Genomic DNA, 144,179 nt, shown 5'->3' with positions numbered 1-144,179 from the left:
CCAATGAACTTCAACCACTAAGGGTACTGTCTCATAGATGTCCCATCAAAACAATGAAATGAATAAAACGTAGTCCCAGGAAACAAGGAATTCAGAAGGTTGAGGACAAAGTACTATAGTCTACAAGAGTATCCTCCACAGGTTCATGTGTTGGTTAGGGTTAGGATTCGGTGGTGGTGCCACTTGGGAAGGTTCTGGTAATATTAGGAAATGGGGCATATATCTTGCCCTGATGACTCTCTTCTCTCTCTTTCTCCCCCTCCATCTCTTTCACCTTCCCCCTCCTTTCCCCTCCCCCATTTCCCTCTCTCATTCCTGTCCATCAGGAAGTGAGCAACCCCTGCCATATTTTCCTGCTGCCACGATATTGTGCCTTACTGTAGACCCAGAACCAACAGAGTCAAGGTTCATGGACTAAAGCCTCTGAAGCCAAGACCCAAAATAATTAATTCCTCCCTTTAAGTTGTTTTTCTTTGGTATGCGATGCCAGTGTTGAAAAACATGACACATAAGAGGAACACATGCCAACATACCAACTAGGGACCTGCCTCTGAAGAAGACAGCCCATCTAGACCAGAGTGTATTACAAAGAACGGATGAAATGGGTACATAGTACCTGTGTATACAGATGGGTTGGGGAAAAAATTGAGACATAGGCAGAGAGTTCAGGGCTGAATTTATGAGTAGGCCTGAATAGATAAAAAATTAAGCAAGCAAGCCAACAATCATAGTTGACTAAGGAAAGGAAAAAAAAGGTCCATGATTATGTAAAGTAATTGTCATTTTCTATGTGGCTCACCTTTGGATAGCATTTAAATATTCATAGTGTAGTCAAGTCCAAACTGCGTTCTCCAGGAAACTATGGTATACACTGATATTTGGAGAATTATGGTAAGGAACAAATAGATGGATGTTTGTGATAGAGGGAAGGGGTTAAAGAGAAATACATCATCATATTCCATAACAGAGTGTGAACTGATAATGTGAAAATAGAAATCAAGAAATGCCCGTTAATTATGGTCTTTGAAGATGTGAAAGTAAATACTCAAAGAATCATTTAGAGAAGTCAAATGGTTACTGTTATCTGGGCTTTGGCAATTCTGAAGGAAGGGTTTATAAGAATGGATCGAATCGGTCGATTCCTCTGTCTCCTGTGTGAGATACGTGTCGACCCGGGATCCCGCTAAGACCTGGGATCTCGTTAATAAAGCTACCTCTGCTTTTACATCAAGAATGGCTACTCGTGATTCCTGGGGGCACCCCACCCCACGATCGGAGCGAGAGACGAAGTTCCCCGTTTTGGGGTACACTCTTTCATTTGGGGGCTCGTCCGGGATCGGAGCGTGACTCCCCCCCAGAACCCCGAATGCCACTTGGAGGCTAAAAGACCTACAGGTGATACAGAAAGAAATCTGCTCACAGCTGACAGCAGCCTATGCCTCGGAGACCCCTGAGACATCCCATCAGTTCCAGGTCAGAGATTGCAGCTACACTGAGCCCAGACACTCGAGCCTCGATGGAAAGGACTGTACCTGGTGCTGCTGACCACCCTGACAGCCGTCAATTCTCAGCCCTCACCAGCCTAGCTGTTAGGGCTGAGAGCTGGGACCTAGAGGGAAATTCAGTCATGTTTGTCCTGGGTTCTATCAAGATAGGTGTGGGGATAGGCTTGATTTCCATTACAAATGATGTAACATTGCATATGTTAGTACTCCTAACACTTCTTGGGACTGTGCCTCAGGGATCACAATCTGTATAAGTTTAGAAGTTCTAAAAGCTAGTCATGACTTTGGTGTGTAGGTTTAGATAGTGTCCAGATTGGAATCCTGATGCTAAAGACTTAGTAAAAGACACAAAAAGGAGTTGAGAATTACTTAGGGCTAAGGCTATCTAGGTGCTGCAAGGGCAGCACAAGGACATCTGCTGTTGCAATGCAAGGCTTATAGAGAATTCAGAACTGCCATTCAGGAGTAATTAAAGACTCCATGAATAAACTTAGAGAAAGGTTAGACAAAAGGTAGACAGAGAAGCGCATCAGGGATGGTTCGAGAGCTGGTTTAGTAGATCTCCTTGGATGACTACTCTGGTATTTTCCCTTATGGGACCCTTCTTAGTTTTGCTTCTGCTTCTGATTATAGATCCATGTGTGTTAGAGAAACTAGTTAGTAGGTTTGACTCCTACAAAAAGATAGAGACGCTCAACAAGGTTGGTTTGAGTCTTGGTTCACTCGGTCTTCCTGGATGACTACCCTACTTTCTGCTATATAGCTGGGCCATTACTAGTAATTTTCTTGGTTTTAGTTTTTGGACCCCTGCGTGACAAACAGGTTAATTGCTTTTGTTAAAAATAGAGTGGGTGCTGTGCGGTCAGTTAGGACAACTGGTGAGACCAAATACGAGACTTGATATAAAAATTCTAAGATTAGAATTACTTAGTAGAAGAAGAGGGGAATGAAAGGAAAATTATAAAGATTTAAGGTTTAAAAATATGAAGTTAAAAGAAAATTCAGACTCAGGACTAAACACTGTGAAAAGCAAGTCCAGGCAGCCCCGCCCTGCCGCTAGGACTAACAGACCATAAAGATAAAGAAAAGGAATGCAGGAACCAGCCCGAGTTATCAGGACTGACCCAAACCATCTGGCAGGAAGGCACCTCCTCCAGCTTACTCAGAGTCACACCTTAACCAGATGTCCTTCAAACCCTGATCGCCTAGCTTCTAAAAAATCCTGCACGCTCCAGTCAATCGCACTCTCCTGCTGTGCTGTAAGCTCACTGCCATGTTTAAATGAGCCAATCACCTATAGCAGAGAAATTAGCCAATTGTGTGTAACCGCGCCTAAACCCCTAACCTCCCTATATAAACCCCGAGTTTGAGGCTGGGGTCGATTCCTCTGTCTCCTGTGTGAGATATAAATGACCCGGGATCCCGCTAAGACCTGGGATCTCGTTAATAAAAGCTACCTCGTGCTTTTACATCAAAAAAAAAAAAAAAAAAAAAGAATGGATCAAATCTAGGTTCATTCCTGAGATAAAAAAAAAAAAAAAAAACAACTCAGCTGCACACACACATCTCCTCACTGCCGAGACCTCACAGAGGAACAAAACCAGCTTTTTGGTGATTATAGACTCATAACCATGACAACCATCCAGTCATATCCCATTATGAAAACCAACCAGTCATAACCCATAGTACTCCAGCATGCAAGCCAGGCCCACACTGAAAAAAGCTCCAGGTGTTTCTCTAAGGCACAGAATGTCCTTGATAGGTCTAGGTCACATACAATCCAACTTTCTACGATTCTTAGATTGGAAGTATTTCCATTTCCCATGTCTGACTGGATCAAATTCCTACGGGTTTCAGACTCAGGGTAGCTGCCTTAGTCAGAGTTTCTACTGCCATGATAAAACACCATGAACAAAAGGAACTTGGGGAGGAAAGGGTTTAGTTCTCCTTACAGCATGTAGTCCACCAAGAGGGAAGTTTGCTGCATTGAAGGTTTCGTTTCCTGGCTTACTCCTCCTGGCTTATTCTGCCGCTTTTTTATAGCTTCCAGGACCAGCAGCCCAGAGGTGACTCTGCCCATAGTAAACTGAGCATTCTCACATCGATTTTTAGTCAAGAAAATACACCACAGAGTTTCTCACAGACTAATGTGGTGGGGGCAGATTTTAAATTGAAGTTCCCTCTTCCTAAATGACCCTAGTCTGTTTGATATAAAATTATTCAACACAGTAACAAACACAATGGTCCAAGTCGAGAGTCTCTCATACCATGCCAAGGCATGCTTCTGATGTCTTGTGCCTGCCAAGAAGACACCATTTACCTCTGTGACAAAGCCCATGATGCTCTAAAAAAAAAAAAAAAAAAAAAAAAAAAAAAAAAAACAACTGAGGGAAGCAGGAGACACATGAAATCTGGAAAAATCTACTTCTTATAAAAGCACAGTGGTACACCTCCAATCCAATCACAACATTTTATGGGAAGAAGCCTCACATCATTATCAGGGCTAATATTTTTAATATTTTTTTTACTTATTCACTTTACATCCTGCTCACTACCCCCCCCCAAGTCACCTTCCCCACCACAATCCTCCCCTTTGCCTCTGAGTGGGTGGCCCCCCGGGTATCTGACCACCCTGGCACTCCAAGACTCTGCAAGGCTAGGCACATCCTCTCCTACTGAGGCCAAACAGGCAGCCCAGCTAGTAGAGTATATTTCGTGTATGGGCAACAGCTTTTAGGATAATCCCCATTCCAGGTGTTTGGGAGCCAGCTGAAGACCACGGTGTACATCTGTACTTATGAGCAGGGAGGCCTGTGTATGTTCTTCGGTTGGTGGTTCAGACTCTGAGAGTCCCAAGAATCCAGGTTAGTTGACTCTGTTGGTCTTCCTGTGCATCTCCTATCCCCTTTCAGGGCTGCAATCCTTCCTTCTATTCTTCCACAAGAGTCCCTAAGTTCTACCCACTGTTTGTCTGTGGGTGTCTGTCTGAGTCAGCTGCCAGGTGGAGCCTCTCAAAGGACAGCATGCTCCCATCTGCAAGCATAACACAGTATCATTAACAGTGTTAGGGATTGGTGCTTGCCCATGGGATGGGTCTTAAGTTCAGCTGGTTATTCATTGGCCATTCCCTGAGTGGGTTGGTGTCTCTATCACTCCACTGGGGTTCCTGCTAGCTACAGGAGGTGGCCTCTTCATTGGGGATATGGAATCTGGAGAAGGTTAATATTTTTAAACAACAGGTTCTAGAATCCCCTAGAATACAAACCTCTGGGCATGTCTGTGAGAATTTCAAGACTGGACCAATTGAGACGGGAAATGTGCCCTAACTATGGACTGCACCATCTCTTGGACTGGAGTTCTAAACTGAATAGAAAGAAGACAGCGAACTGAGCACCGACATACATCTCTCTGCTTCCCGACTGCAGATGCAATGGGACCAGCCCCATCACGCTTCCGCTGTGTCTCCCCCACCGTGATGGACTGCATCCCGAAACTGAGGTTAGTAAGTCCATAAAGTGCTGTGCTTCCGGAGGGTCTGAGCAATGGGACACAAGCAACAGACACTCAGGAAGACGAGCGGCCTTCAGCTTTAGAGTCAGACTTAGAGTTTGCGGAGTATAAATAAATCTGCCTGCACCCATCTCCCTGGCTGGTTGATTGCTCTCAAGTCCACTGTGATGACAAAATGTGAGGATGCCCACTTACAAAAAAAAAAATATATAATTTAAGTCCAAAATAAATGACATCAAATTCACCTTAATCTTGTGGAATTGAAACTTGGAGACTAGATTAAGCGGGGAAGGGGGATCAGATTAGAGAGAGGATTAGGGGATGTGAATAAACACAAAGGGGCATCTATTCCTTGCCATCTCTCCTCTCTCCTTCCTCCCTCCCTCGACACTTCCCACCCTCTTTGGCTTCTCTCCTTCCTGCTCTCAGAGAAAGCATGATCTTGGTATATTTTTTCCTTAAACTTTTACCAAATTAGATTAAGTTGGTCTGCCATCTGTATCTTGGGTTCCTCATCCATGAATTCAGCCAATTATAGATCAAAAATACCCGGGGGAAGAATTACATCTCTACAAAGCGTGCACAGACTTTTTTTTTCTCGTCCTTATTTCCTAGATTACATGTTATAATTACTTACACAGATTCTCGTTTTATTAGGTATCATAAGCTATGTAGAGATGACCTAGAGTGTGGCATAGGCCTCGTATAAGCTCCTTAAACTCTGCTGTAGAAGTAGTATCTTAGCCCTGGATGGATCCTGAAACTCACCTACCTTTTGTAACTCCATCGTATGGTTCTCCAGTATGAACTTCGCAGATGACATCACTGTGTCAGGATGTCAAAAACCTAGACACATTTGCTCAATATGAAGTCTTAAGAGCAAGACATGATTTAAGTGGTCTTAAATCACTTAAGTGTACCTTTTAGTATGTTTGTGGAAAATACTTTTGACAAACAAAATTTTCAGTGTAGACTGCTATTGATAAGCAGGGAGTGAAGACCCAGGTCAGGGACCAGGCAGTAAGCAATGATCAGAAGACCACAGTGTGCAAATCCTGGAAGCTCTCATGGTCTCCAACCATCTGCTTCTGTGAAGTGATCAGATGTGTTTCTCCGAGGTTCTGTTTCCAGGTGCTTCCCTAAAGCTTTAGTTTCCCCATTACTTGGTCTCAAACATTAAGAGCAAACTAACAGGGCTAGGGAGATGGTGCCATCAGTCAAATGATTGACTTGTAGCCATAAGGACCTGAGTTTGATTCCCAGGACTCATGTGAAAGAGATTGGCATGGTGGTGCGCACTCATAATTCCAGCACTAAGGTAGCAAAGACAGGTGATTATATGGGGTTCATGGCTCACAGCCATATGGTGGGTTCCAGGTCCCTGAAAGATCTTGTATCAAAAAGAAATGGTGAATGATGCCTGAGGTAAGATCCCCAAGGTGAACTTCTGCCCTCCACATATACATGCACACGCATGCGCGCGCGCACACAGAGAGAGAGAGAGAGAGAGAGAGAGAGAGAGAGAGAAAGACAGACAGACACAGAGAGAGAGAGACAGACAGAGACAGAGACAGAGACAGGGATTGCTAATAGTGGGATACAATATTAGAGCTAGTTCTAACAGACAGTTAGATGGCTAAGATGCCTCTTAGAACATTTGGATTCCTTGTAGGCTGGTGCACACATCTACAGCCTTCACCTGCACCTCAGTTGGGAAACATCATCCTCTCCAGGCATTGCTTGGTTTTTATAAGGCCTGTCTGGGTTAAAATTTCACCTCATTCAACCACTGACTCCTTAGCTAGCAGCCTGCACTCAGTCATGCAGCACCCAGAAATCCCCATCTGTGGAGAACAGAGTGTTGGCCTGAACAGAAGACTTGACACCAATCCATGGCACTGCTCTATGTTTGGGCTGCCAGGTAGACTATAGGAAGCTCATGTCAGAAGCCCTTAATCTAGTCCCAGCTCTGGAAAATTGCAAGACCATGGGTGCTTCCCTTAGTGTCAGAAAGACAAGGACACGTAGGGGACATGGAAATGGAGAGAAGTCCCTCACTCCAAAACCTGTCAAGAGTCAGAAATTTTAATGCAACTGATAAAACCAAAACCACTGACAGATATAATCCTTGTTTTCCTGAAGACATGTCAAATAAGGGTGTTTAAAAAAATAAGATTGGGAGTGATTCAGAAGTCAAGAGTCAAGGATCCTCGTGCCTGAGATCAAATCGCCAGTATTCACATAAAAAGTCAGTGTCTCGTGAGCCCATATAACCTAAGAATGTAGAACCAAGACAGGTGACTCCCAAAAACCTACTGGCTAGATAACTTAATTAAAAAGGCAAGTCTTCGGGGTTGGGGATTTAGCTCAGTGGTAGAGCGCTTGCCTAGCAAGCGCAAGGCCCTGGGTTCGGTCCCCAGCTCCGAAAAAAAGAAAAGGAAAAAAAAAAGGCAAGTTTTCATTCAGTGAGAGGTCTCATCTCAAGGCAATAATGCAGAGGGATCAGAAGAAGACCTCTGATGCCTCCCTCTGGCCTCATTCAAGGTAGGCAAGTGTGTGACCAACTGAGCGAAGTCTCAGCCCCCATCTATAATTTTTAACCTTTTCTTAATTTCTGAGTCTTATAAGTTATTTGTTGAATAAAGTAATTTAGAAAACCACGAAAATCATATATGTAGCTATTGTAAAGATAAAGCTCTCTCTCTTGCTCTCTCTCTCTCCACTTCTGTCTCTCTGTCTCTGACCCCCCCACCCACACACACATGCATATGCACATGCATATCTGAAGCACATGCTTTCTCTACGTAATAAACTCACTGACTTTGCTTCTTCTGATTCATCTGGAAATTCTTTCCCATGGCTTAGTCTAGAAACAGCAGTACTGAGCAAGGTCACTGGAGAAGCTTCTAGCAGCTATGTTTAAGTTTCAGCACCGCCCAACCACTGCCACCCCAAGTCTCCCTTTCTGTCTTTGCCTCTGCTTTGATTATGATGATGATAGAACACGAACACTGAAAACTGTAGTGCTGTGCAATACGAAGTCTTTTCTTTCCTTTCTGTGCTGGGACCCAAACCTAGTTCCTCTCACTTGTTTGTCATAACCTCTGCCACTGAGCTAGCTTCCCAACCTCCAGACTACTGTCTTCATCACTGGAAAGCCAACCGTGAAATATAGAGAAATCAGTTAGGTGCCAGATAGCACTGTCTGCCCTCCTAACAGCCATTTCATTCCACAGCCCTTCCTCATCAGCTGAACCCTGGGCACGCTCCTTCAGCAGGTGCTGCTATGTCCAGGGTACATGAAGGATCCACAAAAACCCCATCGGTCTCGATGTCTGAGAGACAGGCACCATGGTCGAGTTCAGACTTGGAACCCTGGGAGATTGCTATGTATATGGTAGCTCATCTCCAGGACTATCTCTCTGCTGATGGAAAAGGCACCTCCCCAGATTCTTTCTGCTTAGCTGGTGCCCTGGGAAGACCCAGTGCTCAAAGCCACAGCAACCCTCTGACTCCAGCATGGAAGCCAGGAGCAGCACAGAATGCTGGCACCGTGAAGCTGTCGTCTCCAAATTTCTTGAGTGCTACCATCTTGTGGATTATACCAAATATTCTCTCATCAAAAGACACCAAGAGAAAATGTTGAGCCATTTATAAAATAAGATGAAAGGAAGGGTGCATGCCCTTCCAAAAAAGAAAGACACCTGCCAGAAGCAGCATGCCGAATGCCATTCTCTCTGGTGGCAAAGGACGTTGTCATCTTACTGTCTCATGGCTTTAGGGACTGTGGAGGATTTTTTTATTTGGCCACTTACTACGTAGCTTACGGTAGTGTCTCACTGTGGTTCTAACTTGTAATTCCCCAATGGAAACCACTGTTGAGACCCTTGTCATGTACTGGCTGACCATCTGAATAACCTATTTTGTAGGTGTTTGGCTAGATGTTTGCTCATCAAAATTTATAAGGGTTATTTATAAATTTTAGATACCAGGCACTTACCACATGTATTTTGCAGATGTTATTGCTTTCCTTTACTTAGAATATATTTACTTTCATATACTATAGCCTGACTATGGTTTCCACTCCCAGTTCCTCGCCACCTCCCCTCCCCTCCATCCATCCAACCCCTTTCTCTCATTAGAAAACAAACAGGCTTCTAAGGGATATTAATAATATAACATAACATAATATGATAAAACAAAAACGATACATCAGAATAGGACAAGACAGACAGACAAAAGGAAAAGAACCCAAGGAAGGGCCCAAGAAACAAAACCAAAAGACCACCCAGGACCCGATTCTGATGTAATAAATAGCACTAGAGTCTTTTATCTACAAGCTCAGACCACACCATCATCAGTAACAAAGCAAGTCAGGAGGGTGAAGCCCTGAGCTCTCAGTGGGACAGGCTTTATAGGAAATGGTGAACAAGTGAGGGGGTTTCAGCCTGGCAAGCATCTAATTGTGTGACTATTGTAAAATGATAGGTAGGTGCTCTGAAGCAAAACCATGAACAATCAGAGACAGTCTGAAAGTACATCTGAAACAATTAGACTAATCTTTGATTGACTCTTGCTAGGAAGTAACTCTGGGGTATGAGCCAAGGACAAGCCATGGGGTCGTTCCTGGAATTTGGGAGCAGCTTAGCTTAGCTATAGGCCAAGTTTTCTTAAGTTGGAGACCAGTTCCAAGATGGAGCAGGTTAGGCCTCTCAGGGCAAGGCACTGATAGATATGTATAGCAGGATGTCACTAGGGGTCATTTTATTGCTATGGTGCTTGTTTGCTTGTTTGTTTGTTGTTTAGAACGGTATTGTTTGGTTCTTACCTGAGGTCCCTGGGCAAGCTAGTCTCAGATTCTTGGTCACTCAAGCAGTGTCAGGTATGGGTTCCATCTTGTGGAAGGAACCTCAAGTCAAATCAGGTATTGGTTGGTTACTTCTAAAGGGTCCCTAGATGGTTGAGCATGGCAAACAAGGCTCTGACAGACCTTGCCCTTCTACTCCATTCCCTCTGATTTGGTTAAGAAAAAAACAAAAAAAGAAAACAGATTACATTCCTATAGCTAGTCATCTAGGTCTATTCCCTTATTTGGCCACTTCCTCCTCCTGAGGCTGACTACCAAGGTCAAACTATCAAAGTATTCAAACAATCCAGCAACCAAAAGCCCCCTTTGGCTAGCCTAATTAACATGCCCAATTAAAATTAAATACCTCATCATGAAAGGAAAATTATACAGATTTAAGGTTTAAAAATATGAAGTTAAAAGAAAATTCAGACTCAGGACTAAACACTGTGAAAAGCAAGTCCAGGCAGCCCCGCCCTGCCGTTAGGACTAACAGACCATAAAGATAAAGAAAAGGAATGCAGGAACCAGCCTGAGTTATCAGGACTAACCCAAACCATCTGGCAGAGGGGCACCTCCCCCAGCTTACTCAGTCACACCTTAACCAGATGTCCTTCAAACCCTGATACGCCCCTAGCTCCTAAAATCCTGTACGCTCCAGTCAATACGTACTCTCCTGCTGTGCTGTAATCTCACTGCCATGTTTAAATGAGCCAATCGCTTATAGCTGCGCCAGAAATTAGCCAATTGTGTGTAACCGCGCCAAACCCCTAACCTCCCTATATAAACCCCCTGAGTTTGAGGCTCGGGGTCGATTCCTCTGTCTCCTGTGTGAGATATGTATCGACCCGGGATCCCGCTAATAGGGATCTCGTTAATAAAAGCTACCTTTGCTGTTATATCAAGACTGGCTACTTGTGATTCCTGGGGGCACCCCACCCCGCGATTGGAGCGAGAGACACGTCCCCCGTTTGGGGGTTCGCTCTTTCAATCCTACCACAGTGTTTTCCCTTTAGCTTTATAAATCTCCATTTCCCTTTGTACCACGTCTGACTTCTCTCTATCCCGAGGCAGTCCTTTGCCCCTGCTTACCCCCTACCCTAACTCTGGGACAAATATCTTTGCCCCCCCCCCTCGTTCCCTTCCCCTCTCCCTCGTCTTCTCTCTCTTTGTACCCTATTCCCTGACCTCTGCCCTCTTGGGCAAATAAATTTCCAAGTCCTGTGGGTCCTGAGTCAATACTGAGCCTTTCTTTATTAATTCTATTTCCTCTTCAGATTTTAAACCATTTTGTTCATTTCATTCCACTGCCTGTTGTGTTTTCATAAATTTCTTAGGGGAATTTACTCATTTATTCTTTAAGGACCTCTATCATACTCATAAAGGTTATTTTCTGGTCTTTGTCTTGTGTGTTTCAGCTATGTTGTGTTTCCCAGGGCCTATTGTTGTAGAGTTTCTCTAGTGGAAACCTACCGTCCTGGCTGTTTGATTGTATTTTTACGCTGGCATCTAGGCATCTGGTTTGGAGATGGTATTAGTTCTAGGTGATGATATCTGGTCTTGTCTTTGCTGAACAGGTATTTTTGTTCCTTGGTTTCTGGTGCCCTCTCTAGTTCTTAGGAGAGTGGAGTGACTGGGTGTGGCCTGGTAGAGAATTCTGAAATCCTGCCAGATGTGGCCATTGGAGGTCCCAGATAGAATGTGTTTCTAGGTATTGGGAGCTGACACTTAGGAACGGGGATGGTGCTAAAGAGATTCACAGGAAGGAGGGAAGTAGGCTGTTCCACCAGGATCTGCTTAGTCTCCTGGGGCTAGGGGTAAAGAGTAAAGAGAGATCACAGTGGGTGTTCTACTACATGGCTGGTGATGGGACAGGTGGGTTGGGTTTGGAAGAAAGAAGGGTGAGATCTGAGGTTCATCCACTTGCTTCTCTGGTGAGTTTGGTTGATGGGTTCCCAGAGAACGCCTGCTATAGTTGGGATCTGGGATAAAGGGCTGAGCACAGGCAAGGAGCAGGGGAGCGCTGAGAGAAAAAATCTGTGTGATCTACTGGAGATCGGGGCAGGGAGGGAGTGGGGGCCCAGCCGGAGGTCTGCTACAGAGCCAGAGGTAAGACTGGAGGGCTCAGTTTGGAGGAAAGAAAGAAAAGATGGATGTCTGTAGTTAGCCCACCCGAGTTTCTGGCCAGTGTGTTCTGTGGGTACCCAGAGAATCTTTCCACTTTCTTAACAGCAACTCTTTGAAAAGAAGTTTTAAATGTCAACAATTTGTCTGGGTTTTTTTGTTTGTTTGTTTTGTCTTTTGGGAATGTTTTTAGTGTATGTGGTGTGTTGTTTTTGTTCAGTTCCTTTCCTACATTCTCTACTCTGTTCCTATCACCTAGGTGTCCAGCCTTTCTCCTGTACCACTCACTCTGGCAGCTTATAGTAAGTCTTAAAGATAAGTGGTGCCAGTCCAGCCCTCCAACTTGACTGAAGAATACAATGTCCCCATTCCACATCTTTTGCCTATCTCCATGCACTGTAGAACCCGTTTGTCGAAATGCACAAAACAGTGTGGTGACTTTTTTAGTTGAGATTGTACAGGGTCTGCAGCTCAAACCGGAAGAAGTGACATCTTGGCAGCATGGTGAGGAGGTGACTCACATAAGGTCGTGGAAAAATTCCCCCCTTCCAATGCACTTTAGGAAACTATTCTCAAAACGGGGGCGAGCCAGATCTTGTTATGTGCAATATGTAACGAAGAATAGAGAGCTCCTTTGGTATTTGGACAAAGCACTTACTAAACAGAAACTCTCCGTTCGAGGAATTCAGTGCATACGACCAGTGGGAGTGTACAAAGAGCCACGAGTATAAACCCGAAGTCTCTGTTCTTAAAGGAGACGAAATGAAAACTCCCTTTACTTATCATTAGTTGGGCAGCAATTCATGACAGCATCCAGCTAAAACCTAATTTGTCTCGGCAAACTAGGGCGTGGCTGTCCCTGACAAAATGAGGAAGAAAATTGAAGCAGTTCTTGTTTTATTTGGGTCAAAATAGAGTTTGATTTCAATTTTCCAGGTCATTTAGTTAAAAGTCGCGCCTGGCCCTGAATGACTCAGTGCCTGTTTTATGTCTCTGTGTTCTTTAATAAGGAGATAATTAACACAAAAGAACCACCTGGAACTATCGCGGTATTCTTTATGAATATGGATTTGCCATATTCTCATTTATCTGTTTAGTGTTGCTGAGTTCTATGTCCCAACCACTGCTCTAGGAAGAAAGAGGGGAAATTTCCTGAAGGGAAATAAAACAGGAAGAAGACAGAGGAGAGCAGCAGAGACGTCTCAGGTGGTGAAGTGCTTGCTGGGCATGCATAAGGACCTGAGTTTTATGCCCAGCACCAATACCAATTAATTAATTAATTAACTTAAAAAGCCAGGCATAGTGGGGCATGCTTATAATCTTGATACTAGGGAGGGAGAGGCAGGTACATCCGCATGGTTTCCTGCCAATCACCCTAGCTTACTTGGCAAGTCCCAGGCCAGTGGGAGATTGTCTTGAAAGGGGGTGGGATGTTTCTATCGACAACCAATCAAGGGACATCATCATCATCATCATCATTGTCGTTGTCATCACAATAATAATAATAATAATAATAGTAATAATAATAATAATTTTAAAAAGGAAATCTTTTCATTTTTCTTACCTGTCCTTCCTTCTGCCTTAGAACTACTCTGGCTTGTAAGTAGATAGCAGGTTCTGATCCTTACAGGGACTAAGTCTGTTCTAGAGTGCACACATATATGCACGCACATGCAGGCACACATGTGGGCACACAGAGACAGAGACAGAGAGAGACAAAGAGAGTACTCAAGCCTGTTTTATGGGCAGTGACAAAGGTGACCCCTGAGAACACCTAGAGAAGAATGTCTCTGTTCAGAGACAGGCAAGTGCAGAGATAGGATCATCCTTGGAGCTCTGAGAAATTAGCAAACTATAAATGGAAAGGCAGGAAGACATGAAGAGACCAAGCTGGGGTGAACCCAACAGCCATCCAGACCATGCCAGGACCAAGAGATTGAGAGAATCACTTCAGGGTTTTGAGTAAAAAATTAGAGATTAATCTGATAGTTGGGGTTAGTACTCTTTCTTTTTTATTGTCAAATAAAAGGCAGATTTCAAAAATTAAAAGCACTGAAGAATCACACAGATTTAAGTTATCATAAGTAAAACTGCTTAAACTACTAGCCAGGCCAAAAGGTCAACCCCTTCAGGCAAACTGTTCCAACCACAACGACCCTCCCCATCAGTCACCTTCTCTGTGGTGGGATTATTTGACCCTCAGTTGATGCATGGCACCTCTGGTGTGTGGTCAGTGAGATTGGGGGTCAAGGAGAGAACCAGACAGACTCAGCGGAGGCTGTGCTGTCATTGAGGCACTTGAGGTGGGAGGGGAAGAAAGATCAGACAACATGATTTACACTTGGACTGGAAATGCTGCATGAGTATGGGGGATCGGTCGGACAAACAGACACTCAGGAAGTCAGTTCAACCCAAACAGCTTAGCCATAAACCTAGAAACTAGGCCATTTCCTGACAACTCCTGCTCTACAGCTCTTCTGCAAAAACGGCTTCTAAGAGGGAACAGCAAAAGCCCAGAACTACCCACCATTAACTTGCTTTGTTTTCTAGTTCATATTCTAAGTGTCCATTTTTAAAGTGCTTAGAGGGGTTGGGGATTTAGCTCAGTGGTAGAGCGCTTGCCTAGGAAGCGCAAGGCCCTGGGTTCGGTCCCCAGCTCCGAAAAAAAGAACCAAAAAATAAATAAATAAATAAATAAATAAAATAAAATAAAATAAATAAAGTGCTTAGAAATCAGCATGCTGTGATGGTCGATACCATCTACTTGCAGTGACTGAGGATTACCTAAAGCGACACTTCCAGCCATGTCTGTGAGGGCGTTTCCTATGAGGCTTAACTAAGTATGGAAGACTCCCCTTGGATGCTGGTGGCACCATCCCAGCAGAGGACCAGCATTAATTTCTCTCTGTTTCCTTACTGCAAACAGAACGTGACCTGCCAGAGGTAGGTCTTGCTTTCTCGGCCATGATGAGTCACACCCTCAGACTATGAGTCAAAATAAACCTTTTCTTCCATAAGTTGCTTTGGTAAGGCATTTTGTCACTGTAATGAGAAAAGTAGGCAATGCGCACATTTATTTCAGAAAATTTAGAAACTGGAGAAACAATAAGAAAAGAAAAATAAACTTGCTTCTACAGAGCAAGTTCCAGGACAGCCAAGGCTTCGTAGTGAGACCCTATGTCAAAAAAACAAAACAAAAAAAAAACCCAAAAAAAAGAAAAAAAAATAAAAAGAAGAAAGAAAGAAAAAAGAAGGGGGGAGGGAGGGAGGGAAGTGAAGGAAGGAAAGAAGAGAAAGAAAGGGAAGAAGGAAGGATGGAAGGGAAGAAGAAAGGAAGGAAGGGGAAGGGAAGGAAAGAAGGGAAGAAAGGGAAGGAAGGAAGGATGGAAGGGAAGAAGAAAGGAAGGAAGAAGAAAGGAAGGAAAGAAGGGAGGGAGGGAGGGAAGGAAGGAAGGAAGGAAGGAAGGAAGGAAGGAAGGAAGGAAGGAAATCCTTTTTTCATCCATGAGTGATGGTAAAACATTACTGGTCTTCTGTATACGTTTTTCCAGGCTTTGAAAAATACCAGGGTTCCAGGACTCAAATTCACATCATCAGACCTGGTAGCAAGCTTGTCCAACCACTAGCCATCTCACCAGCCCCACTCACTCCTTTTAAGTTTTGACTTTCATCTGAGCATAGTCAGGAATGAACTCTCTCACTGAGCATACTCAGGAATGACTGACTCCTCTATGGGTATTTCTAGACTCCCGGAAAGACTCCCTGAGCTGCCTTTGTCTAAGCAAGCCTTACTCTGGAAGTCATTGGTGTGCCCTTTGTCTTAACTGGTAATAAATCTTTCTCTATTCTTTCATATTTGGCCTGTGTTTATTTGAGCTTTGTTCTCACCGAGATGTGAACCCATTCTACTCTGCTATAAGGACTCTTACTGCTTGGTAAATGCTCTTTCCTTTGTTGATGAGAAGAGGAAAAGAACACCGTGTCTCTTCCCCTTCTTATAAAATTAGGTCCCCATCATTATGGCCTCAGTTGAGCTTAGTTAGGTCTCTAAAACTCTTTCTTCAAATACAGCTATACTGGACATTAGAACTTCAACATGTGATTTTGGGATACAGAAGGGAACATGATTCAGTCTATATACCTGGATGAGAAAGAAAGAAAGAAAGAAAGAAAGAAAGAGAGAGAGAGAGAGAGAGAGAGAGAGAGAGAGAGAGAGAAAGAAAGGGAGGGAGAGAGGGAGAAAGAAAGAAAGAAAAAGAAAGAAAGAGAGAGAAGGAAGGGGGGAGGGAAGGAGGGAAGGAAGGAAGGAGGGAGGGAGGGAGGGAGGGAGGGAGGGAAAGGGACATGACTGGACCTGGATTTCAGCACAAAATGAATGAAGAAAAAGAAACAGAGAAAAGGAAAGGGAATGACTGTTTCATTGGTGTAGAAGAAAGTTTATTATAAATAGGTGGGAGACCAGGAGAGTGCAGAGAGGACATGACCATGCTGGGCTGTGCCATGTAAGGAGAGGGGCAGGAGAGAGGGGATAGAGAGGAACCAGGTACAGCACCCAAGACCCCCAAAGGTACAAAGAGGGCAGGTAACCTAAATGGTTAGATCACATGAGGAAGAGCAGTCCAGCCCCCTTGGGCTGGAGAGTTCAGGGTACAGGGTGGTGGGATATGCCAGCCAGGAGGGCCCTATAACAGGTAGGGTTTGAGGAATGCAGGGTGAACCTGGCCACCAGGTCTGCTTTGATGTGTTAAACCAGCATCTCAGTCATTCGTCCTGGGCATGAAACCTAACAAGACCCAATCAAGAATATCCCTAAGACCTTAAGAATCCCCGGGCTGGGGATGTGGCTCAGTTGGTAGTGTTGACTTCGCATGCATGAAGCCCCGGCTTCAGTCTCTATCCCCAACAAGCTGAGCATGGTAGCATGTGCCTATAATTCTTGCCCTCTCAGGAGGTAGAAGCAGGAGGATCAGAAATTCAAAGTTATTACTCTACTGCAAAGTGTTAGAGGCCAGTATACATGACACCTCAAAAAGACAAAATAAATAAATAAACAAAAAAGTAAATAAATAAATAAATGCTTAAGAATTTCAATACCTCAAAAAAGAAAAATCATGAACTGGAAATTTATCCCATTTTCATTAATCACATTAAACTGTAAAGCTAATAGCACATATCAATTTGTATACAATTTAGTCTTTGAGTCAGGTATGCCACACTCCATAGGCAGGCTGAGTCAGCACTCTTGGGTGCCTTTAATCTTTTATGTTCTTCTACTATGTGGTGATATTTCATATGTTTATTGTTATGTTGTTTTAGTCATTTATATTTACTACATTTAAGATGTGGTGTCTCACTAACCTTTCAAGCTACCCTTGAAACCATGAGAACAATCGGTCCTCCTGCCTCAGCCTCCTGAGTATCTGGGACTGCAGGAAGATACCATTGTACCATCTCAATGTTCTCATTTTAAAACACACTCAAGCTTGGTGTCCTTGATTTCTTCCTGAATCTCAGATTCACATAAAATAAAGTTAATAAACGTTTTTTAAAAAACGCAAAAAATGGCCCCCTGAAAGAATTCATACCAAATTCCTCCAAACTGTTTACCATATCAAATCTCTGGACCTAACTCCAAAGAAGATTCTTCACAGGTGTGGCTAAAGGTGTTGACATGATTTGCGTTGCCTCTGAAAATCTAACTTTTAAAAACGGAGCTAAGGAAGGCTTTGTGCATTTCATAACTGGAGTATTCGCCCTCTGTATTTGGTGACACTACCAACTGTCTGCAGTCACCAGGCTCCTACCTTCCTCGTCATCCCTACCTGCATGGCCACCAGACCTGGTAGTGGGGAGGATGGTAGAAACAACAGGGGCACACTCTCTTTCTTGGTCCTTCTATTCAAACCACAAACTTTGTTTTCAGAGGACACATTGTCTTCCATAGAGTCAGGACCAGGCCCCCTCCACCTATCATAAGCCTATGAGTCAGAAAGTTACTGACACTCATTTAGGTTCCAATTCAAATTCTCCATGAGTATAATCCCACCAGGGGTAAGGAGACAGCTCAGCCAGTAAGTACTGGCCTTGCAAGCATGAGGACCCAAGTTCAATGACAGAATGCATGTAAAAAAAATAATAATAATAAACTGAGTGTTGCACATTTGTATTCCCAATACTAATGAGATAGAGAAAGACAGATCTTTGGGTCCCGCTGGCCACCTAGCCTAGCCTAATTGGTGAGCTCCAGGCTGAGACTTCCTCTCAAAGGAGGTAGGAGTTCCAGGGGATGGCATCTGAGGTTGCCCTCTGCCTGTCATGTACACCTACACACTTAAGTTCAACTGTACACGCACATAAAATAGAAAGAATACGACCCCACCATCACTTCCCTCCCCAGTTCAACGACATCCACAGACAGCTCTGGGAGGTGGCACTAATGCAAATATCTGAGCAAGATCATCCCAATTTACTAATTTGTCCTAATTTATCCCCAGCCAGCCACATCCTCCCCAACTGTCTTTTAGCATTGACGTGTTCTACTAGATTTATTAGATTAAGTTTTATGTTCCCGCCCGCCCCTCTTGTTAACTACAGTCCAAAGACGACCAACCCCACCCACCCCAGTCTTCTGTGAACCCCACTGAACTGAGACTCCCTACGCCCTCCTCTGCGCACTCTGTAGCCCTGGTGTTTCTCCTAGAATCACGCTAGTCCCTACCTAAAGCATCAGCCTCATTACATTCTGCTAAAAATCCATTTCTCATTTTAATTCCTTTGAACCAAGTGGCTGCCCCCTCACTTCTCATCTCTAAGTAGCTTGTCCTGACAGGAAAATCATCGTGAAATAATCCCAAACCCGTCTCCCTCTCCAGAGCTCTTCACTAGGTCCCACCTTAAGGTCAGAAAACTTAATAATCTTCCCTTCAAAGACAGGGCTTAACTCTCTTCCTACGAAGTCACATTAAAAAATAACTACCTTCAGTGGCTGTACCCGTAAACACAGTGCTCTTACGAATTCTGTAGGGATAATTTGTGTGGGTGAGAGGCTAGTTCATGCAGAAGACCAGCGTGTGCCCTGCCTCTCTGTGCGCGCTGACCCAGAAGTAGCGCGCAGAGGGCGCTGTGTATAAAAGCAACAGAGAGCGAAGGCGCAAACATCATTTACGTGGGGTAACTGTACGGGGCAGATTTTGCTAGGGATTTGGGACTGGTACGAGCTCGCACGGCAATCCATCAGCAGACAACCAGAATAAGGGAGGAACTATGCCTTCTCCTCAGCACTCTCAAGCTTGTCCCGAATGGGCCCAGATGTCCCCATGGCCTCAGGTGGCAGTACAAGGCAGTCAGATCAGCCTGTCCCCCTCTCCTAGGCAGCGGGCCCTCAGAAATGGTCCCCGGTGACAGCCCAGACCATGGAGGTCTGCTTGGCCTTTGGTGGTAACTCAGGCCGCAGACATTGACACAGACCTCAGCTGCAGCAGGACCACGGACACAGACATGGCCCTTGACGGCAGCCCAGGCTAAAACCTTACCATGGCCTCCTAATATCTGTCTGTGTTCTCTTTCCTCTCTCCACTGCATTCCCCATCTTTCCTGTCTCTCCATCACATATTCATTGTAGTGGCTCCTGTGGCCAGTACTTGAGGGTTTTACTTCCGGTCTCCCCAAGCCAGCAGGACCAGGGCAGGGGAGGAGATATTCTTTAGCCTGCAGTTTATAGCTGGTGTAAAGTCTTTCCCCGACCCCAAGTGAGGACCTCAGTCCCTCTGTAGGTCAGGCTGACCTGAAACTCACTACGTGTCCTTGCTTGTTTTATGTCGTTGTGATAAAACACCCTGGCAAGAGCAGATGAAGGGAGAAAGGGTCTACTTGGCTCACAATTCCAATTCCAATCTACCACAGCAGGAAAGCGAGGATGCCAGGGTGTGGAAGCAGCCAGCCACATGGCATTCAGTCAGAAGCAGAGAGCATTGGATTAATGTGTGTGTCTTAGTACTCGGTCACTTCACACTTTTACACAGTTCAGGTCTTCTCACCTCACTCGACTATGCAACCAACATGATCCCCAAAGGCATCCCAAAGCCATCTTCCAGGTAATGCTAGGTTTTGTCGAGCTAATACTTAACACTAATCACTACACTATGCCTTCTGGGATAATCTCAGACTCACATACATTTTTCTCAGCCTTCTGAGTGCTGGGACTGCAAGTAGGAACCACTGTGCTTAGCTAATATTTTTCAGTTCTGTTTTGTAGTCATTCGTTCAAGATTATGTACTAATCACTCGCAAGGTTCTACAGACTCAGGAGTAATAAAATATGCAAGAGTGGTGTACAAACAGAACGAAGTACAATGCGGAATAGAAGCATTGGTGCTGAGAATTATAGAGACAAAAATAAGCCAGGGGAGTAGTCTGAAAGGTGAGGGGTTATCTTGCTAAAAGGGGGCAGTCCTTTCTTGTGAGGACTGGGTTCATCAGGGACAGATGTCATAATGAACCTCAGAGTTGGTGATCCTAAGGAATGTTGGAGTCAGAGTCTTGTTGGGAGCGTCGGGTTTTCCTCCTCACTTCTGAAAAATGGGAAAGCAAAGGTCGGCAGAGACCAGGAACTGTGTGACAGGTGAACCTGAGCCCACCTCACACTCAGACAAGATGGAGTTCTAACACCTGCTTAACTTTTTATGCTAGAAAGTATGTGCATGTGCGTGTGCGTGTGTGTGTGTGTGTGCGTGTGCACGTGCGTGTGTGTGCACGTGTGTGTGCGTGTGTGTGCACGTGTGTGTGCACGTGTGCGTACGTGTGCGTGCGTGTGCGCGTGTGGGGGGGTCACATGCACATATGTGGAGACCAGAGGTTGATTCACTTCATCATTTTATTATTCTTTTGGAAATTTCACATATGAATACAATGTGCTCAGACCGTATTCACCTCATTCTTCAACTCCTTCCGGACTTCTTCCATCTTCATCCTAACTTCATATCTAGTTAGTGCACGTGAGCATAGGACTGCCTGCTAGCGCATGAACCACTGAAGCAAACTGACTCTCCCTCCCTCAGCGTCCTACATGCTCCACCTCTCCTGGTGGGGTGCCTGGACAGGCGCTGCTGGTACACCAGCTTGGGGAAGGTAGGGCAAAGTCTAAAATGACGTGGAGTCTGCCCTTTTCCTCCCTCTGTGGCGTCAGGCATTGCTGTATGCCAGACCGAAGAAGATGAAGCCGAGTCAAGGACGAATAGGTTCCACGGGGCTCGATCCAGCCGGGAGTGCTGGCAGTATTAATGCTCTTAGAAAAGGAATAAAGGAGTGTGGGCGGCCAGCACTGAGCAGGTGGTCGCAATACTGAGTCCCGCGAGGAGGCGGCTGCGACCGCTATGTCAGCAACCAGTGCTCTGCTGTGAGCCTGTTCCTGGCGTTGGAGCCTGGCCAAGCAAACGGGTCCAAGGTCCAAGGATGTGTTCTTCAGGAAAGAGAGCCCTCTCTTGAGCATACAGTTCGAAAAATACAACCAGTCTCAGGCAGTTCTTGGCATCTTTATTCCAGGTAGACAAAGACCATGTGAACCTTGGGGGCCCAGATGGGATTTGGGGGGTGAAACATCCTATTGGCTGAGGGTAAGATGCCGGTGATGCTCTATTTGCGTGAGGAAGAATTCCAGGTGTGGTGCTACCTGACTTACTGACTGCCTTAGTTGAAGGTCCTGATTACGTGCTTCAGAGTAAGCATGGAGCAGGGAGGGAGCAGCCCCACTCCTGCTGTCTCAGATCTCTGAGGGTTTAAGCAGGCTCCACCTCCCCCGTCTCGTGCCCATCGGGTGGCATCGTCCGCGTGCCCTACACCTCAGTAGCCATCACCTATCACAGACTTCTCGTGTAGGGCTGAGGCTTTCTCCCTCCCTTATATTTTGAGACGAGGTCTCTCACTGAACCGGGTGCTCACTGATTCAACCCGGTTAGCAGAATGAGTTCCACGAGTCTGCCCACCTATCTCCCCTCCCCCACCGCTCCAGGGATGAATCATCGCACGTGGTTTTGATGTGGGTGGTGGTTTGTATAAGGATCTGAACTCAGGTCCTTCCTTCTCTTTTCACTTTAAGGACTGAGCTGGCTTCCTAATTTTATGGGATAAACTCTCCCCCAAATACACATGCTGAAGCCCCAAACTCTATCTGCCCTGGATGTGACTGGAGCCAAGGTCTTTATGGGATAATCTAGTTTAAAAAAAAAAAATGGAGACCGGATGTGATGTAATCCTAGCGCTCTCTGGGCTAAGGCAGGAAGACCACAAGTTTGAGGCCAGTTGGGCTACATAGTGAGACCCTGTCTCGATAGAAAGGTTAACATGAATCCATAGGGTGATCCCCATCCAATGTAACTGGTGTGTGTCCTTAGAAGGACGTAGGGGGCCCGGAGGAAGGCTGAGGGAAAGACACAAAAGACAACCAACCTCATGCCAAAGAGACGGACCTCAAAGGGAGACGATCTGGCTTCCAGCATCCAGATCTATGAGAAAGCTAATTTCTGTCGTTTAAGCTCTCAGGAGTAGGTGGAACATCACTAGCATCTTACCTTCGGCCAATAGGATGTTTCACCCCCCAAACCCCATCACAGCCCCCATAGTTGTTAGGGACAAACTGATCCACGCCCTTATAGTAAGCCTTTGTGTCCAAAAGCTCCATTCTTTACAGCCAGTTGAGGTTTGGAATAGAAATGGGAAAGGGTGCATCAAGAAGGTGAGGTGTGTGGTGGATTTTAGAAGCACACGGATATGCTGGTGAATCTGGGGGTTGGTCAGATGAGGCAGGGAGGAGGAGGAGAGTCTTGCCATTAGCCTTGGCCTTCGGTACAGACATAGGTGGGTTCTGGAGTTCCATAATATTCAGCCATGGCATTTTCTCCTGTTTGAAGAGATAATTTCTCCAGCTAGTGGAGAAGGAACCAGAGATTCAGGGGTAAAAAAAAAATGTGTCTCACAGTCAGGCCCAAAGCCATGGCTTCCACTGACAGCAGACTTCAGTGGCTTCCCAGATTTGCTGTGTTTGCCCTCTGCATCTTATCCCCCTCCTGACTCTCAGGGCCTGGACCTTCTTAGGAACAGATGACCAGGTTGTCCCTTGACCTGTTGGTTTTGTGTTACAACTTTCTACCATAACCAAAACCCACTTGGGGCCAGGACTCTGTCTTCCCTCCCACTCTGTAGCCACCACAACACCTGAAATGAACACTGTTGAATGTTTCCCACGTGAACCTGTATGATCCCTTTCTCCGGTTTCTGAAAAAGTGAGGCATTATTAACTCAAAGTACGATGTGATCTCTTTCCAAAAGCCTTCTGATGGTGACCTGAAGATCATTAGTCAGGTTCCCAAGGTCCACTGCTGTCCTGTGTTATTCCAGGACAAAGGCAGCCCCTGCAGTGGAAGTATTCCTGTAACTCCAGTTAAACCCATCTGGCTGAGGTTCCATGACCTGGAGAGGCCCCTCCCCGCAGGTCCCCATAGTAACAACAGGATCATTCACCAAGGCATGTCTGCACTCTAAAGAGAGCTGTGAAATCACTCTGAGTGTGCAAAAACATATACAGCATGCACCTAGGAAGAAATACCCCCACAACGGAGGTCGCAGCGAGGACGCTGTGGCTAAGAACAGCTACGCAGCTAGGAACAGGTACTCTTGCAGAGGACCCTGTTCTGTTCCTAGCACCCCACTGCGTGGCTTACAGTTGCCTATAACTCCATCCCCAGAACATCTAGAGCCCTCTTCTGTCCTCCAGAGACACTGTGCCATATGTACCGGTCCAAACCATACACGGGCGCATTCACATATACATAATAAACAAAATAAATTAAAAAATATTTTTTCTAAAAAAATCACCACAACGGTGTCTCAACGTAGCCCTCTGGCCTCTGCCCAGACCCATGCACCCAGCTCAAAGCTGCAGTCTGTGTTCCCTCGTTCAGCAGAGGCCAGGCCAACAGAGCCAGGGTAGCTTCAGGGACATCCAGCTGTCTGGGAACTCTGAAGTCCTTGATAGCTCTCGAACCAGGGGCTCTCTCTCTCTCACATCACTTGTCATGGGATAGCCTTATCACTTACTGTACCACCACTGAGAACCCACTCCAGGGACTCTCCTACTGCAGCTGCTGTGATTTACAAAAAAGACAGAACCGTCTCAATGTGGGTTGGGAATGCAGATGGTGCTATCACTCACGGAAGTCACAAGAAAGGTTACCAAGCAGCAGCAGGATGTGAGGTGGACTACAGAAGATGATTAATAGCAGACACTAATAGCAGGGGGTCCTACTACCACAGCAGAACTGGACCAAATCAGCAATTTCTGCCTGATTCTGCTATATGACAACTGGGAGCAGGGTTCAGACTCTGGGGGAGCTAGCACTGGCAAAAAAAAAAAAAAAAAAAAACCAAGGCACGCAGCCAGGGTTAAACAATTAGGGATCCCCAGGTGACTCAGGCTGCAGTGAACCCCAGCAAACAGGGAAGAAAACGTTATTGATCTATGTGTCCCTGGGGCTCCTGGTGGGCTGCTGAGCAAGGGCCATCACTACAGACATAACTATCACTGCCCATGTGACAGTGGCAAAGGATTAACAGGGAAAGTACAGGGCCTAAAGCCTGGATGGACAGGCAAAAGGCGTTTTACTGGAGCTTAAATAGCCAGGATTAGCAGCTCACAGCGCTGGTGTCTGATTTTCTTTGCGGCTGTATAGTTTTGTCAAAATCTCAGCATTTAAGACATGACTTGCCTTCAGTGTTTGTGCTAAAATCAGAGCACATATCCCCAATATACCTCTCTCTCCTCCCTCTGCCTCCCTCCTACACTTCCCTCCCCCATCTCTCTTCCTCTCTCCCCCTCCTCCTCCTTTTGAACAGTGTCAGACAAGGACAGAGACACAGATATGTGCGTATGTGTGTGTGTATGCTTGTGTATGTATTTGTGCACAAACTCTTCCATGCATGCCTGTGTGTCCTGTCTCCGCTGTCACCAGATTAGAAACTGTGGAGTCCTCCCCCACCTCTCCGCCTCACTCTCTCATAAGCCTCTCCATCCTGGGAACATTATCCTTGGTCACACTGCCTTCTGCCCAAGTCTGTCAGACTCTGTCCTCTCTGATACATCGTTCACACGCACACCCATCAGTGGACAACATTTCAGGGATTCTCAAAACCCCATAGGAGTGATAGCTTCAGTCCACACTCATTACAGTCACATTCAAGGCTTCCAAGCTCTGCGACAGAGCACCTTATCCACTGCATCACCTATCTTAAAATCATTCTTAGGGCTAGAGAGATGCATTTGCTGCTCTCAGAAAGTACCCAAGTTCAACTCCCAGAATCCAAGCTAGGGAGCTTACAACTGCCCGCAAATCTAGCTCCAGGAAATTCAATGCCTCTCATCTCCACAGAAACTGCATTGAGGTGCATATAACCAACACAGATATACACACAAATATACATAATTTAAAATACATACATACATACATACATACATACATACATACATACATACATACATACAATCACTCTCCCCTTTCTGTGATCTTTCTGGACTTGTGAAAGCAGGTGCAGAAACAGCATACAGAATGACACCATCGAGTTTGTGTCACAGAAATGCCCCCCCCCAAAAAAAACCAAGGCAGCTCCATTTCACTGGTACTAAAGGCCTTCCTGATGAATGTAGCCAAAGTTGACAAGGTCACAGTCAGGTTTAATGGCCAGTTTGAAACTTAAGCTATCTGCAGGGCCATTCAAAGTATGGGTGAGTCAAATGATGCTGTTCTCTGACTGACAAAGAGCCAAAGGCATCGTCTCAAAGAGTTTCTGACCAGCAGAAGTTGTGGAACGTTTGTCATAAATAAACGAATGAACAAAAAAGCATTCTCAACTCTCAAGTCACCCACGGTGACCTCCATCCCTTCCAAATCCCCTTCTGGAGCATCAGTTCCTGGATTTCTGTGATGGTATCACTACTTAAGAGGTATGTGACTCTGGGCAAAGTTCTTGACTTCTTTGCTTCCTCATCCTGAGAAACAAGGATTATAATATTAAAATTATACATGTGGTTGTTGAGGAATCTAAGTATGATTTTATTAAATATTTACAGCAGGGTGAGACATTATCTCCAGTCTCTTGGCTCCCACCTGTGGTTTACTATGTGCTTTTTGCTCTGGCTGTCCTGTCTCCTTGTCTGGACTGTGTCCTCTGGTTGACTTTTCATTTTTGGGGATCAGGAATAATCATTTGTCTTTGTATCTCAGTGGCAGGGAGCTCTGCTCATCGTAGGTGTGTATTTCCCTGCTACTCAGCGATAGGTGTCTCGGGATGAGGACTGGAGAGCCACCTCTCTCCACACCATCACCTGTTCTAGCCTGTTCAGGGTCCTGGGTACCACGCAGAGCTAACCACTGAGAGAGAGCACACAGACCCAGGCACGCACTGAACGCTCTTTCTAGTAGACGAGCAGGAGGGAATTAGGGTTCTCCAGAGGAACAGAATCTATAGAATAAACATTATTACAAAGGAGATTTATTAGATTATCTAACACAATTTGGGTAGTGTAACAGTGGCTGCCTATGTGCTGAGGGGCAAAGAATGAAGTAGCTGTTTGGTCCCTAGGCCCCCAAGACTGGATGTCTCAGCAGTCCAAGCATGACACTTAAAGACTGGAGTGTTCCCGGAGAGCCAATGATCTTCCGTTTACACTGAAAGGACAAAGAAACTGAGTCCAGATCTCAGCAAAGAGCAGCAGCAGCCATGGCAACACAGTAGATGCGCTCACCTGGAAAGATCAAAAGTGGGCAGGCAGAAGTGGTAGCTTTTTCCTCAAACCTCCTTACAGGTAGGCTGCTGCCTAGAAGGTCCTGCCCACCTCTCTGGGAGAAGATCTTCCTCCCCTCCCTTGCCAGGATAATCCTTCCTAGAAATACTCATCCACGGGTGTTGTGTCTCTTCAATCAGATTGGCAAACCCGATTAACCACCACAGGAGTAATTCGGGAACACAAACCTGAGCTCTGCCTCTTAGAGAGCAGAATAGACTTAGGCATTTCCTAGAGGTAGATAGTATGGTCAGTCTATCCCAGAGGATGCAACTTTACCCAATCTGCCCTGTTCAGACTTTCTAGTTGCCCAGGTAGGATCTCCATCAAGTACTGTGGGCCACTGAGGTGCATGCTGGTAGCAAAGGAGTTGCCATAGAAGAGAGAGAGAGAGAGATCCAGGAAGGCAGAGCTATGGAGGCAGAGGCAATGGCCGGTGTTTGTGCTGGCCCTTACTGTGTTCTGGTTAGTTGGCATGGGCCAGTTCTCCCTCTGTTTGTTTTAGTTTAGATTTTAGTTGTAGTAGCCCATCCTAGCCTCAAGCTCATAGTAATCCCCCTGCAGCAGCCTACCAAGTGCTGGGCATATACATCACTCTAGCGCTTTACTTGGCATAGCTAGGTCATATGGTATCTCTACCTTTAGCCTTTTAGAATGGACCATAATGATTTCTATATTGACTGGACCAGTGCTACTAACAATGAATGGGGCTCCCATCTCCCCATATCCTGCCAGCTTTGCTTTCAGGGTTTTTTTCCCTTACCTTAGCCATTAAGAGTGGGGTAGGATGAAACTTTAGCAGCTAAGGATGTTGGAGACTTTTTGAGGTATTTCATAGCCATTTTTTCTATATCTTCTTTTGAGAACTCTGTTCAGAGTTCTTTAGCCCGTTCTTTAAATTAGGCTCTTGTTTTCTTGACCCTGTGTCTTGAATTCTTTGTGTATTCTGGCTATTAATCCTCTCTCAGATGTATGGATGGCAAAGAGGCAAAGACTGCCGCATTCTCTTTGTTTGTTTCCTTCCCTGCACCGTAGCCTTTGTTCGTTTGCTTGTTTTTGAGGTTCGTCTGTCAACCGCTGGCTTTAATTCCTGAGTGAGTGGAGTCCTACTTCAGAACATTCTTTCCTGGGGCTATATTCTGTAGAGCACTACACCCGTGATTTCTTCTAACGATTTCAACGTTTCAAGTTTCACTTTATTGCCTTTTGTGCAGCATTATAGATAGTGGGTCTAATTTCATTCTCCGACCCGTAGAAATCCAGCTTTCCCAGTACCATGGGTTGAAGATTCTATTTCTTCTCCAGTGTGTATCTTTTATGTCCATGTGTGCAGTTACACACCCTCACTTCTGGGTCTTCTATTTTGTTCCATTGATTTGTGTTTTCTGGTTTTGTACCAGTGCCATGCTGTTTGTATTAGGATAGCTCTGTAACATAGCTTGAAATCCGGTATCGTTTTTTTCCTAAAGATTACTTCCATTTTTCAGGGTCGTTTGTGGCTCCTTCTGTGAAGATCATTGAGAAGACTCAGCACCCTTCTCCTCAGGGTGCTCAGCTGTATCCACTGTTGCTCTATTTATAACAGCCAGAGGTGGAAACAATTTAAACTTCCTCCAACTGACGAATGGATAATCAAAGTATAGTACAAAGACACCGTGGAATGTTGTTTATCATAAAGAAAAATAAAATCAGGAAAATTTGCAGGTAAAATGAATGGAACTAGAAAAGATTAGAGCAAGGAAATCTAGATCCAGAAAGACAAACACCACATGTTCATTCTTATTTGTGGTCCCTAGTGTCCGGTGAGAGTAAATAGTCTGAGTAACCTCAAAACAAAAGCAAAAACAAAAACAAAAACAAGAAAGTACTGTTGTGGGGCTGGAGAGATGGCTCAGTGGTTAAGAGCACCGACTGCTCTTTCTGAGGTCCTGAGTTCAAATCCCAGCACCCACATGGTGGCTCACAACCATCTGTAATGAGATTCGATGCTCTCTTCTGGTGTGTCTGAAGACAGCTACAGTGTATTCATATATAATAAATAAATCTTAAAAAAAAAAAAGAAAGTACTGTTGTGGGAGGAGCTTTCTAATCAATCCCCCACTAATTGTACTAACTTTGTGCTCTCAAGTGCAAGTTCAGTATATCTTTTTATGGGAATGTTTTCCTCAGGTCCGAGTGATTCCTGTGTGTATTCTCACTTCAGTGGTGGACAGCTGCAATAGTTACATTTCAGCTATGATGTTAAAAATGTCCTGACAAGGAGAATGTTCTGGGAGAATGAGCTTGTCTGGGCTCACTGCTCCAGTGGGGATACAGTCCATCCTAGCAGCAGGAGCACGAGACCAGTAGTCTGCCAGGCAGGAAGCACAATGATCATATTTCACCCGTTCACAAGAACTGGAGAGAGAACAGGAAGGTAGGCCGGGTGATGAAGCATCAAAGCTTCCCTGGGCAATAAATTTCATCCAGCTCCTAAAATGTCCATAACCTTCCCAAACAGTGCCACCGTCTGAGGAGCAAGTGTTCACAGACATGAGCTTATGGGAGATGCTCCTCCCCCTCCTCCCAGCCCCCACATGCCTCTCCCTTTACCCCTGTCCCTCTATTTTTATTGTTGTTGTTTTTTGAGACAGGGTTTCTCTGTGTAGCCCTGGAACTTGCTTTGAAGACTAGGCTGGCCTCAGACTCACGGAGCTCTCCCTGCCTGAGTCTGGATCTCAAGTGCTGGGATTAAAGGCATACGCCACTGTCCCTGGCTGACATCTTTCAAACTGCAGCAATAACCCACATCCAGGCCACTCCAGAGGGGAGGAACGTGTTCCCTTCTCCTTAGTGCACCTTAGAGGATGTAAAAGGACAGACTTGGTACCTGGGTCTCTCTTCATTCATCGAGTGTGGCTATTCACCTGGGCCCCTGTTCTTTGTCCAGCTGAGTTCTCAGTCATCACTCTCCTTTAGAGACAGGAGCGCCTGACTGATACAATTTTCACAGAAGGAAAAAAAAAAAACAACAACTGGTGTTTGAAAGGGGTGGGGGAAGGCAGGGCAGGAGTGCTTTTGAGACAGAGCCTCATGTAACCCAGGCTGACCGTGAACTAACTCCTGACCCTCCTGCTTACGGATTCCAACTGTTAGGATTACATGTACATTGAGGATAGAACCTGGCATCTTTAATAAACTAGATAGGCACTGTACTACTGAGATACCGCCCTACCCATTTTAATTTTTTACTAGTGTATATTTAGTGTACAAAAATAGGTTCAGTAGTGACATTCGTGTTCAGTAATATCATGTTCTTTGACCATATTTATTCCCATATTCTCCTATCCTCCTCCCCACTTCCTGTTTATTTCCTTCCTTTTCCTAAATAGTCCACTTACAACTTTCATGGTGTGCATGTGTGTGTGTGTGTATGTGTGTGTGTGTGTCACACATATTCTACAGGAGAAAAAAATTATTTGTCTTTCTGAATCTAGCTTATTTGACTTCTATCCATTTCCAAGAAATAGCATTTTGTTCCTCTTGATGACTGTATAAAACTCTGTGTGTGTGTGTGTGTGTGTGTGTGTGTGTGTGTGTGTGTGAGTGCGCGCGCGCATTCAAACTCATACTACATTTTATTTGTTCACTTGCTGATGGGCTCCTAGGTTAGCTGTTGTGAACAGAGCCAAGATAAACATGAATTTGCAAGAATCCCTGTGATATGCTGACTTAAGAGTCTTTTGAGTATATTCCCAGGAATGGTATAGCTGGATCAAATGGTCATTCTATTTTTAGTTTTCTGAGGAAACTCCATTCTGATTTTCTTAACAGCTGCAGACACGAACACTCTCCCCCTCCCCCTTTCCCTGCAGTGTAGAAGGACTCCTTCTCCCCTAGCATCTTTAGTATTTGTTGTTGTTGCTGTGGTTGTTGCTGTTTGGTTAATGATAAATAAGCCTTTGGTTTTGAGGACAGTGGGCAAAGCTGCAGAGAAAAACAAAAAACGTTCTCTAGATCCTATGCTGGATTATATAAGAGTGGATGCCCACATTCTGGGTGTCACTGTGCCTGAGCTGAGCTTGAATACAGTGCTCGGACACACCGGGAAGGGTGGCACATACACACCTATAATCTCAGCACCCAGGATGTAGGAGGACTGTGATTTCAAGGTCATCCTTGGGTACATAGTGATTTCAAGGCCAGCCTGGTCTACATAAAATCCATCATCTAAAAAAAAAAAAAGTTAGGAAAGAGGGATTTTTTTGTTTTGTTTTTCCAACTGGGGGTATCTAGGAGATGGAGGGAAGGAAAAGAGGAATGAAGGGAGGAATCGGGCAGCCATTGGTTCCTTTCCCCCTGCGATCTCTTTCTGGACGCATTGCTGGCAGCCCAGCTGACTTTTGAAAGTGTCTGAGAGTCAGCAGCCAGCTCCAGTGAGAAAACCCCATCTCTGCTCCTCTAGAGAACTTCCATTAGCAATAGATCTAACCAGTGGCTTCACCTGGGAGAGGACAGACGGCAGCCCACAGGAGACCTCCCAACTCCTTAGAGAGCTCTCAGAAGCAGCTGTGTCCTGCTTCTCAGCCTTGACAACGCTTCCTACTCCTTCCGCCTACAGGAGTGTTCTAGAGAAAGACAGTAGTGCAGACACTGCCTCCCTCCCATGCTCCTCCACCCAAGCAACAGATGCAGCTAGATGCCTTTGTAAATGCTCGCTGCAGGTTGAGAATGGCCTGGGAACAGGAGAGCAGAAACCCTGCGCTCTGGGTGCAATAACATAGCTCTCCAAAGCTGAGAACACAGAACAGATCCTAAGAACACCGAGAATCTTAGTATGTCTACACTCATAAATACAGATCTGTACAACACGAACACCAAATAACCACTGGCAAAATTTTAAAGCAGCAGCGAGAGATGATTTTTATCTGTGTAGAAGTCTGTTCGAAAGACTAAGAATTCATTTTCCCATGAAACAAGTGTTATAAATACATATAAAGAAGCCATTGGGGTATATCTAACATCGAGCCTGGAATCCACTTCAGGGAATGTGTCCCCAGAGATTAGTGCAGTTGTGGGAAAAGGAACCAAAGATAGCCAATGGCTTGCTGTTGTTAAATGCAGGAACTAAATACCGATCTCGCCACAAAGTAAAGTATTTCAAAATTACTTAGAAAAACAAGTGGTTATGCAGATATCAAAAGTGGTTGTGGCTAGAGGGATGGCTCAATGGTTATAAACACTGGCTGCTCTTCCAAAGAACCCTGCTGTAAGACCCAGGACCTGCAAGCCAGCTTGCAACTCTCTGTAATTGCAGTTTTGGGAGACCTGTTACCTTCTTCCAGCTGCTGAATGCAATAGCACACCATTGTGCACATAGACACAGGCAAGAATAACAATGCAGTTAGATCTAGAGAGATGGCTCAGCTGTTAAAAGCATTTGCTGCTCTTGCAGAGGACCCAGATTCTGTCCCCAGCACTCACATGGTGATTCACAAGCATCCGTATCTAGTTCCAGGGAATCCAATGGCTTTTCTGACTTCCTAAGGCACCAGCTATGCATGAGGCGCACACACATACATGTAAGCATAGGTCATAAAACTAGAAAGAAAAGGCGCTAAAGGAGTGAGGGAGATGTCACGGAGCACACATAACATGAAGACAGAAACAAAAGCAAATTATGTCATAATGAAACCTAGAATTCCTTTTGCCAATATTAAAAAAATTAATTAAAAATAAAATGAGCCTTTATCTAAAAAATTACAGACAAATGCTCAAAGGCATTTTCACAATTCTGTTTTTTAAATGTGTTTTTAAAATTGTGTTTGTGTGTGTGTGTGTGTGTGTGTGTGTGTGTGTGTGTGTGTGTGTGTGTATACAAGCCACAGCACACGGTGGAGGTCAGAGGACAACCTGGAGGAGGAAGCAGGCAAAGGAACGCTAGCTCCGTGACCTTTATATAGGCAGCCAGCAGAAGGTGTGCACCAGATTAAAGGTGGGTCTTCCCACCTCGAAGGTCTGGATTATGGGGCCAGGCGGCAGTGGCGCTCGCGTTTAATCTCAGCACAGAGAAAGAAGCACCAGACAAATATCAGAGTTTGCAATCTACAGAGGGAGTTCAAGGTTGGCCAGGACTACACAAAGAAACCCTGGTCAAAAAAAAAAAAAAATCTGGATTATAACTGGGACTTCCCACTTCAAATGATTTAATTAAGTAAAACTCTTTCACAGTTGTGCCCAGCCATTTGGGTTTTAGCTAATTACAGATGTAGTCAAGTTGATAACCAAGAATAGCTATCATAACCCTCCTCTTCATGGACCCTTTGCTATAAGGAGTGTCAAAGGGCAAATTACAACAATTCCCTTTCGATATCTTTTTTTTTCACCTCGCGAAGTGGACAATGCAGTATTCCATATCACAGGGTAAGGATCCCAAGGAGGCAGACAAAGACTGGAGAAATAAGAAATAAAGAACATGGTGTCAGTTATTTCAAAGTTACTGCTCTTGTGAATCGGGGAGCAGTGATGGGATAGTTGCTCTTCAGGTCACTTCTTCTGTATAAGGATTAGAAAGAATGGGGTCTCATCACCTTAACAACTGTCCATGGGGAGTTTGACTGTCCTCTCTCACTTCTCCTGGCTTCTGGGAAGGTTAGATAAACAGCTTAGTTTGCTGATGTAGAACTCTAGCATGAGTGACACACTTTCATTCTCATCTGTTGAGGCCCAAATGATGGTCTCCTGTAATATTTATGTGATGGAACCACTGGGAACTGTATATCAACCATCCCTTCCCATTTCATTTCATCAGTGGTACCAATATCCATGACCATTATCCAAAAAGAGACGGTTGCTGGACTCTGTGCAGGTGCATGCACAGAATGAACTGACTGAGGCAGGAGGATTGAGAGAGCCATTGTGCTTCGAAGCGTCACCTAAGCTCCATTCTCTACCAACCCCCTCTTCTATCACTCTCTGCTCCTTCGTGTTTTCTTACCCCCTTGCACACTGCTCCTTCTCTAGCACTGAAGCAGGTACAAGCACACAAATGTATACATGTATCTCTATTCCAGTCCACACAAATGTATACATGTATCTCCATTCCAGTCCACTTGTATCTTCTACAACCTCTGAAGGAAAGTTTTCTCTCATATGAAACAAAAATCTTAGAATTTGGAAGATACTTTGGGATATCACTGCTGTTACACACACACACACACACAAACACACACATACACAGTTGCACACGCATGCACACACCCCTTCCAGGAATGTTCCAGATGTATTACTAAGTGTCATCTCGGACTCCAATGGGCTTTGAGAAAGTCTTGTCCCTACTGTCAGTGGACAGGAAAGAGGTTGCCTAGGTGAAGCTCTCTCTTGCAATAGATCCTATGACCTACAACTCAAATCTTTTAATCTACATCTCCTATCCCTCTCTTCTGCTTCATTCTACTGAATCCATGTTAGTGCTAGAAAGGTACGGAAGCAAGCTGCAAAGTCTCGTCTTTTTAAAATAAACCTCTGACTTAGAAGTGAAGATTGTTATGGTTTGCACATAGAGCATGTCCTAGTTTTTACTGCAAACTTGACACAACCTAGAGTCACCCGGGAAGAGGGAACAATTGAAAAATTGCCAGACTGGCCAGTAATGTGTCTATAGGGGCATTACCTTGATTGCTAGTTTTTTGTTTTTTTGAGACAAGGTTGCTCTGTGTAAAGCCCTGGCTGTCCTGGAACTCACTCTGTAAACCAGGCTGGCCTCAATTCACAGAGCTCCACCTGCCTCTGCCTCCCAAGGGCTGGGATTAAAAGTGTGCGCCACCACCTCCCAGCTTGATTGCTAATTGATGTAGGAGCTTGGCAGGTGGAATAAGAAAGCTAGCTTGGAATGAGCCTAAGAGCAAGCCAAAGTGTTAACCAGTAAGCAGTATTCTTCCAAGGTTCTTGCCCTGACTTCCCTCCATGATGAATTATGACCTGGCGGTGTAAGTCAAATAAATTCTTTCATCACCAAGGTGCTTTTGGTCAGAATATTTCATCACAGCAACGGAAAATCAAACTAGAACAGGGTGTCTCCCCACAAGGCTAATGTGAATGGCTGGTCCCCAGCTGGTAGCATTGTTTGAGAGATGATTAGATCACTAGGATGCTAGTTTCATTGATAAGTTCAGAGCTAATGGGCTACTAGGAGGTAGGAACTAGTTGGAGGAACTGGGCCACTGGAGTATAACCGTAAAAGTTTGTATCTTAACCCATCATCTACACCCCAATTACACACACACACACACACACACACACACACACACACACACACACACACACACACACCTCTGATCATCATGAGGTTAATAGTTTTCCACTCATATTTTTGCCTTGTCGCAGACCCGAGAAAGCAGTAGAGGGAGATAAATAGAGACTGAGACATCTAAAACCATGATCCCAAATCAATCTTCCCTCCATTAAGTTATTTTCGTCAAGTATTTTTTTCACAGTGATAAACTTGAAAAAATTTTCTGCTATACTCATAGGTCTGTCCCTTGTCCAGCAGTCATCAAAGAGGCTTTTTCCAGAAGCACGTGGGAGTGGGTGCAGAGACCTAGTCAGACATTATGTCGCGAGATCATCTAAACTGGCGGTCTCCATCTGGTCCCTCCCCTCGGAGCTTGGGAAACTCTGCAGAAGAGGAGGAAAGACTGTAGTTGAATTAAGAGGGGACAGAGGACACTAGGAGAACATGGCCCACTGAATCAACTAAGCAGGGCTCATATGGGCTCACAGAGACCGAAGCAGCAAGCATGGAGTTTGCGGAGGTCTGCGCTAAGTCCTCTGTGTGTATGTTGTGGCTGTTAGCCTCATGGTTTCGTGGGACCCCTAACAGTGTGACTCTGACACTTTTGCCTGCTCCTGGGACTCACTTTTCTTCCTGTTGGGTTGCCTTGTCCAGCTCAGATGTTGCGATTTCTGCCTTGTCTTACTGTACTTTGCTTTACTAGGTCGTCACCTCTTGGAGGCCTGATCTTTTCTGAAGGGAGACAGAGGAGTCTTTATCCAGCCAGTTTCTTTACAAGTGAAACCCTGGGGATTCAAAATCAGCATCCTTCCCTGGGAGCTTCTGACACACAGCAGAAAAAGGTTTGACCCTATGTTCCACAATGTTCTGCTGTGCTCTGTCTAAGTGAACCTTTACGAGACAGCCGCCATCCAGTTTCACACAGATCCTCTTACGCACAATTTCGCTTGTAAAGACCAAGTCCTCAAGGGTGGCTTCCTGCCCTGCTGGTGGTGTGCAGCTTCTGGGCACGTTTGCTTGTTTGGTTTGTGAGTTGGCTTGGGCAAAACCCTCCTCTGTGCACTGAAGACTACACGTTTCTCACCGAACTTGTTCCCCAACTCATGCACTAGCCGGATTTGGATTTTCTGGAAAGATTTCCAATCACCACCAACTTCAGAGTCTTTGGCCATGAGGATGCCGAGTGCCTGCAGCTGTGCCTTGAGATCTGCGTTCATCCCCAGCTCAAGCAGCGTCTGAGCGATGCCAGACTCGGACATATCCAGCTTCTCGCACAATCTTGGTGCTTGTGCTGAACATGGGCTCGTTCTTACCGAGTGACAGTTTAGAAAGAGGAGAAATCTATTTTCAATTTTTTAAAAAAGGAAAACTGCTTTGATGTTGAAAAAGAATTCTCCCTGATCAACACTATAAAGCAGCCAGACAGCTTCATTACAACGTCACACCTTCTGGACCCTCTGTGGACTAATGTGCATGGAACCAGAAGTTCTATTCTCTTCTCAGTAACTGGAGGAAGTGTGTAGTACTTGGCCAAATTACATCCTCCAGCAAGTGGAGAGTTTTTTTCAATAGCGTTCTGGGTCACTGTTTACCTAAATCTGTTTCTTCACAATTTCTCTGACAGGAAAGATAGATTTCCAGGTATCGGGCTAAAGCTGTAAGTTTGTTACATAATTTTTGATTCTGTGACTCTTTCTCTTTTTATGGTGAAGAGCAGACTCCGAGTAATGAAGCTGGAAATGGATTTATGTGCTTGAGCCTACAAGCCAGCAATGTTCTCATGACTTCTTTTGGTGATGCTGCATCCTCAGAGGATCTAGACAGTCACCTTTGTCACTGTGAAAGATGGATTAAAGAAGGTCATGCCCCCTCGGCAGAACCTCGGAGCTCATGTAGTCCACTCAGTGGAAGGATGCCAGCCTTCAGATGCATCCAGAGACAGGTAACTCAAAACTCTTCAGCATTGTCGTCTGTGTCTCTGCTGAGTCCTTGTCAAAGGGAGTTACCCACATAGTACTTTACCTTTGGAACTCCTGGTGAGCCCTCCCTTACAACCTGAGGGGCAACGGGAAAGATGCTTACCCATAAGTCTGCTTTCCTCCAATATCAGATGTTTCCCCAAAAAACTAGCTCATAAGCAATTAAGAGAGTGCCACCCTTGTTTCACTTGAGTTTGTAGGTCAGTGTTTTGTGCTGGTCTTATACTCTGGGATGCAACTTAAATTAAGATCTATTTTTTAGTTCACAGCAGCCTACACTTTCACTTATTAGATTGAAATGGCTGAGTTAGCTAAACCAGTATGTTACATATAGTTATCACTAATTATAATTAATTTGTACCATAAGATCTCATTGACAAAAAGTTACATTCTAGTAGGGTGATAGACCTAAGTAAATAATTTTGACAAGATGCTACAAGGACCATAACAGAGCTCAGCTCATTTCTTTGACATGCTTAAGACAATGTGCCAGGGAATTCTCTCAAAGGCATTAGGAAATTAGGCATCAACTGGGGAAGGAAGCGAAAAGATACCACCAATAAGAACTTTCGTTTGAGGTTAGCCCCGTCATTTGCCAGATGATGACTCCAGGGGTGAGGTTATCATCATTCTTAAGCACTCGAGTGGATAGCTAATGAGAGGTCTGCTCGACTGGCTTAATGAACCGAAACGACCCCGCTCTAATTAGCACATTTACTAGTTTAATATGAATCAATACTTCTAAAGCCTCTAATAAGTCTTTAATCCCAAAGATAAATTAAGACCTTCCCACAGTTCCTTCATACTATTATCTACTCTTACTCCTTGCTGTAAGTCACTAATACCACCCTCAAAATATTTCCAATCATAGTGAGTTTCAAATCCACCAGAATAAATGTGATTACGTTTCATTTTAAGTTGGTTTCTGGGGCTTCCTGAAAACCCCAAGGAAAGGGCTTTTCCCAGCTAGGATCAGACTCTGAAAGACAGTGACAGGAAGGAGCTGCATTTTCAGAAAAAGCCACAGTGTGCTTTCCAGTGCAGCCACATCCTGCCTGGTGTAGCAGGAAAGGGCAGGTGGCCAGATCCCCACTCTCCACCTTCACTTGTTGCCTTTGTGCATCTATCCATCAGGCAGAACACAGAATCAATACCTTGTTGCCTAGCAGGGTTTTTGAGGTTATCGCTCCAGATCCTTCATTTGATGGATGCATAATATTGATCAAGTTGACTGAGAGTTGAAAAGGTGCTTTCTGTCGCAGTCTGATGAGTTACCATTTTCTGTCAGATAAAAAAGGTTCCACAAAGCAAGAAAAATTACTTTTCTGGGGTCAGCCTTTGCTCTATAGGAACAGACCCATAGACGAGAGGCTTAAAGTGTAAACAGCAAGACAATCCAGGCTTCACTGGGGGACTTTCCAGAGAATTCTTCCATTCTATGAATGTTTTCAAAACCGAAATTTCTTTTTGTGGGAAAGAATATTTAAAAGCATTCTTTGGAAACTTCAGAGCAAAGTAAAATCTATTAAATACCTAAGATGTGGTCTTTGAATAACACTAAAGTATAAATAAGTTTTCAAAAGATACAGCTACCAAAATTCTGATCTATTTTATGATAAGTGTGCATTTATCCAAAATGTTCCTGAATTCTGGGGTTCTTCTTAAAATTTAATTACAAATCCAATAAAAGAAAAAAATTTAGATTACAACTGGGACACCAAAAGGTACAGGTTTCAGCTATACTCTTTTTTCATTTTCATATTTATAGCTGTATTCTCCAAAAATAAGAAGCATTTAAGAAATTGCTAGCCCAAGCTACTGCAAAAGTAAGTTTGCTAAGTAGGTTTCAATATCGGTCAAGGCTACATTCCCCCTTACATACTGCACAGTGCAGAGAGCTAAGATGCAGTTCACTAAGGTTTGATGAATACGCCTCTCACAGAATCGTAACCTCAGGCCAAGATTACAGAGGCTTTCTACAGTCCCAGTGCCCCCAGACTCACTGCCCTGGTTTGCTGTTTGTCAACTTGATACTAGCTAGAGTCATCTGGAAAGGGAGAATGGAGACAGTATCTTCACTGGGTTGCCTGTAGACAAGTGTGTAGTGAATTTTCCTCATTGCCAACTGGTGAGAAAGGTCCCAGCACAGTGTGGGAGGTGTCTCACCTGTTGAGGTGGCCCTGGGTGTTTTAAGAAAGCAGGCTGAGCAAGCCAGGAGTAGTAAGCAGGGTTCTTCATGGTCTCTTTGTTTCATTTCCTGCCTTGAGTTCTTGCCCTGACTCCTAGAACGCTCACTGTTCTGAAGACCATGGAACACTTCAGCCTGTACTTGAACTTAGTGTGAATGAAATCATAACACTACACATCTGTGACAGATGTGACGTTTGTGTGGCCATGTCTATGAGTTATTCATTCTTACTACTGAATAACAATCCATGGTATGAATACATTCCACAATTTGCTTACTCTTGTTCTTGTTGATATATTTTTACTTTTTTGTTTTCAATGAGCTCAGACCATTTAATGTGAGATCAAATATTACTGCAAAATGTAAATATTTGTGTTTGAACTGTCACCTTTTTGTGTGTGTGGTATGTGTTTGTGTGTACTATGAGTGCACATGCATGTGAAGGTACATATACAGTTATGGACACATGCACATGGAAGCAGGGGTTAGTATGAAGTGTCTTCGATTGCTTCCACATTATTATTATTTTGTTTCTTTTTACTTGAGACAGGGTCTCATTATGTAGTCCTGAACTATAACTCACCTTATAGTTCAGACTGCCTTGAACTTAAGAGATCTTCCTGCTTCTGCTTCCTCAGTACTGGGATTAAAAGTGTGCACGACCACACCCAGCTTGGTATATTTATGGGCTCAGGTTTGAGACTTGTGGTTTGAGGGGCATTATTGCCAAACCAAACCAAACCAAACCAAAAAGGTGCTAACAACCATGGGCATTTGGGCCTTTTGGCTGTGGGGTTCCCCTCAATGCTGACAGTTAATGTTTGCCAGAGAGGTGGTTGCTGAAGGATGGGGTAACAGCCATTTAAAATAAGACAATAAAATCAACAATGCGGTTTTCTGCATTGCTCGATGACCCTTTTATGACAGATTTCTCCATACCACATGACATAGTTTGACGGCATTTTACCATCAGGGAACTTGTCAAAATAAAGGGTCCTGAGGTGGAAGGGAACCTGTGCACAGTCCCACACTCAGAAGGCTGAAGCAGAAAGATCATTTGGGCCAGATTAGAGCTATGCTGTGCTACACATTGTTCAGTCAGTGCGACTATAACTGTGACCTTCACTTCAGCCTGAGCAATATGGTTAAGAGCCAGTCTGTTTAAATACAAGCCAAAATGCTGAACATGCTTAATCAACTAAGTGTGTGCAATGGTATAAATCCTCTTTATTTTTTTTAACCAATGTTCAGGGGCTTTACCACTAGGTTCCATCCCAGGAAATCATTCTTTGTGTCGTTCATTCTTAAGAGGCAGCTCTTCGCCCATTAAGATTTCATCATAAAGCCACAATTCAGCCACATCCTCAGGCTCACTTTAGATCAGGTCTCATGCTGCTTGCTCCCCCTGGATAATTACTCCCTCCACTGGAGACTTGTGCCGTCAAAGCTCCCTATCATTTCTTCCAAGCTCCCGTGAACACTGCTATTTGACTCTTGCTATGACTCATGCTTTAATGGCTCTAGGATGACAAGTGTTTTCCAGGTTTTCAGTTTACTTAGTCTACATGCGTGAGAGAAATCACCATCTGTGGCAACTTCAAACTGACGAATTTATTTAATATTAAAGCTTTAAGGCTTGATTAAAATATTCCTTGGTCCATGGCCTACAGAATGGATACTGATTTATTTATTCACTGCAGTTAACCACACACCTATCTCCTAGGAAGACGAGACTACAAATCTGATCAAGGACGCTCCCTGGACCCAGGACACACAATCTTCAGATGAAGCTGTTATTTAATAAGCATCACAAAAATGTCAGGAACATACTCCTGAGATAACGAACCAGATCCTTAGTTCACAACATTAATCCATTTGTGAGGGCAGAGTTGCATAGCCAAATCACTTTTCCCCTTGAGCCAGTGACTTACTCTGTTGCCCAGGCTAACCTCAAACTCAGGACATTTTTCTAGCCCAGTCTCCCAAGTACTGGGATTTCAATTTTCCATGGCTATCTCCACCCCTTAGTACTACTATTGCAATGACAACTAAACTCTGTCAACACAGAGCTGAGGAGAAACACTCCAACTGCAACAGGGAGTAAGGGGTACTAGTGATATTCTTTCTGTAGGTTACTCATAAATAACACGTGAATGAAAAGTAATTCTAAAGTAGGTTGAGAGATCGTAACGTTTTATAAGACTTTATTATCTTTACTTGCATGTATAGTGTACTGTGTACATCCACACATGTGTGCTGGTGCCTGCAAAGGCCGAAAGAGGAGATCAGAGCCTTTGAAGCTGGACTTACATGCAATGGCAAGGTGCTGGGCATGCTTGGAACCAACCTCCAATCCTAGAGATTAAGGGAAAAACTTATGTTAATGTGAAAGTGTTGGCTTCGTAGACGTTGTACTAGTGCTCAAACAGTGTGCTGTTGGAAGAAAGGATGAGGAAGACATAGATGGAGGAAGGGATGTTGTATCTGGAGATCTCTGGACAGCAGTGTGTTGATAAAGTTGATTCTCTTCAGAATGCAGATTTTTTTTTAACCACCACCCATCCCAGAATGCAGATGTTTACCCGGAAGTACTTCGCAGAAACACAGGTTGGTAACCTATAGGGGAGACCTGAGCACTTTTGTTCCCAACGGTCATGGTGAGATAAAAGACGGAAGTCAGACAGAGACTCCTGCATCTGTGTTCATGAAGCGATTCTGTACCCATGGGTGACTCTGACAGGCCTTTTTTTGCTGAGATATGAAGTCTATGTGTGCTAGTCTTTCCATAAACTGGCATTTCATGACACACATGAATGTATGTATATACATGTATGTATACATGTACACACACACATACTTAACCTAATTTTGAGGTAACAATAAAAGGATTACTATTTAGTGTGTTATCAGGTCATTTTACCATATTTTTTTACATGAGTATACTGCAGGCTGGCCTCAACGCGGGTTAAACAACAAGACAGGAAAGCTAACTAGGTTGATGTTTAAATTCTTTGTACAGACTTTTAGAGAACAGTGCCTTTCAGGAGACCTGGGAAATTTACTCTGGTGAGCCTTCGGTGTCAGCTTTAATATAAGAATATGGACCAAGAAATATTTGAAGAATGAACACAAAAAGGAATGAATATGAGTAGATTGACACATTCTGATTATAGAGAACATTTAACCTTTTCAGGCTCTCAGCCAGAGCAACAGTAGAAGGAATTTGCCTCACCAGCATGTCCTGTGTCTGATAACACCATTGCTATGTGAGCCTTCTGGAAGAAAAGACGGTGGGGCAGATTTATATAAAAGGTTTTGCTCATATTGCCTCTGCCCTGCAACAAGATCAACTGATGGGGCAATAGAAATGAATCCACGGGATTCAGTACAACCGATGAAATGAGCATCCCCATCCGACCCCTTGCAGAAGGAATGCTTGGTCCCTCTGATGATGCCTGACACTTAGGTGAGTCCTTTCCCCTCTTCCTATTTTTAGGGCTGTCATGTCTCCACTTCTTCAGCCTACTTTTCCCTAACAGGATCATCCATGTTTGCTGGTCAAATTACTAAATACCTCATAAGATTTATTCTTGTTCCCACCAAAATCTTCACGCCTTCAACCGTAGATCCTGAGTAAAACATTAGGGTGACATTCAAAACCAAACCCCTCTTCTCACATGATAAAACCCAGTAATTATTCTGTTCTCTCAAGTCAGACAGTCCTGCTAATCTGACATAAACCATGCAAAATTAGCACTTTCCTTCCCCCTCAACGTGGATGGAGTTGAATGACTCAACCCTGCCCTGCACCAGCCCACTGTCACAACTCCCTCCCTCATCTCGTAACCACTCCACTGCAGCGACTTTTCATCTGCCCTGACAAACTACCTTCTGTGTCTCCTCACCAGCTTTAACAATGTTAGTGTTCACTGTTTTACTGCAGAAGATACTCAACTATGTGACATAATGGGGAAGAACTTTACTTAATGTGTATTTCAGTTAAAAGGAGACAGATCGTATTTATCAGACTTGGGTGGCTAGCCGTCAAGCACAGTAATTCATAGGGCAAAATGAACTTGGCACGGCAGTTATTCAGAATTTTAGTGACTTTTTCATGACTCGAAAGATACTGCAAGAATAATGCAGTGCTCATAAGTCATCCCTATGCCTAGTTTTAGATAAACTCCTTGATGAACAGAACAGATTTGCCTGTATGCACTGGATAATACGGCAAGTCTTGCAAACGACTGCAAAAGCTGGAGAGCACACGTGGCTTCCTGGTGTTCGGCTCTGTACAATCTTAACGTTCCTACTACGTGCCTGGCAAGATTGCTAAATCCCTGGTTATGACATTAGCTACTGCATATCATGCTCTTCTGAGAACAGCAAGTAAAGTGGGTTCCACGCCTCTCTGATGTTTATGTACAAGTTTGTTCTGATTCTCTCAGTGTTACATTTTAATTAAATGAAGATGTCTCACAGGGTCTTTCTCTTGGGTTCATCTGACCTGTTAGGAACAATACAGTACTAAATATGGTTTGGCTTTCAACTCATTTGCAGATTTTGATTTTCTAATTACAATAGAATTTAATCCGGACTTCTATGCAAAACTGAGATGAACTAAGTAATACAGGTATATCCTCCCTCCTCCCCCTCCTCCTTCCTTCCTTCCTTTTCCTTCCTTCCTCCCCCCCCCTCCTCCCTCCTCCCCTCCTCCCTCCTCCTCCTCCTCCCTCCCTCCCTCCTCCCCCTCCTCCCCTCCCTCCCTCCCTCCTCCCTCCCTCCCTCCTCCTTCCTCCCTCCCTCTACTGTGAATTTGCCCAACTTTGGGGAAGGATGGTAAATTCATTGATTCATGATTGATTCCAACCTTTACTTGTGATTTTTTAAAACAAGTACATGCATTTTGTCTGCATACAACTGTCCGTGTATTACATGAACGCTTAGTAGCCAGTGGCCAGAACAGGGAATTGGATCCTCTGGAATTGGAACTACAGATGGTTGTGAGCTGCCATGTGGGTGCTGGGAACTGAACCCAGGTCCTCTGGAAAAGCAGCCAGTACTCTTAACCACCAAGCCAATTTTGGGTTTTTTTTGTTTGTTTGTTTGTTTGTTTGTTTGTTTTTTTGCAGCCCTTTTATCCAACATTTAATTCATTCAATGTCTGCTGGAGAGAAATGATCCAGCAGATGAGATACTAAACCTGTCTCTGCTATCATGAATTGCTGTACACCCTTCAGCTTTCTTAATGGTTTTTAATGGACGCTAATGCTCACCCAGAAACGCAGGAGAAATATGACTAGAAAAAGGCTTTCAATAAACTGTCTAAAGAGAAATGCCTCCCGGACCCTCACCAAGACACAGCATCCTTTGTAGCCCTGGCTGTCCTGGAACCCTCAATGTAGATCAGACTGACCTTGAACTCAGAGATCGGCCAGCTTCTGCTCATGAATGCTGGGACTAAATGTGAGCACCACCACATCCATCTTAAAGAATAATTTTTGGTGGCTGTATATATATGGGCCACATGTGGGGCAGGCTCTGAATGGCCCTTCCTTCAGTTGCTGCTCTAAACTTTGCTTCCATATCCCCTCCTATGGATATTTTACCCCCTTTTAAGGAGTGGGAGTATCCGCATTTTGGTCATCCTTCTTCTTGAGCTTCCTGTGGTCTGTGGATTGCATCTTGGGTAATTTGAGCTTTTTGGCTAATATCCACTTATCAATGAGTGCATAAGAAGTATGTTTTTCTGTGATTGTGTAAACTCACTCAGGATGATATTTTCTAGTTCCATCCATCTGCCTATGAATTTCATGAAGTCATTGTTTTTGATAGCTGAGTAGTACTCCATTGTGTAGATATACTACATTTTTTTAATCCATTCCTCTGTTGAAGAGCATCTGGGTTCTTTCCAGCTTCTGGCCCATATATATACAGCCAACAAAACTAGTTAAGATCGATGAAGCTAAAAAATGCATGCTGAAAGGGACCGGATATAGATCTCTCCTGAGAGACACATCCAAAGCATGTCCAATACAGAGGTCAATGCTAGCAGCAAACCACTGAACTGAGAACAGGGCCCCCTTGGGGGGAATTAGAGGAAGTATTGAAAGAGTTGAAGGAGCTTGCAACTCCATAAAAACAACAATGCTAATCAACCAGGGTTTCCAGGGACTAAACCACTACCGAATACTATACATGGTCTGACCCAGGGCTCCAACTGCATATGTAGCAGAGAATAGCCTTGTTGGGCACCAGTGGAAGGGGAAGCCCTTGGTCCTGCCAAGGTTGGACCCCCAATGCAGGAGAATATGGGGGGGGTGCTGTAAGGGATATGTATGGGGAGAATATCCGTATGGTGGAGGGGGAGGAGAGGGGATGGGGCCTTATGGACAGGAAGGTGGGAAGGGGGATAACATTTGAAACGTAAGTAAAGAAATATATCTAATAAAAAATTTAAAAAAGTAATTTTTACCATAACAGGTTAGAAAATGTTTTGTTATTGCTTGAGATTTAACCAGGACCTTGCATATATTAGATCATGTACTTTTAGTCAGTCATATTTAACATTATCTACAAGATAGCCATATTTCACTTTCCCTTTAAATATGAGCACAGTAAATAAAACAGCATCATGTGATTAAGACTAGTAACCACACCTTATGAAATAAAACATCACTTTCCTATTAAGACTAGTAACCATACCTTATGAAATAAAACATCACTTTCCTAAGTTGTTCCATAGGTGAGGGTACAGAGTAGTCCACAGTTCAAAATAAATTTTTCTCAGTCACTTCCACCATCAACACTTATTTATTTTATAAAATATGTGAGCTCACAGCTAGAATCCATTATTAGCAAAAAATAGTTTGCCTGTTTTATCAGTCTCCACACCACATAGTCAGTCCTTCTCCTCTTATCCAAGATTTTACTTCCCATGGTTTTAGTTATCCATAGGTAACTATGGTTCAAATATATTAAGTCCAAAATTCCAGAAATAACAAGTCCTCTAAGTTTTAAACTGGATACTACTCTGAGTAACATGATGAACTTTCGTGTTGTTCAATCTGGTCCTGCTAGGGACATGAATGACCCTTGTCCAGGGTATCTACACTACATATCCTTAGTCATTTGGTAGCTATCTGGGCCACCAATCAATTCCCATGACACTGCACAAAAGAGTAAGAGAGGTGATACCAGCAATTCAGATGCATCAAATAAAAGCTGCATGGATTTCTTTTTTTCAAGTAAAAAAATCAAAATCATCAACCTAAGAACAAAATATTTTATGTTGAGGTCTAAGATAAGAACAAACTTGCTTCTACAGCTGTCAAGAAAGCAACGGATATTCACACTAGTTTTGCTATTGTGCCTCACACAGCAGAAGTGATGGCCACAGTAATTAAGATGGAGACATTAGAAGTGAGAATGCATACTAAAGAACACACGCACACAAAACAGTACATGTATCCATGGGTCACGGAACGTATCCTCTGAGGACAAAGGGTGACACTACTGTCATACTTCAAACTAGGGCTGAAGAAAGAGAAAATTTGAAAACTACATTTGAGGACTTCCAAGCACAAACGGAACCAGAGGAACTGCAGCCCTCACTGAGCACCAGGCACTATGCTCGACAATATGCACACAAGGTGGGCTAGGCTCCACAGCTGCAGTTGGGTTTAGTCACGTCCCATCTTCCCAAAACTCACCTCTCCTCCCCTCAGCTCCTGGCAGATGGTACCACCCACTCATCCACCAACAGCTAGGCTGAGAGATGTTAGGTGCACAGTGCATCCCTCTTGCCCAGCTGCCCTCATCCCTGCTCTTCTGGCTAGAATGTTCTTACTTTCTTCCAAAAGTGCGTTTAATATATACATCATTGCATATGAAGCTATCAGACCAGATTTGAGGATATCATTTCACTTTATCTTTATTGATTAAAATATATTAAATACACATTAAATATAGCATATTTAAAATGTACAAAAATGCTGTACAGCCATAACCCTCCCACCCAAAAACTAAAGCAACTATTCATAATTTACCTGTGTGCTCTTTTCTGGCCCCTTTGACCCCCACCCCCCAAGGCTATCTATCACTAAACTTAATTTTTTGAGATGTCTGTGACCTTTTTTTTTTTTTTTTTTTTTTTGTTCTTTTTTTCGAGCTGGGACTGAACCCAGGGCCTTATGCCTTCTAGGCAAGCGCTCTACCACTGAGCCAAATCCCAACCCTGACCTTTTAAGTTTTTAATCACACATGTAGCTACCATATACATTCTTTGACCTCATTCACTTTTGAACTCAATAAAAACAGTAGCATGCCATTAAACGGACTCTAAGACTCGCTCTGCCCCTATTTCCTGTGATCCACCTTTATTGTCAAGTGTGGCTGTAGTTCACCCAGTTTCACGGCACCATGGTATCTTATAAAACCACTCTCCCATGGACAGAACTTCAGTAATTCCTGTCACTAACCTGATCATATTGCCATGACCAAAATGTAAGATGCTGCTGAACCTGCGAGTTCGGGCCTTGTTTACTCTGCAGATGCTCACATCTGTGACCCGTTAACTGTCCTTCGGCAATGATATGTCACGTGCATGTGACTACTTACACATCTGGGACTGTGAGCCCCACTCTGGCACATGCTGTAGATGCAAACCTGAACCTCACACTTCTCATCACCAGACACAACTGTTTACCAGCCTCGTGAGAAAGCCTTTCTCGTTTTTCCAGACAGAAAACTTCTATACATTCTAGTTACTGATCCCTTATTAGTTACTTAAAAGAAAGTCTTCTCACCTAAATCATTCGTTTAGCAGAAGTCTCTAGTTTTGGGTGGCACTGATTTGAGCCATTTCTGAACTACACATGACACTATTTCTGCAGTAAGACTTGGTGTACTGTCAGATGGATCCCCTAAATCTCTTCCTTCATCTTCGGAAGCATCTGGCCATTTTGATCCTTTGCTATTCCATGTGAATTATCTGCTTATCTCCATCATGGCACCAGCTAGTGTTGCTGCTGGAAATCTTGCCTTTATAGTACAATTTTGAAAGATCCAGCATCTTTATAACCTTTAATGTTTCTACTCGCTGTTCCTCATCTGTTCCTTTCACGCTGTTCTCTCTATAGTCTTCGGATCCTAAACTGGAGTGAGCCAGGACCTTCCCTGAATAATTCCACCACCAGCATAACGGAACTGAAGAAGAACTAACTATTCTGAAGAAGGAAAGTATGGGGCGAACCTGCAAACTGCTGATTTGGTGGTGGCAATTAGTCTTTGCTAATGAATCTACTGGCAAGCGGATGAGACACACAGAAGCAAGGTTTGGGATGCTTCGCTGTGAGATGCCTTGTGTACTCCTTCGGGAGCTGTGGTGGCAACCTTATGAAGGAGCAAGGATTAGGATGAGGGATCCTGGAGTACTACAGATGGGATCAACCTCTGACACAACAGGCTGGGGAAGCAACTAATACAGGATGCAAGAATGTAAGTAGGTAGAAGAAAAAAACTTAAGAAAAAAATGGTTGAGAAATGACCGCAGAGGCTAACAAAAAAGTATCACAAGGGAGGGGACAAGGGTATGAACTGTCCAAAGCAAAGAGAAAATGACCCCTGGCAAGGCCTCTAGTCCTAATAATTAAGACGTCATCAGTGGTAAGGGAGGAGAAACAGCTCCCTGACTTCATTGAGTTAAGTGAGAGTAAGAGAAAAAGGACCAGCACGTGAAGAAGCAGTGTATGTGAGGAGCATGCATGAGAGTCAACTGGAAAAGGGCTGTCCCCACGTGTGCGAGGAGAAAGAGTTCCCAATGTTACCATCCCGAGTGTCTAGTGCGAGCCACTGGTAGCAGAGCAAGCGGCAAGATGGAGAAAACGCCTTTCTATTCATTGTGCTTCATTGTGCGCGTGGCAGGCAGCTGGTTCTCTTCTGCCATGTGGGAGAGCAGACCATGCCAGGTTTGGCAGCCTATGCATCTCCTCACTAGGCCGTGCTGCTGGTCCTGTTTTTGTTTTGGAGAGTCTGTGTAACTCAGGATGGCCTGTTACTCACGTGAACCCTCCTGTCTCAACTTCCCAAATCCTGTGACTACAGACACAGGGTAGCACTTCTGGCTACACAGAATTCGAAACTGTGAGGGGAAAAATGCAGCCCTAATGAATATGCAAGCTCCAAGTGTGAGTGAATTCAAATGCCAACGTGAGGGAACATGCTAGGTGCATTCAACCACATACACCAGAGCCTGGTTTAGAACGTTAAGTCGTGGAACCCAGTTTCTCTGGGATACCTAAAATAAACTAAGAAGGATGCTTTCAAGTTTTCTTTTATATTTCTTAGTGAGTATCCATATACCTAAACTTGCAAGAAGGAAGCAGGGAGAAGAGAGAAGAGGAAGGAGGAGGAAGAAGAGGAAGATGAGGAGGAAGAAGAAGATGATGACGACGATGCCATGGGATTAGATCAATGACATATTTGGGAAGCCAGCTGAAGGAATGGCAAGGAAATAAGAAGACTTAGTAACTCTTCAAAAGAAGACAGGAAACTATGTGAGCGAGGGTCATTCTTTCTCACACACCTGCCGTGGAAATGTGGCCTGAAACCAAGCGACTCAGGCCAGCAAGTCCCATTTACAGTCCAGTACGAGTTAGAGGTGCTGCAAAGAAAGAAAAGTAGACAAATATTTTCACTCTAAGGACAAGTGACACAAAAGTGTGTGCTACTTTGAAAGTAATCGTGGAAAGATTACAGACATGCAGTATTGTCATTACCCAACTATTGCTTTCTTCTTTTCACCTCCAAATACACCAGGGAGCGTGTTTGGTGTAAGTGGCTTGGGACAACATATGAGGCAAGGAAGGAGTCCGTCTCACACAAGAGGAGTCCTTGTGGCGTGTATAACACCTAAGAGGTGGCTTCTCTTTCTCTGTCAGTGTACACTGTGAGCTGGGCTTCTAATCCCAGGAGACCAGTCACACTGCACACACAGTCCTCTACTCTCTCTCCTTAGTCTCTCATTCTTCCCATGAGTACCTGCAGGGCTAAGACTACAGAGCTCTACCAAACCTCCACTTATTAAATATTTGTGTGTATAAGAACTGTCTCCCATGCAAAATCCTGTTTAAACCTCACCCCAGTGAGACAGACTAATAAGACTGTTCTCGTTCAAATAAGCAGACAGGGTGGGGAAGTCTCAACACTTGGCTTCTGTCACACAGCAGCTATGCAGAAAAAAGTTAAAGTTTTAGTCCATGCCTTCAGAGCCTGTGCTCTGAGCAATTTCTCCAGAAATGTCAAAGAACAAGACAATGTAGTCTAAAATATAAGTATTTGGAGTCAAGTGCAGACAAAGAGTTGGTGGCTTTAAGCTACCCATAGGTCCAGCTCTGCACAGGACATCAGGGCTCAGCTAACGATCTGCTCAATTCTGAGAACAGCTAGATGTTAAATACCTTTGGTAGTCACTCTCTCTCTCCCATTTCCCCACACAGAACAAGGGACTGTGAAACTACAAAGACAAAAATCCCTAGAAAATTGACTGTGCCTAGCACACCAGGGGAAACAGTTCCGGCGTTTCTGTCCAGCAAGCAGGGAGCATGCCGCTGTCAGAGAGTTCTACATCCACTCAGCTAAGCCTCAGAAACGAGATGTCACAGTAGAAAAGGAAGGGATACTTTTCTTCCTGTCCAAGTCTACTGCTGAAACCACTGTCACATTTCTCATGGTGATACTTTGCTCCGGGGTTACATTTCTCTGTATATTCCCCTATTCAACTTATTTTCAGAATCTTTTTTAATATACGAGGCAGTCAATAAAACAAACAAAACAAACCAAGCCAAAGAACCAAACAGACAAACCCAGGAACAAGTGCCTTCCTGGGTCAAAGGCAAAAATGGTAAAAGCTGGGTGCCCTGCTTTGAAACCCAAAAGATGTCGTCTGCTTGTCCCAGTCCTGAGGGCCCAGGGACACCATGAGCTTTGGCACCTTGTTGCTCCTCCTTTAAGGTCCCTGGAAAAGTGCTTATTTTCCCAGACCCTAGAAGACGCTCTACATCACATGCCGTCAACCAGGCCTCTCACAGCAGGGCAGGGCAGGCAGACACAAAGGCGCTCTTCTGTTGTTATTTCTAAGGCACACTGGATTATAGCCCCTTGAGGTCGGCAAACATAAAAGTTTCAAAGAGAAACAGAAAAGAGTAAAGGAGAGAGAGAAGTCAGTCTGTATCATATCCCAGAATGGGGCCAAGCCATTTTTCCACCTCGGCCACTGACATGTTCTTCCTCAAGGCATAATCCTCAATCTGCAAGATAGAAAGAAACATCTTGTTAAACCAAAGTGCTTAGATTTTTCTGATCTGAGTTTCTACAGTTTTTGCCAATAAACATCGAGTACCTGAAATATCCTGTCTTAATAGCAATCTACTGAGCTAAATAGAGACAGAACATTTTCTGTCTGCTTACTTGCCTATTCTCGAGGCAGAAAACATGTGGAGAATATTTGCTGCTTAGAAGTTGGCAGGTTGTGAGTGTGTGAGTGTGTGTGTGTGTGTGCGCCTCTGCGTGTGTCTGCATGCCTGTGTGTGTCTGCATGCCTGTGTGTGTGTACCTCTGTGTGTGTGCGCCTCCGTGTGTGTGCGCCTCTGTGTGTGTGTGTGCGCGTGTGTGCCTGTGTGTGTGTGTGTGTGTGTGTGTGTGTGTATGCGCACACATGCACGCACACACATGCCACATTACATCTCTTTATTTTCATTTAAAATGGGAAAATGGGTCCTACAGGTCCATCTAAAGACAGTTATGTAGAAAAGCCACATACTTACCTGATCTTTGGAAATTTTCCCCACAGCAAAATATTTGGACTTTACGTTGGAGAAGTAGAGACCCGACACTGCTGAAGCAGGTGCCATTGCCAAGGATTCTGTCAACGTGATGCCTGAAGGGAAGCACAGGAAGGGATCAGTGCCTGGGCAGGGGACTGACCGACTCTGAATAGCAGCAAGTAAACTCATGCCTTCTTACAATGACACGATAAGAAGCTCAGATCTCAAGGCCTAGCAAAGTCTTGCCAAGTGGAAAACCAAATTCAGGACATGCATATTATACCCAGTGGGAGCAAGCCTGGAAGACTTCCGTCCTTTCCCTAGCTACCTGTGATCAGTGTTAGAGGCTCCGATCTGTCCCTAAGGCTGAGCCTTCTCAGGCAGGACTGCTAAGCCTGAAGTGATAGAACTGCCCACAGCTCCCCACTGACTGAAGTCAGTGCCTGCAGGAATGAAGAATGAGCCCACAAAAGCACTGAGGAGAAGGTGTCCTCGGGACTGTTAATCTGCACCAGTCACTCTATGAACAAAAACAGAATCACAAAGGTTGGCTACATTCTGGAGATCTCCAGCTAGCTCAGAGGAAATGGGACCCACACTCAGACGCTGCAACTCCCAGAGTGGTTCCTGCACACCCAGATCCAGTGCCATTCATACTTCCTTCCTCTGATATGGATTCAACTTCACCAGCTTGGACAGCTAACTTTGATGAATTCCACTGGGTCTGTGATTCAACCTGAGTCCTCTCACCTGCATAAGCTATGCAGTAAGGGTGGGACAACACACAGCTGCAGAACAATGACTGACGCTACCCTGAACAAGGACAGGGACCTGTCTCAAGATAGCACAAGTAAACTTTAAGTTTTCAACTCTGAGACTCAATCCACAGAGAGAATGTGCAAGGGAATGATGACTGCAGAAGAGCATGGACATTAGTAACAAGTGCAGGAAGTCGAGAAGGAGCTATGGGAGGCTGGCAGCTTCCCAGTCTAGAGCCCAGAAAGAGTCATCAGCAAGCAGTGTAGGCCTAGGCAGAACACTCCACTGACAGGACAAACTATTGTACCAAGCATAGAAAACTGGGACAGGAAAGGCAGGGGGAAGAAAAGAGAACACAGTAAATGCCATCCAGGATGGGGCAGGAGTAAATAGTTTACACTGCTAAGTAAGTAAAATGCAATTTGGAAGTAAAATGCCAGAACAGATCCACGTGAGAAAGAATGGGATGAATTCTTCCACTTCACAAAACTTTTAACTGCATATGTCTTTGGTAAGTGCATGCTCTCAATGAGCGAGGACAGCAGCTCAGTGTCCCCCACACACCTGTGGCCTGCTCGATGTTGGCCAGCCTCCACATGGTGAGCTTCTCGGTATGGTCAGGCTGGCTGGGGTAACCAGGAGCTGGCCGGATGCCCTCATAGCGGAGTTTGCGCAAGTCTGTGACACCCAACTGCTCACTCCCACAGTAAGCCCAGAGTTCTCTGCGCACTCTCTCGTGGAGCTCCTCTGCAAAGGCCTGTGAACACAAGAGAGAGAGGTTGCAACCAATAAAGCTACCTGTGGCCTCTGGCCGTGCATCACAGTGGCCCAGAACTGCTTTCCACGCCTGGCCATAGTCAGGAAGAACTTGGCACTTTCATTAGGGGCTCAGTCTAGGTTCTAAGCTATCATAGTTAGCAATCTGAGAATTCCAGGCTATTTTTCTGAAGTCAACAGGAACACAGCTTCACCAGAAGAGCACTAGAACCACAGAGCTATATTCTCCATGAAATTTTTTCACTGAGAAGAAAGGGGACAAGACCTCCCACAGTCTGGTTGCCCCACCGCACATGCAGCAAGATAGCTCAACAAAAGTTGCCAACACTAAGGAGAAGGACTCTGAAGAAGAAATCATACTTTAATTCTGGAGGTTATCAATAAATAATAATTAAAGGAAGACTAATTAGGAGGTGAGGTCAAAACTCCGGGGGCAACAACCAATGCAGCAATGAAGGTTTCTCTTTGCTCATGGTACACGAGTGGCTTTTGGGAGATACAGGGTTTTAAAATGTAAGTCACGTTAAAGCCAGCAGCAACTGACTCAAGTAAAAGAGAGAGATTCTAATGGCTGCTAGGTTTTCTGACATTGTCGTGGGAGCTCCAACATTTAGACTCTGCCTCAGCACCCAGTATCTGCCAGCGCCTTACCTCTGCCAGCCTGTCCCCCAGGGCCTTCACCATGATGCTGCTGTAGTCATCGCCATCGTCCTCATAGGCCTTACTCAGCTCTTCAACCCCAAAGCAGGCCACAGCAAACAGACCCAAGTAGTCACGGACACCAGAATGCAGAGGAGCAACGAAGTCTGAGAGGCAGTGGTAGGGGTCTGTACTGGAGGAGTCCTTCTCAGCCTTAAAATCCAAGCGTTGGGCAGAGAAGCCATTAGCATGGCCGTGGCACCAGCATGCGGTAAAAACTATGAATCTAAGTCTCAGGAAACAGGGGTGTGCCTGCTCATTCAGCTCCACCCCGGCACGCAGAACAATGAGTACACAGTAAATATTAGCTGAATAAACGAGATGCTACTATGGTCTGAGTGTGCTCATACACAGCCACGTGGGGCACAAGGACCTGCGGTGTATGAGGTCATGACGTGCTTAGCGTCTTTCTCTCAGGATGAGCCGGCACTCGCTAGAGTTCACCGTTCTTTCCTCAGTGCCTGTGCTTCTCCCCCTTCTGACTTACGCCATGTTACAAAGCAGCACATGGTTCTCAATAGATGTGGCTGCCTGATCTTAGACTTCTTAACATCCAGAACAATGAACGATAAACAGCTTTCTTTGTAAAGCTCCAGTCTTAACTCCACTATTTCTACTGTATTCCATTCTACAACAGAAAACAGACTAAGACACAAATGAAACGAGATTTTTATAGATATATGACATAATGTAGCATTATGTAATCAGGAAAGTTGCTCAATTACCCCCGACCAAACACTTCGGAATACCTGCAGGCACTGTTTTCAATTCAGAGCAGGTTTGAAATGAGCCTGATAAAGGCATGGCCTTCCGTGTGCATCAGCAGAGCAGTAAAGACCCTGCAGCCCAGGTGTCTACTGTCTTATTCTCAGCTGCTATGACGCTCCCTAACAAGGCCTTACACATACACAGTCAATTCACAGTTAGTAGCTGCTAACCAGTATTTCCTAAGTTCTTGATTGTTCTTTACAGGGTACTAATTTAACTCTCAGAATCCCATGAAAAGTGACCCACAAGCTCCATTTCACAGGAAGAAACCTAAGACATAAAGTTTGACCCCAGAGGCTCAGCCGATGGCAGGATCCAGGAATTGACACCAGTGCTCTGTCAGTTCCTAGAGACAAATGCTCCTGGATATACGCTATTGCTCTATACTGACCAATTAATCATATAGCCCACCCAGAACCTTCTATGCCATTTGACAGACATGAGGGCAAATGCAGCCTGACCCCGGGCAGAGAAGAGAAGTGGCTGCAGGTGGAAACACATCTGATAAAAACACACAGAGTGCCCCAGAGCTCTGGGACAGAGGTGAATAGAGAGTCCATTTTCCAGTAGTGCTCTACTGTTGTTCTGTGATTTCAAAAAAATAAAGTAAAATAAAAAAGCAAGAGAGGGACACAAAGCCACTCTGCAGCACAAGACAGACAGGTCACTGGTCCCACTGTGCCTCAGAGAAGATGGCAATCAGAGCTACTCGGAACAAAAGGCTCCCACCGAGTAATGAGGGCTCAGCTACAATTTCTCTGTGCCTATCCAAGCACGCAATATGCATCCATGGTCCAACTCCCCCTCTAGGGACGACATAAAGGGTGACCTGAGAATCCATTGTAGCAGATGCCCTGATACAGCGTGTCCAGACTCCCCGACACAACAGTATTTAGTTCACTCTGAAAGTGAAAGGACAGCAGAGGAAACCCAAGGACTGGAGGATGAAAGAAGGGCCCAGCAGAGGTCTCTGGCCTCAGCTACACCAGTCAAAGGGAAGCTCCTGGTTCCCTGGCCAGGGCCAGAGCGCAGCACTGGAACTGCCTGCTCTATCCTGTGGCGTCTGCACCTGAGCACACAGAGCAAAGCTTTAATTGTTCTCACATAACTCCTTATGGTATTAAGGGCCAAATTTCAGAATGCCATCTGATGTTACTACTAAAACCCTGTCATTATGAACTGTATTATGATGAAAGGCAATATTACCATTCTAAATAAAAAATGTTATTTACTACAAATTATTAAATTCTAGCTGCACTTCTTGACTGAGACAACTGTGTGTATAGCACTTAAAAGTCCTTGCATGGTGCCTGCATGTTTAAAGGTGAGGCCGAAAAAACAAACAAACAAGCCCCAGAGGCTGTGAGCTGCAGACAGGTTACAAGAGAGTAGAGGCAGGAAGCACTAAGTGTGCTTGCCTCTGCGTACAAAGCTCACTGGGGTCCGTCCTCTGTGAGACAGGGACATAAGCGGCCTGACAACAGCACTGTGCGACAGTTACAGCACAGCTGTCTCACTCCGCTTTAGTGGATATTAGTTCCCACCGGGTTTCCCTTGGAGGCCGTAAGCCACACAGCAGTCTTTAACAGCATACTCAGATGAAAAGCAATTGTTGGGTAAAGTAGTCGCCCCCTAGTTTCAAGACAGAAGGGACTGAAAGACCGAGAACATGAGTGTGTGACAGCTGGGCTAGCAGTACTACTGTCCATCTATCTGCAGACCGAGAACGTGAGTGTGTGACAGCTGGGCAGCAGTACTACTGTCCATCTATCTGCAGACAGCTGGGTAGCAGTACTACGTCCATCTATCTGCAGACACTACCGTGAACCCCACACCTATGCTGGTGTCTTCTCTCCATCCTCACCAATGCCGCAGACTCAGGCCTCTGAGGGCCGTTTGGATGATGGTACAGATAAATAAAAGGCTCAGAGCTCTTATTTAATTCCCACCAACGCTTAGTGTAGTTTCCAAACCTGAAAGTCTAAGCAGAGTACTCACTGTCCACCACACTGCGTACCTGCTGCCTCAGTCCATAGAAGGTGGCTATGGGCTCGGCGGCCTGGGGCACCGCCCCCTCTGCATACAGGTGGATGTCATCTTGGACACTCTGTGCTGGCCAGAATCCAACCACACCCCTGGCCCGGAGTTTCTTCCGACTGATCAGTATGTTCAGCATGTTCTGAGCATCCTCATAAACCTTTCTGGCTTCTTCGCCTATTCAATTACATAGTAAGAATTTATCTAAGATGACAATAGTAATCTGCAAATAGCAATTCATTTCCTTCCCCACAAAGACTGTCGGGCTTGCCATGGGCACAACCTGAAGCAGAGCAGAGTAGATAGTGGGTCCATGAAATGAACCCCCACAGTGCACTGTCTCTAGCTCAATATTTTCCCATTTAGCAGAATTCAGAAGCTAAATCAATGGCACCTCTCGTCAGAAAGAGGGCAAGAACTGATGTTCCACATACAACCCCATTAACTTCCCAGTGATATTTGGGGACGAGACAGGGTGAACAGTGACACGTGGCCCAAATCCTCTTAAATGGTGTTGGTGTTGTACCTGGAAGGTTTCAGCACCTGCCATGGTAGGCACCCTCCTACCTGGTATCCTAGCCCTGGGACACACTCCTTCAGTTCCCATCAGCTCTCAGTGGGCAACACTGTGCTGCCCTACCTGTGTAAAGTGCAGTCCTACAGTCCCCTCATAGCTTGCCTGTGGTGGCACAAGGACAGTACAGTAAGAAGCCCCTGCCTAATCCACCAACTTCCCATAAGTACTTGGGAATCAGCCTCCATGTCCAGGACCCTCTAGAAGCCTAAGTGTTGGTTTCCAGGGCTCTCGCCATCTCATGGTTCGTCAGGATAACTCCTCCCACTCTGCTCTGCTCTGCTCTTCATGCTGTGAGCCCACGCCTCTAGGTACTGGGTTGGGGTGAGCTACCCATGGCAACTGAGGGAACTTACTGATGTACTCACTTCTCTACTTTGTCACATCAAGTCTCCCTCCTTCCCTGAGTGTTCTGGGTACAATGAAATCTGCAATTCTCCACCTGGGCACTTGTGTTCAAAGCTTCTCACTTTCCTTCTGTTTGAAATATCCTTTAGTTTTTTTTCTGGTTCTTATCCCTAGACCCAGCCCCATGGAATCTTCAATAACATCTCAAGTACCACCACCTCCAGGAAGCCCACTCCAATCTCCTGTCAGAAGCTGGCCCCTCTTCTTATGTTGGTAGCATCCCAGGCTGAACCCAGTGCAAGAGTCCAGCAGCATCAGCCCAGCACAGACCTAGTACTGCCAGCTCCACCGTAGTGAGTCAGGCACTAAATCATAGGACATTACCTTTTTTGCTTGCCTCTCTGCAAGCAGAGACCAGTGTGTAACTGATGTCAGTAAGTGCATTTATTTAAAGAATTTACCTGACATAATAAGGGCAAGCAAACAATGAAATGTTCATGTGAAAGCTGAGTAGGTGAGTAATATGGAAGCAGCTATAGCCTGTACACACTGAACACTTAGTGCATCCTCTCAAACCACTTTCAGAGTCCCAATGCAACATCCTGAATACCAGGCAGGAAGGACTCACTAACCTACTGCTTTGTCATTGAATATCTTGGGAAATCCTCGGTTCGGGTACTTGCCGCGGAGCTGCCAGACATCAAAGAAAGGCTTCCAGTCAATGTAGTCCACCAGCTTTTGCAGGTTGTAGTCTTCAAAGACCTGGGTCCCAATAAACGTGGGCTTCACTGGAGGAAGGAGGCACAGCTGTCAACGGCACACCAGCTGGGACAGCACTCACGCTGACATACACTGAGGTGTACTTCCCTGCTCCTCACTCTGCAGCTTACTCCCACACCTGCTTCCCTCCTGTCACCCGTAGGAGTTGTCTTACCAAGAGCAGAACTTTAATTTACTGGGGAGAAGGAATTTTCCCATGTAGCTAACTGACTGCTGGAAACTTCCCTCAACCCTTCTAGCCCCATGTCCAAGAGAAAAGGAAGGCGTGAGTTCATCCCTGAGTATACAGATGGTCAGAGTGTTAAAGACCACTGCAGGAGAGCTTGTGTAGAACACTACTGACAACCAATAGCCTTGCCTTCATTTGCATTCTCTCTCTCTCTCTCTCTCTCTCTCTCTCTCTCTCTCTCTCTCTCTCTCTCTCACACACACACACACACACACACACACACTCTCTCTCTCTCTCTCTCACAGTGTAAGGGACATATACTGAAACGAGGTCCCAAAACCAAACTGTGGCTAATCTGCAGGGGAGGGACAAATACGAGACTGCCACTACAAATAAATACCTGATTTAAAAAAAAAACAAAGTCCTAAGTCACTTCTTAGATTAGGCAATGGAAGTAGAGGGGTGTTCTGAAATTGTCCTTTACATCCAAGTCTGAAATACATCATAATATGCATGATTCTGAGGCCTCTATAGGCAGACTGTGCTCCAGTGATTTCAGGACACCAAGGACACAATGCCACATGGACACTGGGCCAGAGGCCAAGGCACCAGTGCTACTGCCAAGTCTGCGTGCCCATGTCTCCCTGTGACGAGGAATCCGAGGACTGGCTGTTCCACTGTTAGCAGCTGCTCTGAAGAACACCAGCCTCTCAGGAGCAAGGGGAGAGCGGAGGAGCTCTTGACTGGAATCTGCCCTCCCGCACCGTAGTGGCTCTGCCCCATCTGTTCTGCTATCTTCCTATGATCCAGGGCTGCCCCTCTTTTTGACCACCACTGTGCAGCTTTGTTTGCTAACGAAGTCTCCATAGTTCCCTTAGGAGAGACTGAAGAGAGACCTCTGACACCCCAGACAAAGAGGCCTCTTCTTAGAGGCAGCACTGACTTGCAGCTGTGGAGCTGCTGAGGGCAGGGGCAGGGCTACTCTTAAACAGGCTTCAGGCCCAGAATCTTAGGGTTGCTTCAGACTCTGCTTCCAGAGGCCTGGAGAGAAAGCCCCCCTTTCTCACGGGTTCCACTTCCTACAGCACCTGAGGACAACTGGGATATCCTCAAAACATGGACCCCGTATCCTACAGGCAACAGGGTAGATGGAGCCTAGTGATGTTAAAAAGGCAACCCTAGCAGTATCTCCACCACTACCAGGCACCACAGCCCTTCTGGGATCATTTCTAGCAAAATGTACTTTGGATCCACAACTTGCCCGATCGATACCTCTAGACCAAGCTTTAGAGTAAAAGATAAACAGTGAACAAAGAGCCACGTCATGGTCTCTGCTGTAGCGACTTCTACTCCTTCAAAGGTTTTCACGTTGGTACCTAATTTTATCCCTTCAACGTTTCCATAAGCAATCCCCTTTGCACACCAGAGCTTGTCAGATGCAGAAGACAGACCCTCAAGGTCACACAGTGCATCAGAGCCAGGAGCCAAGCAGGGGTAAGCACTCGGGCCTCCAGCTCCCAGTCTGGCACTCTTTCCACTAAAGCACACCGAACCCAGCAGGAATGAAATTGGAACTGAGCACACCTACATTTCCAACTTAATCTCTCAACTCTGCTGAGCATGTGTAGAACACAGATGTCATGAGCACTGAAAGCTGATTTCAGACATTACCTTGAAAATACGGATTCCACTAACAGAACCCCTTTTCACCCTGTCTTGGTTTTGCATTTGTATCTCTTGTCTCTCTGAGCCTGTCAAAACATCTTACGCATATAATTCCCTTGTGAACACCTAGGTGAGGTAAGAAAAGTATCTAGCAGTAAAACGGGAGGAAACCACATAACAGAAATTAAAAGGGAAGCACCCGGAGACAGAACAGAACGTGAACAGGGGCCCAGCCCTGCTACAGAGCTCTTTGAGACCTGTGAGTGCAAAGCCATTTCACAGTTCAGACATTCCGAGCCAGCCCTCGGTCCTGCTCGCAACTCAGGTCAGTAGAGGAGGCGACTCAAGCACAGCCCAGGCTACAGAAGAGAAACCCAGGAACAGAACCCTGACAACCAGTCTAGTTCCTGTCTGAAATTCCAGCTCCTTCAGTTAAAATGGAACAGTAACCATGCTTGTTAGAGTCACCCAAAGGATGCAGTAAGCTAAGGTGAATCCACCTCACTCAGTAGGTCTCCTGTCCACTCTCCTTTCCATCCACAGGGTGGCTCATTCTTACACACAACCGAGAGTTTCTCCCTGCAGGTTCCTTTGTAGATAAGAACTGCAAACACGTCCTAGACACTGTCAGTTATCACACTTAGCTGTGTCCAGCAGCAGCCACAGACCTGGGTGAGGTTCAGACAGCCAATCAATGTGGAAACCATGTTTTCTGGCTTGACTTAGGGGTAAGTATTTTCTCTCCTGTTGAAGACAATAGTTCTTTAGTCAGAATCTCTTAGCTTTTCTATGTCTACAATGAAAACATAACTAAGAAAGCCAATATAGAAGTTTTTACAAACAAGACAAATAACCAAATGAATAGAGCCAAACCCTTTCGAAGGAAAATCCCTACCCTTTCCCATCCACTACGGCTTCGCGCTGCCCTAGAATAGGAGGCAGTAAAGAGGGGCATGCATTTACCAGCTTCACCTTGTGGTTCTAGGGCTAACCCTGAGCCCTGGCCAGCTCTCTCAGAACGAGGAATCTTGGTTAGCTGCCCCACCATAACTACCCTGAGGACCAGACCAGGGTAGACCCAGGGAACCGTCAGCTATAGGCAAATGAAAGGAGAGTGGGAGGAAGGCATCAGCAGCACCTGGGGCTGCTGTGTGTGCTCTCATTTACATTCCTAGCAACTCTAATGCCCCACATAAAGATGTGAGGCAGACCACCATGACTTCAAGAGGGTAGTTATGGAGTTCCTGAAGCCTACAAGGGACCATTTTTGGCACATTATTCTGAATGGAGAAAAGTCTGGACCAGTAAGGAGAGGAGAGGTTTGTGAGTGCCTGGTTAATGCTCTACTTAATCCCACTTCCCCTCAGGAATGAGTCTGAGAATACCACTTTGGAATGATCTGGCTCTATTTTTGGGATGCCAATAAGCTCATGCTTTACTCTTTCTCATAGGCCTGGTGTCTGGCATAGAGCCTACTAAGGGCTCAATACAGAAAAAATAATTCCCAAGTGTTCTGAGACATCGGCTTGCTATTTAGCAGGCTGGCCTCGAACTCATGATCCTCTTGCCCCTATCTAAGTGCTGGGATACAAGCAGGTCATACCCTACTTAAAATTCATTAGAACAACCAAAAATAAACAGCAACAACAACCAAATCAGGAATTTAGATGCCAAAGAACTCAGATCTGAACTAGAAAAAAGACCTTTCTCAAAGGACTTCTAAAAACAGTCAATAAAGCCCATGAAAAAGCACAGATCACTGTGCTCTAAAATGACCTGCTTTTATCACTTACTTTGAGAGACTCGTAGTGGTCCTGTCTAATATCTTCATATTCTTCCAGTATTTCTTCAAAGTAGTCATCTTTCAGATTTTCATCTAACAGCTGAGAACACTAAAATGCAAGATAAAGTTCAAAAACCAGGAGGCAGCAAAGGAAGATAAAACACCACTGAGGCCAGGGAGGTGGGTCAGCAAGGATGCTTGCTACCAGGCTTGACCACCTCATTTCAATCCCTAGGACCCATGGTAGGAGAAGAGAACTAGTTCCTACAAGTTGACTGACCTCCATATACACTATGACACTGTGTTACCATGACCACCCCATCTCCCACCCCATCCCCCAGAGAAACCTCGTCATACACTCAACTCAGTATAATAGTGATTACTGTAAAACTCCATACAAATAACAGACAGATCTGAAATTTTTCCTTTCAGAAGACAGCTCAGAAACGGTGGTCACTGTCATCCAATCTGCATGATATTCCTAGAGTCTCCCAGATTACCAGGTCCTTCAGTAGATTTCTTCTTCAGAAATCTCTGTGGTTGTCCAATCATGCTCTTTCATTGAAAACTACAAACGTGATTAAGGACAGAGAGGGCTGCTTAGCTCTTTTCTATCCTACGCTGAGTTTCTAGGTGAATAACTTGGAAACTGAAGGACCATGTGGTCTCTCAGATGTCTCCCAGGTGTTGTGGCCTATTATTCAGCAAACACATGAGAATGACAATCGGGATTTACTAGAGGACAAGAGAAAAACACCTGGGCAAGGTTTTTGTTAACTTCATTTAGAAAACTGCCTATTATTCTGGATTTTAAATATCTGGTGACTGTTCTGACTTCTGGTTAAGTCAGCTGGCCCTATCAATTTCTTATATCCAAAACAAGGTCATTTAAAAACCCCTACATTCCAGTTAATTTTAGCAATAGTCAAGGAAATCTCCTCATATTTGTAAATTAAAGGCATCTGTCAGCCTGGTCAGATGTCCAAGTGTAGGCACCTAGGTGCCATCCTTCAGCTGCTGCTCACTTCTGTCAGCATCGCTGACAGCACATCAGGTGCTCACACAGGGCTCACTTCCAGCATGGCAAACACTGTGGCAGCACACCAGGAACTCTAGCCTGCTCATGCACATTTCTTTAGTAAAACTGGCCAAAACAAAATGGATCTTGGGTGATAGATACCTTAGCTCTTAATGCTTTCTTTGTTCTCTTTACAGCACATTTAAAATAAAAGGAAGGCTCCCACACTCACCACCACCACACTCTTGGATGCATCTAGAACATGGATTACAGGCGCACTGTACCGTGGTGCTATTTTAACTGCTGTGTGGGTTCTGAAAATAAGGGTCAAGAAGAAATGCATATCCATCAGTGCTGACAGCTCCGTGCTCAGACAACTCGTGCTCAGAACCATTAGAGATAATATGTTTCTACAGTATTTTCAAGAGCGACTTCAAGGTACTTATAAGCATTGCACTTCAAATTTCCCTTACAAACTAAGAATGACTTTTCCCATCCTGAGATGGAAAAACGGTGAAATGATAGGAATTGATAGGCCTAGGTTCCAAGGGAGTCTGACAAAATAAGAAAGGTTTGTTCGTAGTTATCTGCCAACAAGGAATGAGTCCCACCCAGGCCTGCTTGAGCAGAGAGAGGAACCAGTCCCTGGCTGTCACACCCTACTGTCATCGAGGTCAAGGTTCTTCCTCCAAGAGAGCTGGGAGCCGGGAGACCAGCCAGCAGCCTGGGGAAGCAGGGACCAGTCAGAAGACACAGAACACAGATCTGACTGCTGCCTCCTCTTTGAGAGAGAAAGCCATACCACTGGCTTCAACCCTACCTTCTAATTGTAAAAAGAAACTTCAAATCTGAAAGTCAACAAAAAATAAAATAGAAAGCAGCTAGAGATATAGCTGAGCAATGTAACTCTTGTTACAATGTAGAAAGCCCTAGGTTCAATCAATGCCTGGTATCACAAAAGTGAACCAATTAAAGCACGGAAATAACACAATATTGCATACTAACATTTAATCAGCCCCAAGCTTCTACTGCCAAACTTGAACATATAGATACTAGGAAGAACAACCTTTAATTTTTAAATATCACAATAAACATGTTTAAAACATATTGTGCTGACTGTGAGGTACTTAGAGCAATAGTGTAGGGCTATGTATAGGCAATTTCATTTAAAAACATACAAAACCCAAGTGAGAACTGGAAACACACATGGCCTCCCTCCAGTGAAGATGATGAAGACAAATGGCTTACAGAAGCTCCCACCATGTGTTTCCTGCTGTTTGCTTCTCCCAAGTCAGGTATTTTCATATTCTTTCCCTCAGCCAAAGTATACTATCATCTCTTACCTCATATCATGGCCTAGTCTAGAATCTTTTACTTCATATCATGGCCTAGTCTAGAATTACAGGATTTTTATGTAAATGATGCATGGCTAGTGCTTTAACAAGTCTGGTGAGATGGCTCAGCCAGTAAATGTGCTTACTGAACAACCCTGACACCTAAATTCAATCCCTGGAACCTAAAGGCACCTGCTGAGCGTGGTACATAAATACAAGCCTTTGGACCACGAAGAGAAACCCTTGCTTCCCAAGTTGTCTGACCTCGACATGCACACCGTGGCACAGGCACACTCAAGAAAACCAACTCCACAAGGCTGTCCTCTGACTTCCCCTTCCCTCTCCCTTTCCCTCTCCCTTCTCCCTCTCCCTCCCCCTACCACACACACAGAATTTCTTAGAAAGGAGGAAAAAAATAAAGATAGAGAAATTAAGATTAAATCGGAAGTAAGAACAGCCCTAAAATTCTAAGCTTCTCTATGGAAAGCTTATGGTTAGTGCAAACGGGAAGATAAAAGATAAAATTACGTATCTTACTTCTGAGCAACTAAACACACACACACACACACACACACTCTCTCTCTCTCTCTCTCTCTCTCTCTCTCTCTCTCTCTCACTCACTCAGAAAATTTTCTCTACAATAGAGCAACGTGACTTGGTTAAATTTTCAAAGAAAAAGTAATTGTAAAACCTACTTTGCAGTAATTGGCTATACATTAATTAAATTTAACAGCTGACTTTCAGAATATATATCCTTGTGAAGTTCTGCCCATAAAAAGGCCAGATTTCCTTTTGTGATACCGCATGACCCATACTGCGGACAGAATAACAATTGGTTTTCTCGTCTATAAATGCAGGTTTAAAAGGGACACTCCAAGTATATTCCCACCCATCTCTGACCCCTAACCTTCACTGGATGGTTATACCTGGACCTTGAATGTCTCAGAAGCACAGGTCTGTCTGGTTCATGCTACTACTGAAAAAGTCTTATCACCCTCAGAAATCTGTCTCCTGAAACCATACAAACCCTGAGCTGTCATCTGGCAAAAGGAAGAATGAGGCACTGAACCCTCAATTACCTGAGAAGCAACCAGGGTCTCAGGAGGGCTTTTTTCTTTTGTCTGATGGCTCTTGTAATAAAAAGGACCACATAGCAAATTTCTGATCTTAATGAAGCAAACTGTGATATAAAAATATTTTTAGCATGAACCAGGGTCCCAGGTAGACAACTCCTAATGTACAGATTTGTTATATTACATAATCACAACTTTTTAATATTATTATGAGTCTTCACTCATAATAATCCACAGGTCCTCTTGCCACTTTCCACCTAAGCAAAAGACCAAGCTAATTTCATAAAGCTCAAGTTATGGACCAGGCCTGGAGGGCCACATATTTCATCCAACTACTTGGAAGCTGAGACAGAGGACTGCAAATTCAAGGCCAGCCTGGGCTAGAGCTAGCCTAGTGCATGTAGAGTTCAAGACTAGGCAATTCAGTGAGACCCTGTCTCAAAGTAAAAACGACAAGATTTTAAGTAAAGTGAGGGCTGGGGACATAGCATAGCCTGTGAGAGAGATCTTGACTAGCAAGCACAAGGCCCTAGGTGTAGATTCCAGTATCAAAAGAAAACAAACTCAAATCCTCTTTATCAGTGTTCGATCAGATCCTGTAAGAATAATTCAGCCACTCTGCTAGTAAGAACTCCAGTTTTGTTAACATCAGCAACAATGGCGGAGCTGTGCACCTCGGTATGAAAAGTAATCAACGGGTAAAGACGTAAATATTCTGCTACTTGTGGGAACTCTCCATTCACACTACAAGTAACATGATGGCGAATTCTGTGTGTGAGCTGGGGTACGCCACACTACGCAGTTTGGTACTGCATGCAGTTCACATGTTTTTTAGATGTAATAGACACTTACATCTGTAGACTCAGTAGATTACCCTCTGTAATGGATTAACCTCAGCAATCAGCTAAAAACTTCAGAGAAATATCAAGCAGTCTCATTAACCCTGCCTCTTGTACAAAGAACTTCTGCCTGAAGACTGCAACAGCAGCCCTTGCCTGATACTGCAGCCTACAGATTCCAGACCTTCCAGCCCCACAATCACACAAGCCAACTCCTAAAAATAAGTCTCTGACTCTCTGAGGAGTTCTAGAATCTTATGACCAGACTAGAATTTCATTTTTGCACTAAACAAACAAACAAACAAACAAACTTCACACTGTGGGACTACCCAGTTCAACCGGGACCACCCTGCAAACTAAGTATCTGTGATGTAAGAAATGCTACAGAAGCCCAGCATTCTCACTATGACCACGATCCCAGGAAGAACTTCAGTTAAACACTGCCTATGTGAGTCAATGTGAACATTCTCCTCTTTATGTCTTTTATCCTAAAGTTTCCCCCAAGTCGTCCACCCGACTTCTTCATTTTCACTAGTCTGTCTCCAGATTCTTACAAGGTTTGGGCATCTTCAAGAGACTTACAATTACTTAGCCAGACTCCTGCTCAGAGCATGCAGAAGTGCAAGCCCCAGCTCTCTGAAAAATAACAAAACAAAAGAACACCACCGTTTTGCCATTCAGTCTGAGTTCAAGAGAGTTCTGAGTACATTATAATTCTTAAGGTGAGAAGGAAGACTAAAGAAAAGATAACTGCAAGAAGGCAGAATCCAAAACATGGTAAGGGGAGGGAATCACAAAGGAGTTTCCCGGTTTGCAGAAGGCTCCAGAAGCCTTCTGATACTTCTCCAAAGGAGGAATGGGAAGTCTGTGCAACAAGGAGACTGTATGCTAAGCAAAGAGAGAACAACAACAAATTTCACCACTGGCTTAAAACACTGGCACGTAAGAGAATTCAACGTGGGCACAGAGCTGTTCATGCTGGCTTACCTTGAAGTGGTTGCTCCTCCTATCAACAATGGAATCTTTATAGCCAACCTCTCCATTTCCTTGGCAACAAAAATCATTTCATCCAAGGATGGCGTGATGAGTCCTGACAAGCCAATTATATCTATGGTCAAGAGAGAAAGAAAAACTGGCCAGTGAGAATGAAAAAGAGAGGAAGTGAAGTAAGACACTCTTAAATGTTATACTGAAGACCAGAAAACCTAATATGTCAACTTCTAATTCTAGGAATTTACTATTTGCTTTGGGTAGTAAAAAGTGTAACTTAAATTTGTAGTAATTTATTTGTAACACATTTAGGAAGCCACACAATAAAAATCATCTCTAGTTCATAATTATCTCAGGCTTGACCATAAAAACAACTATACAACTGTTTTCCTCTAAGAAGGGGGCCCACTCCACCGCTAGAGCTAAGAGGAGGCCCACAGATGCTCACACACCTCCTTCAAGCCCCAACAGCTCTCACTGGAGCCTGCTGCTCCATCCCCACAGACCCCACAAGGGCTGGGCTTCCTGACACTGACTCTTGGGAGAGTGATGCTGAGTGCCGTGCGCAGTACCTGCTTTGTGGTCCAGAGCAGCTTGAAGTATCTTATCACAGGGAGTCATGACTCCTAAATCAATAACTCTGAGGCGAGAAACGAGATGGGAGAAAATTAACAAGCGTCCATGAGAGACAACGCTGAACTAAACATTTTAATTTCATCCACCAAATGCTGCTCTCATGTAAAATGAAACCACACTATCAAAGGTCATCCACAGTAGCTTATATTAAGGGGGAGTAACATTCTATTGTGTGAATACACTACATGCTACGGTTGAGATTTGAACTCTCCCTCCAAAGGCCAGGGTACTGAAGGGTTGTTTTCCAGGAGGGCATTTTTATTTACTGTTCTACTTGTGTTTTGAAGCAGGACCCTCTTTTTCATAGGTATTATGAGACTTTTACCTTACATTTCCCATCATGGTGTGCTGTGCAGCCACAGGACCAAAAAACAACAGAGCCAACAAGGGGCTGCAATTTCTAAAATTATAAGCTGAATAAACCTTTCTTACAGTGACAGATTACTGACAGACCCACTGCATCCATTCTCCCATTCATCTGTGGGCAGACACTGGGTGGTTTCCACTATGTTATGACTGCCAAGTGGCACTCTAAACCAATTCTGTGTCACAAGTACTACTCACAATACTCCTCCAGACCCATTTTAATGAAAAAGGGGATCGGATAAGGCAAGGTCCCATCACTCAGTTACTCGGCAATAAAGTTGGGAAATGAATCAGAAACTAACAGAAAATCCACTACCTTATCTATTCAGGTCAAAAATTGTGCTGGTGGGGAGGATGAACAGGAAGAAGTCACTGCACATACAGAGCAACTGTTGGGCAGAAAGAAGGAAGAGAGAGTGACTCAGAGACATCACCGAGAGGTCAGCAAGGCTCAAACAGAAAGACAACTCTGGGTGAGCAAGCACCGAGACACGCCAGGGGACAGGGTCTAGAGAAATGGCTCAGCAGTTAAAAAGCACTTGCTACTCTTGCAGAGGATCACAGTTCAAATCCCAGCACCATAATGTGATAACGTGACTCAAAACCTCTATAACTTCAGCTCTGGGGAATTTAATGTCCTCTTCTGGTCTCCAAGGTCAGCCAAACACATACATATAAGTAAAATAGCAACTCTTAAAAAAAATCAGGGAAGAGAATAATGTCAAAGAATGTCAGAGAGGTACATATCCTAAAACTCATAGAAACAAGGAACATTCTGGAGATGTTCTACCTATAACTCTTCCGTGTTATGCTGAGAGAGTTCCCATTACATATATATTTTTTTAACTTAACCTTATCATATCTGTTAAATGATTTAAAAAGTGGAGCATGTATTTTTCATTTATTTGTCAATAATTCTTAAAGAAAAAACCTGACTGGTGTGATAGTTCATCCCAGAACTCAAAAAGCTGAGGCAAAAGGACTGGCATGAATTGGAAGCCAGCCTTGGTCTAGCCAGTTCTGGGACCCTACTTCAGAGCTGCACAGTAATACCTTGTCTTAAATGGACATCTCTAGAATATAACAGCAGTTGTCCACAGTGGGTGCTGAACACCGAGGAGGGAAGCGGCTTGCTTATCATTCCTATTGCATGCCCTCTTAGAGGAATGGACTTGTATCTCACTCCCATATTCCCTTTTACAAGAAGTTTGTTTTGTTTTTTAATTAACTAACACTATGGAACTTCAACAAAAAGTAAGTCGATGTCAAGTTGACAAGAAGTACACTGGGCTCTGTTAGAATTAACCATAGCAAACAGATGCTGGAGGTGGAGATGTCCTCTGGAGCTACTGTCACTTTTTAACATACTGAAGAAAATCTAGTAACTAAAGAGCTTTTGTTTAAGATGACTAAGTAGACGCTGCTGCATATAAAACTAGGCAAAAGAGCAAACAGCTCTGAAATCAAGACAAAAAAGGTAGGCACCTCAAAGCTGGTCCTTTACAACACTGTATTTCGTTTTGGACATTTTTGTTGTGAGCCAGCCTTTAATGGCTGAACCATCGCTCCACCCTGTGTATGTTCTAAAATGTGATTAAAAGTCATCAGAACAATGACAAAGAGCTTGCTCTCGCTGTTCCCTTCTGCTTTATCTCGTTGCTTTCAGGTAACTTACATGCATGAGGAAAATCAAGGTCATTGCTGGGGTTAAACAGAAATAGGCAAGAAGGTTGTGGGGAAAGGACAGACTACACTACACACCAAAGCAGCAGAGGGGCTGCTCCAAACAATGGAACCTCCACTTTTCAACTGAGCCCAGCTGAAAACTGGCCTGTATTTCTCAGAGACCGTGATTTCTCTGACAGAACAGGATCCTCGAAGCTCTCAGACTACACCCTAAAAAAAAAAGTCCTTGTAGACCAGGGTAAGAACTATGAGCTATCCTGATAAGAGAAGTCACTGCAGGGGTTAAATGGAGGGGTCGGACTCATTCTAGCCGAACAGATTCACTTTGAACCTGAAAAGTCAGGGGAAAAGCAGAGACTGGGTAGGCTGCTACACAAATCCAGACCTCAAACCAGCAATGGTCTGGCCTAGTATAGCAGCAGTACAGGGGATAAGCCGGTCATATCCTGTAAGCACTGTAAGAGAAACAACACCCAGGGGGTTGGTAAAAGTGTTTTGAAACAGGGGTGAGTTGGGGAGATGGTCTTAAGATGATGACAACTAATTCTACTTTAAAATATTAGTTTACAATTTCAATATAAATGGAACCCTTTAAGCACTTACATGAGCATGTATATCTGAAGCCTAGGAAGACAGATTCACATGAAGACACTGGGGTGTTACCAATGGTAGATTATGCCGAGTTAAGACACTGGATAGATGATGTGGTTGATCGGCCTAACTACTGGGGGATTCCTGTACCTGTAGCACTAATGCTACCAGACACCTCCCTAGAAATGCAGGACTTGAGACCAAACCAAACCTTCTCCAGACGCAAGTCTCAAGACGCCCAGTGAGAAGAGACAGGAAAGGTTAAGATAGAAGAGAAGCCCAAGGGCTGAGCCTGGAAAATGTTTGAGGACGCTCAGAAAAGAAGGAACCAGAAGAAGGGTGACAAGCAGTGGTCAGTGAGACAGACTGGGAACCTTGAGCAAGGGGACTGGGAAACAACGTTAACCTGCAACTTCTGAACCTGCTTTCAATATGCCTCGCTGGGAAACGACTGAAATATTTACAATTTTCTACACGTAGTAAGTTTACAGCTTCATGAAGGCAGTACTTCCAGTCTTGAGCACCAATCTCGCACCTCGGCTGCCCCACAGCATCTTCAAGGGCACACAAACGAATTTCGTGGCACACTTCAGAAACAGAAGCTCTGAGTTAGGGGCCTGCATGATAAGCAGTACAGCTGAGGCATTTCCAATGTGCCACAGAGACCATTAAAACCAAACAAAAACCAGAAGCATCTCAGGGGATACTGCAGATACATTTTGAAAAAAAAAAATAAATTAGCATTACCAGCTAGATATAGGGAAGAGAAACCAAGGCAGATCCTAAATCATGATGGTTCAGGACCATGACCGGCTAAAACCCACAAGTTTCCACCCCCCCACCATTCTCTCTCACTTCTGCTTGTTTCCCGCCACTCACCCTCATCCTTTGCTACCCCTTGCTCACTTTAAGTGGGAAATACCCCATGTCTTAAGTTCAAGGCCACCCTGGAAAACACAGTAATACTTATGTGGAAAAAAGAAAGAGTGAGGAGGGAAGAAAGTTGTGAAAAGTGTTAATGTTACAATGTTCTTCCTAAGTGTTGGTAAGATGGCTCTGTGGGGAAAGGTATTTGCCACTAAACCTGACATCTTGAGTTGAATCCCTGGAACTTGAATGGTGGGCATAACCAGCTCCTGAGATGTTGTCACTGACTTCCACAAGCACTTATGTATGTATACACATACACATACTGTTTTAAAAGTGTAAAAACGGGGGCGGGGGGGTTTGATTTAGGTATGCATTGTTCTAGGGATTCAAATTTGAAAAAAAAGTTACAGAACATGAGTTACCCCTCATGGGGTTACATGGTATCCAGTGCTACTTTAAATTACAAAGAATTTAGAAAATAAAGAGAAAAACTAGTTATTTTCCTATTCAGAGCAATCATAAAGAAAAGCAAAACTGTGCATATACCCAAGATGACTTAAGCCTCCATCAATGAATAAACTGGTAAAGAAAATGCAGTAGTCACATGGAATGAAATACTACTCAGGCATAAAAAGAATGAACTCTATCATTTTCAGGAAAATGGAACTGGTGGTCATTATGTTAAGTAAAACAATCCAGATACAGAAATATGATCTCTTTCCTCTCAAGTGAAGAAACTTGAGTTGACCCTGCAGTATGAGAAAGTTGAAGAGTAGTTAACAGAGGTAAACAGGGTGAGGAGGAGGGGAATAAAGAGCTGGGTGCAGAAGGATGAGCTCTCATGTGCCATAGCAGTGCAGGTTCCTCTGCACACAACCTACTGTGCATTAATTATGAAGAACCGGGAAGAGTAAGTCCTCTTCAGTAAGGATACACACGGCAACAAACGCTAGATCAGTATATATTGTACACATGTGTTTTAATGTCATACTGTGCTTTGTAATTGTAACTTAGGAATATATATTTCTTGTTAACTAAAAATGGAAAGAGGTAGGTGGAGGCAGGAAAGGGGAAAGGAAGGAGTACAGATGCTGCCACTTCCAGACTGCTGTCCCTGCAATTCCCACAACCGACCACTAGATGGAAGCAGCCTACCAGTCCAGCGCCCAGCTGTGAGTCCTTTTTTTTTTCCCTTCCACTTGAGGTTAAGTTAAGCAGTACTCACAGGGTCTATTACTGTTGTTTCCCCCTTCTCTCCCTCCGCCCCATCCTAAATTTGGATCATTTGAAGTCAGAATATCTATCCTAAATCTGGGCCATAACTTCTGGTGGCAGCCTACATGAAAGGACACGGAAGAAGGAAGCTTTGCTTGCCCAGGCTGGCCTGGAACTCACTCTGCTGTCCACCCACCTCTGCATGAAGTGGGATCTAAAGCTATGGGATTAAATACATGCACCAGCATACCTAGCCCATTCTTACTTTTAAAAACTAAATTCTTGAAAGTCCTTTCTTCAAAATATGACAAGTGAAAGGCCTCTCTCTATTACTCATAACACCATGAGGTCCTGAGGAGAGACTAGATTACCATGAGCTACCCTTTCTCTGCCAATAGGCAGATTTTCTTATATAACTAGTGTAGGATGATGTCACAGGTGAAGGCAGGTACAAGATAGAATGAGGCCTGTCATTGGACAAGAAGGGAAGATGGGCGGGAGAAAAAGTTTGCGGGAAGAGGAGACTGGAAGGGAAGGAAACTGGAGGAGGAAGCCGCGGGAGAACATGGAGGCGGATGTTGAGATTCCACTCTGCACCTTTACAGGTTGTTGTGGATGTTCTTAAGGGATGGATGTGTACAGGGCTTTGTATGCTTAGGTGGGCAATTGTATCTTATCAATTGGATCAAAGTTATTGTGTTGTGTGTTCTTTCTTGTGGTGAATTAAGTTTAAGAGACTGTGTGGCGGCTGGGACACTGGGCCGCCATGGAATTGGGATGTATATTTCTGGCATGGTGGCAGCCTGCCTTGGGGACTGGATAGGTAGAGAGATTGTTGCCAGGCTCAGGGAGAGGCCATCGGCAGTGTGATATGGGATGGAGCAGAGCGGGTGAGAGGCTTTGCTGACTGAGATTAAGATATTTATCAGGCATCTTGGGGCACTATGGTACCGAACCTAGTCGGGATAAAAGACAGCATTTTATTTTTTATAATTTTACAATAACTAGTGTTAAATGGGAAAAGTATATAACTATCTTTTCTATAGTTGAGAGAGTCTATCTAAAAATCAACTGTCATGCAATCAATTATCTGATCAAAATACTTCTGAATATTCCAACTTATTTCTCAATGGAAAATCTGAATATTAATGAGTCAATACATTTAAAGTTGATGCAGGTGAAAATAATACTGGCAAGTAAGTGACAGTACAGAACAGAGGCTGACACTTCATTTTAATGAACAGTAAGTAGATGGTGGAAACTACAGTCCTGATTTTCAAGACTAGGAAAGAAAGGTAGAAAGAGTGGCCATGGGAAAGCTGCCCTCCTGACACGGCCAGCCTCTGCCTTCCTGAGTGGAATCCAACCAGTGTTCCAGACAGAGACGGGTCAAGTGTTGAGAGGAGAGAGGCTAAGCAGCCTCACTACTAGCTGACAGCAGCAAACAGAACACAGGAGCCATAGCACCAGCAAGATCCTCCACCAGAGAAAAGGCACAGTGGAAAGCAGCCATGACTCCAAAGGACTGCTGACAGGACACTGGGACCAGGCCAGGGATTAGTGACTTTTCCATTGAAACATACTGTGAACCAGGGAAAATGTAAACTTAATAAAAACCATTAGCTTATCTGGAAGTAACATTGCTATGAATAATTATTTGTTACTGAGTTATAAAAAGGGAGTTTTACCTTCATGTATCATTCCAAATACTACGTCATCAACACTGTGATGGCTGACCTTGCTTGTCACTTCACTACACTTTGAAGTATCTAAAACCCTAGCAGCTGGGTATCATTGTGAGAGACTTTTCTTGGCTAGATCATTTGAGGTGAGAGATCTACCCTAAATCTAGATCATTTGAGGTCAGAAGATTCACCCTAAATCTGGCCATTCTTTCTCAGTGGCAGCCCACATAGAAGGACATTGAAGAAGGAAGTGTCAGCTTTCTGTCAACCTTCCCTCGCTCTACTTCTTTAGGATTCCAAAGTGCACTGGAAACTAGCAGCTCTTTAGGACTTCCCTGGAACTCTAGCACCAGATTGTGACTTCAAATACATCCAGTCTCACTGACTGAATAACTACTGGATCCTGGCCTTACTGTCAGGAAACCATCACTGTTATACTATTTGGAAAGTCTAAATAATAATATTAATAATTAATAACTGCCTCTTTAATAAACTCATTACTGATATACAGACATATATTAGTTTATTTTGCCAGTTCTGTCCCATAGAGAACCCTAATCATCAAGAGACATAGAGGGCAGTTTGACAGGTAAAGACAAAGCCTTCCTAGAAAGTCTGTGTTACCAACTGTCCTAAGAGCCCTGGTCAGTTTGCTGAGTGGAAAAGGGTAAAAGCTAGCCCTGAAAAGCCTGATGAGCAGTGAGAGTGACTACGTCCAACAGATTCTCAAGAAGGCTCCCGGCTGCCTGACCCCTAGAGATTACTTCCCATTCTCTATGTCCTTTAACAAATACATACTTAAGAGATATATAATTATGAACCTATAAAAGAAAAGCTGTGTTCATAGCTGTAGAACCAAAAACCAAAACAAAAATCCCACCTCATTCATGGCTATACCTTACCCCAGCCCTCTCACCCAGTAAAACGTTTACATTCCTCTTTTAAACATGAAGGAATTGAAGAAGTGAGATCTTGACTTACCTGAAATTATTACAGCCCAGTACCACACCAACGATGTTCTTGCCGATGTCATGCACATCACCTTTAACAGTGGCCAGCACAATGGTGCCTTGGTAAGGGTCCTGTGAAGTAAGGCAAGCAGTTGAGCATGCATTAGGGGTGGGGTCACCAGGAAAGACCATCTGGGTCTCAAGAGCCACACAGGTGTTGGCAGAGGAATACCAGAAGCACCTCAAAGATAAACTGGGGACCCAACGCTCTCTACTTGAAGCTCTGTGCCTCCCACAAATTCAAAGGAGGCCTCCCTAGCATGTTAGCACAGGGATTTCAACTGAGCTCATAGGTTCTAGCATCTGAAAAAGTTGGCATCCTCATATAGAAACACTCCTACAGTGAAAGACTACATCTTAAACCCTGAAATTGCTGAGGTATTGCTGAGAGTTGGGGGGGGGGGGGTAGAGAGAGAGAGAGAGAGAGAGAGAGAGAGAGAGAGAGAGAGAGAGAGAGAGAGATTAGGCGACTGCAGATTACCTCAGATTTTGAAAGAGCCCAGTGCAGGGTGTATAAGCATCTTTCTTTCCCTGGAACAGTTCATTTGTACAATGACAGCAACAAGAAAGTGATGGGAAGAAAAGGCATGCAGGCAAGCATCATCTCTCTAATTCAGCCAACCGCAAATTAAGATTCTTAATTTAGAATTCTGGTGTCCAATGTTGTCTGAATTTCACAGGGTTCTAAATAAGTAAAAGGCTAACGGCTGATTCTGGTGATGTAGCCAGCAAGGATGAATGGGATCTACATGTAGTACAAGGGCACACCTAAAACGTATTCAGGAAGGGCTTTCTAAAAGCAAACCTGCTTCCTCCAAACCTGACTCAGCAGGCAGAGTACCTGCTGCGATGGGCCTGAGTCAATCCTCTGAGCTCACAAACAGAAGGAGAACACCCTTCATCAAAGCTTTACTGACGATGTTCCCAACCTCAGAAAAGCAAGTCTTTCAGGCTTGCTGAAAGAGGCCCCAGGCCTGGACTAAATGACTTGCCTCTTCTTCAACCGAACCATTAAGCACCCTGGCTTCTTCTCTTTCTTTTTCCATGAAAGGGATAAGGTGGCCAACAGCCTTCTTCATGACACGGGCTGACTTTATAACCTGGAAAAAAAGCAGAATTGGGCACCATTAGCAAACCATCACATGACTGCCAATGTTGGTCACTTAAGAATGTCTGATTTGACGTTCCTGGATTTCTATAGTGAAAAATTTACTGTGTCTCTGAATTCAATGCATCTTTTAAGTTTCATGTTTTAGTACAATTCATCCCAGCATTCTATGAAGAGGATTTTAACTCACTTAAAACTGAGGTTTACGAAGAGGCCCTCTGAGCTTTTTACATACTTCAGAGCCCCTTACCTAGATGCTCATCAAGGACTTGCTAAATGATAGTTTTAAGTACTTGCTATAATAAAGAATTATGGGGGCTGGGGATTTAGCTCAGTGGTAGAGCGCTTACCTAGGAAGCGCAAGGCCCTGGGTTCGGTCCCCAGCTCAAAAAAAAAAAAAGAACCAAAAAAAAAAAAAAAAAAAAAAAAAAAAAAAAAAAATTATGCCTTTACTTAAAACATACTATTTAAAGACCTAATATTTAAAAGAGTAACATTATTTTCAAAATATGCATTCTTAAAGATGACCACTGGCTTTTCAAGTCAAATATTGTTATTAATATTACATTTATCTTAGGTGGACACTGAGGTAAGAGGTGGTATGGTGTCAATAGCCAGTTTTGACATCCAGGAGGTAAACTGAGGCAGGCAGCAGATGGAGGTCAGTGCTGAGAGCAGTTGATGGGCAGTCCAGATACTGACAGGGGTTGCTTAAAATGGCAGCCAGTGATTAGAGAAATTACTCAGCAGATTCTTCTCTATGGGAACAAAGCTTAATTTACTGGGGCTGGCACTCCCTGTGGCCAGTGAAAACTCTGAACTCTTTTAATTCCTTGGGGGCAGATAGAAAGAAAAGGAAAGAGAAAACTCTCTCTCAGGTTCTCTCCCTCTCTTCTCTCTCTCTGACTCTAATAACTTTATACATACAAACACATACACTTACATACAGACAGACATGTACATATTCACACATAGATTAGATGGGGCAAGGCTCCAGCAAGCAGGCTCCAAGCATCCCACACAGACGTACAGTCACCTCCTGCATGGCCCTTGGCAGTATGGAAATACAGAAAAGAAGAGTGTGGTGCTAAGAATGCCTGCAAGCTTTCTAGTCTATATACACTGTGAAGATGGACTGGCCGGGAATGGTTCCTAAATATACCCAGAGAAGGAGTGACCAGATAATGCTTTCAAGCTCTGTCTATTCTGCAACCTTAGAAAACACTATTTACTGAAAAACAGAAAAAAGGGAATGTTAGAATTTCTCTCTATTTTGCCAACCTGAGGTAGAAACATTTTTCCAGCTCCAAAAAGATCACCAACCACTTTCATGCCATTCATCAGGGGCCCTTCAATTATATTCAGAGGCCGGGGGTATTTTTCCCGGTTTAACCTGGCTTCTTCAGTATCTTCAACAATGTGCTTTTCAATGCCCTTAAAAGAAAAAAAGAAAGAAGTAAGGGAAGGGAACAAACAGAAAACTGTATTAAGGCCAAAACCAAAGAAAGAATCACACAGATGCTTAGAACGTGAACCCCAGATCAGCCAGCCAGTCTGAGTCCTTGCTCCATCACCAACACAGCAACTCACTAAGCTTTGGTTTCCTCACTTACAGAATCAGCAAAGCACCAACTTCATGTTTTTGACAATCACTGTGATATAATTTATCTTCGGAGCCTAGCTAATAATAGGAGGTAAGTACACAGAAAAAAAAAAGGTATTAGTGAAGAGGAGGAATGTAGCTCAGCGGTAGAGTATGTGCTTAACATGTGCGGAGGTCTGCGTTCAAGCAACTGGTTATATGCTGATAAATACACACATCTATGAAGTGTATCTGCTCAATGAGGTATGGTAGTGCATGCCTTTAATTCTAGCATTCAAGAGGCATTGGCAAGAGAATCTCCTTAAGTTCAAGGCTGGCCAGGGATACACAGTAGTGTCCTGTCTCAAATAAATAAATCTGTCTCTTCTCTCACTATAACACTTGGCTAGAACAGGATTCAACGGGATAAAGATTGTTAAAAGGTGAAGTTAAAAAGTATCAGCAATGAAAACAAAATAAAACAAACAAAACAAAATACCATGGAACTTTCTTTCCCTCTTGCCTGGCCATTGCTTACAAGCCTTCCTCCAAAGCCCAGGATCCTCAAGAATTGGAGGATACAAATAGTCGACAAACTGAAATATGTGACTCTCAGAAGAATTAAAAGTTGAATTCTAGAGCCTCACTACAGGGACTGGGGAGGGTTCTTGACCTCAGAACTACTAATTGCAAGCCCTGGTTATGCATGTGGGCCTATCTCGCCCACTACAGCCACTGAGTTCCAGAGCACCGGCCACACCCATCTATGAAAATGGAACTCCCCTTTAGACACTGGCAGACAGACATCTTCAGGTTAAAAGTCAACAGTCAAAAGTCTAGGGCATCTCCCACTGCAACTACGGTCAGCAATGGCACCTGGGAGCCAGACTGAGCCACCAGGCTTCCAGGACAGGCTCTGGTACTCACCTTCACAAGAGCATACTCCAGGCGCTCTTCAATCGAGCCATTCCTCCACTCATCTGTCTGGATGACTTTCTTCCCTCCTTTGCCATGAGTCTGAATTAAAAGTAAGACCAAGAAGTGGATACAGATGGTATACAGTGAACTCTTTGCAGCAATTAAAAAAAAAAAAAAAACATTGTCTTCTTCTTCCTTTAAGTTCCCGGACCCCAGGGTGTGCAACATGAATCAAGACTGAAGTAAGTGGTGAGAGAGAAGAAGAAATATTTTAAATTTGAACTTTCAGTAGAGAAAAGTAATGGTTATTTTTTTTTTCCCTCTTTCCTAAAACTTAACAACTGGCATCAAAATATTTCTAGGACACAGAGTTACTCTCTAACACTGCAGCTCTCAGGAAGGATCAACATCACACACACAACTGTAGAGGAGCTGGCAGCCATAAGCAGTGGTGGCCCACTCCTGTCCCTAGCACTTGGGAACCTAAGGTGGGAGGACTCTGAGTGCCGGGCCAACATATATGACATAATGAAACCTTGTCTCAAAGAATCCCAAAAGAAAGAAAGGCTAGAGTGAAGGCAGGATGTTCCTGGAGGTGGACACACTGGCATCGTAAGATCATCTACCTCAAGATTTTACCAGCATAAGGAAGGGAGAGGAAAACATAAAGAAGGGGAAGCTCTGAGAATGTCTGAATGTACAGGGGCTGGGGCTGAGTGAGCACAGGATGTGTAACAGCAACATGGAAGTTTGAGAGAACAGAACCAACTCAACACTGATGAAGGCCTTCAGAGAACCTCAGCCTCCAGGAAAAAAACCCAGAAAAGGGGCGAAGGCACAATACAAGTAGATTACGCCACTATGTTTCCCCTCCGCTGGTGGCACCAGGTGACCAAATAGGAAATCTCAGTGTTGAGCAACCAGGTGGCTCAAAGAACAAGCACTTGCTGTGAAGCCTGATGGTCTGACCTCAATCCCTAGAAACTGTGTAAACGTGAAAGGCAAGAGCTGGCTCCACAGCTTTCAGATTCCCACACGTGTGTCTGCAGGCCCTGGAAAGCAGGGTCAGCTCCTACTACTCAGACCCTGCAAGCCAGACAGAGCAGCTTGGTGACCAGAACCTGAATGATGAATGACTGGCCAGCAGTGATACTGCTGGAGCGACATTTATGCAAGATAAGAGAGGCCCAGTCACAGAATTTCATTCAAGTGCAGAAAGGGGGAAGATAGTACTCAAAAGTCTATAGCCAGAGTCACACTCCATTGTTTCTAAAGGAAATGCAGAAGAAGGGGAATGTGATCTGTACTGAAGGCCTGATAACAGGAAGAGAGGAAGACAGACATAAAGCCAATACATAACAGTGACCATGAAGGACGGAGTTAGGAAGAATGCTTTTTTATTCTTTATTATTATTAGTTATTATTATTTGTATGTTTTCTCAAGAGAGAAAGAAAGGAGGCATAGAGTTGGTTGGGTGAGAAAACAGAGAAGATCTAAGAGTTGAAAAGCGGAAGCAGTGATCAAAATATATTGTAGGAAAAAATTATTCTCAATAAACCATATATGTGCACATACAAGTATATATATTAAAAAATGACTAGAGGTAATAATACTTCATTCTACAATGGTTAACTTCAGGGGGCAAGATTGTAAGTGATTTTGGTTTTCTTTTGACTATGATATTCTGCGACTTTTCTACAACTTAATGTGACCTATTTCAAATTCAAAAATCAATTTAGAGAAATCTAGGTTCAGAATACTAAGCCTAGATAAGGTCTATTTCTCCCTCCTCGTCCTAATGCAACAGCTTCTCTAGAGCTGTAAAAACCATGGTGATGACAACCAATGACCCAGAGATACATTTGTTCTCCGTTTGCTCCTATTCTACAATAAAGGTCCAATAACTGCCAGTGAGTGATAAACTCTAAGACAGGAAAAGACTCCCCGGGACATGTTTCCCTTTACCTGGGCATATCGCAAGAGTTTCTCAGTAGCCTCAGAGTCTTTGTTCCAGATGAGGTCTTCACAGAGCTGAAGAAGGTCCTTATGGATATCATCATACACGGGGAGGCTGCCGGCATTGACTATCCCCATGTCCATACCAAACTAAGGGCAATAAAAAGGACAATGAGGATTTCCATTGATACCCTAAATCGGGGATCAGAGGACAACTTTATAACATAGTTAGTCGCTAGTCAACTCTGCTACAGTCTAAAGGCAGCCCTAGACAAGACACAGGTGGAGGGGTGAGGGCACTCTGTTCCACTAAAGCATCATTTAAAGGAGACAAAGCAGGCTACCCTCATTTTGTAAGCACTACTCTAAGTCAAAGTTACAGTGCCATCATTTTTGTTTCAATTATTTGAAAATTCTTATGTGTGCAAATGCACACACTTACCATGGCACATGTATGAAAGTCTGAGGACAACGTGGAGTGTTGGTTCTTGCCTTTCATATTGTTTCGGCAGGATCTCTCTCTTGTTTACCACTAGACATGCCAAGCTGGTGCTACAATCTTCCAAGGACCCTGTCTCCATCTCTCATTCTATAGTAGGAACTACTATTACACTTAAGTTTCACACGAGCTCTGAAATTTCAACACAAGTCCTCAGACTCATGCAGTGAACACTTTACTCACAGGGCCTTCTTCCCAGTACCTATGTCAAAACTGGTTTCACGGTACCTTGATTGCATGATAAAGGAAAACACCGTGCATTGCTTCTCGAATGGCGTCCATCCCTCGGAAGGCGAAGGATAGGTTGGAGAGACCTCCACTTATTCTGACTCCTGGTAATGTTTCCTGGCAAGGATGTAAAAGCATGAAAAGACTCTCTAGTTTGCAAAAGCCACCATCAGCCATAGCTTACAAGCTTTGTACAAAGGAAAAGTAAAAAGCAAGAAAGTGCAAAGTAACTGACTCTAAGCTTGTTAGGGACGAAGCCCAGTCTGCCACATTGCTGTATCGTGTGCTCTGGATCCTCTTGTACCATGTAACCCATCACCTCTTCAGTGTCACAGAGGCCCTGCAGCACAAACAGCTTTTCCTGCTAGACTTTAAACGCTGCAGGAAAAACACGACATCTGATTTTACCTCTACTACCTCTATAATGACCATGGTAGTGCATAGCAGAGAAAATTACATGAAATATTTGCTGAATAAAAGACTGGGAAAACAAAAGGTTAGGTGAATGCATCTGTAAATGCACACGTGCATACATTCCTGACCCTTGCAAAGGTGGAAGGATTCAGTAACTTAAATGAACAAGCTCTCTAACCCACCTCAGTAACTCTCACTCAGATACAGGCCTAAGTGTCCAGGGAGACAGCTTACCACTGTGTAGTCATTCTATCCCTAGACACACGCTACAGAGGAACTCAGGCACACGTGATTAACTTGTCAGGTTGGTACAAACGTAATGATAAGATTGCAATGTTGAAATCTGTTCCTTAATGTTAAAATATACTCTTGATAAATGTGGTTATGTGATACACTATTTTAGTGTGCAGTCCTGCTTTATGAGTTTCTGCTAATGATTTACTACTCGCTGTGAAGTTTATCTACCATATTTACCCATCACTCAGCAACATACTGCCATTCATCAAGAATCTTGATAATGCTTTGCATGTCAGAAATATGCACAACCATTAGGACAGAAAACTCTTTCCAGGAGTTACTGAATTCTAAAGCATTGACTACACAAACATGCTTACTACATGTAAATTCACATCACCACACTGAACTGACAACACGCATTTACCCACTGAAGCATCTGGCCAACCTGCAAAACACTTATTTTTTAATGATTATTTCTCATTGGCAAAATCAAGTTGATTATACTGATTCCTAGTTCGATTAATGAAGATCTGTTTGACCTAGCTGTGATTAAATTCCTGTCTGTAACTGCAATTAACTTTGCGCTGACCTAATACAAGAATGCTCACAACACAACTGTCCACACACCAGTTACCAACAGTCGACTGGCTAGTTGTGATTCAGGGAAACGGGAGCATATTACACGCTGATAAAAAACAGCAACAACACAGATGAAACTTAAAATGAGGCTGATATGGGCTTGGTGGCACTGGAAAGGGGGTTGGGCAAGAGGTGCGTAAGTTTAAACCATCCTAGGCTATGCAGTGAGATCCTCCGTCCAAAACAAAAAGAGGTCGAATAGCATTTTATGACTTGAATAACATCAAACTCAGAGGCCAATTCATGCTGTGTGGGCATAGAGCTGATTTTTGAGACTCCTTGGCAGACTTAATTAGAACTCTGAGGGCCTGTTTCTGACATCGCAGCTGGCAGCGCTGGTCATCAACATACAACCTTATTTTGTGTGTCTGCTAACGGCGTCCTATGGGATGGAGATGGTAGAGTAGTTAAGAGTGCACGGTGCTCTGGTAAAGAGACAAGAGGACCCATGTCCACTAGCTCACAATAACTGCTAATCTAGTTCCAGGGGATCCAACACTCCTTTGCTTCCTTTGGCACTTGGAACACATACGTAATACACGAAAGCTCAACCAGGTACACATACATATACATAAATACAAATAAATACACTTTAAAAACTCTTTATTTGATGTGCATCTTGAATATTAACACTGAATCCACGGCAAGCAGCCCTGTGACTTATGTCTGAATAAGGCGTAACCAACAGAATTTTGTTCACGGGCACACCACAGCTGTCCTGTACTTAGGAACACAAAAAGCACTACCATCGGGACCAGAGAGCATTTTCAAAAATGGAAACCACAAACCAAAGGCAGAACAATATGAAAGGGAACTGAACGGGACTAACAAGACGCCTGCTTATGGCGTAGGAGCGGACTGTCTCCAAGGTCGTCCTCATCTGACATGTGAGGCAAGCCTGCACAGACCATGTCCACAGCCAACTACAAAAGCAGCGTGGGCACTGACTCAGGTAAAAACTAGAATTCAGAACATGCACTGGCAAACACAAAAAACAATGGATAATAATATAAACTGAACATGTATATAAGTAATAAAATTACCAAAAAAAAAATCTAAGAAACAGATATCAGAATGAATTACTTCATTAAATTGAGAATTGAAATTTTCCTTAGAAAAGGAGGGATCTATGGGACAGAAGCCTCAGGCCACTTCAGAAAAGTGAAGCTACTATACGGTTCATAAGTACTTATCTCCTGTATAGACTAAATGTTTTATACATTCTCGTGTGTGTTACAAGAGCATTCTATAAAAGATTCAGTCCCTACATTCTAGAAAACGACTTGCTAAGGACAGGAAATGTTTATTCTGAGCAAATCAGTATTGTGAGTTGTAAGCATGCATTAACGCAAGTTGACAGATCTGAGCTCTATCATTGGTAAAGACAGCAAATACCCAGACTTACCTTAATGACTCTCGTTGCATGAATAAAATTGACAGCATACAAGTTATGTTCTTCCATTCCAGTACCAATGGTAAGGATGTTGGGGTCAAAGATGATGTCATTTGGATTGAAGCCCACTTTTTCCACAAGTAGATGGTAGGCTCTAGTGCACACACTGACTTTAACATCTGTTTCTGTTGCCTGAGAAATAAGCAGAAATGTGATTTACATTAGAAAAGCAAAGTGTTATCTATGAAAATGGCATATGTCACTTGTCAAAATCACTCAAATCTCAATGACTGAATTTCTTCTAAAAGCAATTATCAAACTTTTAAGTGTTCAACTTATCTCAGAACAGAATCAGTTAAAGATTTTATATTTTCACTATAATAATTTTACTCCTTATGTAAAAATTTCATTTATATGTCATACTAACAAAGTGGCTTTCTAAAGACAGAAGTGATTTAACAATTAAACTCTAAAGACAGATTAAAAAATAAGCAGCTGAGTATCAGACATGTAATTCTAGCACACGGGATGAAGAGGCAGAGCTCTGGCAGGTAGAGGCACCCTGAGTTACATGCATGAGTGCCAGGCCTCTGTGGGCTACACTGGGAAAGAGTCCTCGAAGTGCCCCACCTCTCCTGACCTGCCCGCAATGTGCCGACTACTCACAAACACCACTGTTGCTGTCTTGGGTCTCCCTGCAAGGCAGACTGAATGACATGCATTTATTCCCCACACCTGTATGCTTGTTACCATGCATCTCAAGTTGCAACTACAAATTAGTTCTGGGCTCAGCACCCAGGAAAGCAGAGACAAGTGGATTTCTTGAGTTCAAGGTCAGCCTGGACTACATAATGAGACCCTGTCTCAAAACAAAAGCAAAGCTAGAAAGATGCCTTAGCAGTCAAGACCCAAGTTTGGTTCCCATCACCTACGAGGAGGCTCACCATTGACTCTTCTTCTGATCTATAGACACTGCCTGCCAATCATGTACATACATACATGCAGGCAACATTCATACATATAAAATAAGTAAAATCTTAAAAACAAACAAAACCCTACAAATTATCCTCCTCCTCCCCCCTCAAAGAACCCTAAAAAAAACAAACCACAGATTCCAGCAAGGCTCACCGCCCTGCTCCTCAGCCTGTCATACTTAGCCAGGGCCTCTACCTCCACCACAGCTCCACCCTTTGCCCTCACTTCTCCTATGACGCTCCTAAAACCTGCCATGCTGTTGCAATCTCAGAGCCTTTCCATCCTGTGCCACCCTACCCAGACCATACAAGGCCTAACTGTATTTCACAGCTAACAAGTTTGGAGTCAACTGTCCCTTCAGATCTGCCTTAATCACTTCCTTCAAATCAGCACACCTCTGACCTTCCCCCTTCTCCTTCCCTTGGGGCATCTCTTTCCAGAGACATTAGCTTGGCAACTTACTGTTCTTGGTTATTTTATTCTCTACTATTATCTCCACTAACTGGAATGTCAGTCTCACTGGATCCCCATAGACTGTGTGTTCCATACCATGTTGAAGGGATGAGTGAGTGGGTGGGTGGGTGAGTGGGTGACTGGGTGGGTGAGTGGGGGTGAGTGAGTGAGTGGGTGGGTGGGTGGGTGGGTGAGTGAGTGGTGAGTGGGTGAGTGGGTGGGTGAGTGAGTGGTGAGTGGGTGAGTGGGTGGGTGGGTGAGTGGGTGAGTGAGTGGTGAGTGAGGGGGGGAGGGAGTGAGAGGGGGAGGGAGTGGGTGGGGGGAGGAGAGGGTGAGTGAGTGAGTTAGTGGGTGGGTGAGTGAGTGGGTGAGTGAGTGAGTGAGTGGTGAGTGAGTGAGTGGTGAGTGAGTGGGTGAGTGATGAGTGAGTGGGTGAGTGAGTGGGTGAGTGATGAGTAAGTGAGTGAGTGCTACTTTTACTCAATGTTTCTCAATTTTGTCAAGAAAGCTGACTTCGGATCAAACCTCCAAACAGCATACCCTTCAAATTGCATTCCAAATTTCTGAATATTGCTAACACAGTGTGTTCTGAGCATGGGCAGAAGGAAAACCAGTAGTCCTTTCTTAGTCCTTTTACGTTTCATGGAACTAATTACCTACTGTCACCTGCAGTCCAAAAATGATAAATGGAAGACCCTGAAAGTAATAGTTGTTAAGTTTTCAATTTCATGCCAATCTGAGAACTGTGAAGAAACCTCACGCCTTGAACTATCCTGCTCCATCCCACCTGGGATAGGAGCCATTTTTGTGTAACATCTACAAATATATGTTCACTCGATCCTTTTTACACTTATTTATTTTGGGACAGGGTCTCATTCTGTGGTCCTGGATGACTTGAAACTTGCCGTGCTACCCTAGAACTCTCAGAAATCCCCCTGCCTGTGCCCCTAAAGTGCTGGCAACAAAGGAACTGCCATGCCTGACACAGGGCCCTTATTTTACTCAGTGGCTCCTGAGCACAGGACTGGTGACGCTGACAAGCTGGGTACACTAGCAATGGCTGTAAAGCACCCTGTGCAAGTGAGAAAAACTAGCATGACAGATACTGTTAACTTCTTCCTGTTCCTAAGTTCCAAGCTTTGTGTGCAGAAAAAAGTACAGTATGGACAGGATGGGACAGGTAAGGGCACAATACTGGGCTTACTGTCACTCCATTAGAATGCATAACAATGACAAGGGTAGACTCTCAATGTGCAAAAAGATGTTCTTAAAAATATGTACTCTAGTCTCTAGGAGCCTTGCATGGTGGGAGGACCCCACTGTTGGATGGGAACACTAAGTCTCCTGAAGACCTCTTTAGTAACCTCACTTGATTGGCAAATAAAGACGGCACAGTCTGGTAATTTTTATCTGAGCCAACTGGGCACAGAGTATGCAATGTATAGACTGGGATATTGTTCCATACCAAAGACATCATGGACATGCTCCTAGGATAGGAGCTTTCAGGGCTAAAACAGCTACACTAGGACCGCTCTACAACCTAGGTAAGCCCTTGTCATATTATTCTTATGGTATCTTCTACCCCAAGAACGGTAGTTAGATTCTGGCCACCAAGTAAAAGAAACAGACCTCAGAGTGAGGCCTAGTAGAGGCCTCTGTAGGGAGCAGGTCCTACTAGGCATCATTTTGGGCGCTGTGAAACACACAGGCTGGTAAGCCTCAGATCCCCTCAGGGATTTCACAGACCCACTCGAAGCTCAGCAGAATGAGATGAAGGATGCCTCAGTCAGCTGTAAGGGACTTTTGCTTGTTTATTCTTAGTAACAGTACCTGAGACCAGCTGAGTCACGGGCTTGAGACTGGCTCCGACAATTCAGGAGCCATTGGTAATGTTAATGTCCAGACACTGAAGAACTTTTGGGGAACGATTAAGAGGTGTGGCCTTAGTGGAGGAGGTGTTGGGTGAGGGCTTTCCCAGTTTGTGTGCTCTCTCACACAGACCTTCCCTCCCTTGTAGTTGTGGATCAGAAGTAAGCTCTCAGCTAGTGCTCCAGAGCCATGTCTGCCTGTCTGCCTGCCTGCCTGCCTGCCTGCTTGCCTGCCTGCCTGCTTGCCTGCCTGCCTGCCTGCTTGCCTGCCTGCCTGCTGGCCTGGTGCCATGCTCCTTACCATGATGAACATGGACTCTAATCCTCTGCAACCATGAGCCTTAAAGCCTTTAAGTTGCTCTGGTCAAGGTGCGTTGTCATAACAACAAGATAGTAACTAAGGTAGTGCTATTCTACTACAGCAGCACAAAATGAATGGTCAGGACTCTATTTAGTTTTTCTTCCAAATGCATAACCAGCTGTCTGTCCAGTAACTTAGTGAATAATTCAACCATTTCCTATTGGAAAAAAAAAAAAGAGAGGGAGGTTCTCTATTGATATAAAGAATCAAATTTCCAGAAACATAACATGTGTGTGTGTGTAAATTTATATGCAAAGATAAAAATACGTACATGTTTATGTGCATACACATATAGCTATTTCAGACCTGGTTTTTTCTCACTGCTTTCTCACCTGGGTGACACAACAGTGCCAGCCCAAAAGAAATCACTTACCTGTCCTTCCTCATCAAAAGCCATAACCACCACAGCAGCTCCAAACTTCTTAATCTTCCTGGCCTTCTCCAGGAAGTCCTCCTCCCCCTCCTTCAGACTGATGCTGTTGACTATGCACTTCCCTTGGCAGCACTTCAACCCTGCCTCAATCACAGCAAAATTGGAAGAGTCAATGCACAGGGGCACCTGCAGCAGGAGGACAGGAAGATCATGGTTCACATATCACCACAAGTCCCCTTTGAGGGGTTCCAAAAACATTCTATTTTTTTCTTCAGGGGAACAATAAACAAATTTAGGGTGTTAGAAGTAGGATTTTAATATATGTACTTAAGCTTGAAGTTCAAATATTTAGATTAAGATCAGCTTACAGGAGACTATGTGCATGGACAGACAGGGAATTCAAAAGGCTTGTGCCTAGCGTACACTTCCAAGTACCCAACCCTAAGGCAAACACCTTCTCTAGTTTCAAGAACTCTACCCTGACTCATATTAAGGTAGAATCTCTTGCCCTTTGGGAACGACCCTCTGGTCAAGTTACTCAAATTAAATCTTCTCTTTATAAAAATAAATTCCTGAGCAGAAAAAAAAGTTATTAGAAAAGAAAACCAGATCTAATCCTCTTCCCTCCAAAATAGTAAAACTAAGACAAACAACTAGGACAAACACGTGAGAGACCATGGTCTAATCCAGCCTCTGCTCCAACAACTCACTGCTCCAAAGAAATAAGCCTGTCAGGAGAACCGACTCAGGACTGTAACAGGGCAGTCCGTCAGTACCTTACTCCCTCCACTTAAGGCACACGGTCCTCGGCTTCACCATGCTCACCAAGATAATGATTAAACGAGTAATCACAAGAGGGCAAGAGAGGCTAGAATACGGCACAACAAAAAGAACAAGGAGGTGAGGGTAGGTCTGTCTCAGCAACAGTGTCTGGCCTGTGAGGCCCTGGCTTTGTTTCCCAGTACCATAAACGCACACATGATTATTAAACTGTTTTAAAGGGGGGGGGGTGTGGTTAGGGAAATAGCATGACTGGTGGAGTTCTCGCAGGGGTCCTCAGTTCATAAACTGGTGGCACAAATCTATAATCCTAGCAATAGAAGATGAAGGCGGGAGAATAAGAGGTTCAAGGCTTTCCTCAACTTATACTGATTTCTAGGTCAGTGTAGGATATAAGACACCATTTCAAAAACAAAAACAAAAAACAAAACAGAAAACCTCTACCAATTTTGCTTTTCCTTAGAACACTAGCAATAAAGAGCTTTACTGGAAAGGGTCAAACGCAGTGGCATTAATAACCAGGCCAGTGTCTGGAAGAGCTTGCAAATAGTTTGGGGTTTTAACTCATATTTTGGGTTTTTTAGAGGCAGGGTCTTGGGTGGGGGGGAGTCCCACGATGTAGCCCACGCTGGTCTTCAGCTGTGATCTTCCTTAGCCTCCCTGCTTAGCAGCCCTTTTTTATTCTATCCTAATGGCTAAAATGTGTCCCCCAGGAAGTTTAATAGTAGATACAAGCCAGGAAAGGAAGGTCAGTGGGTGCAGCAATCAGAGCACTAACAAGCCCAGTCCTCCACAGTTAACAAGACACTCAGCACCACAAGCCACGAATTGAGTACCTCGGGTCTGATCATCTCACTTCAGAGATGAGGAAGGAGCCAGCACCAAAAGCTCGTCAGGGTGCTTAGCTCTAAAGTGAGGCAGGCTTCTTCCCAAGGCAGTTCATCAACAGCCTCCACTCACCCACCCACTCAAGCTCTGAATCAGACGAACTCTGAACCTGACAGTCTCAAAGGGCAACTTCTAGGAAAGTGGAAGAGCTTTTACTAAGTTTTAGTACACAAATGGAAGATGGGTAAATATAATTTAGTGCTTACTACAGGCTTCTCTTAAGCTCTTGCTAGGCCTAATTTGTTTTTAAATGACACCTAAATCTAAAGATATGAAACTCTAGAAAGTTTCTTTAAAACAAAAAGCAAGCAAAAAACTCTTAAAAGTCCAGGGTAGATGCAGCAGGGATTCAAGGTCAACCTTGGCTACATTTGAGTTTGAAGCCAGTCATGTGTACTACAGCAGACACCCATCTTAAAACCAACACCAACACCAACACCAACACCAGTCATGTGTACTAGAGTAGACATCCATCTCAAAACCAAAACCAACACCAACACCAACACCAGTCATGTGTACTACAGCAGACACCCATCTTAAAACCAACACCAACACCAGTCATGTGTACTACAGCAGACACCCATCTTAAAACCCAAAACCAACACCAACACACACATACACACACACACAGACACACACATACACCACATACACCACACACACACAGACACACACACAGACACACACCACACATATCACACACACACACCACACATACAGAGACATACACCACACACACGGCAGGCTAGTAGTGGGCATTACAGATGAAGCCTCATGACCCAAGTTGAGAACCAGAACACACAGAGCTTCATTTAATGATCCAAAAATGAAATGAAGTTTAGCTGGAACCCTCTAAAACATACTAAAAGACAAATACAGAAAGACTTTCACTTTTTTTTAGCATTTTTTTTAATGGCAGAGGCAGGCAGGTATTTGTGAATTCAAGGCCAGCCAGGGCTACACAGTAAGAACCTGTCTCAAAAACAAACAAGCAAACTTTTGTGCATATGTGTGCATGTCTGTGTCTGTCTGGGGTACTGTATACTCAAATGGGGGTAGGGGGCAGAGAGGTTGGATCCCCTGGAGCTGGTGTTAATAGGCAGTTGTGAGCTTGCAGAAATAAGTACAGGGAATTTAACTCAGGTCCTCCACGGAAACAGCACATGCTTTTAATCAATGAGCCCTAACTTTCACGAGTATAAACAAAGACACAATACCTTGATTGAAGCATTACACGTCCCTGTCTTAGTCTGATACCCTAACAAGGTGTCTTTTGCGGTAAGGAAGCTCTAACTGAGCTCCATTTCCCATGGTGGGAATAGAATCAGTGTAGCAGCAATAGCTAAGTGCATCCCTCTGAGGTACGATAGACAAGCTAAATGAAGGGAAACACTCTTAATGACTATAACCCTTGTACAACCTTGGCAATGTCAGGCTCCGAAGCAATGAAGTTGCAAAATTTGGTCATCGCACTGGGACCATCCAGCATGCCATCATCCATGTTGATATCCAGCACCTGAGCTCCCATTTCCACCTGTACTTTGGCAACGCTCAGGGCTTCCTGGAGGAGGAAAGGGAGAAACACGGTTAGGAGATGTCTAGGCAGAGTAATTCCTCCCTTCCCCGGAGGTCCTTTGTTACTGAAACAAACACACTGGCTCCAACTGGGCCTGTCTCCTTTCTGTAACCCTTCCACACATCATTTCACTGCTTGAAGCCCACCAAAGCAGCTTCCTTCCACGAGGCAACTAACACCTGCACTAAAAAAGTCAACTCTAGGGGATGCCAAGAAACGGTAATTAGCAATTCCAAAAATGAGGCTAATTATAACACTTGGGAGGACAAGGCAGACAGATCACTGTGAGTTCAAGGCCAGCTTGGTCTACATAGTGAGTTGCACCAGGACAGCTAGAAGTTATAAGACCCTTTCTTGGGCAGAGGTGAGGCTAAATCCATAGGCTAGAAAGATGGTCCAAGGAGTAAGGGCATTTAATGCATAACCATGAGGATCTGAGGTTGTACCTCAGGACACATGAAACAAGCCCACAGAATGCCTCTAACTCCAGCTCTAAGGAGTTCAATGCCCTTTTCTGCGCGCACGCACACGCGCGCGCACACACACACACACACACACACACACACACTCACAATAAGCTCACAAAATAAGTATATTTTAAAAAAAACTAAATCTATTCAGATCCTGAAATTTAAAAACATCATTAAAAGAACAATGAGATGATTCTGGTAAAGGCACTTGAATCCAAACCTGACAACCTGAGTTTGATTCCCAAAACATAAACGTGTAGGAAGAGAATCAACTCTTGCAAGCTGTCCCTTGACCTCCACATGCATGCAGTTGCTTGCATGTGAATGTTCAAATACAAACACACACACACACACACACACACACACACACACACACACACACACACACACACAGTAAGTTAATTAAAAGAAAAAACTTTATGAGACAGGGTCTCGCTATATAGACCAGGCCAGCCTGATTTCAGAGAAATCTACCTGCCTATGCCTTCCAAGTACTGAGATGAAAAATATGTATCACTATGCCCCAGTTTCTTAAAAATAAAATAAAATTATGTCACAGTAAAACAAATAGAAACAACCTAAAAACCTCATCCATTTTTCTCCGTTTTTAATTTCCTATTTGTAGAAAAGTAAACTCTATCCAGATGTATGTCTTGGGCATGCACTGTGTGGATTAAATCTGATTCATCTTCAGTATTACAAAGCTTAAACATTCAGAGTTCTCAAGGCAAGGGTCTGTTGGTTTTGGTTTAACCTACGGCTTACGGGATCAGCAATATCTTCATCAGTAAGTATGTGATGTAGTCAGATGAGTAAAAATTCTCTTTGGGAGGAGCAGTTAAAATACTGAGCAGTTCTTATAGAGGTCCCAGGTTCAGTTCCCCAGACCACATGTAACTCCATCTCCTGGGGATCCAATGCCTTCTTCTGGTGCACACACATGCACACAAGCAAAATGCTCATATACATAATATATAATCTTTTAAAAAGCCAAGGAGGTTTCACTTTCTGTAGAACAGTTCTGTAAAACAAACTGTTTCAGAGAGGCCAAAATGGAAGTGTTGCAAATATCCAAACTTACTTAACAATGAAAGACTAGAAGCTGGATCCCTTGAGTCACCTCCCTCCATGCCCCAAATGTAATGCTTTCTGAGCAGTAGCAACAGCAGCAGCTTCAAGTCTTCCAGGAGCCTCACCTCCTACCAGATGCCATCAGCACCCTCACATATTCTAGAGCCCTGCACTAGCAGCAGCCAGAACACCTCACTCTGCTGATATGCAGTCACCCAGAGGTATGTCAATGCCCAGGACCCTCAGCGGGATGCTCACTTCATAGTTTCCTGCCATGATGAGCTTAGCAAATTTCTTGGATCCTGCCACGTTACAGCGCTCTCCAATGTTAACAAAGTTAGTGTATGGTCCAATCCTGAAGGGCTCTAGACCTTAAAAGGAGAAACATTTTGAGAAATTCTTGAAAATGTACATGGATGACATGAAACAAAATATTTTCAGCAAAAAAAGTCCACCTGAGCAGATGGGGCAGGAGAGCTAACAGGGAAACAGGCTCAGTCTCTCCTTTTCAGAACACGAAAGGGACTACTTGTTGCAACTGTGCTTACAACAGATCTCCAAAGGAAGAAACAGTCCAGAGCTCTGTGCTACAACTACCCCACCCCCTAGTGGGCTGAACCATACGACCTCTGAAAATGAAGGAAAGTCATCATTGTCCTTGCATAACCAAAGGCCTGGGGTGAGAGCCACGAAGAAACTTCTAGTCAAAAGAGGATCGAGCTTGAGCAGGTCTTGTCATGCTGCCCTAACTGCTGAGTTCATATGTGCAGCTACTGCTGTGTCTGGAAACCCTGCTCATGCTACCCGCAACGTCTGAAAGCTAAGGAGTAAGAGCATCTCCCCCGGCACAGGCTAATTCAAGGCAAGTACCAGATAATACATGTAGATGCATTACAACAAAAAGACTGTGAGGTGTCACAGAAAAGGTTCTCACACTGCCTTTATTTTCAAAGTTTTATAGGAAAAGTCTCTCCGAATAGCCACGGGCAGATCTGGGGACACAAGGCCTTGTAGGAGTAGGATCTTGAGACAACTGCCCACACAACTTTTCAGCTTACCAATCAGCCGAGTGTCTCTGCCTTAATTATCATAAAAATGAAGCACAAAATTAGCATCATCTATCAGAGCTGTCACTAAAAAAAGAAAATGGCCCTTGAGTTGGTTGCCAAAGCATTATATAAAGAAACCAGCATGAGCAGGAGGAAGATTATGAATACGGACTGGGTGTTTATACAGATATTCCAGGCCGTTTGTTCACAGACTCAGGAAGCAATGGCTTTCTACAGTGTCAGCTGCTGACTTTTCTCAGTGCCAATGAGCCTTGTGCCCTTGATCTTTCACAGAATCTGCAGGTTTGTCTACCAGGCAAATAGAGAGGACCACCACTAAATGTTGAGGGTGTTTGTGTGATCTGAGAGCTTCTACAAAGTGCTTCTGATCCAGCAGGAATGACATGTCAGATAAAGCCGCAGTACTCCTCTTGTTTACCATCTCCACTAAGATTAATAAAAGTATCCCTCAGAGAGACATGGTGGCACATACTTGTGATCCTAACACTCAAAGAGTGGAGACAGGAGGATTGCTAATTTGAGGTAACCCCTGGCTATACAGTGAGACTGTCTTAATATACCACCATTTCAGGAAAAAAATCAAAACAGCTAGGCATGGTAATACACACCTTTAATCTCAACACTCAGGAGGCAGAGGCAGAGGCAGGTGGATCTCTGGGAGTTTGAGGCCATTTTTTACCCCAAAATTAATCTTTCTACCCCATCTCTAGAAAAAAAGAGTTCTTTAGTAAAAATGTACCTAAGTGCCAAGAAAACTAAGCATTCTTTGATCCCATAAGCTTCCTGGCATAAATATCACTATCCACTTAGAATAAGCACGTTAAATTCATCCGAACAACTACATCCTCATGACTTACCAGACAGTAACATATGTCCTTCAAAAACACTATCAGGGGGAACTCTTGGCTTACAATTTTTCACAGCTTCTGCAATTTCCCTAAATTAAAAGAGAAAATACCATATTCATTAATTCACAGTAGCATAAATCTAATTAAGCTAGTTTCCAGCTATGACATTAATTCTGCATCACTATATCCACGCATGTAACGATATGCCTACTTAAGTGTACAGCAGCAGAGACATCCGTCCGTCAGCCTTCTCAGCAACAAAAAGTTTACCATCGCCGACTGCACTGCCTGTGCCACCTGAGCCCGGAGCTCCGTGAGGTCTGCACAATGCCAACTGCAAGCCTCTGTTCATCCAGCCCCCAAACAGTCTTTACAAATCCACACACAGAGCATGATCATTGCTACCAACCTAAGCAACAGTTCAATGACTTCAAAAGAAGTCTATAGCTCTGAGAAACACTAGAGAGGGTGTGTGGGGTGGAGTGTGGGGATCGAGTCCTATGCATTTGTTTTAGCTACAGTAGACACGCAGCAGGGAAGGAACAAATACAATTGCTCCCCTCCTCAAAATCTGTTTCAGTTATCCAGTCTCTGTAACACTGTCAACTCTAATGAATCATGTCTTTGATAAGCCATAAAAATCTAGCTTCTGTTTATCAGGAACTGTAGGTACTGCTCACTCTACTGCCCCCAAATCAGTATGTGGATGACTAAGTAAAAGCAGGAGTTAAATACACAGGTATAGATATCAACACACAAATACACAAGCTAGAACTACTTCTCCTTTTAAAGAGGAAGTGATCTAAAAAAATGAAGAGTTAATCTGTGATCCGAAGATACGATCCCTCAACTATAACATAAAAGACGTAACCTAGAGACACTGCAGGTGTGGCTGCATTTCTCCCCGTCCATGCCCTTCTGCCCCCTCGCCTACTGTAGTAAGCAAGAGACCCAGCCCTTGGGGTTATGAGAGTAGGGCAGCTGTCCCTGCTCCTCACCTGCTGCAGCACTCAGGAGAGTAGCACCTCACCTGGGCAGCACAGCAGAGCTGGCCCTGGGCCATGAAAGTGGGAGAACTGGCCATGTCCCTCACTGGCTTTAACACTCAGGAGAGCGGGCCCTGTACTTAACCTGGACAGAGGGTAGAGCTGACCCAGGTTGCAGTGGGTAGAGGGTGGGGTTGCTTATAGACCTCCTCCCCCCACCCCCTGGGGTATGAGACCTGGAGAACAGGCTGACCAGCTCTGATACTTCTCAGGCCCTCTATCCCATTGATGAACAACTGCTTGAGTGTATGAAGGGGCTGGACCTACAGACTCAAAACTACATACAGGATCTCCATGACACAGGACAACAGGCTATCTGGTCCCAGTGAGGTTCCAGGATTGATGGTGTAGCCAGGGGCTTCATAGACCCATAGACCCGTGACTGCAATGAGCATTTGCAAGCAAAGAAGAATGGACAAAGGGTGTCCTATGGGACACACTGTGCTGCACTACAGCTTCCACATGGAGGGGGCAAGGGTGGAGGACAAGTACCAGGGGAGAAGGTAAGTGGGACTGGGATGCGTGATGTGAAATCCACAAAGAACCAATAAAACGTTGTTAAAAGATGTACAAAAATGGAGATGTAGGCATGATGTATGAGAGTGGATGCTGAGTATATACAAAACCCTGGGTGCAAGTAACAGCACCAAAAAGACAAATACACAATAACCTTATAGTTATTAAGAATCTCACAGAAGCCAGGTGTATGCAGGCACTCACTTTAATACCAGCACTCGGAAGGCAGAGGCTCTCAGATCTCTGTGAGTTCCAAGCCAGCCTGGTCTACACAGGAAGTTCCAATGAAAAATTTTTCAAGTAAACAAAAGCAGGGAATAAAAAGTATTTGGTAATTCAGTTGAGATAATGGATTATGTGTGCAAACACAGGATAGGGAGGGCTGGCCAAAAGTCCAATCACTGTCTACTCTAGGGAAAAAGGCAGAGTCCTAAACTACATCCTCCTCTTCCTCTGACTGATTCTAATCTCTCTGAGATCCATAAAGTATAAGGATAAATGTCCCCATAGCAACACTGTTATTTTCACTACACACACACACACACACACACACACACACACACACACACACACACACACACACACGAGAAACATTGAAGGGCACACATAATCCCAGAATTTGGAAGGCTAAGTCAGCAGGATGCAGGAGGCCAGCATGGGCTATACACAGTGAGAACCAGGCCAGTAGGAGCTACATAGCAAGACCCTGCCTCAGAGGCACAGAGGAGTAGTACAAAGTAATTATCATCAAAATTATATACATGTGAAACTCTCCAAAAGTTAATAAAAATATCATTAAAAACAATCAGTAGATAAAACCAAACAAATTTTAAAGCAAAAAAAAATAACCATTACCCCATTACCTGATGTGATCAGGCGTTGAACCACAGCATCCACCAACTACATTCACCAAGCCGTCCACGGCAAAGTCCTGCATTAGGAAGAGCAAGTCCGTCTGAATTCTAACTCACCAAAACTCAACGCAAGAGCATGTGTTTTTGGGTTTTTTTTTCTTTTTCTTTTTTTTTCGGAGCTGGGGACCAAACTCAGGCCTTGCGCCTGCTAGGCAAGTGCTCTACCACTGAGCTAAATCCCCAACCCGAGCATGTGCTTTTTACATTTACTGAATAACTAAGATCATACTTAAGAGCGATAAACATGTTTACTTTAGATACAAAAATGACAAAGCCCTAGTAAAAGATACACTGAGAAGTAGTTCAGATACTAGGAAACCTTTCATGTTGTCTGAAACACAGTGGAAATCTTATCTTCCTGTATAAAGAAATGAAACAGTTTTCTACCCATATGCTGGGCAGAATGAATATGAAACGGACAAAGCATTTCCAAATAACATGAGTATCAGTTTTCCATTTAATTTTAAGTTTTTTAAGATAAAAAGTGGCCAGGTGGTAGTGGAACACACTACCAAGCATTCCAACAAGCAGGTGGGCCACCCTGGTCATACATTAAGTTCCAGGAAAGCCAGGGCTACACAGAGAAACCATATCTAAACCCCAAAAACATTTAAAAAAGAAAAAAGAAAAAGGAAGTCCCCTGTCACATTAGCCAGGTTTTAAGTGCTCCATCAAACGCGCCAAACTGATCAGCAGGATCTGCTGTAACCAGAGGCCAATGAAGGGGCTAAGACAGCAGAGTGCCAAGATTATCTACTAAGATAATTCAAATTATCATCTCAGTACTCAGAGTCTGAGGCAGAAGAGTCACGAGCTCAAGTACAGTCTGCAGAAAAACCCCTCTCGATAGACACAAATAAACAAAATGAATCCTGAAATCCTAGGAACTGACTCAGAAACAGTCTAGGAGAAAACATCAGAGCCAGGAGCTAAAAATTCAAAAAGATAAAGGGAAACAGCCAGCATGAGACATGCATGAGCTAAGCAACGGCAGCTCACAACAGTCTCCTGAGTCAGTCACAGCTCACAACAGTCTCCTGAGTCAGTCACAGCTCACAACAGTCTCCTCAGTCAGTCACAGCTCACAACAGTCTCTGAGTCAGTCACAGCTCACAACAGTCTCTGAGTCAGTCACAGCTCACAACAGTCTCCTGAGTCAGTCACAGCTCACAACAGTCTCCTGAGTCAGTCACAGCTCACAACAGTCTCTGAGTCAGTCACAGCTCACAACAGTCTCCTCAGTCAGTCACAACAGTCTCCTGAGTCAGTCACAGCTCACAACAGTCTCCTCAGTCAGTCACAGCTCACAACAGTATCTGAGTCAGTCACAGCTCACAACAGTCTCCTGAGTCAATCACAGCTCACAACAGTCTCTGAGTCAGTCACAGCTCACAACAGTCTCCTGAGTCAGTCACAGCTCACAACAGTCTCCTGAGTCAGTCACAGCTCACAACAGTCTCCTGAGTCAGTCACAGCTCACAACAGTCTCCTGAGTCAGTCACAGCTCACAACAGTCTCCTGAGTCAGTCACAGCTCACAACAGTCTCCTGAGTCAGTCACAGCTCACAACAGTCTCTGAGTCAGTCACAGCTCACAACAGTCTCCTGAGTCAGTCACAGCTCACAACAGTCTCTGAGTCAGTCACAGCTCACAACAGTCTCCTGAGTCAGTCACAGCTCACAACAGTCTCTGAGTCAGTCACAGCTCACAACAGTCTCCTCAGTCAGTCACAGCTCACAACAGTCTCCTCAGTCAGTCACAGCTCACAACAGTCTCCTCAGTCAGTCACAGCTCACAACAGTCTCTGAGTCAGTCACAGCTCACAACAGTCTCCTGAGTCAGTCACAGCTCACAACAGTCTCTGAGTCAGTCACAGCTCACAACAGTCTCCTGAGTCAGTCACAGCTCACAACAGTCTCCTCAGTCACAGCTCACAACCATCTGCTGAGTCAGTCATGGCTCACAACAGTCTCCTGAGTCAGTCACAGCTCATAACAGTCTCCTGAGTTAGTCACAGCTCACAACAGTCTCTGAGTCAAAACTGGCAAGTACAGTCATGAGGAGGAGGACTTGTAGGTAAAACAGGCAGCCGCATGGACATTTAGTCCATGAACCAGTTTGAAGTGAATGAGAGAGGAAGTCATCATTTGGTAGGGTTGCAGAAGTAACACTGTAGAGGAGAGTCTCGTCTCATTTAGCTTGGAGCAGACCTCACTGGGAATGTCCCAACACCTACCACTGCCAATCAATAAGTAAGCAGATAGCTAAGCCCCCCCCCTTATGCTTCCACTACCTTATCTCAGAGTAACTAAACCTTACTTGCTATTTATAGACTAGATCTTGAGGGACAATTCTGCTTCTAAATATGTTGTCTAAAGTCCATCTTCCGTCAGGCATGGTGGCACATGCCTGCATAATCCCAACTATTCTGGAGGCTAAGGCATAAGAATGGCCAATTCTTATTATTCTATAAGAGCAGCCTAGGCAAGACAAGCCTGACTGCAAAGTTAGTTAATAAATTTATTAATTCAAACAATATAATAACTATCTGTCTCCTCAAAACTGAAAGGAAAGTATTCCTGACCTTCAGGTGCATGGCCATCATGGCTGGTGTTTCGTCATAATCACCAAAGGTATTGGGAAGACCTGAAAGAACATCAGCCATTACTCAAAACTCTCCTAACAAGTGCTTTAAAATTATAAAGTCCTATATTGACAGTAAAATGATAATTGCTTGCAGAAGTAAATAACACAGTATTTCTACATCAGAAATAGTATAGCAAAATAAAGTATGGAGAACATTTACTTTGCTTTTGCCTATTAAACAGAAATTTACTTCCACATGACACAGAAGCCTCAGTCTCCACCTCCAAGCTCCTCACACGGTAATTCATTCTTTTTATAAAGCTGTGTGTGTGGAAAACACCCTGTACACACTCCCACAGCCTTTGAACTAACGAACATTTGACATGCGATGCAATTACAAACAAGTCTCCTTTGAAATCGGGCAAGTATTTCAATCGGGTTTCAGGCATAAGAAGGTCTCATAGTATCTGAACTCTCGCCCATGTGTAACTTTTACCTACTGCTGTGACTCTTTGTATCTAAAGCAAATGTTTCTCTCCTTAGTATAACCTTATACATTATACTCGATGAAGTTTCCTGTTGGATTCATGCTCTGCCCTTAGTTACTAAAGGAAAATAGAATATATTATGCGTGTTTAAGGTTTCTTTATTGTGCCTGAGTATTTTGTTCGGATTCATGCCTGTGTACCACCTGTGTGCCCGGTGCCCACTGGAGTCAGAAGAGGGTGTTGAACTGCCTAGAACTGGAGTTTAGTTGGTTGTGAGCCAAAAATGTGGGTGCTGGGTACTAAACTCAGGTCCTCTGAAAGAACAAGTGCTTTTAACCACCAAAACATCTCTCAGACACTTATTTTTAAACATATCGATTTGAGGCTGGTGAGAGGTCTCAGCAAGTAAAAGCATTTGCTGCACAATCCGATGACCTGAGTTCAAGTCTCAAAACCCATGACAGAAGGAGATCCAATTCCTGAAAATTATCCTCTGACTTCCTTATGTACTCCATGACACACGTGTCATTGCACTCACACATACTGATTATGTACACAGATACTAATAAAATTGTTTAAATTTTTTAATGTATACATATGGATAAAAAATACAGAAAATTACTTTTAGCTCTAAGTAGCTGAACAGTGCTCAAAACATTCCCTGGAAAATCCAGCAAGCCCAGTCCAAATTATCAATATTTACTGGATAGTTTGAGATCTACAAATACCTTTGAAGTTTTTATGTGCCATTAACTAGAAATCTTAGCCTTTAGAACATAACATTACCCATAGCTTTTCTGCTAATAAAATGAAACGGGAAAGGGGCCCTTTTTATTTTGGCTTCTCTGGTTACATTCACACGGCAAAACTCTTGTCAGTGACATAACTAGACTAAGTACCTGAAGTTACATCTTATTTTGAAACTTCAACTTGTGCAAAACTGTTCTTTCAGGTCTAAGTAGACTGATATATACCCAAATACTCTTTTTTTCTCCCAAAATTCATGTTGAGTCTCAAACACATACACTTGAGCAACCCCATCTCTCTCCCATTCCCTCCCTCCCATATATGCTTGTACACAGACATACAAACATATTCCCACAACACAAATTCTTCAAATCAAATCTGTCATCCCATTTACCATGCCTTGAATACAGAGTTCTTCATGTGCAACCCGAACCTTAAACACACCTGCATTTGGGTAACAGAGGACATAAGCTGTTGTACATTTTCCAATTGTTTCAATGAAAGGCCTCATTTCAGCTGCACCCAGAGCACAATTTAATCCAATGCTAGAAAAACAATAAGCAGATATTAGAATTGTCATCATTTCATTCAAAATATTTATGCATGAAAGTTATAATAGCATATATATGTCACTACATATTTGGAGAGATCCATAGAATGCACAAAAGTAATTCCATACTTAATACTAATATAGATTAGTACTGAACCACACCAAGGCAAGATGTTAACAGGGAACACTGATAAAAGTAGAGGCAAGGAGGGAATATAGAAACCTCTGTTTTACACCCTTTTTTTTTCTTTTTAAATAAACCTATACCTGATCTAAAGCAAACATGACTCTCTGATCGCCAACTTTCAAGCAATCCTCACACTTCCCTAAGACTGCTAAGTCCAAATCCAGGCTTGATAGCCAATGTCTGTAATCCCAGCACTTAGGAGGTAGAGGCAGGAAGCCTACTTAGTGCCACAGTGAATTTGAAACCAATCTGAGGTTCCATGAGATGCTCAAAGAACACATCACATATGGGCCTTCTTCATCAACTATTCAGTTCTCATACTGACTTTAGGTCACTCTGACACATGCTTCTATCCTGCCTAACTGAGGCTTGAGCTTCCAACATAGCTCAGATGTTACCATCCCCAAAGAGTCGTCACTGAGTCAAACAAGGACTCACTACTGCACAGAGCCAGATTTCCTTCAGTGTTTTTATACAGCACCATGTAATTTACCATCTGGATTTAGAAAGAGGTAACATGAGAGGGACACATGCATATCTGGGAGTCAGAGGAAAACATGCAGGAATGGATTCTCTCCTTCCACATATAGTTCCTTGTGATCAAATCAGGTCACCAAGCCTAGCAGCAAGCACCTTTACTCACTGAACCATGTCTTACACTCTTATTTAGTGAAGTGTTTCTCCTCGATGAGGACTACTTCACTTACCCAGTATTCAAGGACACATAGCAGGATTTCAATAAATGGTGAATTAATGACACAGGATTCTAATGTTCTTTGTTAACAAAGAGTCTGTGATAACAGTCAAGAATTAAACAACAGTCTCTCATATGTTAGCCCTTATCCTATATGACTGCTAACTTCTATATAACCTTCTACTAAAAATAAAAACCTGACCTTTAACATTCCACATTCTGCAATCATTGTTCTGAAAATATAAACTGTTAATAACCTAATGCACTGCCCAGACAAGCATGGTCTTGAACTATAAGCACCTTCAGACTCACAGGCAAACATTTTACTGCCCAAAAGGTACGGGAGCTGCTCTCCTGAGGTCGACATGACAGTGGCTTGAAGCCCTTAGAGTCAAGTCTGACAGACTAGAGGAAATCCAGTCACCCTGGAAATGGCACAAGAAAGAGTCACTCACCACAGGGGGTCTGAATGAGACACGCTGGTGACAAAAGCCTCTCCTGTCTGGCCAGAAAGAGTCCGTCCACTTTTATCAACAATGGTCCCAGAAATCTGTTAACAATGGAAACAAAGCTGCAATATAGACTCTGGTCAAGAATGTGGGCACAAAGACAAAGTGTGACAAACAGGTGCGAGCTCTTTGTTCCTTCATGAGGACAAGAACTGTGGAACTCAAACTCAACGGCATTCAGTGGGCTGCCGAGTGTCCCAATCCATAGGTGCCAAGTGACTACAGAAGGACAGAGAAAGGCAGCGTCAGAGGCAAGAAAACCACAAGCAGCCTCAGGAGTCACAGGGCCGAGCCCATCCCTCGGTAAGCCCTAACAACATGAATCCTTAAGCCTCTTCCCTCCTTTAACAGCCTGTTCTTCCTCAGCTGTGGAGAGCTTTGGGGAATAGCTGAGGAATGTATTCTTTGTATCTTGATCAAGATAGGTCTGGTTAAGACTCTGTTGCAGTAATCATAGGACCTCTGTTTATGCCTTGTTTGTTCCTTGACTACTCTGTTTATGCCTTAGGAATGACCATATTCTTTGTATGTACCTAGAATGATATAAAAGCAGACTGGAAAAAAAATAAACCTATTTAGCTTCAGCCTCACCACTGGCTGGAGTCATGTGATAGTGTTGTCTAATTGTCCTTTTCTTTTCAATCCTCACTCTCTCCCTGAAGACCCTGTTGATGACTGAGCTGGCTTGGTCAGATGCCACTTTCAACTCTGGAGCTCGAATCTGATGGATACAGTGAAGAACACCGCAGCAAAAGGAAGCACACGCAAAGGAAAATTTGGGCCAGCAGTAAATAACCCTTGTAAAAAGGGACAAGGTAATGTAGAATGCTTTTTGTGTATGTGTTTAGTTATGCTAAAATCTAGAGAAGCGAAGATAATTCTCATAGATGATTTTAGTCTTTAAACCTTGATTAGAGATAGTTTAGACCCTAGACATGAAAGGGAGAATTTGAGAAAAGCAGTCCTCCCCACTGCTTTTAGAGAAAGAGAAGGAAAAGGAATGTAAGCTGTTCCAGAGCTCTCCTAGGGACAGGAGGAGGTCGGGATATGTCCTTCCTCTCTGGCTACCACTGGGGCAATGCTTAGTTCTGGTTCTGGGTCCCTTAGGTAGCACATCTGGTTTTCTCTCCCCTCTGTCTATTGTCTGTCCTTGGTACACCATCTGCCCGTGTCTGTCAGTTGATGTTTTTGTTTCATTGCTTGATTGTTGCTATGTTTCATATTCAAAAGAAAAATGGTTAAAACTTTACCTGCTGGTCATTTGCCCCTTGACTTAGTTTTAACGTATTTAAAAAAAAAAAAAAAAAAAGCAGTCTCAACTGACAGGACAGAACTGACAAACTACCTTAGGAGCCTGCACCTGTAGCTAGGAGTCCAGCACAGCTGGAGAAGCCCTGCCAGGGGCTGGCTGGCTGTACAAGCCAGTCTTAAAGGGGCCAGCAACTTCTTGGCTTCTCTGGAAAGGAAGCTAATGACTGTTTTTCCTACAAAAAAAAAAAAAAAAAATCTCTGTGGCTGTGATTATTGGCTTCTTGAAATTACAGCTAGACAAAGTTTTGACTAGTCTAAAGAGGTAAAAGTGTGTAGCCACTTCATGTTGGTTTCTGACTAATCCTAAATGTATAAATATGTTCTACATGGATTGGTTATAGATTATTGGCTGATAAGTTATTGAGTATGATTAAAAATTTTGTAATATTGGTAATAGAAAGTTAGCTTAAAACTGGTAACTCAGGGTGGAAGCCATTCTGGGCAACAACACATGGCATGAGCCAACCCAGGGAAAAAGTTCTCTTAAGATACCTTTAAATTGGGATATTTTTATGAAATTCCTATCGAGGAATCAGACTTATAAAGATAGGATTTGAAATAATGTTTCTTTAATGATATATTAAAAGCTGCACCATCATGCATTCACATACAAGAACTGGCAGCCAAACTTTGTAACATGAAAGCAATGTATTTAGTACTGATTTTAGAACGACTAGATTGTTTACATTGTTAAAAATTGGTTTTGCTTTCCAAAATTATGGTTATGCTCTCATATGGCAAAAGAAACTTTTTAAACTGATAGTTGTGTTTGTGTGCGTGTGTTTGTGTAGTGGAACATTGGCAGTTTACAATTCAATCACAAAAGCCTGATGAAATATTTATTCCTTATTCCAAACAGTAAGAAAATTGGTTATTGCAGAATACTGCATTTGACCTATTGCATGTGCAAACTTTTTAGACAAAATGGATAATCATTAACCAGAAGTTGTTCCAATTTGCCTCTATGCATGCTTTTCTCAAAATAGTAATAGCTTCAGACATCTTGATATTTTTAGAGAATGTGCATGTCAAATTGTAAAGTCTTGTCCTCAATGTCTTCAATTTCTTCCTATACCACATAACAGTGTTAATCCTCGAGCACTCATACCTAATCAATTATGGCAAATGGATGTTATTCATATTTCTGATTTTCGAAAATTAAAATATATACATATATATATGAATATTGGCACCTTCTCAGGCTTTCTTGTAGCAACTGCTTTAACAGGAGAAGCAACAAAAAATGTAATTACTCATTATTTGTGTTGTTTCTCTCTGCTGGGTATACCAAATCAGATTAGAACAGATAATGGAACTGGCTATTGAGTCAAACATTTGAGACATTTTGTTGATGATTTAATATTACCCATATTACTGGAACTCTTTATAATACTCAAGGACAAGGTAGTGTGGAACAAGCCCATAGAGTCTCCCAAAAAAAATCAGTTACATAAAACAAAAAAGGGGGAGTTATATACTCCTTCACCACAATCTTTTATTTCTGCAAAATTTTATTTTGAATTTCTTGACCTTAGATGCCAAGGGACTCTCTGCTATTGAGTGTCTATGGCACCCTACAACTCAGCATACTTATGCCTAGGTAAAATGGAAGGAGTCTATGACAGGCCAATGGTATGGCCTCAATCTGCTATTAATATGGGGCAGAGGACAGGTCTGTGTTTGTTTCCACAGGATGCTAAAGGTGTGTGGTGGCTTCCAGAGTGATTGGTGAGACACGCTGATACTGGGACAGAGAATGATGCTGACTGTGAGCTTGCTGAGTGCTCTAACAATGGTGGCAGGGAAGCTGTACTCAGCATATGTACCTGACCGGCCTTTGCCTGCCTGTATCCCAGACTGGACAAGCTGCCTTGTCTCAAGCTTTTAAACATTGTGGGACAGAGAACATGGAGGCTGTGGAAACTGACTTTGAAAAATTAATCAAATAGAGAAGTTGTTATAATGACCTTTCTCCTTCCTTTAATATGACCAGTTATTCTGACTCAATCATGGACGAGTCTGGGTATCAGTGAAACACTGGACAAAAGGAGATATTCCTAGGTCTTTGGCAATCAGGTCCTGGACATTTTCAGAAACATATTTGGAAGTTAGCTGTGGTTCTTTATGAACACATGTTAGCAATAGATAAAACTGGGATAAGATCTAGATTTAGAACAATGACAGGATCTGGATTTTGAACAAATGTCAGTGCATGTGCCAAAGCTCCTAATCTTTTGTTAATTGGCCATGTTCAAATTACTTTTGTTTATTCTACCATATTTAATGTAAACTGCATCGATTATACACTTTCTAATTGTGTTCGTGTGCTGAAATCTGGCGTGTCGTTTATGGTGGTCTATCGGCCAGCTTGTGTTTCATTGCCTGTGAGTATTAGAGGAGCTCGGTATTCTGAAAAATGCTGGCAGATACTGGAAGAAGCGAGTTGGGCCTTAAGCTGAAGCAAGAGGGCAGTGGGCGTGACTGCTGCCAGCGTACCAGCTTTGATTACACTAATAGCTAGCACTGCTTCTGCAACTGCTGAGTGTGAAGATGAGGACAGCGCCCGGAGCAACGCGTCCTGATGCTCTTTGCCTACACTCAAAGTACCGGAGAGGAGGATCAGCATTTGAGAGTACGAAGCCACCAAGTGTCATGCTAAATGCCAAGAAGTTTGTGCCTAAAATTTACAATGACAATCGCTACAACTGGGAGCAAAGTCGAAGACACTTGCAGGGTGTTTGGCATAATTCTAACACTTCTCTGGATATTTTAACTGTGCAACAACGATATAATAAATTTAAAGAATGCTGCTCTGCTGAGTTTTAATGCTGCAGATACTGCTGATAAAATTATTCATGGCTTAAGGTCAGTATTTTCATCTTGGTCAAGCTTCAAGAATGCACATATAGCTTGATCATGTTGGTCCTTCTTGTCCTGGGAATACTTTTATTCCTGCCCATTGGGATAAAACTTGCCTTTAATAATATCAACATGTTGGTGGCCAAAACACATGCGAAACTAAAAATGGATCCCCAGACAGAGTCATTAATTTAACAGCCTGGCAGTCAAAGATGGGTAAGATTCTGCACAGAGCCTTACCCACCTAAGACAGAAGTGCATTGCTTTTGATAATGCGTATTCTAGGATGAGTAAGTAAGACAGTTTTGTCAGAATATCCTAAGACAGACGCAGTCTTGTTTATGAAATAAAAAAAGGGGAGATGTGGAGAGCTCTTGGTGCTACTTCTAGAAATTTGGCAAGAATTTGACATTGGATCAGGACAAGAAAGTAAGCTCAGATAAGAATATTTACATTTGGGCTAACACAAAGTTCAAGGTAAACACAAGAGAGGAATTTTGTGGCATTCCTTTTATCTTGGTCATCCTTATAAGCCCCTAGGCACAGTGACTATCAGACTTTGTTTATCCTCAGTCCTTTCTTCAAGATCCTGTGGACTAACTGAGCTGGCTTGTTCAATGAACCTCTTCGAGGCTCGTTTTCCTTTTCTCCAAAAGGAAGCTGGCTATTGATAGGAGGGAGGTGAACAGAAGGGTGGTGAACAGAGGAGGAAAAAAAATCTACAATAAAAACCTTAATTATAAAAACATTTTCTTTTTAAAGAGTTCGAGGGGTTATCATGTACAAATTTAAGAACTTACAAAGATAGGCCGGGGAGAAGCATAATTCTCTTCAAAGAGTTTCTGGAGCGCAAACAAAGCTGCCTGTTAAGAAAAAAATAAAGAATATCTTTATTTCTGAGAGAGATCAAAGGTCAATCTAACGGCCTGATCAGAACCATCCTTTCCTAAGACTTCTTTAGGATGCACTCAAAGCTGAGGAAAGAAAATCTCCCCTAAATGCATAACTGTAATGCCCATTTCTGGGTGTCCACTGCACATGGTAACAAATGCTCAATTGAAGAAAAGAGCTCAGTACTGGAGCCCCTGCCTAGCATGATGAACAAGGGCCTAGGTTCACACCCCAAACCATCAAAATAATCTGAGATCACCTAACAAGCTAATTATTTGCTTTGAAGAACTAGAGTTAACTTTTCTTTCTTTCCTCCTTCAATCAAAATAAACATATATACATAAAAATGCCCTGCCTATTCTGTCAGCCTTTTGTACACATCAAAGGTAGGTATGTGAACCAAAGATGTATATCACTAGGAAAGACCATCATGAACTTGGCTTTTAAAACTATTTCACTCTTAAACGTGCAAGCTTTAAGTTCTAAGCAATGATCTTCAATCTCTTCTTCCTTTCATCTTTAGAGTCACTGACTTTCTTTGACATGGAAAGTTCGTAAGTAGACAATACCGAATGTTGTATGTGGTGATGCACACCTGTAACTCTAATACACGAGAGGCTGAAGTTAGAAGGACATTAAGTTTGAGGCCAGCCTATGAGACCAGTTCTAGGTCAGCCTGGGCTACAGAGCAAGACTCTGTTACAAAAATAACAAAACTGAAATTCTTATTTTATAATGAAAAAAAAGTGATCCTTAAAATCTTCTTTGTTGTTGCTGTTGTTAGTTGACTGGTTGGTTGTTCGTTTTGTTTTTCTTTGTTTTTCAAGACAGGGTTTCACCGTGTAGCCCTAGACCAGGATAGCCTCAAATGCCAAGACTCGCCTGCCTCTGCTTCCCAAGTCTCAACCACAGTCTTCCTTACAGGCCAATCTGATGGAAGCATTTTCTCAACTTAAGTTCTCTATTGCCAAAGGACCCTGGCCTGTACCAGGTTGACAAAAACTAATCAGGACAGGTCATCTTATGTATGTTCATTTCACTGAGAAATAATAAACTGTTCAGGGCTGGAGAGATGGCTCAATGGTTAATGCACAGGCTGCTCTTTCAGATAATCCAGGCTCAAATACCAACACCCATATGACTTCATAACCCTCTGTAACCCAGTTCCAGGTATCCTACATCCTCTCTGGCCTCTGTGGGCATCAGGCATGTATATGGTGCACAAGCATACATGCAAGCAAAAATACCTAAACACATGAAATGAAAAAGATTAAAAGAAATGTTCTCTCTACTTCATACTCCAAAATAAATAAATTCCAAATATACCAATAGGGAAACTTCTAATATAAAAAGCCTACAAGACAATTCATTGGGTAAAGGTGCCTGCTGCCCAGACCAATAACCTAAGTTTGGTCAAGAGACCACATGGTAGAAACAGAGGCCTGACTCCCCAGTTGTCCACTGACACTGTCTGCTGCCCGCTGATACACTGTGGCACTTAAATACCCACACATATACACACATGTATACAAAGTATTCTAAACATCAAAGATAGTTAAGTTATGAAACACTTGCCTTAGAAGCATGAGGACCTGAGTTCAACACCCAGAACTCACTGTAAAAGCTGGGTGTGGTGGTGCACATGTAATCCCAGTTCTGGGGAGGCAGAAACAGAAGGATCCCTGGGGCTTGCTGGCTAGCCAGTCTAACTGGACAGATCCAGAACAATGAGAAATCTTAAAGGAAGTGGCTAGCATCCTTTACAGATTTAAGGATTCCTGAGGATAACACAAAGCTTACCTAACATCTTCCACATGCCCCCTTACACATGCATACATACATGTGTATGTACATATATAAACTCATACATATAGTTGTATAAAAAAATGTAGGCCACAGATGTAAAAACTTCTAAATTCAGTATTTTTCCACCAAATTAAAAAAAAAAACTAACCAAATTAAAAAAACAAAACAAAACAAAACAAAACACCTAACCTAGTCTTTATATTCTTCTTTAGCCACCCATGTTTCCAATAAAAACAATACTGTTAAGTCTTTTCAGTTGTGTATCTGCTAGTTCCGTGGTTAAGAACCAACAGACTGCTCTTCCATGGTACCCAAGTTTGATTCCATCACCCATATCAGGCAGCTCAAAACACCCATAACTCCAGCTTTATATATGCAGAATCAGATGCTTCTGGACTCTGGGCACCTGTTACTTACAGACATGTCCAGCCGTGTGTGCACGTACACACACACAGACACACACACACACACACACTCTCTCTCTCTCTCTCTCTCTCTCTCTCTCTCTCTCTCTCTCTCTCTCTCTCATAATTTTTAAGAGTCTAGGAAAAAAGAGCAGAAGACATAAATCACAGAAAAGGAAATATGGTTTCTAGACTCAGGTGTGGTGGTGTCAATCAGAGACAGACGAAAATGGAGCAAACACAAGAAATTTACTTAACTTCAGTAACAGCTATTATTATCTTCTAACTGTAGAAGACTCTTCACCCCATCGCCCAACTCCGCTTTCCCCCTTCACTTACCTTGGCATTGGCTGTATCAAAAATCGTCTCAATGAGTAAGATGTCAACCCCACCATCCAGCAGTCCCTTGGCCTGCTCCTGGTATGCTTCAACAAGCTCATCAAACGCTGCGAAAAAACAAATCCCAGGCAGCACGTCAGGAACCCGCACCCTCTGAACGACACCAGGGTGCAGTGCGCTCAAGTCTGGCACGGGTGAATTAATGATAGTGAACTTGCTGAACTGTGTTCTCTACATCTTTACAATAAACACATCACTCTTACACACATCATCTTAGCTAGTCAGAGGGAAATCTAAGAAATGGGATTCAAGAGCTGGAGAGATGGCTCAGTGGTTAAGAGTACTTGCTGCTCTTCCAGAGGTCCTGAGTTCTACCCCAGCACACACATCAGGCAGCTCACAACTGCCTATAACTCAAGTTCCAGGTGATTCGATGCTGCATCTAGATTTGCACACAGACACACACCAAATAAATATACAGTGCAATAAGTAAGTGACATCTGGATACATCACAGGTAAATCTCTAACAAAAGCTGTGAGCCCACGGATTTTACCCTCGCTCATTTCAGAGAAGAGGCCTCTACAGAAGACAAGTTTTGACTCAACCAACAGTGTCCAGTAACAGCTAGGGAAAGTTTGTTTAAAACCCCGTGGTGTCTCGCTACTTACTAGAGACCCTTATATAACCCCTTTGTCTTTGCTATATAGCTACACCTGACTCATACAGTTGGAAACAAGCTCCCCAGTGTCACATCCAGTCCAGAGAACACGGACCACACATCAGCCTGGGAAGAGCCGCTCTTAGTAAAGAGGCAAGGCAGCCCAGCATGAACAATTCTGTACACGAGATACCAAAAGCTGAACTCGCCAGCTTTGTCACCTACACAAAATCCATTACCACAGGTGGTACGATTAGTTCTAGGACTTTCAATCCTTTCTGTGCAGTGCTAATGCTCACCTACACTCCTAATTTTTGGTCAAACCTTAACAAAACAAGTTTATATATGGTAATTATCTCGATAAGGCTAGTTTATTTAGATAAAGTAAAAGTTGGTATGGTGGACATAAAAAGACTCCCACAAGGCTGAGAACAGCATGGACCAGTCAGAGTTGTAGGCCACCTAGCCCAAACTATTGTGTCAGAGCCTGTCTAAACAAAGGATTTAAAAAAAGAAAAAAAATTCCAAAAAGTTACAGGAGAGGAAGAGAGAAACAACACAGCAGTTATTACAGAGTAGACCAAGCGCTGATACCCAATCTGTTTCCTTTTACGTACTATTTCAGTTAGTTTTATGGGAAGAACTGACACATTGCCAAGAACTGAGAGGAAGCTCAAGTAAGAATGGCAGCTAACTTTTGGGTACTGCAGGCCCTTGACACGGGTACAGTCACACGTTTCTGGGGCCTCACTTAGTACATTACTGAAGCACCTCCCCAAGGTCTGTTGTGTACGTGAATACTCACTGATGTTCCTGTAATCTGGCCTTTCCACAGATGGGGAAACTGAAAGTGTCTTGTTAGTCGGACCCAGAGATCCAGCCACAAACCTCTTGACTCCTTTGGGAAAAGAGGAAAAAAGCAGTGTGAAATCACAGGTCGCTCGGCCTTTTGCTATGAGCCCACAGACTCCAGGATCGAGTGCAGTAAGACTCGCCTATAATCTCAGTACTCAGAAGCAGGAGGACTGTGAGGTTGATGCTGACCTGGACTTCCTAGTGAGACTCAATCTCAAAACAAAATAAAACAGGCTATGACTGGGACTTAGTGGTAGGGTGCTTGCCTAGCACACATGAGGGGCTCATCCTGGCTCAACGCCCCCAATAAAGGAAAAAGAAGGGGGTGGGGGAGACTTTTCCTTGAATACAAAGCTGTAAAACCCCATAAATCAGAAACCTAAAAAGTCCTAAAAGCCTAATTTTTAAGAATTCATTTGAAACAAAACTTGTATTGAACTAATAAAAGGCTATTTAACTTTATGCACTGAGATAGCTGATAAATTATCTTAACATATTTGTCGTAATTAGGAAAATCACACAATAAAAGGGACAGATAAGTATTAGTGGCCTAAGGATTCAAAAGAACTCCCAAACTCTAAGTCACATATGTCTGCATGCATTCTCTATTAAAGCTGTGCACTGACACACTTTCCTCCCAAGACAAACTTGGGGTCTTAACTATAACAAGGTGCCTCACATCCGAACACAATGCGAGCTGCCTTATAGCATTATACTACAGGCCTTTAACTCAATAAATACTAAATCCAAATTAACAATTATAAAGCCTGAAATTCTAGTATGAAGCAGAATGAATGTCACTCTAGTCTACACTTTAAAAAAATGTTGCCTCTAGGTCAGAAGTGAACTTGTTTCTGTAGCAGCCTGGGAGGCTGTGCTCATGCACATCAGAACAAAGGCCAGGAGTCCTATAACTCACTGCCTGATGATGTCAGTAACACAGTAACATGGGCTGTGCTTTACAACTACACAGGAAGAGACTGCCAACTGCTGACGATCTGCTCTGTGGCTGGGCATGACTGCACACATTTGGGATTCTAGCACTTAGGAGGCAGAGGTCAATAGGTCAGAGTTCCCTCTGCAACACTTTCTGAGACCCACCTTGGACTCTAAGACAATGAAAAAGAAAAAGAAAAGAAATCATTTTGTAGCCTGTGGAAATGTTACAGGCCCAAATGTTCTTACTCTTCCCCAGTGCTGAACAGTGGCATTATAGGTGTAAGGAAAATGTACTTGTGTTTGACTGGTTCAATAGCCCATGACCACCTATCTGTTGGGCTAATAGGCTCTGCAAATCCATGAACTTAAACACTATCTCTTCGAAACAGATTTCCTCGTAAATTGCTTTGGTCTTCATTAGTATGCTGCCAGTAACTTCCTCACAATGTCTTCACATCTCTGCTACTGACAGCAACTCTACATCTGTTCCTTCTACTGCTTTTCCTGTCCCAGAGCGTCCTGCCAGCCGAAGTGTTCTGGTGGCAGCTAGCCAGGAGGTTAATTATTTCAGGAACCACTTTCCAAGCCCCAGCAAGACTGAATCTAAGCTATATCCTCCGTCAGTCAGGAAGAGCAATCAGGTCATGGGTAGACTACACAGGAAAATGCTCAAAGGCAATCGCTGCTTCAGTGAGCTGAGCATGGGGAAGAAGGCGGCTTCACAGGGATAAGATCAAATACTCTAATAATAACCAAAATCAAATCAGCCAGTTACTATTTAATGATCCAATAATGTCAAAGGGGAAAAATTATCTCAGCTTTAAGTACACAGAACATCATGAGCCTAGCTACCAAGGCGGGCTATGAGCGTCATCAGGGTAGGAGAGTAAATCCTGAACTGAAGGCTCATGGGGACAGTGTCATGTCACAGAGACACTGAATGGTTCACTATGGTAATACAGAGTAGTTCCCTACAAATAAGTAAATAGTCTGCTCCCAGGCCAAACATCACGTAAGAGAAACCTGCACATTAGAGTTGAGAACATAAAAGGACTTGTGTGTGTGCAACAGAGAAAGAAGAATGTCCCTTACCTGTCTGCAGAGTTATCTCCTCGGCGGCTTTTCTGGCCACGTCTGCAGAGCACTTGTTCATCCGGTAGGCCTAACATATCAACCACTGGTTAGTCTGTCCTGCTTCTCCTCCGCCCAGGACGGGATCTGTAACTGACTGACTCTTATCTGAACTCACCAAGGCACTGGAGTAAGAACTAGGGAGGGCTGTGAAACCATAATAGTAAGGCTGATATCTGGACATCCAGCAGGTAAATAAGCTGATCCAGCCAAATAGTCTACCGATTAATAAAATATGCTAACCCAGTGATAGTAGCCTATAATCCTATCCCTGGGGAAGCTGAGACTGAATTCAAATCCTGCCAAGGCTATAAAAGGAGTCTGTCTCAAAAAACAGAGAAAGAGAAGGAGGGAGAGAGAGTATTCTACTGGGAAAAACACCAACGTCTAAGGTGTTTCATCCTGTCTCAGCCGAGCAGCGGCAGCTCCCAAGGTAACTCTCCCTGGCCCTGATTTTCTCACTGGACAATGGTGGGGAAAAGCAGTTCTGAACTTTCTGAAGTTTATTAACACCTTGAAAATTCTGCTGGGTGGTGGTGCACAACTTTAATCCCAGCACTAGAGAGACAGAGGCAGGTAGATCTCTGAGTTTGAGGCCAGCTTGTTCTACAGAGCGAGTTCCAAAATAGCCAGAGCTACACAGGGAAACCCAGCCTTGGAGAGACTGACCAGTTAAAGCACTGGATGCTCTTCCAGAGGACCTGAGTTCAATTCCCAGCACCCACATGGTAGCTTCTATCACCTGTTAACTGAGTTCCAGGAGAATTGATACTGTCTTCTGGCCTCCACGGGCACCAAGCACACTCATGAATGCACAGACAAACATTCAAGCAAAACATTAAACAAATAACAATGAATACTTTTTTTCATCTGAGTAAGGGCCGTGGACTTCTCTCTGGGAAAAAGCAAGCAACTAGGTACATACATGTAAAGCAGCTTACGACAAGTAAAGGACCCTTCAGGCATGTGCTCCTAGACCTGTGATCTGTGTCATCTCCTTTAACTGCCTTGGCTCCTCAGATTATGCGATTAGCAAACCAGGATATCTAAACGGGCTTGGTGCACTGTGGCTCGTGGCTCATCTAATTGCCCACTTCTGTACTGCAACAGCCACAGCCATTGACTTACATGTGCAAGTCGCTCAGTCAGTTATGTTGCTTTACCAAAGAACACACTGCTGTGTGACTCTTACTGTGCAAAATGAATGGACTACCACCCTCACAGGCACCATGATCCTGACGGGATTAGACTGGCTGCCTCTTGGGGGTTTTGTCACTACCAATCTCCAATGCAGCAAATACTAATATGCATTTTAGACATGAAAGTCTCACCAAGTGTTCGAGGCCATAGTCAGCCTGGGCGATACTAGTGCTGCTGAAAGTGTTTGTTTCAATGATGTCTGCTCCGGCCAGCAAGTATTCCTGCAATAAAAGACAGGAAGTCAGCTGTCCTGAACTTAGAGTCCCTGGCCCCAACAAGCAATCACATTTTAACCAACATTTAAAACAATACACTCAAGATTAGAGATGTGAGCAGGTACAGAGATCTCAAGGAAAGGCATGTGTTGTTCTATATAAGCACAGAACACAATTCAGACACCAGGCTGGCCTTGAACTCAGAGATGCTGCAGAGATTAAAGGCCTGCACCACCACGCCCAACTTGTTGCCATTTTTAAGGGGAAAAATATAAATAGATATTTCAAAGGGCAGTGGGTGGGCAGTAACAAGAATCCTGCCTATCAAGTTCCATAAATTTTCTGAGTACCAGCCTCCTCATCCAAAGTATTAAAGCCATTTTCTGCCTACAGTAAGTCTACATAATATCAGCCAGCACTTCAAGTGTCTGGCACATCCTGGACACTCAGAAGACACCAACTCTGGTCCCTTTCTCTCTCTCTCTCTCTCTCTCTCTCTCTCTCTCTCTCTCTCTCTTTCTCTCTCTCACACACACACACACACACACACACACACACACACACACGCCGGCGCACATACACACACAGACACACACACACGCACCGGATCACGGAGACTTGACATCCTACCACTCTGCTGTTTAAAGCCTGCCTTCCTTGTTTCTCTGCCTGGATAACCTCTCCATCTCCATCTGACTCACAGCCTGGACTCCTTTGATTTCTAATAGTCAACAAACTCAGTCTTCCCTAAGCTGATGAATACAATGTTTACAGACCTAAAAATGAAAACCAACATGAGCCCATTTATAATAGCAGTCATCAAGAAGGAGATAACTAATGCAACTTTATTATATGTCATACGACACTGAAAAGGCCACTGTATGTTTCTATGACATGGGAAAGCCATCTAAAGCACCACTGAACAAGAGAACACAAGTGCAAAGCATATTGCTACAGTCTGGATGTAAAATGTACTTAGATTCATGTTCAAAGACTTGGTCCCAACTGATAGCACTTTCAGGAGGTTGTAGAAGCCTTGGGAAGTAGGCCAAGCTGGAGGAAGAAATCTCCCTCTGCTCCCTAATGAGCACAATGTCACAGGATCAATGACATACAGCAAGCAACTGCTATCGTGCCTTTTTGCCACAATAAACTGTGCCTTCTCTATGAGCCAAAATAACTTTTTTATTTTAGCAGAGGTGACAAAAGTAACTTAAACATACAACCATTAAATTTAAAGCAAACATATTCTACTCACTTATTATGCAGTATAAAATGTGCAATAAAAAAAAAAAATTAGGGCCAGGCAGTGGTCCTAATTCCCACACTTGGGAGGCAGAGGCAGGAGGATCTCTGTGAGTTTGAGACCAGACTGATCTACAGAGCAAGTTCCAGAACAGCCAGGGTTACACAGATAAACCCTGTCTCAGAGGAAAAACAGGAAGATAAGCACCAACCGATAGTATTTATCTGAGAAGGATAACAATTTATAGCAATGTCAAACAGGGGTTTATTCTTACTTTTAAAAAGCAAAAGGAGGGGGCTGGAGAGATGGTTCTAAGGCTAAGAGCTGGCTGTTCTTCCAAGGGGCATGCCTTTATTCCCAGCATTCCTATGGCAACTCACAGCCATATGTGACTACAGTCCCAGAGGATCAGACACCCTCTACAGGCTCCACAGGCACTAGGCATCCATGCAGTATAGACATATATGGAACCAAATCATACATACACTTCAAATATATATGTTTTATAAAACATATAATCTATACCTTATATACTTACAATTTATTTAATATATTAATGTATATACAGTATTGTATGTTTGTATATGTATTAAAAAACTGAAAACAAATTTAAAGGTACCTCCTAAACTCATATTAAAATTTAACATATGAATCTTGGCAGAGAGAGACCTTAGCATACCCCACTAGAAGAAACAAATTTGCTTTCTTTTGCTGCACCCTACCATACAATGGGAAGAAAGGCCCATGATAAGCAAAAGAGGGCTCTCAGCAAACACACAGATTAATGGCATCTCAATGATGTGCTTTCCCACTGTTGTGAACCATAAGAAATAAATGCTGGGGCCTGAAGAAAGGGCTCAATCATTAAAGAGTACTGGGTGCTCTTCCAGGAGACAAAGGTTTGATTCTCAATACCCACACATCAGTTCACATTTGAAATTCCAGTTCCAGAGGGTCTGACACCTGCATTTGGCTCCCCTGGGCACCAGACACACACATGATGCACATACAAACATATAGTCAAAACCCATATATATTAAATAACATGATACACATGCTTACATACAGTCAAAAAACCCACACATAGATGGATAGATGGATGAATAGATGGATGGATGGGTGGACAGACAGACAGACAGACAGAAATGTTGTTTGAGCCGCCCAATCTGAGAATTTTTATAGCAGCACAAACTAAGACCCACTCAGTATCTCTTAACAAGTTATTAATAGGCAAACATGGAACTTATAATTTGTTCCATAATTTATGGTTTTTCAAAAAAAGTTTAAATGCTTAACTGCCAAAAAGCAAACAAACAATAAACAAAACACCCTGTCTTTATCATCTGCTTACCCCAAGTGTCCAACACAGTGGACACTTTTAGTTGCAACTTTTACTTGGTTTTCAAATAAATCACCAGCTTTTCAAATATATCACGTCCTTTCTCCATGTTCTCTAGAGCAAAGGCCACAGCAGTCTGAGACTGATACATGAAATAACTTGCTCAAACGTTTAAGGGCCTGGAAATAACTCACCTTATGAATCTGGTAAATAACATCAGGCTGAGTTATACTCAAGATGTCGTTGTTGCCTTTCAGTGGCCTGCTGTGGTCTTTAAACTCTTGACCTTGGAAACTTTCTTCGCTTAGTTTGTACCGCTGGATCATGGTCCCCATCCCGCCATCTAGCACCATAATCCTCTTCCGAAGAATGGCTTCAATCTCATCCTGCAGGGTTTTCTTCATCTCTCCTTTAAAGAAAGTAAAAACTGATTTTAAAGAATGAAAGAAGCTAGGTGGGGGATTTTGTTGTGGTTTGCCCAGGAGTTATCTGTATTTTGACACTAATTCCACTGCCCCAAGGACAATCACATAATCAGGACTCAGGTGACTTCACCAGAACCTTCTCTCCATTGAATTTGTAAAATACAGGTGAGAGGCAGGTACAGGATAGGAGGCCTGTTATTGGATGAGATGGAAGGATGGGCGGGAGAGAAGTTTGGAGGAAGAAGAGGAGACTTGAATGAAGAGGGGAAGAGACAGGAGGGGGAGAGAGAGGAGCCGAGGGACAACAACAGAGGCTGATGTTAAGATTCCACTCTGTGGAGTTGGGGATTTAGCTCAGTGGTAGAGAGCTTGCCTAGCAAGCGCAAGGCCCTGGGTTCAGTCCCCAGCTCCGAAAAAAAGAAAAGAAAAAAAAAAAAAAGATTCCCCTCTGTGATTACAGGCTGTTACTAATGTTCTTAAGGGATGGATGGTACTGGGCTTTGTATGTTTAGGTGGGCAATTATATCTTATCAATTGGATCAGAGGTTATTGTGCTGTGTGTTCTTTTATGTGACGGTTTGAGTGCAGGAAAGTGTGCGGCAGCTGGAGACACTGGGCACCACCACGGAGTTGGGTTATGTTTCCACCAAGATATCTAGCAGACATCTTGGGGCACCGCGGTGTCGGACCTAGTGGGGGATAAAAGACGCCATACTTTTCCTACTTTTTATATTTTTACAACAACAGGATTTAGGTAAGGGTAGACAGTGCATGGTGTGTAAGACCCGAGTCTGATCTCCAACAGCACAAGAGGAAAAAGAAAGAGGCAGAGCCCATAACTCACAGCACGGAGCTCATAAAAGAGGTAAGGACAGCATCGGAACACTGCTGGCAAAAACGATGATACATCTCTATACGATAAATTGTCTTACACACCACAAAGCCAAAAGTGAAGCAGGCTTAGCGAGTTCTGTCTCAGAGTTCAGGAAAAGTCAACAATTGTTTAAGGGGCGTAAGCACTAACTCTGTGGGGCTTCCTTTGTTAATTCTATAAAGCTACTACAGTGGAAAAAGATTGGTAATTCCAACCTCACCTTCGAAGTGTTAGCTTCAACTCTCACTCGTTCACCTCCTGCCAGAATCAGTAGCAGTCCTACCATGGGGATCCTGACTCACCTCTGCTCTAGGAAATAATACCCTCCCGCACCCTCCAGCTCCCCGCCTCTCTGCCTGCTTCCCAAGCTCCCAACTCCACTCTTCTCTCCCTTCCGTCCTGGCTTCTCAGAACCCTGGAAGGTCACAAACGAGGCCTCTTCTCTGGCTCATCGCTTCAGTCCCTCCAGCCTCTGCTAATTCATCCTTTGCTCCACTTTAGCACCAAGTCCTTCTCATCCTTTTCACTCACAAGTGACTAACCTAACGCAAATGGCTTCTGTTAGAAGCACCTCAAATTCCTCCTGCAGCTGGGCTATTTCCTTGTCTCTGCACCATGATGATTGAACAGAAAATGTCCCTAAAAGTGTCAGGCATTTGACGCTTGGTCCCAGTTGGTTGTGCTGTTGGGGAGGTTTAGGGGCTTTGAGAATACAGTCTCACTCTACTCTCTCTGCTTCCTGTCTGTGGTCAAAATGTAAAATGTGATCTTCCAGCTCCTGCAGCCATGATCCTCCTGCCACTTGCTGCCATGCTTCCTTCCCCACCATGACAGACTCTTATTATTTCTAGAACACTAAGCCCAGGTAAAGCTTCTGTTGTTACCTTCACCATACAGTAGTCGTCACAGCAACAGTAATAATATAGTACCAACAGAGTATATGATCAGCAACATCCCAATACTTCCTGTGGCCCCAATCTACCACTTCCCATCTCCAACATGCAGATTCCTCATCTTCCTGATATGGCTTCCTCTTCTGACACTCTTCAAAAATTACTTTCTACAGTCACTAATGACCTATTAGTTACTGAAGATACCAATCAATCTGAGGCCCAAGTTTCAAACTATCGATACCTGACATTTTCCCCCAGAATACCCAACTATTCAATCTAATTTCCAAAACCAATCTCAATGTATTGGCTCACATCCCTATTTCTGTGACTGACAATGTCCCTCCCAGAAATGTAAACTCCAAGTCTCACTATTATCTGATTCCTCTTCTCCCTGAAAATAACCACCTGCCTACTCAGATCACGAGCCCTACCAGTGTGGAGTCTAAAATAAGTCCTACTCAACCCGGCATAGTGGTGCATACCACACAGCACTCAGGAGGCAGAGGCAGGTGGATCTCTGAGTCGGAAGCCACCCTAGTGAACTTCAAGATAGCCAAAGCTCTGTTACACAGGGAAACCCTGTCCTGAACCTCATCCCCAAAAGTCCCAGTGCATGGGGGTTGGGGATTTAGCTCAGTGGTAGAGCGCTTGCCTAGGAAGCACAAGGCCCTGGGTTCGATCCCCAGCTCCGGGAAAAAAAAAAAAAAGTCCCAGTGCACTAAGCATACTGTCCACATTTTCCTACTGAGCCTTCTCCTTGGACCAAGGGGATTTACATTTAAGAGAGGGTTCTGATGGTAATTACGATACCATCTCTAATGATAATTAGACCGATATAACTGGTTCTTAGTGGGTCAGTGAATGAACATAAAAGACAGAAACAGGCCCCAAGACCTGACACCATTACTGAAGCTATGGCCATTCACAAAAAGGGACCTACCATGACTGCTCTCCAAAAGACCCAAGAAGCAGCTGAAAGAATCAGATGCAGATATGTGCACCCAACTTGTGAACAGAAGCTGCTGACCCCTCTGGTTGAATTAGGGAAAAGCTGGAGGAAGCTAAGGAGGATAGGATAGCAATCCTATAGGGGGACCAGCGGTCTCAATTAACCTGGACCCCTGAGATCTCTCAGACACTGGATCACCAACCAGATAGCATACACCAGCTGAAATGAGGCCTACAACACATACACAGCAGAGGACTCCCAGGTCTGGGTTCAGTCAGAGAAGATGCATCTAATCCCCAAGAGATTGGAGGCCCCAGAAGGTTTAGAGATCTGATGGGGTGGGTCTTGAGGAGGGGGAGAATGCAGGGGGGGAAGTGTGGGGAGAAGGAATGGGATGGGGAACCCTGGGGGGATGGACTGGAGGGGAATCTGGAGTATATGGATGGATAGATAGATAGATAGATAGATAGATAGATAGGAAAAAGGCAGAAACAATTAACTACTATATTTATGTAAATCTCCATCTTTGCAACAGTTCACTGTATACCATAAAAACCAAACCCCCACACATACAAATTCTGAAATCTAGAAGGAAATACATAACATAGTTATATATGAAAGAGTCTACAGAAGCAAGAGAATCATGAGTAGCAAATACAAAAAGATTAAAAGAGTATTCATAATAAATGAGTGGGAATTAAAGACAAAACTCTGCACCTTAGGCCCTTGAAAATCTATTGCTAGCTGGGCTTGGTGGTACATTCCGGTAATCCCAATACTGTCAGAAGCAGGAGAATCAGGACTTCAAGGCTATTCTTGCTATACAGTGAGTTCAGAGGCCAGCCTTGGCTACATGAGACTCTTTCTCAAAACAACAACAAAGTACGATTCTACATCATCCATATGTTTATTATCCTTAAAGAGTAATAATGTACACTTTATCATAAGAGGCCACTGACTTTTCTAGTAGGAGGTTATCTTTTACTAGGTCTAATTATCATTAGAGACCAGCATTCCTAATTACCAACAGAACCCTCTATTAAATGTAAATCCCCTTGGGCCAAGGAAAAGACTCAGTAGGAAATGTACTTACTGTGTAAACCTGAGAGCCGGAGTCTCCACCTCACTGTGGTAGGAGGAAAGACCAGGTCTCTTGAGACTTTAACCAACAGCTGCAAACCAACATACCCGAACCACCCCTCAAACAATAAGTAAAGTTAAAACCAAATCCTCTTAATGATTGTCCTTTCCCTTAGCATACTGTGGGCATTCACTGAAACATTATTCTTCTGTAAAGAACTCAGCCCCAAAGTTTCTGTGTTTAGTTCATTAGGTCTAGAATATTCTGTGTGGTTTACGACTTAATAGAAAAGATTCTATCTGTAATCTTGGCGGAAAAATAGGGAAGTGATGACTGCTCTGACTCTAAGTAGAATGGATTCTTTGACACATCTTTAAGGGTGAATACAAGAATACAGTGTTTCATAATAACTTCCAGCAGACGATCAGAAATAGCTTTATGTTTAATGTACATGTAAGTAAGTGCTATACAGAAAAGAGTCCGAGAACTGTCCAGGAGTATAAGCCCAAGTGAGATCCCATTGTATTTTCCTCAGTTTGAGTAGATCCTACAGCCTTGTAGGATAGGGTGTTTCATTGTTTTAGGTTTTGTTTTTTTCTTTTTTCTTCCTTTTCTTGACTTGGTGCCATTTGTATTTACAGCAAATATCCAAAAGGATAAATGGACGTAGGACTAACTGGTTATAGCACCCATCAGATGATGAAAGGAACATAAAGTCAGGGGGCACCTGAGAACTACCTAAGACTGGGGATACAGCTCAGGGTAAATACTTGCCTAGCGTGTACGAAGTTGTACAGCAGGTCCCCAGCACTGCAAACAAACAAATGAAAACCAAGCAACTTAAAGAATAAGAAGATATAAGATGATTAGTTCCTGATATGTGCATGTAAGTGACTCGCTGCAGTGTCAGGAACAAGGCTCCTCTGGAGAGAATGGCCTTCACATGGGTCTGCAAAAGGACTCCCCTCTCACAGGACAAAATGGAGTAGAACAAAACATACTTCTCTTCTCTGCACTGTAAGCACTACCTCAACACTTTCTCAGCAGTTCCCCACTTTGGCTATTTTAATAGCTGCCCCACAAGTTCCTTGTAGAACTTCTTTCATTGGTTGGGGGGGCGGGGCCTCTAATCTCTAGTTTGAACTGATTTGCTACATTTTATAGGCATCTGTTTACATATTATCTCATTTTTTGAAATATATATTTTTTCACATTAATTTTTAAAGGGCAGAAGATTTGAGCTGCTATCAATTCACTGGCTCCTTTTACACATTCTCCCATTAATCGTTAGCTAAGTGCATAAAAACATGCAAGGAAGAAACCAAGAAATCACTAGAAGCTGCAGTTGAAACTTTCTCATACAAAGGGTCTGAGGTTAGACTCTCTCCCTGACCACTTGCTGGAAGGATTAACTCTTGGCCTTGACTCTCAACAGGCGAGCATTCCACCACCACTGAACCATATCCACAGCTCAGGAAACATCAGCTTTCAGTTCAACCTGGAAGTTCAACAATCTTAGATCTTCCTTAAGACTTGACAATATGATAAGAAATAATGCAGAGAGAAACAAAAAACAAAAGCTGGACATCAGTGACTAAGAGATTTTAGGATGTTAAAACGTGGCTGTAATGCCAACACACAGGGGAAAGAAGCAGAAATATTTCTAAACCACAGGTAAGGAGGTAAGAAACCTAGAAATTAATGTTCAACCATGGAGGAAAGTGGAGAAGCAGGGTCAGGTGCAAATGTTCAACCGTTTTCTTCCATTTTTCTGCAAAGGGATCACTCGCTATTCAATCTATTCTAAATTTCAGAGGCTTTCTGCTGACAGCAATAGAGATTGCTCTTCCTTTCCTAAAAACAAAGAAAGAAGCCTGAAGCCCTAAAAGACTAACTATGCCATAGCCCTATGAAAAAGAGTGATCTTATTTATAGCAACCCTCTTCCTAGGACTACACACCATGCCATAACACAGTCACTGTTCTGTCTTAAAAATAAACAGGATCAAAAATAAATAAATAGAAAGAGAGAGAGAGAGAGAGAGAAACAGACAGACAGACAGTCTCATGTAACCCAGGCTGGTCTTGAACTCATTATGTGGCAGAGAATAGCCTTAAGCTTAAGATTCTTCTACTTCCGAGTCTAGTTTTATACAGAGCTAGGGATTAAACGAGGGCTTCCTGCCAGCCTGCAGGCACAACCTGATGTCTTTATTTCTAATTTTCTCCTTTCTACGTCTTACCGCACACGTCTTACGGGAATCTCTGCCCAAATATTTAAGACACTCAAAACTGAAATTATACTCCCTTTGTGTCTTTTCTCATTGTGGAAGCCCGTGCCACCAATATCAGAATCATTTACGATTACTATTCCACCTCCCATCCCCAGCCCTGGGTACTGGGAATCCGGTCAAGCCAACGGTGGAGTTTGCAAAAGAGTAGAAAAGAAAACTAAAATCCCACGTGGTTCAACTGTCTAGACTGCCTTACTGTCTCCCAGCTTCTGAACTCGTCTCTGGCAGACAGCGATCGGTAAATATTCACTGAATACGGTTACATCATGCAAAACTTCCCAGGAGCCCTGCTGGAAGTTGTTGCTTGTAGTTGCGGCGCTAAAGGCAACGCTCCGGGACCGGCTCCGGGACCGGACCGTGCGCGTGTGGGTGAGGGACGAAAGAGACCCAGCAAGGACCGCCCCCACCACCACCCCCCGGAGCTCCGGGCGGAAGAGCGGAGGCACCCACAGAACCGCTAGACCTGGGTGGAGGTGTTACCCGGTTGCACCAGCGCAGGCGACACGCCGCCAAGCGTCCTCCTCAAGCAGAGAAAGCTTGATCTCCAAAGAAGCCTACCGCGGGCGACTCCAGCCAGCGTTTAGTGGCCTGACGAACTGGCTGACGAGATCCCTGAAGCTCCGGAGCAGACACACCGGGCCTCCGGGTACTGCACCTCGGGCACGCGCTTCTTACCGAACTCCCAAGCGCAGAGCTCCGCGTTACTGCCAAGGCCTCAGCGTAAGACTTAAAGGAGTAGACTACGTAGATACGGCCACAGGCCACCGCAGCACCCTTAGCTCTCCGCTCAATCTAGCCTCCGGCAGGAGGGCCCGCCCCCTCCCCGGCATGCGATTGGTCCTCACTAGTTCCTCGCCGCTGAGTATAAGCTGTTGAGAGTAACCAATTGCCGGAGGCTTTGCTCCGTGGCCCTATGGGAGATGTAGTCCTGAGTACTGGGTCCCTATGGAGACCGGAGCGTCTATTCTCTGAGTTCCGGAAATGCCTCCCAAAGGCTGCTCCAAGTTGTAGTAGAAAAATCCATAGTACGTACACTCGCACCAGTGGTGCAGTATCAGGCGCCGGGAATCTGAAGTCAGAAAACTGATTGTAGCTTAGTTTTGCTGACACTAAATATCTTGTCTCCCTCATCCACAGACAAGACTAGAATGAAAGTGACTTAGTTTATAGGCTTGTAATAGGGATTAAAATTAAAAACCCGTGAGTGCACGATGGAAATTCTGAGGTACTGTAGATGCTAATGGCCACGCTGATAGTAAACATTGAGTACCTATATGCAAAACGTTGAGATACACACTTGGATAGCAAAAGTGGGCCAATAAGAACTCTGCATAAATAAATAAGCATTGAAAAAATAGAAAATGTCCCAAAAGACAGGCAAATAAGTACCTGAGTATTTTCTAGGAGACACAGAGACAGGAAGATTTCTGGGTGTTGCTAGCTGCCGGCCTGAACGAAAAACCAGTGAGCTACAGGTTCAGAAAACAATCCTAGGTCAAGAAATAAGGTGGATAGTGAGAAAGGAAGATACAGATGTTCTCCTTTGGGCTCTGCAAGCCAGGGGCTTGTTCATCTTAGCGCACGGACATACATACAACACACACACACACACACACACACACACACACACACACACACACAGTAGCTGGGTCTTAAAGGAAGGATCAGAGGAAATAAAGTTAAATAAAACACAACATTTTTTAATAAAGAATTTTAGTATATAGTACAGTTTGGCTTTGAATTAGCCTCCTGTTTATCATCAAGACCTGCAAGACACAACATTTTTCCCCCCAGCGTTTTAAAAACAAAGGATAGTTCAGTAAGGTCAGTTATGGGTAAAGAGATTAAAAGCAAATGTATCTAGAAAAATAAAAAGATACATAGAGCCAGGAGTGGTGGTACAGGAGTAACTAGAGGTACAGGCCTATAGTCCCAGCATTTAAGAGAATGAGAAAGTAGGCTTATGAGTTTCAGCCTAGCCTGGGCTACATAGCAAGGCTGTGTTCATGGGAGGAAAATAAAGCCTAACATTTCCATGTATTTAATTCCACCACTGTTTTTATTTATTTGATTGGTTTTTCCATTTGTTTCTCAAGAGGGGGTCTCCCATTGTAACCTAAACTATCCTAGAACTGTTTAGTAGCCCAGGCTACCCTCAAACGGGCATTCTTCCTGACCAGCCTTCTAAGTGTTGGCATTATAGGAATAAGCCACCTACCCCCGACTCAATTAGTAAACTTTAAAGTTATAGCATAGGTCGAAGAGGAAGCTCATCCGCTAAAAGCGCTTGCTGCTCTTCCAGAGGACCAGATACGGTTCCCATTACCTACCTGAAGGCTCACGAGCTTCTAGAACTCAGGTTCCAAGGGATACAGTGCCATCTGCTGGCCTCCTTAGGTACCTGCATGATGTACACACATGCATTCAGGTACATACTCATACACATAAAATAAAAGTAAACCTTTAAAATGTATTAGAATATCTGTAGCATCCTTGTGTAGAAGACGTAAATAGAGTCTTTTTCTGTTTCTATTTATTTTACCAGAGGCCAAAAACATTAGTTAAGTCTGCTGGAACTGGAGGAACTGGAGGTCATGAGCTGCGGTGGGTGGTAGAAACAAACCAAAGTCGTCTGAAAAACCAGCAAGTGTTCTTAACCATTGAACCATCATTCTAGCCCCTGTGCCATCATCTTTTCTATCAAAGAGAGTTAAACAAGACAAACTCCATTTTTTTTGTTTGTTTGTTTGCTTGCTTGCTTGCTTGCTTTTCGAGATAGTCCCATTATATGGCCCTGCTTAGAATGGAACATGCAGTATAGACTGGCATCTAACTCATGGAGATCCATCCTCCTCTGTGTCCTGAGTACTAGAATCGAAAGCATGTGCCACTGCACCCAGCTGACAAACTCTTTTTAAAAACTGCACATAAGCTATTTGGCTGGGGGGGCGGGGATCAGATTCTTCAAGGGTCTGAGTCTTGAGATCAATTCAAAGGCCCAAAGATACACTCTGTGCTCAAAATTGCTTTCTTCTTACTGAGTAGCTTTAAATTAACCAGGCTCATAAGAATGCTAAGCCACCTTGTGGTAGGAATATAAGCCCAGTGAGAACCCACTCCCTGGGTGCGCTTGCTCCCTCAAGTGCAGCTACACGCACTTCTACAGAAACAATGCTATGCCTGGCTGCCATAGTTTGGATCGTGAGGTAACTTTCTTGAGAACCCAAGCATGTTTTATGCACCTTACTAAAGATGGCTATACGTGGGAGGGGAGATATGGAATGGGTTAGGAAAGAATAGGAGGGAGGGAGGGATTATCACCTATCCTTTGAAGTTTGTTGATAAATTTAGCTGGTTAATAAAACAAAGAAAACTTGGGCTGGAGAGATGGCTCAGTGGTTAAGAGCACTGACTGCTCTTCCAGAGGCCCTGAGTTCAAATCCCGGCAACCGCATGGAGGCTCACAACCGTCTGTAATGGGATCTGATGCCCTCCCTCTTCTAGTGTGTGGGAAGACAGCTACAATGTGCTTATATATATATAATAAATAAATAAATCTTTTAAAAAAGAAAACTTCATAAATCAAGATGTTTTATGGATTAAAAAGTGAGTACATAACCAATCCAAGGTATGATTGGGGAGGTTATTATTGTAAATATAAGGGAAGTATCTAGAAGAGTCTGAACTGGGTCAAGGGTGGAAAAAGAGGAGGGAGGGGAAGAGAGGAAGAGTAGAGGGGGTCAAGAGAAGACAGGGCTGACCTGGCAGTTTTATAGGAAGGAGAAGCACAGGGAGGGGAGGGGAAGGGAGGGGATGGGAGGGGAGGAGAGGGGAGGGAAGGGAGGAAGCCCTTGGCTGGAGAGGTTAGGTTGGGGTATGGAGAGGAGCCACAGGTACTGAGTGAGCCTTGTTCTGGGTTTCTTTGAAATCTGACATGTTACAAATACATTGGTTACAGCACAGCGGGGAAACCTCTGCTATCTGCCTCAGAGGCTATCTGATGGTATTAGACTTTTGATTGATGGAAGCATGTGTTTTGTTAATACAGTCCAAAAGGTTTTTAGCCTTCTAATCACGAGGTATGAGGTCTGACACAGAGGCTGGCTATGAATGGCTGTTTAGAAGACTAAAACAGTCCAAGATAAATCTAAGTAGGTGGTGGGCCTGAAACATTGCACACTCTCCACCTCCGCTCAAGTCCTAATGAGTTAATCAGCCTCCACACGGCTTGGTTTAAAGACACAGCTTCTGGGAGCTGTTGTTCACGACAGTTAATCAGCTTAAATGTCCGAATTAAGAGCAGAACTCGATAGCTGCTAATTCCTCTCACTGTTGGCAATGAGATATAAGGAAGGTCAGGGACAGCACCCTGAACTATCTTATATTAGAGTGAGACCCCGTGTCAAAATAAATGACTAAAAAGTCCAGTTCTGGTACAGATTTTACTTCTCTTTCACCCTGTTTGATCTGTCCTTATTTTTTTCCCCAGTGGTGCCTGTCATAGTCTTTCTATTGCCATGGTGAAACACCATGACCAAAAGGCAGGTTGGGGAGGAAAGGGTTTATCTGGCTTATTCTTTCACAGCATAGTTCATCACTGAAGAGAAGTCAAGACAGGAACTCAAACAGGGCTGGAACCTGGAGGCAGAAGCTGATGTAGAGGCCATAGAGCAATTGCTGCTTGCTAGCTTGCTCGCCCTAGTCTGCTCAGCCTGCTTCCTTCTAGAACCCAGGATGGCCCGGGACCTCCCACAATGGGTGGGGCCCTCTTCCATCAATCACTAACGTAGAAAATGCCTTGCGGAGGCTGGTTCTCTATTGAGGTTCTCTCAGGTAAGCCTAGTTTGTCAAGTTGACATAACTAGCAGAGCCTGTGGCCTGCTGCTGGGTCAGTGCTGTTGCGTTTTATAAAAAGAAAAAGAAGCCAGGGATGTGTTTAGTGGAGGCAGTATGGTGTGGAGGAAGGGGGGTGCCTCTGCAGGCCCATGCTGAGGCATCCCTGAAGTACCAGCCACGGGACAGTATAATATAGAATAGAGTCATTTAGGGTTATGGGGAGGGGAGTAGGGACAGAGAAAGACTGGGGCAGGGGTGGGGCATGAGCTCCTGGATCGAGGGAGGGGAGAGGAATGGGGAGAGAGGAGGTATAGGGTAAGTGAGCAAGAGAAGAGAGTGAGGAGGGGGCCAGCTGTCGGGCACACCTAGCTATTGCCAGGTACCTGTGGGGCGGAGCCTAGAGGAAATGCCAACAAATGCAAAGTCCTCCTAACCTCTGAAGTCTCGTTCTTTGTCTTCCCTATCCTCAATTCAATTCTTTCTAATTAGGTTCTGACCATTGTACCATTTCAAGGTTCACACTGAGTATTCCTAGGGACTTTCTGCCTTCTGTGTAAGATTCTGTGTGACTCTTCTTCCTTCTCTGCTCTTGTCTTGCAAAGGCCCATGTGACCCACTTCCTATCCATCTGCCTCTGTGGCTTCCCTTCCAGGAAGTTCCTAGCCATACAAAAGGAGTTACCCATGTGCCTTGATGGCCTCCCAAGCAAGTTTTCTGCTCGTTTTCTCAGTAGAGAGGCCCACACTGCTGTCGTGGGAACTTATTTTGAAACAGAGACTTACATAGACCAGGACAGTCTGACTCCCAAGGATGGGTGACCTTGGACTGCTAATCCTCCTGACTCTACCACCCAAGCGCTGGCCTTGCAGGTAGGAGGCATCCTGCTGGGCTATGACGTAGCAGTTTTATAATGACAAAGAGACAACCCAAAGATCTGGTCTGGTCAATTGTACAGCTTCCTATTAAGCTCCTCAGTGAGGGCTTTTCCAATTTCTACCAGTGTTAATTGTCAAATGACCTTTCCTCTAAGCCACAGGCCCTCACTTGGGGGTTAAGTAGTATGGCCAGTGGTGTTTATGAAAATGCAGATGTCTGAGTCATAGTCCAGACAGTCATCCTGTGAAACCTGGAAGAACTGGGTTAAACGCATCTAACAAATATGTATCTCCTGGGAATTTCGCACTGACCTGTTGTTTAAACATTCCTCTTAAATCATGTACCACTCAGCCCTAGGTGGGTCAGTTCCACTTCCCCATCACCAGCGTATGACACACTATAAACGAGACCCCCCTCCTTCCTTTATTTTTCTTTTCGAGCCAGAGTCTCATCCGTGTAACCCAGGCCGTCTAGGAACTCCTTGTGTAGGTAGAGACAACCTAGAACTTCCAACCCCCCTGCTTTTACCCACACAATACTAGGATTATAGGCAGGGGCCACCAGACTTGGTTTACACACAGGGCTCCGTGTATGCTAGGCAAGCACTCTACCAACCATCTCTGACTATTTTTTCCCCTTTTTTTCTTTATTAACTTGATTATTTCTTATATACATTTTGAGTGTTATTCCCTTTCCCGGTTTCCCGGCAAACATCCCCTTCCCCCTCCCCTTCCTTATGGGTGTTCCTCCCCATTCTCCCCATTACCGACCTACCCCCAACAATCACGTTCACTGGGGGTTCAGTCTTAGCAGGACCCAGGGCTTCCCCTTCCACTGGTGCCCTTACTAGGCTATTCATTGCTACCTATGCAGGTGGAGCCCAGGGTCAGTCCATGTATAGTCTTTAGGTAGTGGCTTAGTCCCTGGAAGCTCTGGTTGCTTGGCATTGTTGTTCATATGGGGTCTCAAGCCCCTTCAAGCTCTTCCAGTTCTTTCTCTGATTCCTTCAACGGGGGTCCCGTTCTCAGTTCAGTGGTTTGCTGCTGGCATTCGCCTCTGTGTTTGCTGTATTCTGGCTGTGTCTCTCAGGAGCGATCTACATCCAGCTCCTGTCGGCCTGCACTTCTTTGCTTCATCCATCTTGTCTAATTGGGTGGCTGTATATTTATGGGCCACTTGTGAGGCAGGCTCTGAATGGGTGTTCCTTCTGTCTCTGTTTTAATCTTTGCCTCCCTATTCCTTGCCAAGGGTATTCTTGTTCCCCTTTTAAAGACGCATCTCTGACTCTTTAAGGGAGGCAAATACAACACCAACTGAATGCTTTCAGAATATAAGAAGTCTGCTTACAGCTAATCTAATTGCCTGCATATCCTTTAAAATGATAAAAAAACAGAGACACTTTGGCAACTTTAATTGATAACTCGTGATCAGAAATAAAAACAACTTGTAGGATGGTGGTATAATATTTTATTGTTTTTCATGGTTTATTCCCCTTCTCGAGTATCACTAGGTAGTACTTATCCAATCCCTTGCTGGATATTATAGACAGGTCAAAAAATTTTAGAGAGATGGGTTGCCTAGGGCCACCCTGAACACAAGTTCCTAGTTAAGAGGAATGCTTCCTGGATTCTCCTCCACAGTTCCAGTTAGAGCATAGCACCTGTTTCACATACAACAGTGAAAAGCTCACCCCCTCCCCTCCCCACAGCACCCCAAAGCACCTGCTATTAAATTCAAAGGCCCAGGTATTTCAGAGACTTTTCAAACTGTCAACTACTTAATAATTATGAAGCAAATTAAAAAAGTGGGCCAAGGTGAAAGGTCAGTAAGGTTATCAGCAAACACTGGTAAATGAAAAAAAGAACAAATTTCCAGGCAGAAACTTATCAAACCCAAGGAAACAGACTCAGTTAGACACTTTGTTCCCTTTCCATTCACACTTCAACTGCAATTAGCAATTGTTTTCGTTTGTTTATAGCTCATTTTCTAGTCGTCAAGGACCAACATTTAACAGGTGTTTCTTCTTTATTTACTGCAAGCTGTCTGCATGATGGAAACTCTGGGGGCCGGGGCAGGGGAGGGGGGGCGTGGTGAAGTGGGGTGACGTGCAATATAGGTTTGGACAACAGGAGTGGAAAATTAACACACACTCACCAGGCGAAAACACCAAGCAGGAGCACAGATGAAATCCTGTGTCCTTCAGGAGAGCCGGGCTGGACCTAGACACTGCCCCATCCAAGAGGAGAAGGTCTAACTTCTAGTACTATTGACTCCCAGGAGGAAGGCAGCAAAGGAATGCAAAGGGGCCATGGAGGAAAACTTTTTACCTCCTTCCTCTGAGAATGGCAGGCCTCACCGTACTCCGCATGGGGGAGCTCTACCTTGTGCCCTAGGCTATAGCTTTCTAGTCTCATTGGGAACAGCTATAGCAAGCTCCTTCTTAAGTAAGTACAAAGCACTTAGAGCTGTCTCTCTGAAACTTCTATGACAGGCTCTACGGGGGAAATGTGGGCATCAGGAAATCAAGAGACAATAACAGAAACCTCGCTTTTCTTCTTGACTCCACCTCCATCTCTGGCAACTTCTAGTCCCAGGAAAGATCACTCACCCCCACCCCCAAATCTGACTGTCCAATCCAATACAGTGAAGAGTTGACTGAAAACTCCACTTCAAAAACATTAATAAGGGCTAAAGAGATGGCTCAGAAGTTAAGGAGACGAACTGCCCTTTCAGAAGGCCAGAGTTCGGTTCTCGGCATCTGGGTCTGGTAACCTAAAATTGCCTGTGACTCCACTTCCAGAAGATCCAATACCTCTGGGCTTCTCATGTGCCTACACTCGTGTGGATACACATACCCACACAAAACACACATTTACATAATTAAAATTGATAAACTCAACTATCCAAATATGTTGAGGAAAGCCAACAGGAAGGCTCAGGAAGTAAAGGCACCTGCCACCGAGCCTGACAACTAGAGTTGGATCCCTGGGACTTACATGTGACAGAACCAGCTTCCAGAAGTTGTCCTCTGACCACCACACACACACACACACACACACACACACACACACACACACACACACACACACACACACACACACACACACACACACAATGTTAAGAACAACAGAATAAATAAAATAATTTTTAGATTTTAATGAGCCTGACTTGGGGGACACACTGTAAGTCTAGCACTTTGGAGGCAGAGGCAGGAGGATCAGGAGTTCAAGGTCAACTTGGGCTACATTAGACTCTCAAAAAAAAAGTTTTGCTTATTAAAAGGGGGTAATACTGACATATATTCATAATCTCCCTGTAATTAGGAAGCTGAGGCAGGAAGACTGGGCTACACAGAGAAACACTGTCTCAAGAAAAAAAAGTGTTAAACATCTTCTGAGCAATCTGTTTTTCCCCACTGGCAGGCCAATCCCATAATGCTTAATTCCACTAATGATGTCACTTATAGGTAAGTCCAGCTGATCTTTGAATAAGCTAGGAAAAAAAAAAACATGCTAGAATCCCAACCATGTCCCCCAAGGATACCCACATGAACATAAAAGGCAAAGAGATGTATTTTTTTTTTTTTTTTTCGGAGCTGGGGACCGAACCCAGGGCCTTGTGCTTGCTAGGCAAGCGCTCTACCACTGAGCTAAATCCCCAACCCCAAAGAGATGTATTTTAAACGTCAAACCTTCACCAGACCTTCAGAATACCAAAAGAGCAAGCAATTGCTTCCCTGGTGATGAATCCTGAATGTTTCAATTTCCACATTTTCACTGCCCCCTTCCGATAGTATGTAAGCGATCTTAGTCAAAGAAACAAACCAACCTACCCTTTCATTTCATGTAGCTAAACCTTCAGAAAGAAACCCGTGGGAATAGGACCACTACATCACACCCATTAAAACTGCTTCTGCCTGACCTAGGGAAAGAATGAGCTGCAAGGAAGACCCTCTGGGCGTGTGCATGGACACGTATGTCCTGGCGCATGTGTGTATATGCATGTGGAAGCCAGAGGAAAACTTTGGGTTCTCTCGTCCTGCCCCATGGGATCCAGGGGTCAAACTCAGGTCGTTAGACTTTCCTGCAGGCGCCTTTACCTGCTAGCCACCTTTACAGGGCAAGCAAGCACTTCATAGACAGACCTTTCTTCTTAGGCCCTCCCTCACTCCAGTCTCTCTTTCATTGTTTGTTTGTTTGTTTGTTTTTGAGACAGGGTCTTGTGGGTATCCCTGGCTGGGCCTGGAACTCAACAGGTAGACCAGGCCTGTCCTTGAACTCGCAGAGATGGACCTGCCTCTGCCTCACAGCGGCGGGGGATAAAGGCGTTCACCACCGCATCCAGCCCATCACACCTCTTAATAAAGTTTGTCAGAGTTTCCAGGTAACAACCTACACTTGAGCCTTTATTGCGTTCTGATAGGGTCAGGGGTTACAGAAAGAGCATCAGAGGTCGCTCTCCCCGTAGAGGGCAGAGGAGAAGGCAGTGTAGTCCAGGGCCCCCGGAACACTGCCTGGGCCTGAGTATGGGGGCATTCTCTTGATGCAGTACTGGGCCTGATCCGGAGGCAGCTCTCGACGAAGCTCCTCTGCCAAGATGTAAGGCTAGGAAAAAACACACAAGGAGGGCAGATTAAATGCAGAGAACCTAGACTGTGAGCCGTCTCAATATCTGCGCGTTTCTCACACTGTAGAGGATCACAGGTGAGGAGTTTACTCTGCCCATTTTACCAAATAACAACTGAAAGCTGGGTTCACAGAGAGTGAGTCTGCAAGGAGACAGGCAGGAAATTCAGGATGCTTTGTAAAAGCCCATGAGTGAGTATTGCCAACATTTCTCATAAACATTCCGATTTTAATTCCCCACCTCACGGGTCAAGTTGGTTCACAGCATAAACTGAGGAGAACATAGGAGTGAACCATTTGACTTCACATAACTGATGTTTTTAGAAAATGGAGACCCTTGGCTGGAGAGACGGCTTAGTTGTTAAAGGTTAGGCCCACAACCAAAAATATAAGAAAATGGAGACCCTTTCATGCTCTGGTTTTTAAAAATATGAAAATATGTCACTGTGAGGTGAAAAATAAAACCTTCCCTTAAAGGAAGTGTAGGATTGGCATTGAAGGAAGGAACTTTTAAAAACATATACATATGGGAAGCTTTCACCCATGTTCTGGGATAAGCTTTACTCCTTTCCGAGCTTCTATCTCTCTATAAACCCCTGCTTAATTTGTATTAAAAATATCCAGTTGGTGAACTGGATCTGTGGGTAAGGGCCACATGAGCCTGGAGAACGCTGCTTGTCCCTCGAACCCCTGTAAAGGAGGAGAGAACAGACTATGCACGCACGCACAGACAGATCCTTTTTTAAAAGTCCAGACTTAACAGTATGCATCTATAATCCCAGTGCTCTTATGGTGAAATGGGAGGTAGAAGACCAGAGAATCCCTGAAAGCTTGCAGAAAAGCTAGCCTTGCATATACAGCAAGAAACAAGAGGGTCCACATCTCAAATAAGGTGAAGGCAAGACTGATGTCTGAGGCTGTCCTCTGACCACCACGCACACCAAGGCCCATGTGCAAGTGTACTCACTACCCCAGATAATCAAAGATCATTTAAAAAGCTGGAAAGAAAGCCTGTCCCAGCAGACCTTATCAGAAGCCAGAATCCGGAAGGAGGCGATGACCTGCTCTGCAGTGTCCGTGTCTGCGGTCTCTCTAGTCATGAAGTCAATGAAGGACTGGAAGGTGACCGTGCCTTGTCCGTTGGGGTCAACCAGAGTCATAATTCGAGCAAACTCAGCTTCACCCTATGGGGAGGTGGTACAGAGACAGTAAATGATTCAGGGTTTGAAATGGAAATGGGTCCTCCGCATGGTTCTCTTTACTCTCTGGAAAGTGTTCGTCTTGTGGGTGACTCAGGTTCATTTCCAATCAGTTTTAAATGTTGTTGTAGCATCATTGCCAGAGGCCCCAGCCTATCAGGAGTGGGTCCTTTCTGTAGCCCATGTTGCCCTTCCTAATTACATCATTAGGAAGAGTAACTCAGCCAGAGTTGGGAACTGGAATTACTATGTAAGACGGTGCTCATTCTTTAGTTTATTACCAGAGGAATCAAAGCTGGTCGTGTTTTAAACGCTCATTAGAGACTGAGTACAGCTCCGTATTAGAGCAATTGACTAGCATGTCCCCAGTTCTGAAAAAAAAAAGCCTTAAAAAGCAACAGTGTTTTATATATAATCAAGGTGCATACCTGTAGTTCTGGTTTTCAGGAGGTTGAGCAGAAAGGATAGTAAGTTTGAGGCTAGCGTGGAGGACAGAGTGAGTTCCCAGCTAACCTCACCTGGGCTACACGAGATACCCAGAGTGCTGGGAATGTGGGCATATGTCACCTGTAGTCTGGCTTGTTCTATGAATTTGTATATTTAATTTATTCTTACACCACTGGGACTCTAAGCCCAAGGTTAGAGGCAGAGGGAGGAGGATCTCAGTAAGCTCAAGGCCAACCTGGGCTACCTAACAAGATACTGTTTCAAAAATAGATAAACATGTAACTCATCAAAGGGTAATGCAGACCACTTCTATAATCTGTCCCCTGTCTGTCTGTTTCTCTGTTGATTTTTTAAAAATTATTAATTTTATGTATATGAGCACACTGTAGCTGCCTTCAGACTCACCAGAAGAGGGCATCAGATCCCATTACAGATGGTTATGAGCCACCGTGTGGTTGCTGGGATTTGAACTCAGGACCTCTGGAAGAGCAGTCAGTGTTCTTAACCACTGAGCCATCTCTCCAGCCCTCGATTTTTTTTTTTTTTTTTTTTTTTTTTTTTGGAAACAGAGACTCCCCTATATAGCTCTGGCTGGCCTGAAACTCATAAAGATCTGCCTGCCTTTGCCTCCCAAGAGGTGGGATTAAAACCTTGCATTATCATCCCCAGCCATTAAAATCTCTCTTCTATCTTCTAAAATATCAAAGGAAAACACCGTTTAAAACTCAGGAAAACAGAGCTGGAGAGATGGCTCAGTGGTTAAGAGCACTGACTGCTCTTCCAGAGGTCCTGAGTTCAATTCCTAGCAACCACATGGTGGCTCACAACCATCTGTAATGGGATCTGATGCCCTCTTCCGGTGTGTCTGAGGACAGCTACAGTGTACTCATACAATAAAATAAAATCTTAAAAAAAAAAAAAAAACTCAAGAAACTGGATGCCATTGGCAGTGTACATTTTAAGTTGTTTCACTGAAGTATGTGAGTTATATCAATGAGGCTTCTAAACATCACCAGGAAAGCCCATGTCCTTAATGTTTTCACCCTAAGGAAACCTTGCCAGGTACTGAGTAAAATATGTTTTTAGTATTTTAGCATTATTTTTACATAACAATAGGCAGATTTTTCACAAAGCATTGCTCTGAGATATGAAAATGAACCCAGCCAAGACTGAACCCCCAGTGAACGTGATTGTTGGGGGAGGGCAGTAATGGGGGAGGATGGGGAGGGGAACCCATATAGAAGGGAAGGGGGAGGGGTTAGGGTTGGCCCGGAAACCGAGAAAGGGAATAACAATTGAAATGTAAATAAGAAATACCCAAGTTTATAAAGATGGAGAAAAAAAAAAAAAAAAAAAAAAAAAAAAAAAAGTATCACATTTACATTCCCACAATGGAGGCCTGGTGTGGTCCTAGACCTTTGTAGAATTTCAGCTTGTGGCTTACCAAGTCATAGCCCATGGAAATGAGGCAGGCTCTGAAATCCTCATGATCCATCAGGCCGTTCTTCCTCTGTGCAAATGCAAAGAACAAAGAGAGGACAGTTAGGGACGAGATGAACAGCTCTGCCTGATCCAGTGCCCAGTGAGCAAGGTGGTAGAGAAAGGGTGACCAGCCAAGCTCAGAGGTCGCCCCAGACTTACAGGAGGACAAAGCCACCAGTACCAGAATATTATAAAGTAGTCTTTTTAACAGCGAAGAGGAGACCTGGCTGTCACTCAGTGGGAGAGTGGCTTGCCTAACACACACAAGGCGCTGCAAAATAAAATAAGAGGAAGGAAAGGAAAAAGAGGCAGGTGCTATAAAGACTAATAATGAAAAAACCCACATTAAAGGCAGCAAAAGGAGCTCACTGCTGCCACCTATTGGTAATGGCATATATTGCAAACATTTCTAGAGTTGAACTGAGAAACTCAACCAGTCTTGGAAACTACTACCCAGATGAAGTTCTGGGAATGGAACCCAGGGCCAGATGTAATGGCTTCATCCACATGACTAGCTCAGCTTCTCCCCCAAACCCAGTGGGCGGTGGTCTCAGCTCTGTAAACGAGGATATCTGATACCAAATTCTGGTTGGGATGGAAAATGTTCCTGTTTACATTTTCTCAGAGTTGTAAGAGGGACAGCTAACATTTAAACACCAATATGTCTTTACTGGCGATTCAGTTGACTTTGCTCGCTCAGGAAATGGCCAGTTTAGAAAATTAGAAGTTCTGTCTTCTGTGACTGGAACCTGTGTTTTGGCTCTCAGGCCTGAGGGTCTGGCCCTCCCCAGTGTCAGCCTCTCTGCAGCCCTGCGTTCTGCTCATGGCTCCCCTGTCCACTTCCCTTGGTGCCCTGCTCTGGCGCTTGCAGCTGCTTTGGAGCAGTAACCCTGTAGGTCGGAACCCTCCTCTCTTCCTCTCAGATGGCTGCTTGCTGGAGATCATTACCTGCACACTGCCTGGTTTCACTAAGCTGGCCTCCCACTGCCCAGGTAGGAGAGCCAGCTTTCCCAAGCTGGCGAATGAGCACTCCTCCTGTCTTGCCCTTGGAGTCTGGAATAACCGTGTTGCTCATCAGTCTCCTTCCCACCAAGCCCTTGGTCTTGTCACTCCTGTTCCTGAACCCAAAGTTCCTTCCTAACCCCCTTCCTTAATTTCTCAGGAGCCACATCTGGCTTCTGCTCCTTCTCTTCACTCCAATGCCCCCACCCCCATTACCATCTGGAGTTTTAATGAGCTTCTCAGAAACACAGCTCTGACCATACCTGTGCTCTATGATAGTCAGCGGCCCAGATGTCTAGTGGAGGGATCTCTCCATCCATGCGCTCCGTGATCCTGCCATCTTTGCACTATATACCTCCCTGCCTGAATTTGCTATGTAGACCAAGTTGGCCTCAAACTCAGAGATTTACCTGTTCCTGCTCCCTGCATGCCAAGATAAAAGCCATGCGGCACCACACACAGCCCCATGTTGCTGTACAGCGAGAACACGACGTAATCTAAATATCTGATCTCACCCCAACGGACCCCAGGAAAACTTTGTTTCCAGTGCTTATTGGAAATAAACCTTTTCTACATTTAAACGTATTTGAGGTTTACTTATTTACCTAATGTTTATGTTATGCCTGAGTGGACATGTGTACCGCGTATATGCACGGGGATCAGAAGCCTGAGTTACAGGTGGTGTGAGCTGCTGTGTGGGTGTTAGAACTGAGCCCATGTCCTCGGCAAGAACAGCTCGCCCTCTTTACCACCAAGTCAGCTCTGCAGCCCAAGCAGGTGCTTTCACTAAAGACAGCCAAGCATTGACACTAACTACAGTGTCCTAGTTAGAGGATCTACAGAAAACAGAGCAAGCTACATTGTTTTTGCTCATTTGTTTCTTTTTGTAGATTTTGTCCTTTGTTTTTTTCTTTCTTCCAAGCCAAGGACCTAACCCAGGGCCTTGTGCTTTGCTAGGCCTGTACTCTACCACCGAGCTAAATCCCTAACTCCAGGAAACAAAGCAAAAGCCTTGATGTAAGGTCACCTGACGCGACATGGGGACTTAACAGTGCTTGTTTGATAGCTAGTTCCCTTGGTATCACTCAACCAGTTTCCTTGTGAACTTTTTGGAGCAGCAAGATCTAAAGTGACCAGCTGGGCATGTTGCCAAGCACCTGCCATCATCCAGCACTGGGAAGTGGGGGCAGGAGGACCGGGGGCTCAAGGTCATCCTCAGTTACAGAGAGACCTGAAAGCCGGCCTGGAATTCCTGTGTCTTAAAGGACTCAGACCAACAGTACGCATGCTCTTCCAGAAATAACTGCCTTTCACACAACTCGAGAGAGAGCAGTACCCTGTCAAAGTGGTTGAAGGAGGCTCTGAACTCATTCATCTGCTCCTGGGTGATGCCCTTGGCATCTCTTGTCAGGATCTGGGTCTCCACCTCGTTGATGGTTCTGGCGATAGTTGTGAGCAGCAACTCCCATCCGACACGGATATGCTGTCAAGGAGAGGAACCGGCAATCAGCTAGGTCAAGGAGGTTTTAGTGCATCGTTATCACGAAAGGAGGGGGACTCCAATGAGCAGGAAATAAGCAGGGCTTGGTATAGGTTTGCTGTACTGATTCTGTTCACCACCACCACCACCACCACCACCACCACCACCACCACCACCATCATCATCATCATCATCATCATCATCATCATCATCATCATCATCATCATTGGTGTAGCGAGTCCGTGTGCAGAGATCACAGGAAAATTTTGGAGTCGGTTCCCTCCTTTACATAGATTCCTAGAACTCAACTCAGATTGTCAGGCTTCACGGCGTGTGCCTTTACTGCCGAGCCATCTCAACAACTTGACTGTCCTGTACTTAAAATGTTTTTTTCACTGTTTCAACTTTTACAAGATTCTGTAGCGTGGGAAATATTGAGGAGTGAGACCAGATTTCTACAAATGACAATCTACAAAGTGGCACTTTGCAAATCAATTAATACTTTTTATTTATGTCACATATACTTGGAACTCGGGGTTAAACCTAGGGCCTTGCACATACTAGGCAAAAATAAATAAAGTCTACAACGAAACTACATCTCTGGCCCACACTTTGTAGATTAAATATTCAACACGTGGTCTACTTGTCACTGAAGACATTTTCACACTGACCAAATAGCCTTTGGGCACTGGTTATACCCAAAGGCTCCCAGGGAGATCGGCACCAGACGGTAGAAATGGGGACAGTCTTGACTTTACGTACTAATTTTTACAACAACTAATAAAGATTGGGTGTGGTGGTACATGCCTGTGATCACAGTACTTAGGAGATTGAAGCAGGAGTATCGGGTCATTCATAATTACATATTCAGATCCAGGAGAATCTGGATGGTCATGAGACCATCCATTGCAACAGCAGCAGCAGCAGCAGCAACAACAACAACAAAAACCCAAGCCAAAAAACAATGGGAAGAAATGAGGACAATTTAAGTTCCTCTGCAAAGAAGCATAATGACTTTCCTGTGACAATAACGATAACGTTGACAATTAATTATTGTTTGATGATTGTAACAATTCACAATGCTTTTCCACACACAGTGAATAGAAAGACCTAACTGTCCCCTGAGTTCACACAGGATTTACCAGAGAGGGAGACGTGCGGAAGGAAACAACCTGCAAAGGTCTCAAGGCGAGTCAAGCCTGCCCACGTGCCATCCATACCTCCATGGTGTAGTTGGTGTGCTTGTTGTCGAAGACCAGGGCTTCCTGGATGAGCTGGTGGTCGCCCTCCAGCTTGTCAATGTTGTTCTTGTAGTTGATGATGTTGTGCTCGTACTGCTTCAGCTGGTTCATCTGGTCCTCCAGGGCCCCTGTGATCTGGATGGAGCTCCGAGCGATCTCCTGTATGTGGGGGGCAGGTGGGGTATGAGGGTGCACTCAGTGTGCACAGAGACAGACAGGGTGGGCCCAAGGCACTGGATGTCCCAGACAAATTAGGGACAAGATCACAGGATGAAATAAGGTTAAGTTCACGTCTGTCTAGAGAATGGGGCAGGGGGTGGGGGTGGGGAACATGATCCAAAGCAGGTGTAAGGCAAGAGTCCTGCTGACGTTCCTGAAGGGAAGAGACATGTCCTCAGGCCTGCTAGTCTGCTCCATGCTGTGGGCACTAGGACGGGCAGACATAGGCAGAGCTGTCAGACAGGTATCGGACTACTGGGGAGAGCTTCTACCTCTAAGATAAAGTTAATACTTTATCCCAAAGGGGAGACAGAAAAGGTCTCCTGGCTATTGTTGAAATCAATTTAAAAAAAAAAAAAAAGCCAGATCCTTGTTTCTTGAATGTTTGAAACAAAGCACGTGTGACCCTTCACCTGCCCTCACTAGGGACGGATGGCTCAACATCTAGCTCCTGACGAGACTAAACCTGAGGAAGAGCTTTGCCACTGACAAGGGCAGACAGCGGAGATGGGCCGCTGAGCCCTGTACTCTAACAGCCCTTGGCATCCTGTACTCTGTCAGCCCTGGGCATGGAGACATGAAGGCCACAGACAGTGGAGTGGGTGGTGCAGACAGAACCCAGGTAGGGAGGTGCTGTTCTGAAGCTCAGTGAGAACTCCAGACTCGGGTAGGGCGCCACCAACCTCCATCTTGTTCTGGATCCAGGGGCCGATGGCATTGGCCTGGGCAGCAAACTGGCGCCGTAGGCGCTCATTAGCATGTTGGCGTGCCAGCTCCTCTTGCAGGGACTGATCCCGGACCGGCACCAGCTGCTTCACCTGTCAGGACCCAAGGAGAGCAGGATGAGAGGCCATCTCTGGTCTCATAAGAGTGGCCAGGGGATGGGCTCACCATCAGATGCTAAGCCACTGGGGTTTGAAGAGGGAGAAAGGGGAAAGAGGGAAGACAAGGATAGAGGCTTGGGGAACAGAGCGGAGAGAGAGTCCTGCTGAAGGGACTAGTCCTGACTGTTACCTTATAACACCAAGGGAGCTCTGAAAGGGCAGCTTAGTCAAGGGATTTAAGAGTCTATCCAAGGGCCGTTCCTCCAAGAGGAGTTCTCTCCCTGCGGCACCAAGCCCATGGGGGCTGGGACCACAGCGCAGAATCATGAGCTTGAATGTGGGGAAGAGTAGCATCTTTATATTCATGTTCCCTGACCAAAGGTTAGCGTTTCCTTCATCTATGGATGTGGGCACCAGGATTCAGTAGAACCCATGACTGCTACACAGCCACCAGGCATTCCTACGCCAGGCGAGCCCCTGCAACTGTCTCGAGGTCGACACACACACTCCGGTCTACTTCAAAGGTCATGGGGTTGTTGTTGCA

The 144,179-nt window shown here is 44.1% G+C and overlaps 2 protein-coding genes, 2 long non-coding RNA genes and 1 pseudogene across 4 annotated transcripts in view; all 5 read right to left on the bottom strand.

Annotated features, from left to right (window-relative positions):
• Positions 1–35,858: 35,858 nt before the first annotated feature.
• Positions 35,859–36,386, bottom strand: LOC116883764 (annotated as a pseudogene).
• A 9,351-nt stretch (positions 36,387–45,737) lies between these two features.
• On the bottom strand, positions 45,738–46,142 carry LOC116883283. Its single transcript, XR_004385740.1, has 2 exons — positions 45,960–46,142; positions 45,738–45,913 (listed from the first exon to the last, which is right to left on the bottom strand). It is a non-coding gene; the product is annotated as an uncharacterized LOC116883283 (long non-coding RNA).
• Positions 46,143–47,169: 1,027 nt separating this feature from the next.
• Positions 47,170–48,084, bottom strand: LOC116883482. Its single transcript, XR_004385763.1, has 2 exons — positions 47,496–48,084; positions 47,170–47,385 (listed from the first exon to the last, which is right to left on the bottom strand). It is a non-coding gene; the product is annotated as an uncharacterized LOC116883482 (long non-coding RNA).
• Positions 48,085–50,277: 2,193 nt separating this feature from the next.
• Positions 50,278–119,320, bottom strand: Mtr (5-methyltetrahydrofolate-homocysteine methyltransferase). The gene is made up of 32 exons (XM_032884495.1): positions 119,084–119,320; positions 116,221–116,310; positions 114,851–114,920; positions 112,770–112,862; positions 111,306–111,412; positions 108,666–108,728; positions 103,642–103,736; positions 102,200–102,300; positions 100,519–100,580; positions 97,884–97,951; positions 95,468–95,547; positions 93,799–93,911; positions 91,844–91,984; positions 88,756–88,941; positions 84,738–84,917; positions 82,043–82,159; positions 81,325–81,465; positions 79,368–79,457; positions 78,140–78,292; positions 76,743–76,850; positions 75,722–75,822; positions 68,264–68,331; positions 67,689–67,809; positions 63,688–63,769; positions 62,448–62,546; positions 61,323–61,398; positions 58,673–58,828; positions 57,099–57,295; positions 54,266–54,466; positions 53,402–53,594; positions 52,079–52,191; positions 50,278–51,562 (listed from the first exon to the last, which is right to left on the bottom strand). The coding sequence occupies exons 1-32, from the start codon at positions 119,291–119,293 to the stop codon at positions 51,476–51,478; spliced, it is 3,762 nt and encodes a 1,253-aa protein (XP_032740386.1). The 5' UTR covers positions 119,294–119,320; the 3' UTR covers positions 50,278–51,475.
• Positions 119,321–135,492: 16,172 nt separating this feature from the next.
• LOC116883974 (alpha-actinin-2-like) overlaps positions 135,493–144,179 on the bottom strand; it is a 9,485-nt gene continuing 798 nt past the window's right edge. The window contains exons 2-7 of the mRNA XM_032885208.1: positions 143,495–143,629; positions 142,572–142,751; positions 141,208–141,354; positions 138,832–138,897; positions 136,767–136,925; positions 135,493–135,720 (exon numbers count right to left, since the gene is read on the bottom strand). Of these exons, the coding sequence (XP_032741099.1) occupies positions 135,562–135,720; positions 136,767–136,925; positions 138,832–138,897; positions 141,208–141,354; positions 142,572–142,751; positions 143,495–143,629 (846 nt within the window). The 3' untranslated portion in view covers positions 135,493–135,561. The remainder of the gene's footprint in view (positions 135,721–136,766; positions 136,926–138,831; positions 138,898–141,207; positions 141,355–142,571; positions 142,752–143,494; positions 143,630–144,179) is intronic.

Source organism: Rattus rattus, chromosome 14 (assembly GCF_011064425.1).
Source record: "Rattus rattus isolate New Zealand chromosome 14, Rrattus_CSIRO_v1, whole genome shotgun sequence".
In the NCBI taxonomy this organism is placed as follows: Eukaryota; Metazoa; Chordata; class Mammalia; order Rodentia; family Muridae; genus Rattus; species Rattus rattus.
Note: the sequence above shows the minus strand (reverse complement) of the source record. Positions and strands in the feature narration are given on the sequence as shown.

Excerpts from the sequence above, each read along its gene's own strand:
- Mtr (XM_032884495.1), bottom strand. The coding sequence starts at position 119,293 with ATGAAGAAAACCCTGCAGGATGAGATTGAAGCCATTCTTCGGAAGAGG. Across the intron at positions 88,942-91,843 it reads CGGAGCCTGACATTGCCAAG|GTGCCCCTGTGCATTGACTC; the intron begins GTTGTACAAGGG and ends CTCCTGCTGCAG. Across the intron at positions 53,595-54,265 it reads TGGGGGACAGGCTGGCAGAG|GCCTTTGCAGAGGAGCTCCA; the intron begins GTAAGGCGCTGG and ends TTGTGTTCACAG.